At 37.9% G+C, this 129066-nt stretch overlaps 1 protein-coding gene and 2 long non-coding RNA genes across 3 annotated transcripts in view; 1 reads left to right on the top strand and 2 right to left on the bottom strand.

The window, feature by feature from the left end:
- The window catches only part of LOC109107503, a 34455-nt gene extending 25670 nt beyond the window's left edge, over nt 1–8785 (bottom strand). Inside the window, exon 1 of the mRNA XM_042749496.1 lies at nt 8660–8785. Within this exon, the coding sequence (XP_042605430.1) occupies nt 8660–8705 (46 nt within the window). The 5' untranslated portion in view covers nt 8706–8785. The remainder of the gene's footprint in view (nt 1–8659) is intronic.
- Nucleotides 8786–51231: 42446 nt separating this feature from the next.
- LOC122141371 lies at nt 51232–93033 on the top strand. Its single transcript, XR_006157760.1, has 2 exons — nt 51232–51284; nt 92629–93033. It is a non-coding gene; the product is annotated as an uncharacterized LOC122141371 (long non-coding RNA).
- A 16879-nt stretch (nt 93034–109912) lies between these two features.
- Nucleotides 109913–117517, bottom strand: LOC122141370. Its single transcript, XR_006157759.1, has 3 exons — nt 117505–117517; nt 110501–110551; nt 109913–110007 (listed from the first exon to the last, which is right to left on the bottom strand). It is a non-coding gene; the product is annotated as an uncharacterized LOC122141370 (long non-coding RNA).
- Between the last annotated feature and the right edge of the window lie 11549 nt (nt 117518–129066).

The raw sequence follows: 129066 nt of genomic DNA, 5'->3' as shown, positions 1-129066 counted from the left end.
GTAACACGATCATCTGACATGAAACAGCATCAAAACTGTGACGTTGTGGAATAAAATGTTGACTGATGAAGAGGTAATAGGATTTTTTATTACAATTCATAGTCTTTTTTTCAGCTTTTTGTTCAAAATGTTATTTCTTTTTTTATATATATATATATATTTTTTATGAAACTTACCCACATTAAAGTGTTTAATAAAAGAATGCATTTAGCTAGAATAAAATGTTTTTGTTTACAAGCAGATACCCTGTTCTTTCTTTGGATTTGGTTTTGTATGTTCAGATATTTATATGAAAGAAAAAAAAAGTGAAAGTTGTGACATTTGCCAAGTATGGTAACCCATACTCAGAATTGGTGCTCTGCATTTAACCCATCCAAGTGCACACACACAGCAGTGAGAAGTGAACACACACCCGGAGCAGTGGGCAGCTATATATCCAGTGCCCGGGGAGCAACTGGGGGTTCAGTGCCTTGCTCAAGGGTACTACAGCCATGGGTATTGAGGGTGGAAAAGAGCACTGTTCATTCACTCCCTCCCACCTACAACTCCTGCCAGCACCGAGACTCAAACCTGTGACCTTTGGGTTACAAGTCCAACTCTCTAACCATTAGGCCACAGCTGCCCCCAAATATATAACAAAATATATACAAATTAAAACCTCCAATAGGGGACATAGTAAGTACTTTGGAAAGTTCAAGAAACTTATGAGGAAAGTACTGCAGCATGTAAAAATCACCAATTGGTAGCTGCATTGAGACTATACTTCAAGCAAAAAAGTATTTAATTAGTAAGCTATCAAGTATACTCATGAGAGTTCCGCCACTACACCATTAGTATAATTGCAGCACAAACTACAAACATGGAAATTAAAACTAAGCTGTGTACTCAGGGTTTGCTACTGTTATTTCTTAGAAGTACTCTTAAAAAGTATACTTATATAGAGAGAGAGAGAGAAGTGATTAGATAATTTAGTCCCAAAGGAGTACTGATACGGTACACTTACAAGTATACTACTAGAACACTGATATTTGTATACTTTTATATAAAATATACTTAAAATATACTTAGACTTTACTTAAGTGCTCGCTATCCCGTATGAAGTATACTACTTTTTGGTAAAGGGCACAGAAGGATGGACCAGAGCAGAGTGGAGTCTTTACAAAAAGAAATATATTTGACCTCCTGGTTAGAGTCTTTGAGCTGCTACCTTACCACACGATCTGGACAAACTCACAGAAGCTGCTTGTAACATCCTATATTCATTTCTGTGAGGATATATGCATTTCCTTTTAGGACTTCAGCAATGATAAGCCATGGTTTTACAGCCAAAGCTCAGACATCTTAGATGGGCCAAAGGGATGCCTATAGGGGAAATGAGGACAAGTCTTGTACAATCAGGCCAGGAACACACTGAATAAAGAGATTAGAGTGGCTAAAAAAGGACCTACGCTAAAAAGCTGGAAGATCAGTTCACTTCCAATGATTCAACTTTCAGTGTGGGAAAGGTCTGGGAGAGCCATCACAAACTACAAGACACCATCCCCGTGCACTGGAGAGCCCGAATCAAAAACTTGCTAAATACCTGAATGACTTTTTATTGTAGATTTGAAACCCCCACACACCCGTTCTGACCATCTCTCCCTACACAACCATTAACACCTCCTGCAATCCCCCTCTCCCCCGCTCCTGCACTTCAAAATCAGTGAGGATGATGTGCCAGGTCTTCGCAGGAAGAACAAAGAAAGAAAGGCTCCGGAGGCCCAGAAGGCAGCCAGGAAAACCAGATGGTGTTACACCAGCCTGTCTGAAACTGATGCTGGTTGACACATGCTGGCCCTCTTAGCAACATGGGATCCAAGAACCATGTGAGGATCCGTGGATGATGCAGTAAACATGGGACTGCACTTCATCCTGCAACATCTGGACAAAACAGAACTTATGTGAGATTCTGTTTGTGGACTTTAGTTCAGTTTTCAACACCTTGAACAGCTGGCTGTCTGGTGCAGTCTTAACAACCTGGAGCTGAACACGCTCAAAACTGTGGAGATGATTGTGGACTTCAGGAGAAACCCCTGCGCTCCCCCCACTCACCATCATAGACCTCAGCACTGTGACTGCAGTGGAGTCATTCAGGTTCCTGGGAACCACCATCTCCCAGGACCTGAAGTTGGACAATCACATTGACTCCATTGTTAAAAAGGCCCAACAAAGGTTGTACTTCAGCCGCCAGCTGAGGAAGTTTAACCTGCCACAGGAACTGCTGAAACAGTTCTACTCAGCTGTCATTGAGTCTGTACTGTGCACTTCATGCTATCTGGTTTGGTTCAGATACAAAATCAGACATCAGAAGACTACAGAGAACGGATCGGACTGCTGAAAGGATTATTGATGCTCCCCTGCCAACCCTTCAAAAACTGTATACATCCAGAGTGAGGAAAAGGGCTCAGAATATCACTCTGGATCCCTCACATTCAAGTTACCCCCTTTTTGAACTTTTGCCATCTGGTCGCGCTTCAGTGCCGCAAATACCAGGACAGCCAAACACAAGAACAGTTTCTTCCCCCAGGCAATCTGTATTTGTTACCACCTCCATCCTAGTACATCCCTACATCTCACTCTATTCTATTCCATTATCATCTACAGCACAACTGTTCATACAATTTATTTATTTTTCGATTTATTTTGCAATATTTGTACTTTTTTTGTCTGTGTGTTGTTGTTGTCTCTGTGTACTGGAAGCTTAGATCACTAAAACAAATTCCTTGTATGCACAAGCATACTTGGCAACAGGGCCGTAGCTAGGGTTAGCGGAAACTGTTTGAAATTGTTTAATATGTTCGTTCTATTTATTAATTTATTTGTGCTATTTACACAATGTTTAAGTTTTTTTTCAAAGTTTGTAGGTTTCCAAGGTACTAGAAACCAGATAATTAAATGTAAAATAACATAGTGCATGAGTCTGCGCTATAAAATTTAATATACAATCAAACCCACGAAATTTATTCAGACACCTTAAGCATTTCTCCACATTTATCACAGTTTATTTTACTTTATAGTTTTAGAGAGCGGTAAATAAAATATGACAAGAACTCAGAGTTAAACTGTCAAGAACAAATTCATCTTGATATTATTAGATAACTTTGATAGGAATGGATTTTGATGTAACCAAAACTTCGTTTATTGGTGGCGGCAATATTTACACAAACTATCGGTACTTTGTTGACCAAAATTACCAAGCAATGCTTGATTTTGTTCTAAGTCTGCTTGAAAATGTTTGCATTATTAATTCAGTGATAAAAAACATGTAAGCGCAAAACATGGTGAGGAGGTCAAAGTGTCTGAATACTTTTTTGGTCCCAATTTTTTTTTATCAGTTTTGCACAGCAGTCTACACAGTATGAATAATTTTGGGTATAATATCATCACAGTTCCACTTTTTCTTTCTATACTCATACATGTTGATTGCACTGTATAGTGTCCTGCCTGCACTAGTAAAATAATATATATAAAAAAGAGGTATATCAGGTATTCTACAGTCAATTGTTGGTTTGGCTGTGCATTTAATTCTTGGTAAAACTACGAAAATGAATTCAGTGAAACGCAGTGAGTGATATTCTTTGAATTTTCTTGGATTAACATTACAGCAGCTAATAGCCTTCGTTAAACCGCAGTTGCTGGGAGACAATGATATTCTTTAATTTTCTTGGATTAACATTACAGCAGCTAATAGCTAAATTAGGCACGGTTACTTTAAGAGACAATTATATTTGAAGTCGCGGTTTTGTCTTAACTTGTTTCTTTTTGTTTGTAGTTTTGGATGTATAGGTAAATTCAGTGTTCAATCGCTTTGAGACGCGTCTCTCTGCATGAGCCCTGAACACCAGAACACCACGGGTGCTGAATTGGGCTCTTTCACATCCCTTTCTGTTTGTTTAAACTGCGATTTGTAATTGTTCGTTCAGGTGCAGGAGGAACTTAGAGGAGAACTTCGCAAAGGAGAGCTCATTCAGTGTTGCTGTCTGTGAGACGCGGCTCTCTGCGTGCACACCAAACACAGCGCGTGAGTAACCAGCTACTCAGTTGAGCTTTTCTGTTTCTTGTGTTTAAATGCTTTAAACTCTTTTGAATGTTTAAATTGGCAAGTGGTAAGGCTTAAAAGGCACCGATAAGCTTTCGATCTACACACAGCAGGGCCTGTCAACCGTCCTGATTGTCTTTTAGGCTGGCCTCAGCCATACGGTTGAGATCGCCACCAGCCAATGTAGCCCCCATAATCGTCACCACCTTACCCCACTTTAGCTATGGCCCTGCTTTTGGCAATAGCTCTTTTCTGACTTGATGATCTTATTTAATATCCTAATGATTTTTGGCACAAAAAGAAAAATCGATCATCTTTGACCCATACACGTTTTTTTTTTTTTTTTTGTTTGGTTTTTTTTTGGTTGCTTAAAATATACCCAGTTGATCAAGACTGGTTTTAGGTCCAGGGTTACATATGTTGAACACCAAAGTTGTAGCTACTAAACGGAGCTAAACAGAGTTTTAGTTCTGGTTCTTATTAGAAGAAAGGATTTGGTGCACTGGCACACCGTCCCTATCAAAATAAACTACAAACCAATATATATAGCCTAGTATGATAAACTAAACCAGTAACGTATCACATTAAAATACTAGTTTATAATTCAGATATTTAAACTTTTAACTTTGGTGATGGGCTGTTAAAATTCTTGACTCATTCTACTCCCACAACATTTTGCCTTATTTTGCCCCATAGCTGCCATTTTGACAAAAAATGCGCCAAAAAAATTGCTGCAAATTACCAGTTTGAGCTACCATTTGCCAAATGACTTGAAGTGGTTTTATATCACCACATCAGATATCACCTATATGTATCATACATATTTTTAGACCTGGATAAATTTGCTTTGATGTAACCATCATTACATCTGTTATGCTAAAATGTTACTTTGACAAGCCAAAAACAGTTTTTAAAGGAAATGGATGCCTTCCACTCCTCTTGTGTGTTTCTCCTTATCACAGTCAGCCAGAAATGATGGGTGGTTCCAAAATACATGGTCACATGACAGTAAAAGTGTACAGTTGCCAAGATGCAGGGGTTGGGTCAACTTACCCACTGTCTCAACTTATCCCACTCTCCCCTACTTCCATTGAAGCTGAGGCAGAAGCAGGCTCAGAGAGTGATGGAGAGCCCACTCTTATCAAAACATCTACAATAAAGTCTGAAATTATTACAGAGTGCGCTCTCTTTCTTTTAATTTTTAATTCTCTTGGGTGGCGAACTCCGGTCCTGGAGAGCCACAGCTATGCAGAGTTCAGCTCCATCCATAATTAAATCTCACTTGCCTGTAGCTTTCTAATAACCCTTCAGACCTTGAATAGCTTGTTCTGGTGTGTTTGATTAGGGTTGAAGCAAAACTCTGCAGGGCTGCGGCTCTCCAGGACCGACGTTCGCCACCCCTGGTACATTTTTTAACAACTGGATAATTTGTATTAACAAGCACCCACACCCCTTGTGCCCCTCAAAAGGTCCGTGCACGGCCCTGCATGCGACACAGTTTAAGTGTCATTGTAACATGATTTCACGTGGTGACATGGTTCACAAACCACAACCACGTTATCTTGGCACATCCACTTCTATGAAAAATGACAATCACTCAAATAAACGTATATTTCAAGTGTAATTCACTTCTGTATACACTGAGGGAAAATAGCGTTATTTAGCAGTCTAATTTTTAGCAATTTAAAAATAGCAGTATTTCCATTAAGTGTATACTATTTATACTTAGTAGAAATAATGGCAGATACTCTATAGGCTACATTATATAAAAAAAGTATGCAATAGTTAAAATGAAAATATGTATTAAAACTATCAAATGGATGCTGCCTTATGAAACAATTAGTCCTCTCTACACCTACCCCATGCCAAATTCGTATCAAATTGCTATTTTGGTGCTTAATTTCCCCTTTCCCGCTAATGTTTTATTTATTTGATTAAAAATAAATGCATTTTGATGTTATATGATGGGGAAAAATAAGATGAATGAAAGAGTTGTTGGACTTGAACTGATTAACCGTGATCCATGCAATTTAAGTCCCTACACCAATGACACAACAGCTGTGATTTTGCCTTGGGTGTATGGTACATTGGGGGCCATATAAATAAATAGCAACAATTTATATTTAAATTGTTTATTTAACATTGTTGATTAGGCACCTTCTGAGTAAACAAGAAATAAAAACAAAAAACATTTTGAGTAATGTATTATTACAATATTTGTGTCAACAATATGACCACATACATACACATCAGTAGAGCTTTTCTTTTTTTTAATTTTTTTTTTTTTTAAGTAGTGATTTATTTACCAATGCCTGAATGGGTCAGTCAAAATTGCACAGCTGTCATCTACATCAGTTTGTGTAAGGACTTAAATGCACAACGGCAACTTTGCACAGCTGTCATCTACATCAGTTGTGTCTAAGTCCAGTTTCTAACTAACTTCATTCATGCTATTTTTCCCCCATCATATAGCTGACCCAAAAATTCTATTTTCTCAATAAAAATGGAACAAAACTTTCGGCAAAGGTTTCTCAGCGATATTTTCATTTTTAACTATTGCATACTTTTTTTTTAAGTATAATGTAGCCTAGAGAGTATCTGCCATTATTTTTTTTTACTAAGTATAAACATCATCTATCTTACACTTCTAATGCAACACATTGCTACTCTTAAATAGTGTAAATAGCATATCACTTTGCACTTAGTGTAAATAACAGACTGCTAAATAACGGTATTTCCACTCAGTGTATATAGAAGTGAATTACACTTGAAATATAGGTTTATTTGAGTTTTTGTTTTTTTTTGGTGGTGGTTGTTGTGCAGATATCATGATCGTGGTTTGTGAACCATGTCACCACGTGAAATCATGTTAGCGTTAAAATGACACTGTGTCAGCATTTTACTAGAAACAGGTATTGAGGAAACAACATAGTGTAATAATTACATCAACATTTATTAAGAACATTAAGAATGTACCAACGTCTTTTCATTACAGCTTTGCAGTCACTTTTGACGAATCTGCTGGAATGGGATGTAAAATAGCTCACATGCATGCGCACATACCCAGATAACACGATCCCCAGTTGATCCATAACACAGGCCCTGGACTCATGGTACGATGTATGTTATAATACATTGTGTATACACTCACTAAACAAAGAATGACAGCTTTTTAGTGGTTATGAGCACTCTTTGCAATCTTTCTAGTATATAATCCATTTAAAATTTAGAACTTTGTTTTCCAGCCAAACACAAGTTGCAAAGTTTGAGGAATGATATCTGGCCATTTATCTGAGTTAGCTCTCAAAGTAGCAGTGATTGGCACAGTGATAACATAACAATAGACGGCACCGGGGCTAAGCCATAATTTCAGAAGAAATGAGGGTGACAGAAAATGCTAGATATATATAGAAAACATTACAATATAAAAACTTCTGTAATCTATATAACCTACCAGTCAACACTTTTTGAACAGTAAGAGTTTCAGTGTTATATAAAGAAGTCTCTTCTGCTCACCAAGCCTGCATTTATTTGATCCAAAATACAGCAAAAGCAGTATTGTTGTGAAGATATTGTTGTTGTTTAATATTGTTGATTTTTATGTTAATATATGTTCAAATATAATTGATTGCTGTGATAATGCTGAATTTCCAGCATCACTACTCCAGTCTTCAGTGTCACATGATCTTTCAGAAATCTTTCTAATATGCTGATTTGCTGCTCAACAAACCTTTTTAATTATTATTATTATCAATATTTAAATCAGTAAAAAAAAAAAAAAATTAAATTAAAAAAAAAAAAAAAAAATCAGGATTATTTGATGAATAGAAGGATCCAAAGATCAGCATTTATGTGAAATAAAAATAAATAAAACATACACTGCATGAGTGTTTAGCGCTCTGCGATGGTCATCTTGCCTTATTCTGTGTCCGAATAAAACATCAGATCATGCACAGACTATCCTGTCTCTTTGAATTTAAATCTATATTTATTCACACCGGCTCTTGAAAACCTCTATGTGAACACACTTGCCCAAAAAAGTGCAGGGGTAATCTATGCCCCTGGATAGGACAAAATATGTGAAAATGTGCATTAAGACTAGAGCACCCTCACTAATTTCAGAAGCGCCCTCAGTGATTATTTCTGGAACCTGGTTTATACGCTTTTATTGCAAAACTATATACAAAAACAACAAAATAGAAATGCACTAATGCATAAATGCATATTTACAAATTAAGCACTTAACTAAAATAAGTAGGCTATTAATAAAAAAAAAAAATAACTAGAGAAGGCTGACTATAATCAGCCTGCTTCCATTTAGTGAGAAAAGCCCACTCCTCACCTGAATTAGAAAAAAATGGGCCGTAGCCACCCCTGGCCACCACGTAGACACGCCCCTGCCTGGACTAACACATTAGGCCATATGTAGTCATTTGTTGTTCAACAATATACAAAAAGGTGCTCCACACCTTTATAATTGATTATGTTTATTATATTTATAAACACAGCAGAGAATAAGAAAATAAGGAAAAGAACATGCGCATTTCCAGTGTGTAACTTATGCTCAAAAACCAAACTTACCAATTGTGAATAACCAGAAAAGAACAACTGTAAGTGAGCTCTTCATCTTGTTGTAGAGTTGTGTGCATAAATATGATCCGTAGAGTTATGGAATCCTCTTCCTGTTTGTCAAAGATTCGTTTCACCCATCATTTCTGGCTTACTGTGATAAGAAAATGTTGTGGGGTAAATTGAGTCAGCATTTTAACTTACCCCACCATAAGGCACTGTATTTAAAGGGTTAGTTCACCCAAAAATGAAAATTTGGTTAGTGCGTTTTGTTTGCGCTTTTAGTCATCCTTGGTGTATGATTTTTTTATTATTTTTTTTTTTTTTGGTTGTGAACAAAGGCCTTCTGTAGCGACTCGATGCGTTTTTGAATTTTTTTTGCATTTTTGCGTTTTTGTTTGGAACGAAAATAGTTCCAAACAAAGATCAAAGCAAAACTATTTTGCTCATCCTCAAATCAAAACTCAGCGGTGTTCTTACTGAATGATTCAGCATTTTGAACGAATCGGTTCAGTGAATGACTCAGTTGACTCACTCATTAAGTTATTTACTGCCACCTAATAACGGTTTAGTTATACGTTTTAAAAGTATCATTGCATTTTTTTCAACATTTATTAATTGTATTTTCAAAACTTATGTAAAACATTAATGTCATAACACAGTTGTAATTTTGCATTGTAAATTATTTAATTTGATTGGTGGTACAGTTCTACAATGTAATAGTATAATTTAATTTATTGATAAATTGCAAGAATTTGTTTATTTTAAAATATATGCCTTTTTGGGTGTTCATTTTGGCATCATTTATGTAAATGCATTTAAAGAAATCACAAGATTATTTTCTTTATTTCTTGTTGGTGCAAAGAATAGCAGCCGATGTGGAGAAATGTTTGATGCTTCAAGACTCTGAAGCTGATTAAATTAGGTAATGTATTAATTCTTTAAATCATTTGATAAACTTGTAATTTAGATTACATTTTATATTGAAATACTGCATTGTAGGTTACATTATTGCTTATATTTATTCATTTCAGGTGCACAGTGGCTTTTGACTATTTGAGGGTCAGATGGTTGTGAATTCATACCTCATCTTTGTGGCTGGATTTGCAGTCTTATTATAACTTCAGTCTGGCGTCCGGGAGCAGGCATCTTTTGCACACTTGAGTTTTTCTGTTTTCTTTTTGTTTTACTTGAGTAATTTCATTTGCGAAAAAGGTTACTTATTTAGTTCAAAGGGTTACTCCACCCCATAATGAAAATTTAGTCATTAATCACTTACCCCCATGTCATTCCAAATCCGTAAAAGCTTTGTTCGTCTTCGGAACACAATTTAAGATATTTTGGATGAGAACCGGGAGGTTTGTGACTGTCCCACTGACTGCCAAACATTTAACAATGTCTAAGCCCAGAAAAGTATGAAAAGCATCGTCAGAATAGTCCATCTGCCATCAGTGCTTCAACTGTAATTTTACAAAGGTACGAGAACACTTTTTGTACGCGAAGAAAACAGAAATAACAACTTTATTCAACAAAGTCGTTATTTTTTATTATGTCACCCGCTTTTCCTGCGGAACGCTGTTTTCGTTCAAATCAAAGTGTAAATAAACGTAGAAAGCATGTCCGTGTGACCCAGCTGACACAGAACAGCGTATGCAGTTTGTGTCCAGTGGATACTCTCCAAAATGGCGCTACGCTGACGCAGAGGAGACAAATTGTTGAATAAAGTCGTTATTTTTGTTTCTTTGCATACAAAAAGTATTGTCAATAAACTTCATAGCGTTCACGGTTGAATCACTGATGGCAGATGGAGTATTCTGACAGTGTCTTTCATACTTTTCTGGGCCTTGACACTGTTATTTATTTGGCAGTCTATGGGACAGTCTCAAGCCTCCCTGTTTTAATCCAAAATATCTTAAATTGTGTTCGAAGATGAGGCGAAGCTAATGGGTTTGGAACGACATAGGGGTAAGTAATTAATGGCAAGATTTTCATTTTGGGGTGGAGTAACCCTTTAAGTACTGGTAATGATTGCATTGTATAAGTGGCATTTTGACATTTATTTTATTGAGCTAGTTTCATTCAATACTTAACTGTATCCTGATGCTTCTGCTTGTTTTTATGTGCAGATGTTTTCTTGGAATCACAACACTCACTGGATACAATGCTATGTTATTTTTATGATAAGATTTTAACTGTTGAAAGATGAACATTTTATTTTACCAGTAAAAGCCTTGCAATGTCTTTCTGCCAGTTTTAATAAATACTTATTTGCAACATCATTGACTTGGTTTTTATTAATTTGTAAATGTATTAAAATAGAGCTCATGATAATGCATTTATATCAGTATTTTACAGTTTACTGTTAAAATTATTCTTTACAGCATTTTCATTGTTAAATTATTACAACATCATCTTGGATTTAGGGGTATTTACAGGATTTTATTGGCAACTTTAGTTGCCAGGTAAATACTGTAATTTAATGAAATTACAAAAAAATGCTGTAAAATATATTAACTGGATTTTATTGGCAACTTTTGTTTACTCCCATCAATTACTGTACTTTAGTGAAATTACAAAATATTGCTGTAAAATAAACTACAAGTTTAATTCAATGTTACTGTAAACAATACTACAAATTACTGTATTTCACATACAATGATTAACTGTAATTTGCTTTGCAGTAATATACTGTAATCCATTTTACAGCAATTAACATCATTTTTACAGGATTTTATTGGCAACTTTTTTTTACAGTATATTTTTTACAGTGCAGTTTACAAAATGATGTTTTATTAACAAGGTTCGGGAGGAGCACGATCAGATAATCAACCATTTTGGCACAGGTGCAACTCGTTTAGCTAACCATTGTAGCGTATCAGACCCGAACCAGACAAATTAAAGATTCGATCGGGAGCATGGTTGAAACATGAGGACCCGAATTCAACAGAAAGGCAACAGGATGTTGTAAATCAACTCCTAGCACCACAGTCTGAAGCAAGATAACCAACCAACTCTTTCACAGAACAGCTTTCAACATTAACACCATTAGAACAATTATTGACAATTTCAATTCGGAGAAGAGATTGTCAAATTTGGGGCAAGTAATCCAGATTGATGGTCAAAGAGATGCACAGCCTGACCATCACATGCAAACCCATGATAGTAATCATGATCACAAGACTTCCCCCACCTAAAAGACTAGAAGACTGAAATTCCTAAGGGGACCTTTTAATCTCTGGTCTCCACAGAACGTCCTTATGTCAGAGAATGGCACAGAAACTGTCTTTTATAGATGTAGATGCACCAAAATGAACTCAAAAAGACTTATAAATGAATATCAGTCCATTGCTTAACTCCATATTCATTTATACGTAACCCACACATTTGACTATCATGTTTCTAATCACTTATTGTGTATGTCTTTTTAAATAACTATTGAATAGCTTAAGGGTTCATATTTATGTTTAGTATGTGTGTGTTTGAATTTTCTTGCTTGAAACGTTTCTGACAATCAATTATTTGTCAAATGTATCATATTCTTGTTATAGGAATCATGTCCAAAATTATACCCTGCAAAAGCGGGAAAATTCGGACCACGCGATTGATAAGATAACATGATTTATGAATGGGGTTGGAGAAACATCGCAACACCCCGAGCAAAGACAATATCTAATTGGTCAAGACAACATTTGAGGTGTGGCGAAGAAGCCAGTTTAAATACTCAGGGACACCATCAAATTTGGCTTTTTAGCTTTTTGCTTTTAGCTTTGCTTTTAAGTCATGCGGCGGCTTAGCTTTTGTTCTTAGCCATGCCTTTTTTGTCATTACGTTTAAGCATTCTTTGGTAGCGGTTTTCGCGCGGTTTCAGCCTACTGCAGCCTGCTGCTACTTAGCCAATGATGAGAAGAAACACCACCTAGTCTCGCGTCAAACTTTTTTACTTCTATTCTTTTACTTTAGTTTCTTTTTCTTTTCCGTTTGAGAGTTTCGCGTGTTCTGAGTTAAGTTTTGTAACGCAGTGTCTCTGAAGTCTGACCTCGAAAGTGCCCGCTCAACTTCATCCAGCCCACAACTCCGCATTCGTCAGGCGGCTGCAACCACGGGCTTCCCAAGACGTCACTTCAACAACTACTGAACTTCCAGCCAATCAGCAACCTCGGGAAACCCCCCTTTTCAACGACGACAACAAAGGGAACCCCCTTTACACAGTCAACACAAGTAACGTACCTCCAGACTGAGCTAAACTGGTGTAGCTATCTAATATAATTTTAACCTCATTGAGGAACTCAATGCGAGGGTTAATTAAGTGATTGATGGTTGTTCATGTATATGCAATTTCACGTATTGTTGTAAACTTGGGATTTCACATTTTCATTCTCTTAAACTCATTCTTTCCTAACTTTCTCTCTTCCTACAACTTGTGTGAATGTGTGAGTGCGTGTGCTTATGTGTTAAATTAGTTTATATGTCATAGATTTATCTAATAAAGCCTTATTCATATTGAAAAGATAAGTATCTTGTGTTTTGTGCTTACAAGTTAATGTCTTAAACTGCCGATCTTGTTACTGTGCTAATTAATAGTGTTTTCACTATGCTTTGGATATTAATATCCATTGCAGAGTTGATGTTATACGGCTCGTTTAGTGAATTGCTGGCCGTCTCAGTGATCAGCCGTAAAACAGTGATTCTGTTCAAATTCCCTTTAAAATCTTAAATGATTCCCTTTGAGCTAAATTGACCTGTTTCCCTTACACCATCTTAACTAGCACAATACGTATATATATGCAGCCTACCTGTCTCTGTCCTGCAACAGTTTTCCAGCATCCAGATTCATTCGTCTGCCAAATGTCTGAACTCAAGCTCTTCCCGTCGGATAATGAGCTGGATGCTCCACCGCAAGCCACTGGTTCAAAGGCACCTCCCTCTGCTGGCTCTAAGGCGCTTCCTCCTCGGCCTGGATCCACCGTCGAGCCCCAGGCCTCAGCACGCGGGCGGAGACACAAAAGGACCGCTACGCACACACCTAGGCCGCAAAGTCTCCATTCACCTCCACCATCAAGACAGCCATTACAATCCCCTAAATCATCTTATGCCTCGGCTTCACCATCCATCCCTCCCATTGGAAAATGGACCGTTGCGGGATTGAGACAAGCCCTGTCAAATTCTGAAGTTAAGTTTTCTCTAAAAATGAGCAAAACTCAACTTTATGATCTTTACAGCACTCTGGAAAATACTAATTCACCTACCCCCAAAAAGGTAACCAAAGCCTGCAAGACTAAACATCATGTCTCATTAACATCATTTTCTTCCAGATCAAGTTCCGGCTCCCCTCGAGCATCAGGACGTAGCAAGCCATTAGCAAGCCTGGGCCGCGCCCCAGATTCGGCCGATCCGCCCACTGCACTCCCTCCCTCCTCTTCTCAACCAATCACTGCAGCGCCTCCAGCTGCTGCGCCTCCAGCTGCTGTGCCGCATGCAACATCGTCCACTGGTGTGACTTCCCAACCTCCTATCCTTTCCACTCTACCTCCGGCTGTAGATGTTAGCGTGAGGCTGCCTCCGCTAGCCACTCAAGCTCAGCCACCTTACTTTTACCCTTTCACTTTTCCTTTTCCCCATCAATGGCCAGCAGCCCCCACTGCAGATGCCCAAGTAACACAAGCATACTGGCCTCCTTCCTCATTTCCATCTTTGTCTTCCTATCCATTTTCCTCTTCCTACAAGCCTCCCCAAGCACCAGGGTCTAATCCGTGCGTGAGGCTGCCTCCGCAAATGGTTACGGCCCCTCCTTATCTTCCTTCTAACTTTTCTACCCAAACTAAACCTCAATATACTTTATTCACAGCGACCACTCTACCTATTCCACCGAATGCTGCCAGTCTGGAACCACCTCCTGTGCCTAAAATATCAGATTCTCGCAGGTGTGGATGTTTATCTCTCCGCTCTCTGCTACCTCCTGCCAATTCTTACCGACAAATAGATTGTGGAGATTTCTCCGTAACATAAAAAAAAATAAACTCCCAATTCATCCCTCCCCCTTTCATTTTCCAAATTCACTATTGCATTCGGCCGATACACGGAGATAGTTTGCTGAGATTTTTTGCTTAGATTTTGTGAATTTAATGATTGTATTTAATTATTTGCAGAACTCGCGCTGTCTTATGGCGGAACCCATTTCTATACATACCACAAGTTATTTTCAGCCAAATGCACGGTACGTGTTCCTCAGTGGAATCAGTGCCCCTATTGGGGCGCACTGGACTCTGATCATCAAAACCGAATATTTTTCAGTTGTTGAGTTGTATCGATATATGTTGTGTATTCTGGTGGTTAGTTGATTAGTCGATTTCATGCCCTCAAATTAATCCTGCTATAATACCGTGACCATAACCGACGCAAGTCAAATCTACTAGCTATGTCCCACATTCTGCAACTGCCAATCCAATATCGGATTTCAGGAGAGAATCTTTCTCAGTCGCTGGCAACCAACAGGTCTGCGGAAACAACAGAGGAAGATGCATGAGACCGCAATGCAAGTTTCTCCACATCTGTAATTATTGTGGTGGGGCTCATGCCCATACAGTATGCCCTGTCATAAAAGCTACCAATAAAAAAATCTAGAAACTACTTATCAACTCCAGTCGATATATCTCATCTTTCCTCTGAACTTTCACATTACCCAGACACTAATTTTAGCAATTTTCTATTGTCTGGCCTCAAACAGGGATTTAATCCCGGCACTACATGCCTGCATTGACAGAACATTATTTGCAACAATCTTCAATCTGAACTTGCAGAGCCAGATACAGTAGATAATTTAATCAAAAAAGAAGTCGAGTCAGGTTTTATGATCGGGCCTTTCGATACTCCCCACTTTAAAATTTTTCAAATCAGCCCTATCAGAGTTGCTACCAGGAAATTTTTGTGGAAAAAGTGATTGATAATCGATCTATCAGCTCCACATAATTCCCCAGCCTCATACCCATTGAGGAATATTCTCTGCACTACCATGATATAGATCAAGCGATCACCATGATAAAAAAATGTAGGTCGCGGTGTGTGGCTGGCTAAAGTAAACATCACTTCTGCCTTCAAAGTGATGCCTATCCACCCAGATTCATATGGCATTGTTGGGATGCAGCTGGCGTGGCGGGTTTATTTCTCCAGTAGGCTGCTGTGGATGCAAAAGTAGCCCAAAAATTTTCGACATGTTATCAGAAGCAATCTGCTGGATTCTATCTAGCAACTATTCAATTCCTCAACTAATCCACCTCCTCGACGACTTTCTTATCGTATCTTCTCCCGATGCCGTCCCAGCCGAAAATATCTATATAACTGTTCAAAGAATTTTTGCAGAGCTGGGAATCCCCATCGCGCAGGAGAAATCTTTGGGACCAACCCAATTCATCAAATTTTTGGGCATTAACCTGGATTCAGTCAAATTCCAGGCTTCTCTGCCAAAGGAAAAAAATCGATAGAATAATCTTAGTGGCTTCTTCCTTAGCAGAGTGCCAAAATTGTTCCAAACGCGATCTCCTATCCTTGCTCGGTCATCTTAACTTTGCAATGCGCATAATCCCGCTAAAGTCATTTCTTCATCTCTCATCTTCCTGCACTCGCATCTTCCTCGTGCATGCCTTAGATGATCAAATTATTGCAAATCAGGCAAGTCGTAACAATCTCAGTTTATGGATTACCTTCCTTAAACAATGGATTGGTTTAACCTTTTCTATTGAGCTTATCTTTCGGTCTATCCGATGACATTCAACTGTTTACCTCACGCCAGCCCCATCCGGCTTCGGTTTGAGGGGATTTACCTCATGGGCGTTGGTCCAAGTCTCTGTTGGTCACGTCTAGATTGTCAACTCTCAGATGGTCATCTTCTCTGTTGTAATCTGTGCTGTTTGGTCGTCACTGCCTTTTTAAGGGGGAAAAAATTGGTTGTCAAGCAGCATCTTGGTATACTGCGGATACCTTGGCGACCGAAAGCGACCGTGCATTGCATAAATAAAGGCCGTTCTCATTCTCTCGCTCTCATGCCACAACTAAGATGTCTAATCTGGATTTCAGCATGCTGTCAATTTATCATAACTGCTAAACACATTCCCAGATCCAAAAATCAAATTGCTGATTCTCTCTCGTTTTATGTTTAAGAAATTCAAAGCGCTGGCTCCGGAGGCAGACCTATCACCAACCTCAGTACCTCTCTACACATGCCCGCTCATTTTCCCATAACAACTCATCCCCTAAAACACTGCCTCTCCTTGTGGGACGCGTCAATCGACTCTATCCTCCAAGGAGTTTCACCCAGAACTATCTATTCATATCTAACAAGTTGGAGATGTTTCAAAGCTTTTCACCTCTACTATATCCTGCCATTTCCCAACTTTTCTGTCCTCACAATTACTTCATTTATTTCCTACCTTAATTCCGTGGAAGAACCTCCAAGTAGAGAGTCTATTAAAAGTTTACTTAAGTGGCATTCAATTTTTTTTTCATAAACTAATCTCGGCTTCCCCTCCCCGAAATAAATAATTCTCAAACTTCTCTTGCCCTAATCAAAGGAATTCAGCGCTCTCGACCATCAAACCGGTTCCAGACAAGCCATAACTCTGGACATCCTTGCAAAGCTTCATCCAAAATCTCGCACAGGAATTTTGGTGATTCGATCCATACCGCTCATTACCCTAGATGCCATGTTTTTATTGGCTTTTTTCGGTTTTCTGAGATGCTCAGAAATTGCAATAACCTCTAAATTCAACCCCAAACTACACCCGACAATCTCTGATTTGTCCATACTTGATAGCGAAACTATCCCTTATTACATTAAACAAAGTAAGACAGACCAAGAAAGGAAAGGACACTACATATGCATTTTTAATCTCCCATTTCCAAATCAACCTTATCAGGCTCTCTTTTCTTATGTCCAACTCAGCAACGCTCAATCTAAATATGTACTGGACCGTCCTCTTACGTACGATGACCCCTAACCATCCGTTACTGCGTTTTTGGTTCCAGAAACACTTAAAACTGATCCTTGCGCAGTCAGGCTTACCTGCAGAAAATTTTTCCAGCTACTCATTTCGCATCGGGGCAGCAACTACAGCAGCTCAAAAGGGCCTCTCACAGAATCAGATACAGGCCCTCGGTCGTTGGTCATCAGACACTTTTAAAAGTTACATCAGGTATAATCAACTCCACATAAAGGCAGCCCATGTAGCCCTGTTATCCAGAGGCAAGGGTGACTCCCCCTTCAGGTGCAGCAGAGCGCGCGCTCCCTTCGGAAGCAGCAAGAAGTCCCTCCATCCAGTCGCGCATCTCCTTGCCTTATTCAGCATCGGATGGGGCTCCCCTTCCGGTGCAACAGACCCGTCGGCTCCATTCGGTCACAGGGTTAATCCTCAGTCTGTCGTTTTGAGTTACGCTGCATACTCAGTGGTGGAAGAGGATCTCCTTCCTGGTGCAGCAGAGCCGTCGGCTCCCTTCAGTCGCAGAGGGAGCCCTCCATCCGATACATCAAACCATGCCTCATATCCAGCCGCAAGGGGGACTCTCCCTTCTGGTGGTGCGAAGCAGAGCCCTGGCTCCCAGCCCGGACGCCAGTGAGAGTCCCTCCATCCAGTCGCGTTTCCTTACTTATTCAGCGTCAAACAGGGCTCTCCCTTTCCCGGTGCAGCAGGGCGCGGCTCCCCTTGAGTGTCGTGTGACCCCCTCCGTCATGTCGTTTGGGTTCGCGCTGCATGCTCTCGCGGCAGATGGGGCTCTGCTCCTCAGTCCAGAGTCGCATGAGACCAGCCGATTACTTGATGGAAGCCCTCCATCCGATACATCAAACCACGCGCCTGTATGTCAGCGCAAGGGGGCTCTCCTTTCCGGTGCAGCAGAGCTGCGCAGCTCCCTTTAAGGCTTGGCAGAGAGTCCTTCCCATCAGTCCCGCATTTCTTTGCTTACTCAAGCATCAGGCCGGGGCTCCCCTTCCGGTAGAAGCAGACCCGTCGACTCCCTTCAGTCACCGGGTTGTCTCGTGCCGTAGAACGTTACGCGCTGCGTACTCGGCGGTGGACGGGATCTCCCCTCCTGGTGGTGCAGTAGGCCTCACTGAAACCAGGCTCCCTTCGGTTGCAGTTGGAGCCCTCCATCCGATGTGTCAAACCGCGCCTCGAATCTCCTTGCCTATTCAGCATCTGATGTGGTTTTTGGTTATGGTTGTTAGGGTTGGGGAGGATCAGATAATCAACCAATTTAACACAGGTGCAGCTTCGTTTAGCTAACCATCTTAACTAGCACAATATGTATATATATATGCAGCCTTACCTACCTCTGTCCTGCAATATACATTTTCGACATCCCTCCCCTCCCACCCCAACTCCTCAATCTAATCTATTTTTTATCCCACATTATGTAGGAGTGAGTTCTTTGGAGTTAGGAGCTATATTCGAGACTGGAGCCCTCCCCCAGGACTAATACGTAAAATATGCTTTACTATTTGCTATCAGATTAGATGTAAGGAGTGAACTTGTATTGAAGGTCACTAGGGAGGAGCAATCAGTTTCCATCATATTGTGTAGCAAGTTTTCACTCCGGTTCACTGCTCTCATCACACACCACAGCTGTTTCCTCCAGCGAAAAATCTATTATAACATATGTTTTTTGCTGTTATCTCTTCCCTGTCTACTGTATTTCGTTGCCTTGTGCCCACATATGCAATGACAATAAGGATTGAATCTAATCTATCAGACACATGCTTTGAAATTATACTTATTTAAATATACTTAATTTAATTATACTTACTTTATACATACACTTTTGTGCAAAAGTATTTTCACCCCAAAGAATGGTGCTCGGCCAGTTATTTATATCTTTTGCTGTAGTGTGTCTGTTTTGCTGTAGAGACATTTGGTTTGTCTCAGTTTCTTCATGTTATCCTGAACGGGTGGAGTGATGGTGAGATCAGATCTCCATGTGGAGCACCGGCTGTTGTCAGACTGTTGTGCAGTCAAAAAATCTCACTAGATTATTAATAAAATTAATGGCAAAATGAATGTGTTGGAAATAAAGCTGATATTTTCCTACTGACACACACTACAGCCAAAAGATATAAAGAACTAGGCTTAAAAACCCTTTTGGGGTGAAAATACTAATGTGCCTAAGACGTTTGCACAGTACCGTCACTTACAATGAGATTGTTGCTACTTTACGTTGCTACTTTATAAAGAATGACCATACAGTCATTCACGGAACTGATTAAAGTCAGTGACAGACAGCACTCATTTGAACTAAATATCAGAGTGATTGACATTACATTTATGCATTTAGCAGGCGCTTTTATCCAAAGCGACTTACAGTGCATTCAGGCTAACATTTTTTTGGCTAACATTGATTGACAGAGATACAGTAGAAACATTATGTCAAGTCAAGTCACCTTTATTTATATAGTGCTTTAAACAAAACAGATTGTGTCAAAGCAACTGAACAACATGAATTAGAAAAACAGTGTGTCAATAATGCAAAATGACAGTTAGAGGCAGTTCATCATTGAATTCAGTGATGTCATCATCCAGCTTAGTTCAGTTTAAACAGCATCTTTGCAATCATTTGCAATCAAGTCAACGATATCGCTGTAAATTAAGTGTCCCCAACTAAGCAAGCCAGAGGTGACAGCGGCAAGGAACCAAAACTCCATTGGTGACAGAATGGAGAAAAAACCTTGTGAGAAACCAGGCTCAGTCGTGGAGTCAGTTCTCCTCTGGCCAGACGAATCCAGCAGTTCAATTCCAGGCTGCAGCAAAGCCACATTGTGCAGAGGACTCATCTGGTTTCTGTGGTCTTTTTCTGGTGGTCGTCTGAGACAAGGTCTTTACAGGGGATCTGTATCTGGGGCTCATCTAGTTGTCCTGGTCTCCGCTGTCTTTCAGGGCTGTAGAGGTCCTTTCTTAGAATCAGAATCAGTTTAATATAGATGTTTTTTGAGTATTATGTTTTCGGTTGAATGTAATTTGTTTTAGTGACATAAGCTTCCAGTACACAGAGACAACACACAATCAAAAAAAAAAAACAAAAAAAAAACCTTGCCAGATGGCTCTCAGTCCACTCCACACTGAAGTTGAGTGGTTCAAAAAACACTCCAATGTCGGTGAGGTCAAAAGGCACAAACTTAGCAAATCCTGCTCTGTTTGGCTGGTCCATCTCTTCACAGTCCTTACTTACAAGGTAGCTAGCAGATATTAAGTTTTCGAACGCTACTTTAGGCTGCGTTATAAGAACGACCCAGACAGTGATCAGGATCTCATGTTTCCCAAACAAAGCGCTTCGCTGGAACAAGAGTCGATAATGCCATCCTTTATTGTGGTGATACACAGTGATCACAATATGTTACTTATGTCTCTGGTGGGATTCTGTAACATCGCTGTCTGTATTGTGGCCAGTTCACGGGAGAGATTGTGGCTTTATTAAAGTCCCCAAGAATGATTAAAAACAGCAGTCCCGGGTGTTGTGTCATTGCTTGTCTCTCTGTGATCTGATCAAGGGCGCTGCTTTCTGTAAAGCCAGGCTTACGTGCAGCTTGCGGAGGTTGATGCTAAACACCTTCTACACAACCAGAATTATACGAGTGAAACTCGTCCGTGGCAAATAGAACGGCTTTGCAGTGTATCTGAAGAAAAAGCACTTCGAGAGTCTCAGGCAGGCACATCTTCTTTAAGAACACCGTTACAGTCTGTGTCACCACTATTCATGCGATGTAAAGTCATCCCGCCGCCATGTCGCGATTTCCCCGTTGATTATAGCGATCGCGAATGCTCAAACAGCTGAGATCCGACAGATGGGCATTTCTATTCCGAAATGGCGTCATTCAGCCAGGTGGTCCGTGAAACACAAGAACAGCGAGGCTGCTGAGAACGATCTTATTTGTCAGTCAAGGCATGAAGGATTTAAGATCGTTTGTTGTTGGGTGCATCATTCGGTTTTTTAGCCAGATGGATGCTCCGTGAAATCATGCGTTGAGCAGTCAGCGCTTCTGGTGTCTGATTCAAGTGCTTTTGTTTCGGAAAGTCCCCCAATCTGTGCGTCCTGAGGCGTTTGATCCCAGCCCGCTGCTCCGCCGTACAACATATTGTTCATGATTTTATGCGATCTGAATGGGTATGAAATCCGGTAAAGATCTTGGTGGTGTGTTCTGCCGCGATGTTCATGCAGTTCTTCGGCGTGGTAGAGCATCTGCGTTACTACAGATTGTGATCGAAGCAAAAAACAGGAAAAATGAAGCAAAAACAGTACAAACACTGGAGAGCCAAGCAACTTTATGAAGCGTGCCATAGATCGCAGTGTCATAAGAAAACACTGGGTGCTGAATCCACCAAATTCTGGTGTGGAAAAAAATACGACCGTTACACATTTAGATTACTAAATGTGGCCTTTTGGTAAATCTCATGCTGCCCTTGCATTTGATGTGTGGTTCCCCCTATAACGTACATTTATCTAGCCAGCAACACTTTTAGAAGCTTCCTCATGGGAAACACCCAAAAGACTTATCAAAAGGGCGATGTGAATGCTATTGACATTATTTTAAATATTATCAAACAACACACTATAAATAACCAATCGCATAGTTTTGCACAGTTTTTTTTTTTCCGAGTCCACTCAGTTGCAGGCAGGTCGTTTAGGCAACGGTACCATTTCATAAAGTGTCGATACCGGCAACGGTATGCATTAAAAAAAACCAATCCGATGTTAAACCTAACTATAATCAAATGCTGGTCTTTCCACCTGTAGGTTACTAATGGCAAACAAGCTTTCTGTTTAGTCTGTGAAGGGCTACATGCGTTGTAGTGTGTGCACAAACATATTGCCAACGAGATGCACGACACAATTAAATATTGAAAATTTAAGACCTCATTTGGTTGACCAATGAACTGTTAAGTCCTTTATGAAAGAAATATGACTACTCTTTGTAAGGAACCATTATGTAACATTACGTTTTTATATTGTTATTTATTTCCACAGATGAGGAGCTTGGGCCAGATTTGGTCAGATGAATGCATCTTTCTCACGTGACTTCGGAGTCAAAGAAAACTACCAGTACCCCCAAACAAGGGCAAACTAGACCATGGGAGACACTTTTTAGAAGCCACCATTAACAAGGAGACCAGATCAAAGAGAAGACACACCTTATCTAAACAACCACATACAACATGGAGCGGCTGGACATATATTGGATGAACGTTAGGAGCTTAGGCTGATCTCACTAGACACCCGCCACAAAAACCAACAATTCAAAAACAGTGCCTATATAATTTTTTATTTTAGTGTATTTTTTTTTTTTTTTAATTTTAAATTTTTACTTTTTATTAACATTTTTTTTTTTTAATTTTAATACATATTTATATTATTTTTAAACGACTTATAGGTCTACTATTAATATGTTTTCAATAAAATATTTTATAGATTACTTGTATCAAGACAAGTGATTATAATGTGAAATATAGGCCTACTTAATTACAAGAATTAAAGTGTGACAAACTACTAAATATTCTATATGATGTTTTACCGGCTGGCTTGCTGGAGCTTTGAATTCACGTTTGCAATGTTGAACTGCCTTTAGGGTCCGTCTATCTTTTGGTCATTTCATTTTCTACTTAAAAGAAATAAAGAGGAATGAGAAACGGTTTGATTTTCGTTTTTAGTTTTGTTTAAGCGGAGAAAGCGAATTGAATTTAACTAATTTTGTATTTTTTGTTTATGGGTAAAAAGAGCGGGATAATAGCACACAATATTTGTTTTAGAATGTGTGGTAGCAAGCATACTTTCATCCCCTACAATTACTGCACCGATACAGCGACAGCCCTTGGTATCAGTTCATTTTCCAACAGGAGAGAAGCGGTAGGCAGAGCGAGTTGGTTAATCCTCTTGATTCTTTGCTCATAAGCTTACAAGATAAAAGTTTGGTTTTTGCAACCTGCTTGTTTTGGGAAAGCAAGTAATCTGAACCCAGTTCCATACCATCTGCGATTATATAGGACACAAACTCCCACATAGACCAGAATGAGAAGCTGAGAATGTTAGAAAGTTACATAATATCTTGGCTAATATTGATGGCTTTAGCAGCAATGTTGTTGCTACTTTCACTTACAATACTCCAGTAAAGAGGCTAATCTTGTTATTTATGAGGAAATTTTGTTATTTATGAGGAAATTTGTTTACATCTTGCAAAATGGTCTATAGCTACACTGTTAAAAATCGCTGTAAAAAACGACCCAGGGTACGACAGTAACGTTCTGTTTTTCCATTAAAACAGTGCATTCTGGGTAATATTTGTCATTTTTTAGAAAGTAGCCTGCTGCTACTTATATATCATGAATTAACAAGCGTTCAAAGCCCGACACTCTGAGGCTGTGTTTTCAAATCACACCTAAGCCCTCATTCACTATTCCCTACATGGGTTTACTAATATACAGTCCACCTGACAGAGAGAATGAACACTAATGAGTGAATTCAGACACTGATGAACAGCTGCTGTTAACGAGCAGAATCACTGAAGAAAAGAGAAACAAGACACACACAAGAACTACAACTGACTTCAGCCACAGCCTTAGATGAACAGCTTTACCAGCTTCACTCATTACTAACCAGACTGACTTTATTTCTGTCAGATAAGAGAAACAAGACACACACAAGAACTACAACTGACTGTTTTATTGATTCATTTGACGCTAAATAGTCCGGATGAGTGTTGGGGTGAAGGTTGAGTTCTTGGGTCGGGACTTTGAGCATTAAGGTTGGATCGTTGGATGGCTATGACTATATTTCAAGAGATTGCTGTTATTGTTGAAACATTTGTCGCTGGTCTACTGATGTGTCTGTCTAAGTACAACAAAGCTTTAATTTTTACAAGAGTGCTGTGAAGTTTACAGTCTTTACATAACTGATTGCTTGGCAGTGCTTGTTCTTCTGTTTAGTATCAATGTTCAGTAGAGAAGGAGCACCAGATGAGAAATCAGTGAATCTGAAGCAAGGGATGGTGCTCTTAATAATCTAGAACAAGCATGTCAATGGCAGATTATATGTATGTATACATAATGTGTATGTGTGTATGTGGTATGGTGACAATGTATATATATATGATATAATGCATAACTATACCATATATTACTATATATATATTGCAGCATAACTATATATATACTGCTATATATACACACTCTTTTTTTGCCACAACAAACATGTTTCAGAAACACGTTACACCAGCAAAAGAGAAATGAATATTAAAAAGTCAAGGTTCAAGAGCACAACTAAAGTAAACACTGATCTCAATCATGGTAGTGAAAAAAAGAACAACATCTTAACCTCTGTAACTCTCAATAAGATCTTCTGTTGATGTTTCACAGGAATAAAGTCAGTCTGGTAAAAATTGAAGCTGGTGATGCTGTTTTAGCAGTTGTTTAATCAGATCTTGAGAGATTTAATGTATTTTATTTCAGTTGATTAATCTAAGGTTGTTGCTGAAGTCAGTTGTATTTCTTGTGTTTCTCTTTCACTCGGTGATTCTGCTTGTTAATAGCAGGTGTCCATCACTAATGCTCAATCAGCATGTTACGCCCTTATTAGGGAGCAACAATGAAGGAGGAAAAAGCGGTTTCAGCGGCTACTATACTCTTTATTTTCAGTCTCCATAACAAAGACTATCTCACAAACTCGCCGCGCCGATCCAACATCACAGTCCTGGCCGGAGTCAATATGACTGAAGCGCTCCACGAGGAAGCCCAACAGGAAGCTCTTATCACTATAGGCACACCTGTGCCGGTGCATAATCCACCTGATTACCTCCACGAACTCCACTTGGCCAGCACCTGTGGGGGGAGCACAGAACACACCAGACACAGCAGAAGATAATACAAAAGTAGCCGTGACACCCCCACTTAAGAAAAAGGAAACCAATAAGTTTCGCCAACAATACTAAACCTTAACTGCACCAACACATAACTTTAGTATAGGCCTATACATACACACACATTACCAACAAAATCCTTCCCCCACATGGATAAAGTAAAAAAAAAACAGTTAACTCGTAATCCAAGGCAGCCCCTTACAAAAAATGTTCTACAAGGGGTGCCTAGACAGCGTCGGCCACTACATTTTTCCAAACCCTTCGTACCTAACATCCAAATGAAAGGGCTGAAGAAACAGGCATAGCGCATCAGCCGTTGATTTGGATTTTTAAGAATGTAAAAATGTAGCGAGGTTATGATCACTATAAACTATTACTGGTCGCTGTTCCCACCAACATATACACTTCGAAATGTTAAGGTGCCAAAAGTCGCATAAGCGCCTCTTTTTCCAATTGTGGAGTAGTTCTTTTTGATAACTATTGAACTTCCGTGAGAAAAAAGCAAACCGGCCGTTCAACACCCACATCATCTCTTGAATTAGCACTGCCCCTGCTCCCCTCCTTACTGGCATCTACCTGAATTTTGAGATGTTTTTTCTCCAGCTGAGGGTGCCATTGGGACAGGTGTCGTGGTTAACAACGATTTCACTGCCTCAAAGGCATTCTGACAAGACTCAGACCAAACAAATGGGACTTTAGCTTTCAATAGGTCCGTCAAAGGGGAGCAGACCGTCGAGAAAAATTCCTACAGAAACAGCGGTAGAACCCTACCAGACCTAGAAGCTCATTAACTCCCTTTTAGTGACTGGAACAGGATATTCATCTATTGCTCCCCACCTTCTCCCTCACTGGAACGCATCCTTGTCCCACTGCCTTACCCAAGATACGTTACTGTTGCATCCTGCAAACTCACACTTAGCAAAGATTCAGCGTAAGATTTACATGAGAGAGGCGGACCCAAAAGCAAGCGTAAATGTTCCCAGGTGTTGTTCTGACCGTGTATCACTTACCACAATACGTATCATCCAAATAGAGCCGTCCTCAGCTTTTAGCACACTTAATTACCTATTCATCATTCTTTTGAAGCGTGGCCGGTCGCGTTTAGAAGACCAAAACTCATGACCGGTGAAAATAATAATCCATTAGGTGTTACTATAAGCGATGATTAACAATACCATTTGTAGCGCTCTGTCAACGAGGAATCTGCCAATGGCCCACATAAGTAAATCCAATTTTTGTCCACAAATTTTTGCGGCACCGACCTGATCGACACAGTCCTCCATTCTCGGCAGAGGAAAGGAGTCTGGTTTTGTAACAGTATTCAGTTTCTATAATCTGTACAAAAAGCGAAGCGATACCGTCAGATTTCTTTACTAACAAACACAGCGAGGACCAGCTGGAAAGCGCGAGGCTTCGGCTAATCTGTTATCCAGCAAAATACTGGACTTCCTTTTCTAAAACCTCCTCGTTTATTCAGTGAACCCTGTAAGCGTTGTGGACAGAAGCAGCTTAGCCCACCTCGATATCATGCTCCAACTCCGTCGTTTGAGTTGGAACATCGAGAACAGCTCCGGGAACTCGAGAAGCAAACTAATCAATTCTTGACTATGTGTAGCATCTAAATGTTTAAGATTAGAAGGCAGATTTTTCAAGCGTTTTCAGAATTCTTTAAGCGACCTAGTAACACGCCGTCATCAGGAGATTTTAAATTGGAGTCCACAGGCACACTCATGTCCTGTGTGACACCTGCCTGAGGGGAGCTGTCCACTAGCACCACGGTAGCCACTGGCTTTGAAACCAATCGGCTACGCTGATAATGCGGCAAGGAGATTTACATGACAGACTTGGGATCTCTTTCTTGGGTCTGGCGTCAGAATGAATGTAATTATCCACGGCCCGCAGTGCTATTATCTCATACGGGCCAGTATATTTGGCTTGGAGCGGGGAATCTACTACAGGCAGAAAGTGCGATGACCTGATCTCCAACGCTAAACTTCCGATGTTCAGTGTAGCGGTCAAACGCTTTTCATTTTCCCCTGAGTTTTATTTAAGCATTTTTTCCAGCTAACTCCCCAGCTAATGAAAGCGGCGAGCCGAAGCCCAGATGCGTACTCTGACAATTTTTCGGTGGTTCTGAATCAATCCATTGATCCGTAAGACAGCTAATAACCCCTGACTTTGTTGTGCAAAAAACCAGCTCGTTTGGGCTAAAACCAATACTCTGTTGCGTAACTTCCCTGGCTGCTAACATCAACCACGGCAGACCTTCTTCCCAGTCCGCTGCATTTCCAGACAGTAGGCTCTCAATAATGATTTTAGCATTAGAGATAAAATGCTCAAGTGCCCCTTGACTCTGGGCATGATATGCTGATGACATATTATGTTTAATACCCAGCTCGAAAAAGCACCTCCATAAACAATTTCGAAGTGAAATTACTTCCTTGGTCCGATTGGATAATTTTGGTAACCCAAAATAGACACAAACTGGTGGTGGCGCTTTCACAATAGATTTTTGTATTAATTGGCGCCAATGGATCGCAGCTGGATAGCAGCGTAACTTGACACATTACTGTCAACAAGTACTCACTTCCAGCTTTTCGGCGAGGAAGTGGACCAACACAATCAATAATAAGGTGTTGAGCGGTTGACGCCCCACGGCCCGGGTGGGCGCATGAGGAGCTGGCTTCAGCGACTGGTTCGGTTTACCCGGTAAGCTGGCATAATGTGACGGGTCTTAATAAAACCTATAGCGTCCTTTTATCGACTGAGGCCAGTAGAAATAGCGAAGAACTTTCGGTCATCTGCGTTTTCTGAACACCAGCATGACCCGGCGAGCTGATCGTGGGCCATTTTTAGCACCAACGGCGAAATTTTCACGGGTACCCGCGACCTGAATGACAGATTCTCCCCATACCATCAATAGCATCGCGGGGGACCACTTCCTCAATAAAACCCCCTGTTCAATAAAATAGCGCTTGTGCTCTGTCACGCAATTTCATTGCCGTCCAACAACCTGTTCAAATTGTGGTTTTAATGTTTCATCATTCTGCTGCTCAGTGACAACTCTTCCCGAGAAACCACAATGGGATAATCCTTCAAAACAAAACACGATTCAACTTTACCGATTTTCTCTTCTGCTCTAGGTTGAGCCCCAGAACGAGTCCACGGCACGCATAGCAAACACTTTCCGAGGAAACTGTTCGCGCGCACTCTCATCCGGACCATCAGGTACCGGGCCGGTTCATCAGTCCACAACCAGAGAGGCGATTCATTAGCTTTAAGCAGCGTCCCCCGGCTAAATTATTTCCTAGAATCAGGCTTTAGCCATCAACCGGTAGAATAGAGCGATATACCAAGATCCACCACCCCATGCACTAAGAGTCACAGACCAAATCGACTTTATGCAGGGGGTACAGATAATAATGGTAAAGCCCCAATTCCATGAATCCAGTAACCGAACTACCGGTGCTGCGAGCTCAGCTGAGAACGCAACACAGACTCCAAATAAGCGACTTCCACGGATGAGGCCGTGTCCGGAGAATTTTCACCGCTGCCACTTCTCAACACCACCTGGAAGCCGACACAAAACCATTAGAAATAAATGGTTCAAATAACTGCTGGTGATTCTCTACATTCTTGGCCGCTACCCCCGAATATTCCTTTCAAAACCCAGCCCTGATTTATCACAGGAACAGAAGTAGCCAGGACAGCCGGCTTCCGCGGAATGGCGTGTCTAACAAATTTTACACTTGATTCTTTGACTTAAGCACTGGACAAATTCGACTTCCAATGTCCTTTACCCAGACAATAATTGCGGTTATCATAGTCACTTGATGTTTTTTTAACAAACACCGCCTAGCTGGGCCCACAGGGACAGGAAGAAATGACCGTGTATGAACCTGCTGTTCACTAAATCTTTCAACATGGGGCTTATGAATAGTTCCCAATCATCCACCAGCAGTGCAGCTTCTGAAGCAGTTTTAACCTGGCGGCTCCACAACATAAGTAGCTACAATTTCAGGAAGTGTATTTCTGTATTGTTCAAATAAAATTAACTCTCTCCAGCTTATCCATTGTTGTACTATCTGCACGCTGAACACCAGCGATCAAACTGCACAGTCAGTCCTCTTACGAACTCAACATTTGTTTCATTCAACTTTTCGCTGTAGCGATGCAGAAAGTGTTGCCGATAACTCTCTGGCACCGCGCTCATTTATTTTCAACACGCGCCTTAATGGCTTCATAATTCTGGCTGTCAGCATCAGATAATGCGTAGAATAGGCTTGTTGGGCTTTACCTGTTAAAAAGCGCACTGAAGCAACATAGCACGCGTTCAACATTACTCCATTTACACCGCGCCACTGCGACTTCCGGCTCAAACAGGAGAAAAAAATCTCCACCTCAGACTCGATCATTAAGCGGAGTGCAAAAAGCGCAAATTATGTGCCACACTCAGTTTCCCGTCGAACCAATATCAAAATCTGCACCCACCGACTTACCTTCCTGTAAAATCTAGTCGACGCCTTTCCAATCTCCAAAGCGCACCTTGTCACATTCCAAGCGGCGCTTCTCACACACTCAGTATCACGTTATATCATCAACAACTCTTTCTGCTGCTCAAATGAAAGAGTGCTTAACTCCGGCAATGTAAGCGTAGTGGCGTCCACTCAGCTCTGGCGGGGACGGCGAAAAACGGTCGCGCACTCAGAGTGCTTAAATCAGGCAATGCAGCTTCAATCAGGCACCCTAGATTTTCTTCTCAATATTTTAATAATCACACAGCGCATTCTCAATAATTAATTTAATTCTGTCTTTTTGACCTTTTTTGATTATAAGTTAGCTAATCGCGCAGCTAATTCTAATAATTGCTCTTTTGGTCATTCCCTCTAATAATTCCTCCGAGCGGAGACTGAGAAAACGCTTCAATTACATCGGTGGCCATAATTACCGTTAATCACGCTTACAAAACACTCGCTCAACAAATATTACACACCAAAAAACAACTTTTTTTTTTACCTGAAAATCAGAATTTATTTAAAGAAACTAAACCATCCGTTTAACCAAATAAACCCTAGTCTTCAGTTGGCCCAAGACCGGTACTTCGCGCACTAACTCCTCGTAAGTTTGGGAAGACGACCAATTGCCAGTCAGCCCCCAAACCTCGGATGTGCTCCTCGGTGACAACTGCTCTAAGCCCCGAGCCAACCAAAAATAACAAACAAAATAAAAACTACGTGCCCAAAGACACGCGTACTAAACCTACCGGAAGGTTTGTTCTTTCAAATGCTCCCAACAAATTACGTTATAGAACCTAACAAACTAATAGAAGCGTTCCAACTTTATCAATTTACAAATAGGCGTGGATAATATACAAATGTATTCAATTCAAACATCATACCTTTTATCCTCCTTCAAAGACATCCGTCTTTCAAACCAAAATCTCTCAGAGACAGAATCCATGTCACCCAATTTTTATCCCGGATTTAGCCCCCCAATTGTTACGTACCTTATTAGGGAGCAACAATGAAGGAGGAAAGCGGCTTCAGCGGCTACAATACTTTATTATTTTCAGTCTCCAAAGACTATCAAACTCTGCACCGCATCAACATCACAGTCCTGGCCAGGGATCAATATGACTGAAATGAGCGGCTCCAGGAAGCCCAACAGGAAGTCTCTTATCACTTCAGGGCACACCTGTGCAGGGCATCCCAATCCACCTGATTACCTCACAGCTCCGCTGGCCAGCACCTGTAGGGGAGTACATAGGGGGAGCACAAACACACACCAGACACAGCAGAGAAGATAATACAAAGTACAGCCGTGACACAGCACTTAATTAATCACTGAATTATCTCATTAACTTCACTGATTCAGTGTTATTCTAATAAGTGTTCATTTAAAACTGAGGATTTTGTTGTGGGGTTTAAAGGGTTAAAGATATAAGATGACGAAAAAACAGCATGAAACGTAAATTTGACAGCAATAAACTGTGGCAATTAATTTTACGGCAGCTTGAACTGTAGAAAAACAGTAACATGCTGGCAACCAGAGCTGCCAGTAGATTACCAAGCATCCGAGGGAAAACAGCAATATACTGTAAAAACGTAAGAGTCAGATTTACCAAACAAAACAAGTTTATTTCACTAAAATATTAGTAAATGTTCATAGAAAAAGGTTATGCAAAAGTCATACACTGATAAGGAGAGTAAATACTGAACTCAACTGTATTAATGTGTTTTTGCACAAGAGAGATCTTTTAGTTTAATCCTTTAGTTTGGCTTGTGATTCACCATTAAAAGGGAGGAGTAGAGCCTGTGTGCTTCAGTCAATGATGAGCCACAAACACTGATGTTCTGCTGCTTTATATAAAGACAGTAACTGTGGAGTTGTTGATTCAGTGACAATCTCTTTACTAAGCATTTTAGTACATAAATGTGTACTATTGCTAGTTAATGACATTCTACAAAGATTTGAGTAAAAGTTGTATTTTGTTTGATTACCCTTTAAATTTTTGCAATTTTATATTAAGAAGTATTTCTTTTTAGTGGACTCAAATGAAATAAGTTCACTGCACTAATACCATCTAAGCAGTAGTTGTTGTTTTTAGCTCGAATGGTTTGAAGCAATCGGTTTCGCAAATGAAACAAGTTACCACATGGTATAATACTTGATGTATACTGTAAAAATGAAGAGCTGTAAATTAATTGTAGAGAGCTGTAAATTAACAGTACAATGCTGGCAACCACAGCTGCCAGTAGATTACCGTTATTTTACAGAGCAATTTTTTACAGTGAGTTGACTTAATTTGCATGCCCATAAAATTTGTGTAAATATATTAATCCACATAACAAACAACTCTCACCATGCAAGAAAAATCTTTACAGATTTATGTGGGACAAGAAAATGCACAAAACACACAAGTAGCTTGTCAGCTCTTAACTGAAAATTTTAATTTACATTTTACATTTACATTTAATCATTTAGCAGACGCTTTTATCCAAAGGTGGGACAAGAAAATGCACAGAACAAAAGAAGCAATCAGATCAACAAGAGAATAAAAAAGGTCTACAAGTGCTATGACAAGTCTCAGTTAGTCTAGTGCAGAACACGTAGCCAGGGTTTTTTTTTTTTGGTTTTTTTTTGTTTTTTAAGAATATGATAGACAAGAAAAGAAAAGGTAAGTACTAGTATTAGTTGGTTAAGTGCAGGCGAAAAAGATGAGTCTTTAGATGTTTTTTGAAAATGAGTAAAGACTCGAATTGAGATCGGGAGGTCATTCCACCAGCTGGGCGCAGTCCAGGAAAAAGTCTGTGAGAGTGATTTTGAACCTCTTTGGGATGGCGACACAAGGCGTCGTTCACTTGCAGAGCACAAACTTCTGGAGGGCGACATAAGATTGAACTAATGAGCTTAGGTATGCTGGTGCCGTTGCCAGTGTGGTCAGCTCTTGTAGGCAAGCATCAGTACCTTGAATTTGATGCGAAGCGGCTACTGGTAGCCAGTGTAACCTGATGAGGAGAGGGAGTAACGCGTGAGCTGTTTTTGGCTCATTGAACACAACCCTCGCTGCTGCATTCTGGATCAGTTGCAGAGGCTTGATAGTACATGCAGGAAGGCCACAGAGGAGAGCATTACAATAGTCCAGTCTGGAGAGAACAAGAGCTTGGACAAGAAGTTGGGTGGCTTGCTCTGACAGGAAGGGTCTAATCTTCCTAATGTTGTATAAGGCAAATCTGCAGGACCGGGTCATTGTAGCAATATGGTCAGTGAAGCTTAACTGATGATCCATCACAACTCCTAGGTTTCTGGCTGTCCTGGAATGAGTTATGGTTGACGAACCCAGCTGTATAGAGAAGTTGTGATGAAACGATGGGTTAGCTGTACCTCCACCTCTCCCAGTCGTACGAGTGGTGTGGGAACGAGTGAAATTAGTGGAGAGGGCTGTGGTAGTGGCAGTGTCTTCAGGTTTGATCCAAGTCTCAGTCAGTGCCATGAGGCTGAGACCGGAATGAGTAGCAATAGAAGAAATTAAGTCTGCTTCGTTAACAGCAGACTGGCAGTTCTAGAGACCAACTGGAATAGAGAGCGTAGTAGTAGATGTCAGAGGGACAGGCCGTAGATTTGTTGGGCAGGCCTTCCTTCGACGTACATAGCGTGCTCTCCGTACTGTACTGGGTTTTTAGCTGTTTGCTGTACACCTTGACCTGACCTGTGCCTTTTTATTTATTTATTTATTTATTTATTTATTATTTTTTGCTTAGCTTAGCTCTCACTTTAATAGTTTATTTCATATTTTTTAAACATTATATATTTATTAGCCTACTTATTTATGAAATTGTATGAAAATACAGATGTTTAGATTATAATTCAGGTTTATTTTTTATTTTTACAAAATATAGATTTTAAAATGTCTCAATACATATAGCCTAGTGACCAGTGGTGGACAGTTATTTTTTATTTTTACAAAATGTTACTGTACTTAAGTACATTTTTCAAGTATCTGTACTTTACTGGAGTAGTTTTATTTTTGAGTAACTTTTACTCTTTTACTTCACTACATTCCAAAGCATAAGATCGTACTTTTTACTTCACTACATTTCATAAAACATATCGTTACTCCATATAATATATCACGTGCTCCGACACGCAGAAGCGGTGTCTGATGCATGAACGAACTGATTCTTTTCAATGAACCTTTTAAATTGGATCGCAAATCGTACCAAATGATTCATTCACGAATTAGATTGATCCGATTGCAGCTGTTCTCGAGTCGACAATTCACTGATTCAAATGAACAGTTTAGTGGGAGTCTCCAGTGAGCTGAATTCACAAAGAACAGGGAGATCTTGTGAGCGCGTGCGACTGATGCTGCTAACAGTAAGTTACTAATGTCGAATTTTAGGATTGAATATCAAAAAAAAAAAAAAAAAAAAAAAAAAAAAAATCAAGACCTGAAAATCATATTTAGGTCAAACCTGTCAGTTGTTTGTGAACTAAATCTGCTGTAAACAGTGATCTATTTAAGGCCACTGAAATGCTTGAATGCAGATACATGAATCAGTGTCTCTATGTTTTAGGTAAAAAAAAAAAAAAAAAAAAACGAAACTTTAAAATAACACAGATTAAATAAAATGACAATAATTATGCACGTTCAAATTCCTGCCGTAACGTTAACAGTTTTATTAAAATGCTACGCATTTAGCCCTATGTGATGTCTGTTTTTATATTGTTTATCAACAATATAAATTTGTATTAACTAGCTGAGTAAGTTAGACAGATATGAATGTCTATTCATAACCATACTGAAAATAAGTAAATATTGTTAGCTGATGCTAACTGTCTAGCTAACAAGCTTGCTGATGCTAAGTTGAGGTAATTTTTAAATATAAAGTCCAAATATTTTTATTCAACCTCCTAGATAGATTACATCTGAGGGAAAAGAAAGGCTGTGATGTTCAGAACATGGTCACTACAGTAATTATCAAAGTGGGAAGTGATGCCCTCTGGGGGCATGTGGCCAGGGGTGTTTTTACACCACAAGGTTTGAGAAGAAAAAAACCTTTATGAAAATACAATTATATTTTCCTTAAAATGTCCTTCCTAACTTCAGGCCTTATTCTCATGATATATATAACTGTGATGTCCTATAAAACAGCAAACTTTAAAACACTTTTTTCTTCCTGGTGAAGATCAGATGGTCAGATGTGTTTTCTCTCAGGTACATCACAGTGTAAGCTTCACAGTGAACATTACTACATCACTCTCGTCAGTGTAGTCCATGTCAACAACACAAATATATCTTGACTCCATATAGTGGTTATTTTGGGAAAATCCCAGGTATTTTGAGTAGTAGGATTATAAACAAATATGTGCTAATATAAAAATAAATTAAGTAGCCTATATAAAATTGCTAAATAAATATATCCATCAGTACTTTTTTACTTAAGTACATAAAACATCGAGTACTTTTGTACTTTCACTCGAGTAAAATTGAAAAAGGAGTACTTTTACTTTTACTGGAGTAATATTTGATTATACATATCTGTACTTTTACTCAAGTACTTGATTTGTGTACTTCGTCCACCACTGCTAGTGACTGCAGAAAAAAGTTAACCAAGCATTCATAAATTTGCAATAGGCAATTATTTATAATTTTATTGAAATATTTTAATGAAACATTGTACACATTTCTGAATATATAAATATCATATCTAAATATTCTTTTGGATACATTATAGAAGTCACTTTAATTATAGTATTCGGTCCCCACATGAAGCGAGAGTCAGTGGTCTGCTGCGTGAGGAAAGTGAGTCACCGGCTGCGGAAAGTGATTCGTTCGCTGCGTGAGGAAAGTGAGTCGTTTGCTGCGTGAGGAAAGTGAGTCGTTCGCTGCGTGAGGAAAGTGAGTCGTTCGATGCGTGAGGAAAATGAGTCATTCGCTGCATGAGGAAAGTGAGTCGTTCGCTGCGTGAGGTGAGTGTGTAACGTTATATTGATGCACCGCCGGCCTATCAGTGGTAAACTCAGTGGCTACTGGCAATTGTATAGTGAATTCCCGCGACAAGTCGGTAGCCTTATTTTTGGACCGGACCGCACGCCATACCACCCATGGACGCGGTTCTTGCAGCTCTAGACGGACCGCCTTGTAGCCAGAGATCCGTGCATCCTCTGTTTGCGTATCCTGTGCGCTTTCATCATTGGCGGAGCAGTCGGTCAATCCCACCTTTCCAGTAAATACGACTTGTGATTGGACTGTACGTTAGCAGACAGCAAAGCATTGGCCAAGAGCAGAAGGCTGAAGGCCCTCCCTCCAGGCTTTTTTTTTTAAGTTGCGAGGTTGCGAAGCTTCATTTTCGCTCAGTCTGAGTTTCAGAGTTTCAGAGCAGAGCTGCGTGACAACGCTGCCACAAATCAGGTGAGTCGCAAGCTCGCAACTGTGTGGGCGTATCTCCGCAAAGTGGGTGTTGTAAACTCGGCTCTGAAAAATAGTCTGCAATAGGAGTGCAAATGTGATGTAATGTAATAAGTTTAACCCTTTCGAACCTCAGTTTTCAGAGTTTCAAAACTTTTTTTCACCTATTCACACACCAGTTTTCAGATCACTATTTACAAGGTTTCAAATCTGGAAAACAAACTATACACTGGGAGAACAGTGACAAATTGAACTCTGAAAAATGATTGCACAACACCGTAAAAAAGAGTGTTGCACTTCTGAAGAAGGAAAACTCAAAAACAAAATTATGTTTGCAGAGATTTTTTTATTTTTTACCACTATGCAAGCCTGCAAAAATCTGTTTTCAGAGTTTCAAAACTTTTTTTCACACATACGCACGCCAGTTTTCAGATCACCATTTACAAGGTTTCAAACCTGGAAAACAAACTAATACAGTGGGAGAACACTGACAAATTTGAAACTCCTGAAAAATTCTTTGCGCAACATCATAAAAAAAATGTTGCAGTTCTGAAGAAGGAAATCTCAAAAACAACGTTTGCAGAGATTTTTTTTTTTTTTTTTTTTTTGCAAGCTTGCAAATCTTATTTTTCGATCTTGCAAAACTTTTTTTGTAAGATTTTGAGTTTTCGAACACTTATTTTCAACCTTTCAGAACTTTATTTTCAGTTTTGAATCATGGCAGGATATTAATCCCATAGAAATATCGGCATGAGCTTTGCCACTCTCAAAAAGCTGTCTTACTTACGTGTGCAAATTCTTCCAACACGGCCATTCTGTTCAAATCTACTCGGTCCGTGTACCTTCGTATAATTCGTTTTTTAATTTAATATTGAAATCTGAAAAATGAAAAAAACGGCACATTTTTCGTTTTTCATTCATTTAAACGAAACGAAAAATCAAGAATTTGGCTTCATTTTTTCGTTTTTACGTTCAGGGACAGAAAGCGAATACACAACTTGAATATTCGATCTCTACATGTGGGTGGGAATGAAACGCCCCTCTTCGCTGATTGGTCAACCAAACATTACGACATAATAAAAACATAATAAGAGTCCGGGTCCGTGTACTTTATGCGTCCATTCGCTTTTCGTTTTTTAACCATGACGGAAAAAATGAAAAAGCTAACGGTTATTGTATTTTTAAATGCTATGCTGAAAACCAAAATTGAAATTAGAACCGTACACACAAAATGCTGCCCTAAAACGTAAAAATATTGACTTCCTTTTCAGATTTTTTGTTAATGATTTTTTGCACTTTTAAAAAACATTTGAAAAATGCACAAATTAATATAGAAAAATTGTCGATTTTAACAAGTTTTCTTTGGCCAAATTTAGTGATGCTTCTCCCCGCACTTTCACATGAGAACTAGAGCCGCCTTTGGAACAATGCAAAGACTTGATACAGATATTATTTTAAAAAAATAGACATTGCAGAATCCTGGGAAATCTATCATCATAAAATTATATATTGGGATATAATTTTGTCATAACTTTGTGTGCTGTATGGGTTATTGGAGAGGACCCATGCATGGTCGCTCAATGCACGTTACAGTAGGCTACAATGTGTAGGCTACACATACCTTATACATTTTGACATATTTTTTGCCCTGTTCACTGATAGTGGCATTAAGCATAATGCCGCTGTTTAGGCCACAGGGCTCTAGACTCATTCTTCCCACTAGTCTCTGTTTTTTTTCGACTTTCTCAGTTGGTCGCAGGAGCACATCATTTGGTCGCAGGTTTTTTTTTTGTTGTTTTTTTTTTGCTACAGCATGGCATTAATCAATGCATGCTGATTAACTTTTATCATAGTTTATAGTTATATGGTAACGAGTGTTCAACATTCAACCCGTTCTTTTTCATCAGTATCATTTGTGATTTAAATTTTGTGAATGGGAATTCCTCTTTGCTGTGTTATAAGTCAGACTTTGGACGCTTTCACTTCCAATTAGCTGCATCTTTGTGTCACGCTTACAAGAAAAGATAATTGTCTGTTTTGCTTAGGCTATATCTATACACTTTTCATTTTTTAAGACTAAAACAAAGTTTGATTAATTGTTATACTTAATTAAAAAAAAGCACAACAACAATAAACTACTATAATATATATATATATATATATATATATATATATATATATATATATATATATAGATATATATATATATATATATAAGTTTCTATAATGACAAACGAGATAGCCTAACGTTTATTAAAACAAAAACTAGTAAGATGAGGCATGGCTCCACATGCTATTATATACACAGACTAATAAATTACAGAATGTTTAGCAAACAGCGAGGAATCAAATAAATAAAAAACAAACAACAACAAATAATAATAAAGAAAGCCTCCATGGCGTAACGTGAGGTAAACAGCAAAGATAACAAGCTTTTTGAAAACAAAAAGAAAGTGAAACTAAACTGGCTGTCGCTGACAGGACTTGCATGTTTTTTTTTTTTTTTTTTTTTTTTTTTTCACAAGAATACCAACATGTTCCCCTTCCTTCTGGTTTATGAAGCAGTCTTTTGATCCCTTTTGTTTTAGTGTGTGAAATCTGAAATCCACCGTCTTCCATCATTTCCCTTAATATTTGCGTCATTTTTGCCGAGCGTTGCTCGCACCTTCGCGCTCGTGCTGATGCTGCAAGTATAAACCATACCAGTCACTGAAAGCGCCTCTCTTCATGTGATCAGTGAAATCTGACTCCTGCTACAGTATGGAGCAGATGCTTTGGAGCAGGGCAGACCATGCACTAGCACAAATGCGACCACGTCAAATCTAAACTCGCACATTCTCAAAAAATTGTGAAAAATGCGACCATTTTGGTTGTAGTCTACATGCAGATGTTTGCAGCGTGCAGCTGTCACTAGTCCAACAGCATCATGAAAAACTAAATTTATTGAAATTCTGAATGAATTGGCCAAGAAAGCGTGCTCTGCGCTCCCTATAATAATTATAAAGCTGTCATTCATTTCAGTTTATCCCGATCACAAAAATCCGCTATAATCAATGAGGCTCGACCATAGGAGGGGTTTAGAGAGACTGAATCTTAGAACTGCTTCGAACAAATCGTTTGAGAATCGTTGGAAAATGAGGTGATATTAAATGCATATTCTGAGAAAACGAAAGGGTTGTTTGACCTTGCATGCATGTAAACCTATTGTAGAAGACTCCCAAAAATGGCATAATAGGGGCACTTTAAGATCATTTACATTTATGCATTTAGCATACAATTTTATCCAAAGCGACTTACAGTGCATTCAGGCTATACGGTTTTTATTTTTTATTAATTTTATTTTTATTTTTTACCAGTATGTGTACAGTATGTTTAAGATCATAAAAATATTGACGCTAAAAGTTTTTATAAAACAGTTATGGTAGCTACGTCAGTAGAGCGAGAGGGCGCTAGCGTCTGTATAGAGACGCTAAAAATGGTAGAAATTAAATTTAGCATTTATATACATTAAAAAACAAGCAAGCTTTATATCATTTTTACGATTTTTTTTATGAAATAGGAATTTTGAATAATGAAAATTAGTTTGTGTCTGCTTATTCTATTCATCAGTGTTTGAACCATTAAAGAAGAAACCACATTTTCCGTATTTCATTTCTGGGTTATATTATTTGATGACAACAATACATTTGGAAAACAAAATACAGCCATTTCTGCTTTTTTCTTTTAAACAAAAAAACAAGCTGCACCCTTTTTTAAATTTCATCTTTCATTCCGAAATAGAATAATGAATGAACGAAAAAGTACACGGACCGTGTATAAATATACATCACCTCTGAATGTGTCAAGTCATCAGGCATAGTAAGATTCTTTTTTCCTAAACCAGCTTGCAAAAGCTGCACCTCATCAGCTGGTGAAGGGGCTATGTCTGAATATTTGTTTAAAAAAAAAAAAACTGAAAACACAAAAGTTTTCCATAGTTTGTTAAGCTTCGCTCCTCTACTACAGCTGAGTAGCCGTCTCTTTGAACCACGATGAATGAATATGTTCATTGGGAACACAATGAACCTCAAATTAGCTCCTGATTACTACCACTTTTGAACCACGATGTGGTGGGGCATTCGAGGGCCGTGCCCCCTAGCGGTCATTGATGCCCCCTCCTACAGGCCATGGCGTGGCCCAACCAAAAAAAATCCCTTTTAGTTATTATTTTAATATTAAATGTTCAAACTGTAACTTAAAGTAAATAAAATAAAAATAATGGGGAAAATGCATAATTTTGGTTTGCTCATGGCACGTTACTAGGCTTCTCAAATCATGGTGAATGCTTATTGGTCGCCGAGTAAACTTGTTACATTTGATTTGCAGCGCGCGCGCAAAATCCATTTCAAGTTGAAGAACAGTTTGTCCGTATATATTATATAGACAGTTGTTAGCAGCTAATTAAAAAAAAAAAAAACAGGTGAATCGTTGATGAATGTTTGTGGGTTCTAACTGCATTTGTGTTTTATACTTGGCTACCTGTAAAGATATATGGGCTTATGTCATTTCTGCTTGGTGCGTGCATAAACTGTTGGGAGGTGTGTAACCCAGGTTAAAACCAAGTATTAGCATAAAGTAATAGCAGAAAAATACATTTATTTTTGTCCTTTATTTATTTTGTTTAGAAAATGAGTCCTTTAGAGTATTTAAAGTCCTTGAAACCCTAAGAAAAAACGGTGTTTAAAGAAATTATTTTATTTGTTGAAGCACACTTTGTATTTTCTGTATTTTATTTTTCCATTTCCTGTATTTTCTTTTTTCTTTTATCTATTTCTCAAGTTCTACAGAATTTGCATTCTACGCAAATCAAAAACTACAAAATCAGTTAAACCTTATACCCTGTGTGAGTTGCTCATTATTGTTGTGACATCCTTTATTCTCTGCAGGCGAATTTTAGTCTTCTGTTGGTCCATACGCAGACATTTGTGTGATGATGTCCAACTCGTTTTATTAAGAAAAAAAAAAGCCTTAAGTTTTCAGAAACATCTATACGAAAACACTTTTGTCTGATGGGGACATTTTTTTTGCCGGTTTTTCAAAGCTTCAAACTGATTCAGTGTTTTATTTTTTGTCGTCGTAATTTGTAAATTATTTAAGTATAAAAATATATAGCTATTCATTGTAGGCCAATTTTATGTTTTTTATTTAGCCTATATTATATTTATATTATTATTTTCTGTCCTGTTCTGTTGTTTAGGCTATCTGTTCTGGGCGGGTTTCCCCTCGATGTAGCTCTAGCATATCTTAGCTCTTAAAAAAGCGCTCTCTACGTGCAAGGTTATAAACGTTAGCCGCAATTCCTCGCGCGTTTCCCAAAATGTAGGCTACTGAACTCATAGAACGCGAGAATGAGTCGCTGTCCATTCGCTGGCGTGCTGAACTAGGCTATACTAAACCTTTTATTGAATCGTATTCTGAACGTTTAACCTAACAATCGTCATCTGTTGTGTATTAGGAATCAAGACAGGTATAAAAAAAAAAAAAAAAAAAAAAAAATTATATAATGACATTTTATATAGATAGATCATTGGAGCTAACATTATAGGGTAGAATGTCATTCTATATAGATCATTGGAACCGTATCCGGTCGGCAAAACAGCAAATTTCAGCGCTGTCTTCTGTTCCTCTTTTAGATAAAACCCCAAGTCTAAAGGCCCGTTCACACCAAGGACGATAACTATAAAGATAACGATAAAGATATAGTTCTAAAAATCGTTTTCAGTATTAAAGAAACAGCATAGTCCACACCACAACTATAACGATAAAGACAAAAGAAAAACGATATCGTTGGAATCACTTTCAAAACGTTTTTTTTTTCCAGCTGATGAACGATAAAAAAATTGACAGCCAATCAGAATCCATCCTGTTGTAACGCGCTGGGAATTTAAAGCGCCAGACGAAGCGCAGGCTTAGAATAAACAGAAGATATCGTTCGCTGGTGTGGACGCTAATATCGCATCTTTATAGTCATCGCTCTTTGTGTGAACGGGCCTTAAATCTTTCATTGTCATTCTATATAGATCTTTCAGATTTAGGTCTGGATTTCCATGCTACTATGATGCTGCCAATGCGTCAAAAAATATTTATCAAACGACAGTGCCCCCCCCGCCGATGATCCAATGCCCTCCAGTAGATCTGCTCTGACGCCGACTCTGTGTTCATTGGGAACACAATGAACCTCAAATTAGCTCCTGATTACTACCACTGCTCTAATTATAGTGTTAAAATGTATTATTACATGGCTCTGTGGAATACTTGATTCTGATTGGTGTAGTAGCTAATAACACAGGCTCATCCGGGTAACAGCAGTCGGCGCTATACTCTTGCTTGAACAATTTTTTTTCTTGTCGGAAGCTTTGCGTTTGTTTAGTTAATAAAATATTAAAACTCGATTCAAAATGGTGTACAATTGTTTAATTATGTCATCCTGGTATCGCGGACTCGCTCTCGTTTCATACAAACCCAGCTGCTGCCATTTTGCTACGATTGCTTTGTACGCTGTAATGGATTATAAGAGAACTAACAAACTAGTAAGGTTTTAAAACATTTTCGTCTTAATTCTTTTATTGGCTTAATTATTTTGTGGTGAAATTTTGTGTAATACGTGGTTTGACTGCACCGTTTCCCTTAAATGTCTGTTTAGTTTGAATTTGCTGCTTGCTCGCAACTGCTGTCTTCACGGAAGCTTTGTGTTCAAATAGTTAAACTCAAATCACTATTTCACGTCTAATTTACTTATGTGGCAAGTAGCCGAGTAATAAGCGGGATAATGTACATCCAGCCAGCTGTTCTCACAGAATAAACCCCTTCAGGCTGATACAAGACCTGATCACCCTGTCAGGGTTTATTCTGCGAGAACAACCAGCTGGATGTACACTATCCCTTACTTATAATAGGCTGTTTGTCATGACTGCAAAACTTAAACCTGGCTATCTCCTGGTCCACTGTTTGACTCTGCCCCGAGTGCTGACCCTGCCTTGTGCTGGTTTTTCTGAGAGACTGGTTTAAGGGGTCATATGATGCTGCTAAAAAGAACATTATTTTGTGTATTTGGTGTAATGAAATGTGTTTCTGTGGTTTAAGGTTAAAAAAACACATTACTTTCCACATACTGTACATTATAGTTTCTCCTCTATGCCCCGCCTTCTGAAAAGCATTGATTTTTACAAGGCTCATCACTCTGAAAAGTGAGGTGTGCTCTGATTGGCCAGCTATCCAGTGCGTTGTGATTGGCTGAATGCCTCAAGCGTGTGACGGAAATGTTACACCCCTTACCATACTGTGATGCCGTGTCCGGCCGGAGTGACGAGACATAAACATAAATCCCATTATAAACATGATATAAACATGATTTCTAGTCGTGTCCTCTTTTGGAAGGCTAAACAAAGTAGTTTCACTTTCTCAATGAAATAGCGTCACACACCCCGGCCTTGAGTGAGCGTAGACCGGAGGTCTAGAGTGAGACGGGGGCATTGTTTGGTGGTAGGAGGGGGGCGTCTTGGTGAGCGGTGGGGGGGTTGGGTTATAAGAGGGGGCGTGGCTTGGTCTTGCAGCGGCAGTATGTTTCTGACAAAGGGGTGTACCTTGGTCTTTCCACGGTGAAAGCCGATTCTGCAATCCACAGTGCAAAGTTGATGTTTTTCCTGAGAGAAGAGTGTGTATGATCTAGTGATGATGAAGCAGATATCGTCCTCTTTTGGAAGGCCAAACGAAGTAGTTTCGCTTTTACAGTGAAACACACAGCGTCTATACGACATGGCGGCGGCAACAACAACAATACTATAACAAGAATAAAAGGTACGCCTTCTTTCTTTGCGTGAACATCTGGAACATCTGGACGGCGTTATGCAAATCTTCCCACATAGTGATGTAGAGATGTGGGGGCATGTTAGAACGAGCCGTTTTAGGGGGGTGTGGTTGACTTAATGCAGCATCTGCACCAAGATTTCTGCCTTGCTGTAGAATAAAGACCAGTTTGATATCTGCACTACAATAACACGTCCTTGAATATAATGACTGTATAAAAGAGCAAACAATCAAACTACATGACATAACATCAGTGCATTGTAAACTTGTGAATGACAATAACCCACAACGAACTATTGCACACTGTACATGAATAAAACTTTTATCAATGTTATTGATTACTTTAGTACTTCTGGCAGCCTCCATGTCTCTCCTGAGAGTTCATCTTTACAGACTAAGAGATCTAATTAAAAGTCAAATATTATTTACATACTTAAAGGTGCAGTGTGGAAATTTTAGCCGCATCTAGCAGTGAATTGTGAATTGCAACCAACGGATCAGTCCCCCGCTATCCCCTCCCCTTTAGAGAAGCTACGGTGGCTGACGCAGGTAAAGATGTCATCGGTAAAGACAGCAGAGAGCAATGAGATTTCTTTACAAAGGTAAATTAAGGAATTATATTTACTTAATTATTAAACCGATGGTATTGCGAATATTAATGTACTTGTTTATCACTGTGTCAGTGTTTTATTCGCAAGAACAACCGAGTGATGAAACGCACTCTGTAGAGCAGTTTGTCTATTTAGGGCTACTGTAGAAACATGGTGGGGACTTCCATGTAAGGGACCCACGGTGTATGTAGATATATATTGCTCATTCTAAGGTAATAAAAACATAACAGTTCATTAAGTAAGGTCTTTATACACCTTTGAAAACATAGTTATGCATATTATATTGCATTTCTGTCAATAGATCGTAGTAAATATTACACAATGCACCTTTAATATAAACAAAGCACAAGTATTGCACAAAAAATAACAGACAGCTTTCCAATATTTGGACAATAAGTGACGGACTGTGTACTTCCAGGTCAGAGAGCAGCTGTCCATCAAAAGCTCACTAGCCAATCAGAGTAGATCATTGTTAAGCCCGGGCCCCACAAGAGATTCCAAAGAGGTTCGTGCCAAAACAGTAAACTAAAATCTGCGAACCGTAAGCGAAATCTGTGGCAATGCATGCAGAAACCACGATTTGCAAAAACTAATCTTTGAAAATCATTAACAAAGAATAAAGCATATTTGAAGAGCATGTTAAATTTGTGCATTCATTAGTTAATTTTTTCATTTTCATGTGGGGTTTTTATTTGTGTTTTTCTTCTTTTGTAATGGAATATTTTGGATAGTTTCTGGAAAAGTTACGTTCAGTTTATAAAGTTACATTAATTTTTATTGACACAAAAATAATTATATACATAATACAGCTTCAAATTAGAAATTTGATTGCATATCTTCTGCCACTGGCAGACAAAAAAAAAAAAAAAAAAAAAAAAAACAGCTGTGGTTAAACCAAGCGGCAACCTCCCGCTCTCTCTCATGAAGCCAACAAGGAAGTGACTTAAACTGCAATTCATTGACTGGCCCGTTACAGCAGAAAAAAACTTGTTTACAGCCTGGTTCAAAAAAATTATTTTGGTCTATATAGCTAATTTTGCCCTTCATGACAACTGTGAGGGGAGTGATTTTTTTTATAACTCATCCGCTTAAATGATATTAAGCCTTAAAGTTCTGCATAATTAAGGGCGTGGCCACTTGAGTGACAGGTGGATTGCCGCTGCTGACACCACCGTCGAGCTAGGTGGGCTTGGCTTCAGCAACCAGCTCCCGCTTTTTGCCCATTTTCGATTATCTGGGAGTGACACACGGTAACCCGCTGCCAAGATGACGACCGCTGCCTCTGCCCACTTTGAGCTTCAAAAACGCTCTTCGAAAGCCTACAGGTGACGTCATGGACACTACGTCCATGTTTTTATAAGGTCAATGGGTTAAACACGATAAAACGAGCGGACTGGACAGAAACAAACTTCAAAAAGGCTCGCGTTTGCAGCGCACACTTCTTATTAGAAAAGGTTCAATAAAGTATTGTCTTTTGTTGTTATGGACGCATCTATAGATTTCTTGCCATACTGTATGTTTCTTGGATCTCACGACTATGTCGTGTATGAAATAATGTCTGTGTGCATGTGTGTAAAACAACAACCTGACGATTTATATATAATCATATGTATGCCTGCTGAAATTGAAATGTATATACATCATCATGACTAGATAGACATGGTGAGTTTGTCTTTACTACACGTTAGATGTGATCCACCTCACAGTAAGAATCCTGTCAGATCGTCCATTCTTTGAGTGAGGATGTAATGTTACAGGTCAGCCGATCTGGTTTTGTGGTTAAAGTTAACCTTTTCAACATGTTTCTGTGTTGTTGTTGCTCAGCAATGTTATGGATGCGATGTCTGGGGGTTTGGCAAAAGTAGAGTGGGACGGTGGGCGGTGCTTGGGATGATGACTGAAGGTGGTGACTTTGTAGTTCTGACAACTTTTTACGGAAGTCACAAAGGTTCATGAAAAATCACAGCTACTTTATGCAGGCTGTGTGCATTTTACTGTGGACTGACTGTCTTGAAACTTATATGGAATTTAAATAGCCCCAGACCTCAGTTATAGTGAAAAAAGCCAGGAAATTTCATTTTTGACAATATGGGACCTTTAAGGCATGAGAAAATTATTTTTTACAAGAAAAAACATTTAAATATGTCATTTTGATGATCAAAGATTAGTTTTAAAGGATACAATTTTTGACTACAGGGGGACTTTAATCCAAACAAAACAAAACAAAACTCCTTTACACAACACAACACTAATTTTGCATTCACACTAATGAAAACACAGCTCTTAGTAATTCAGTTTAAAATAAAATGAAAAAGACACAGCATTTAGGTTGCAATCACTACTTGCTGGCATTATGTCTTTCTATTGCCGCAATAAGTCAACCAATCAGTGTTTGAGTTCAAGTTCAAGTTAATTTATTTATGAAGCACATTTAAAAACAGCCACAAGACTGACCAAAGTGCTGTACATAAAAATCAAACCATAAACACATAAAACAGAAATAATAAAACATTTGAATTTAAAGACCAAAAGGAATGACAGATGAGCATTCTGAAGACAGAGTAATAATCAAGATCACAATACAGTGTAATGAGAATATTAGTAGGCCAGATCGAACAAGTGTGTTTTTAAAAGTGACTTGAAAACGGATAGGGAAGGTGCCACTCTAAGCTAATCACCAGACTGTTCCATAACCGTGGCCCAACCACAGAAAAAGCTTGATGCCCTCTATGTTTAAGTCTTCTAGTAGGAGTATAAAAATGCAGTAGCTCTGAGAGATACCTAGAGACTTGGTTATGTAAAGATTTATACACCACTAAGAGAACTTTAAAATCGATTCTAAATTGAATAGGCAGCCAATGGAGGGCCCTCAGTATAGGAGTGATATGGTCACATTTGCAAATATTTTGAAGAAATCTAGCAGCAGTGATTTGGACCAATTGTAGGCGAGAAATTTGTGACTTTGAAATACCGCAATACAGTGAGTTGCAGTAATCTAAGCATGAAGTAATAAAAGTGTGGACAGCCATCTCTAACGTTGTAACATTTAAAAAGATTTGATTTTATACAACAAGCAGAGTTGGTAAAAACTGGAACCAATTACAGAAGAGATATGTTTATCCAATTTTAATGACTCATCAAAATGCATGCCCAGATTTCACATGAGCTGTAGCCCCACCTACTTTGAGCTGCCCTGCCCACTTGTAGCTGTTCCTGACTTGCGTACTCGAGAAAGCACAGCTGATATCTGTTTCGATGCTGTGAAAAATGAGTATTGAAACTTTTTCAAATATTCAGAATCTACATGTATTGAAAAATTAATATGTATGACACTAGTAGCTTGTATATTTAAGAGATATATTTTAAATCTTGAACTGAATTCCTACTCAGGATGGTATGATCTCTTTTTTAAAAAACAGATAATGTAAAAACCAGCAACAGAGATGTGATCATTGGGGACAGGTGGAAATGGTGGATAGGATCATAAAATCACGAAACATCCAAAGTCATGTGGACTTTTTGAACATGCATGACTCAAGACTCGAGAAGAGATCACAAATCCACATCAACTGTTCTTTGGGACTAGATCTGATGTTAATGTACCACTTCAAAAGTAAAATTATATCCCACTTGATTGCCCACTCATTTAGGAGGACAACAACGTTATTTTATATTTAGGGAGAAATGAAATCTCTCAACAATAGAACTGAATGAATCAATGCACTCTTGAAGAAGATTTTTTTGTTTGTTTGTTTGCGAAATTCTAATATCAGTACAGCATGATTAAGACAATGGCACAGCCCAAAGAAAAAAAAAGTTGCTGCTGCATAACTAGACTACAGCTTCAACATGCTACACGCATGCTCACTCAGCCGAGACACAGAGACAGAAGTAGATGGTGATTTTTCCTACATGACTTTACTACAGACCACAACGCTCTCAGATTATCTTTTTAAACTCCAATTCAAACCCCAGAGCTGCTGGAAGAAAATGTTTAAAGAAAATACACTTGTTCTTTTCTGTCTGTGCTTTTGTCATCTGGTTGGTAAGTTACACACATTTTTTAGTTTGTTTGTTACGGTAGCAGTTAGTACAGGTCAATATAACACTGTTTAAATCAGTCAGAAGATTTGATCTTGCTTTTATTCCCAGATATAACTATAAGATATAATCTGTGTTCAAGTTTAATCAACATTATTCACTATTTATCAATTATAATTATTCAGATTTGTTTCACTGTCCTTTTAAGATAGGATACCAAACAGAACCTCTGTACATTCAGTCAGTTATTCCCAGTTGAAGGTGTTTATATTTTTCCATTAAGATACTATTTGTGTAGAACAAGAACGTTCAGTTTCACCATCAATAAATTAAAAATGAGATTTACAATTTTCTATTTACTAGCTCAGAACACAATGCCAAAAGTTAAAATGTAAAATATATGAAGAACTGTGAATTCAAGTATCTCTATTTTGCACCCAGTCTTATATTTTAAACACTTCTATTTCTGTCTTTCTAACTTTCCAAAGTTTGTAACCACTTCAAAACTATGGCTAATTTCAGTTAAACCTTTATTAAACTTAACTGTAATATATGTGACTGAGATATTGTTTGTGTTTGTTCTTCAGGTGTGTTTGCTGATACAGACACAGTGAAGTCAGTGTCAGTGAAGGAGGGAGATTCTGTCACTCTACAGATTAATGTCACTGAAATACAGACAGATGATATGATTGAGTGGAAATTCGGAACTAACAATTTTCTTATAGCTAAAATTAATGGAAAGACCAGTAAGATATTTGATGGTCCTGATGGGAGATTCAGAGACAGACTGAAGCTGGATCATCAGACTGGATCTCTGATCATCACAAACACCACAATCACAGACTCTGGACTTTATGAACTGAAGATCAGCAGTACCAGCAGCTCAGGGACCAAACACAGATTCAATGTTACTGTGAATGGTGAGTAGAGTATTACAGCTCACTCTATTATATTCTACAGATTTGGTAGATTTATTAAAATTATTCTTCTTAATATTGCAAAAAATATTTATGTTTTATGTTTTGGTGATTTTTTTTTCAAACTCTTTTACACATTTCTTTATGACACTGTAATTTCATGTCAAATGCCTGATAATGAAATAGGCCTCTTACTTCTGGTAGCAAATGTGACTTTTTCATACTGTTTTAATTTTCTACATCATGAAGCTCACTCCTAATGAATATGTCTTGCAAGCATGGTCAGGTGCAAATATGATGAACCATCTCCACAAAAAAAGAGTTTTGTATGCATCTCCTCCACTGACTTCAATTCAAACAGAAATGCATTTGGTCAGTCAGTTCACCTGGGAAAGTCTCTGGTTTGAATAGATGCTTAAAAGTTTTATCACATGACGAATCAAATTGTGCTTGATTACTTGACATACACTATGAAACGTCAATTAAATACTGTCTCCATAGTAACAAATTTTTTGCCTCCATGTCCACTGATGCCCAGTAGATGAAGTGATAAGAACAGGACAGTCTATATTTGTACACACTAACAAGTAATTATTAGTTGTTGTTTGTTCAAGAAAGATTCTTTCTTTATTTTTTGTCTGTATATTTTTTGGTCTTTGTTGGTATATTTTTATGCTATATTTGAGAGTTTTATTGCCTAATTATTTTATTCTATGTATTGTGTCATACATGACTATTTGACAGGTTGCTTGCTATTCACATTTACCAGAGCCGAAACCAAGCATTTCATTCTGATTATCAAGAGACAGGGTGGAAAGTGTATAATGAAATTATTAATTAAATAATGAGTTTATCATCACAATAAGCTCGTCCTGAATGACATCGCAATACACTTTTAGTGCTTTGGTTTCATAGTGTTTGTTACAGATTTACTATTTTCTCCTATTCATTTACTCACAATAACGACTGTCTCTCTTAAGATGCTACAACACCAGTTGTCTTCATCAACCCTTACTTCAAATCCTAGTTCAGGTCCTCATTCAGGTTCCCCTGCATATCCTTCTTCAGGTTCTTCAGATAGTCCAGACAGATTTCCGATATTGCTGATCTCTGCTGCTGCTGCTGGATCTCTGTTGCTTCTTGTTGCTGTCGGGATTATCTGCATCTACAGGAAACAAAGAACAACTGATCAACATGGCAAGTATTACCTACTGCTGAAACATCTGTAAAATTATACTTCATATTATAATGAATCATTTTATCATTTGATAATACACCTTAAATAATGTTTCTTGTATGATGAAAATAGATTTTGTGATTACTTGTTGATTTAATGCATGTTGTTATTATTATTATTTTTTAAATAGTTGAGACCTGTGAAGAGGTAATCACTTACGCTGATCCAACATTCTACAAAAGAAAAGCACAGGTAAGATTGTGTCATCTGTGTCATTTTCAGAAGAGTCATATTTAGATGTGTTTAGTTTTTTTTCAGTATAAATGCTAATGAGTATGCTTCCCAATAAAACTACTAGTTTTATTGGGGATTACTAAAAAACAGGTAACGTAGTGTAGTCATATTTGTGTGTGTTTAGCGCAATGTAACAGCTTGAGTTTGTCTACACTGGACAAAACAAGGCAACTGTTCAAAATCCAGTAGAGTAGTGCAAATGCTTAGAGTATGTCATAAATAGAAGGTTTAGTGTCAGGGATTTGTTGTGTCACACTGCATCAAGTGTAGACTAGAGCTGTAGTCAAGTCCAGCTTTGTCGAGTCCAAGTCAAGTCCAAGTCCAAAAGTTTCGAGTCCAAGTCAAGACCGAGTCCAAAATGAGAGAAAAAAGGATCCTCTTCAAGACCACATACTTAACTAATGTATGTGATGCGAGAGACAGCATATTTCCTATTCTAAGAAAATAATTTTACATTATTATTTGTAATGATCAAAAAGCATGTGCAAAGTAACAACTCTATAATACAGGGGTCTCCAAACTAGATCCTGGAGGGCCAATGCCCAGCAGAGCTTAGCTCCAACTGGCCTTAACACTATCTGGAAGTTTCTAGTGTGTCTAGTAAGAGCTTGATTAGCTGGTTCAAGTGTGTTTAATTAGGGTTGGAGCTAAACTCTAAAGGACACTGGCCCTCTAGGACCAAGTTTGGAGCTGTAGGGTCAAATTATTTTTATATACTTTATTTACATTTTATTTACTTTATAATGCTGCTGTTGCTGACATTATGACTGTGGTCAAAAATTAAAATGACTGATGCCCCTACGCGAAGCACACACAACGCAAAGCTCGGGATATGACAAATGCGCGCAGTTAAGGCTAGAAGGGATACGTTTGGCTCTACTGGGCATGCGCACATAAATACAGAATTTTTTTTTTTTTTAATTTTTGTCATACTGTACTAGGGCTTGCATAGACTAGTCGAAGCTTCGTCGGAAAACAATCGACTACTCCGAGCATGTATTAACCATAATGCATACAAAGAGTTTGCAAGTACGTGAATTTTATTTTGGAGCTGTTACTTTCTATGACCTTATCTATGTTGCATGTAAAAATAAAATATGTAATGTAATAATTAGGGGTGTGCCTGAAGCCGAATACCTTATACGGAATAGCACGGATAATGGCTTCAAAAACGAATAACGGACAAGGAATAATTTTGCCTGAATATCTCGTAACTCGGCTGGCACAGTCTGGTGTTTGCTAGATAACAGTTGAGCCAGGGGATCAGCGCAATAGTATACACAGACCTCTAAAGTCACGAGTGTGAAGTGAATGAATGTAAACTTTATGAATGAAAACAGCGCAAATCAAACACCGCATTGCTGTTGTCTCTCCGTGCATCTCTCAGAAATCAAAGCTTTGCAAGAGTAATGTCACCTATAATAATACACGTTATATTATTTGTATATATTTAAAAGGCAATGATTTAAACCTTAGGCTACGATATGATACGAATGAATGGAATAAGCACAGCGCGCTGACAAATATAAAAAGTGTATGTGTACGTGGTTTGTGTATGAATGTAGATAAGAATGTTGTTGTTGTTGTAGATACAAATACTGGGTGTTACATGAAAATTTATATATGTAATGTCATAATTATAAAGTTTTGCAAATTTACATATGTAATTGTTGCATAAGGCTATAAATTAATAAGCGTTTATTGAAAAAAAAAAAACTATTTAATGTGTTTTCATTTACAATAGAATGAACCACGAGTAGTCGAGTAACTCAAGTATTTTTTAAATAAAAAATCGACTAGTAGAAATCAGTAGTCTTGCAACATTAATTAGTATTTCATAATTGTAAAGGGTAAGTTTAAGGCTACCTAGGTGTAGACGTAAATAAAACACAATCTAAGGTAGAACATTAAATTAGAAACATCTAAACTTTTCAGAACGCAGCAAGTGCGCCTTTGGTAATGCAGATAGTTAGGCTTGGTTGTGGAAATAGTTGATCTTAGATGTAGAAGGATATGATTTTTGATGTGAATTTATTAGCAGAGCTACTGCAAGGGATTTTTAGTGCTGAAATCCATTTATTCTTTGCTGAAACTTCTGTGTCTTCATGGAGAGCAGGTCATGGTTGCTTAGCAATGGCAGACGCCACTGGAGCGCAAGCATAGAGCGCAGGCTACAGAGTGCTTTGGAAAAAAAGGAGAAAGCGGCCGCCTAGCGGTTTCCATGCGTTTTCAGTCGCGACATGCAAATGTGGTTTTGTTTTGAAGGAGAATTTTTTTTAAATTTTTTTTTTGCTGGACTCGGTCGAGACCAACGAGACCATTTCATTTAGTCCAATGGCCAAGTCCGAGGCGTGACAAGTCCGAGTGCAAACACCAACGAACGAGTCCGAGACAAGTCCGAGACGTGACAAGCTTGAGTCCGGACTCGAGTCCAAGTCCGGACTCGAGTACTACAGCCCTAGTGTAGACAGAATCACTAGTTATAATGGGTTTTATTCATAAGCATAGCTTGACATTTGAGCTTGGAGGGCCAAACTGAGCAGTCGCTCCAAGTCCGGAACATTTTAGTATGTTTGACAATACGATTTCAAAGTAGGCTTTTATTAAACAAGTGTGTTAATCAAACACTGCTTTAAAACTATATCTGCAGGGCTCCAAACTGCAAATAAAACGGTCACATTTGCGACCAAAAATATTAATTTGCAAGTGAAGTTTTTGCTTAGGTCGCTACTGGTGACTACCCACCGAAAGCTTCTCAGGATTTAAATGGCAAAAAATTTCTCAGGTGGCTGATTTGGTTCATTCTAGCAGCGGCCCGTCTGTGATAAAACAAGCTCGGGCCAAAGGTTAATACACACAATTACACCGAGTGTGGATCTGCCACATGTATGACAGGTTTCAGCAGAGATCATAGAGAAAATAGAGAAAAAGCCGTGTCAGCCAGAAGTGTTTTGTAGAGTCAGAATCAGAATCAGAATGAGCTTTATTGCCATGTATAAAAATCAGGCGATTGTGTGTATGTTTCAAATTTCAATATTTTATTCAGAATACAACATAGATGATATATCAAATGTTTAAACTGAGAAAATGTATCATTTTAAGGGAAAAAATAAGTTGATTTTAAATTTCATGGCATCAACACATCTCAAAAAGGTTGGGACAAGGCCATGTTTACCACTGTGTGGCATCCCTCTTCTTTTTATAACAGTCTGCAAACGCCTGGGGGACTGAGGAGACAAGTTGCTCAAGTTTAGGAATAGAATGTTGTCCCATTCTTGTCTAATACAGGCTTCTAGTTGCTCAACTGTCTTAGGTCTTCTTTGTCGATCTTCCTCTTTATGATGCTTCCAAATGTTTTCTATGGGTGAAAGATCTGACTGCAGGCTGGCCATTTCAGTACCCGGATCCTTCTTCTACGCAGCCATGATGTTGTAATTGATGCAGTATGTGGTCTGGCATTGTCATGTTGGAAAATGCAAGGTCTTCCCTGAAAGAGAGACACGCCTGGATGGGAGCATATGTTGTTCTAGAACTTGATTTACCTTTCAGCATTGATGGTGCCTTTCCAGATGTGTAAGCTGCCCATGCCACACGCACTCATGCAACCCCATACCATCAGAGATGCAGGCTTCTGAACTGAGCTGACTGATAACAACTTGGGTTGTCCTTGTCCTCTTTAGTCCGATGACATGGCGCCCCAGTTTTCCAAAAAAAGAACTTCAAATTTTGATTCGCCTGACCACAGGACAGTTTTCCACTTTGCCACAGTCCATTTTAAATGAGCCTTGGCCCAGAGAAACGCCTGCGCTTCTGGATCATGTTTAGATATGGCTTCTTTTTTGACCTATAGAGTTTTAGCCAGCAACGGGCGCATGGCACGGTGGATTGTGTTCACCGACAATGTTTTCTGGAAGTATTCCTGAGCCCATGTTGTGATTTCCATTACAGTAGCATTCCTGTATGTGATGCAGTGCCGCCTAAGGCCCCAAGATCACGGGCATCCAGTATGGTTTTCCGGCCTTGACCTTACGCACAGAGATTGTTCCAGATTCTCTGAATCTTTGGATGATATTATGCACTGTAGATGATGATAACTTCTAAACTCTTTGCAATTTTTCTCTGAGAAACTCCTTTCTGATATTGCTCCACTCATTTTTCGCCAAGCAGCATTGGGGGGAATTACTGGATCCTCTGCCCATCTTGACTTCTGAGAGACACTGCCACTCTGAGAGGCTCTTTTTATACCCAATCATGCTGCCAATTGACCTAATAAGTTGCAGATTGGTCCTCCAGCTGTTTCTTATATGTACATTTAACTTTTCGGCCTCTTATTGCTACCTGTCCCAACTTTTTGGTATGTGTAGCTCTCATGAAATCCAAAATGAGCTCAATATTTGGCATGGCATTTCAAAATGTCTCACTTTCAACATTTAATATGTTTTCTATATATTCTATTGTGAATAAAATATAAGTTTATGAGAGTTGTAAATTATTCCCATTCCTCTCTTTTACTCACAATTTGTACAGTGTCCCAAACTTTTGGAATCGGGTTTGTACAAGGATGACAATTGTATTGACAATTGATATATTATTACAATGAGCAGTTATGTATGTACAGGTATATTATGCAAAAAAATTTTAGTGTACACTAAGGAAGTATGTGTGTTAGATAAATAAGTGTATGTGTCTGTAAATATAAACATAGTGTAATGTGTTTCCACAGTTATTATCAAGGGTTCATTAGATGGATTGCCTGGGGGAGAAACTGTTCCTGGTAATCTGGTCGTTCTGGTGCTCAGTGCTCTGGTGGAAGTCGACCAGATGGCAACAGTTCAAAGAGGGAGTGTGCTGGATGTGAGGGGTCCCAAGAGTGATTTTGCCAGCCCTTTAGCTCACTCTGGATAATAATAGTTCTTGAATAGAAGGAGGGTTGTACCTGATGATCTCTCTCAGCAGTCCGACTACCCCTCTGTAATCTCTCTGAGGGAGGTCAGATTTAGAAGCTGAGCTGAACCAGTGACAGTTACTGAAGTGCAGAGGACTGGATTCAATGATGGCATGGAGTAGAACTGTTTCAGCAGCTCCTGTGGCAGGTTAAAACTTCCTCAGCTGGCGGAAGGAAGTACAACCTCTGCTGGGCCTTTTTCACAATGGAGTCAATGTGAATGTCCCACTTCAGGTCCTGAGAGATGGTGGTGCCCAGGAACCTGGAATGACTCCACTGCAGTCACAGTGCTGTTCATGATGGTTAGTGGGGGGGGGAGAGCAGGGGGTTCTCTCCTGGAAGTCCACAATCATCTCCCACTGTTTTGACCGTGTTCAGCTCCAGGTTGTTGAGAGTACACCAGACAGCCAGCTCTTTACCCTCCTGTCTGTAAGCAGACTCGCCACCGTCCTGAATTAGACCGATGAGGTGTGGTGTCATCTGCAAACTCCCAGGAGCTTGACAGAGGGGTCCTTTAGATGCAATGCATTAGTGTACAGGAGAAGAGCATTGGGGAGAGAACGCAGCCCCCTGGGAGCTCCGGTGCTGATTGTACAGGTGCTGGATGTGTATTTTCCCAGCCTCACTAGTTGGGCGCTGCCTGTCTGTCAGGAAGCTGTTGATCCACTGACAGACGGAGGTGGGCACGGGAGAGCTGAGTTAGTTTGTGCAGGAGGAGGCCTGGGATGATCGTGGTTAAAGGCCGAGCTGAAGTCCACAAACAGGATCCTCAAGCAGTCCCTGGTCTGTCTAGATGTTGCAGAACATAATGCAGTCCAATGTTTACTGCATCAGTTCACAGACCTGTTTGCTTTGTAGGCAAACTGAAAGAGGATCCAGCAAGAGTCCAGTGATGTCCTTCCCCAGGTGGGCCAGCACCAGTTTTTCAAAATGAACTTCATGACCACAGACGTGAAAGCCACAGGCCTATAGCCATTTAGTCCTGTAATTTTGGATTTCTTTTGGGATGGGGATGATGGTGGAGTGTTTGAAGCATGGAAGGGACTTCACAACAGCTCAGTGATCTGTTGAAGATCTGTGTGAAGATGGGGCCAGCTGGTCAGCACAGGATTTGAACAGACAAGCTGGTGTAACACAGTCTGGGCCTGGTGCTTTTTTACTTTTCTGCTTCCGGAAGACCTGGCGCAACCGTGATCCTCAGCTTATCTGTATTGCAGGTGTGGGGAGAGTGGGGGAGAGGAGGTGTGAATGGTGAGGGCGGTTGTTTGGAGAGGTGTTCAGGACGGGTTGCAAGAGTTGTGAATGGTGTGAAGGTTGTTTGGAGAGGTGTTCAGGACGGGTTGCAAGAGTTGTGACTGGTGTATGGTGTGAACGGTTTGTGGAGAGGGCGTTCAGGGGCAGGTGATGGGTGTTCTTTGGAAAGCCTGCAGTAAAAACTTCCGTTCAGATCGTCTGCCAGTTGTTGATTCTCCACAGTGCTTGGGGGTGGTGTCTTGTAATTGGTTATCTCCTTCCAGACTTTTTTCCCACACTGATGCTGGGAGTCGTTGGAAGTGAACTGAGTCCTTATTTTTCAGAATAATTCCTCTTTGCCACTTTGATCTCCTTTTCCAGTGTGTATTTAGCCTGTTTATACAAGACATTGTCTCTTTGTCACTCTGATCTCCTTTTCTAGTGGACGGAGCTGTCTGAGTTTTGCAGTGAACCACGGCTTTATGTCATTGTTGTAAATTAGTTGAGTCCTGGTAGGAATACACATATCCTCACAGAAACTGATATAAGATGTTACAGTCTCTGTGAGTTTGTCCAGATCGGTGGCAGCAGCTTCTAAGACACTCCAATCAGTGAGGTCAAAACAAGATTGTAAATCCTGCTCTGCTTCATTTGTCCATCTTTTTACAGTCCTTACTACAGGTTTAGCTGATTTTAGTTTCTGCCTGTAGGTCGGTATAAGATGAACCAGACAGTGATCAGAACATGCATCCTTTATTGGGGTGTAACAGTGATCCAATATATTACTGTCTCTTGTGGAACTATGCAAATATGCTGTCTGTATTTTTGGCTTGTAGCAGTTCCGCTGGGAGAGAGATTGGCTTTATTAAAGAGTCCCCCAAGAATGATTAAAAATGGAGTCCGGGTGTTGCTTGCTCTGTCTCTGTAGATCTGATTAGTTTAGAAGTTTCTCAGTAAAGCCAGGCTTCACGTGGCGTACTTGATGGAGGGATGTAAACACTCACCAGAATGAACAGAGTGAAACTCCCCCGCTTAATAGAACGGCTTGCAGTTAATGAAGAGTGTTTCGAGATCTGAGCAGCACATCTTTTTTTAACTTACAGTTACATCTGTACACCACCGTTCATTGATGTAAGCGACGTCCCGCTTTCGCCTTATACGATTTCCCGTGCTGATTCTTGTGTACTTGAGTCCGCTTCTGAACAGCTGGAAAGCTTCCGGCGGATGGTAGCGCGCTTGTCCGGGTATGGCGTCATTCAGCCAAGTTTCTGCAGAGAAATACAGGAGCAGCAGAGTGTAGAGAAATCCTTATTTGTCCGAGAGAGTGTGAAGGAGTTTCTTGCCCGCTTTTGTTGGGTAGAGAAGGCGGAGATTTGCCAGATGTATGCTAGGCAACGGCGTTCAAATCCAGCGCTTTCTCTGAGTCTCACGAGCGCCGCCGCCAGCTCTTTTTTTCCCCGCTCTCGCTCGCTCCTTTGAAGCGCGGTGGATCAGCGCGCGCAGCTGCTCCAATTCCCCAAAAAATGTCCAGCAAAACATCAGAATAGTCAAAAACCGTAATATATCGGGAGTTGTGTGGTGCAGAATGTCCAGCAATTCGGCCCTGGTGAAAACTGATTGCAGGAATATAACTAAAGACAGGACAAACTAACAAAAACACAAAAACAACTGCAGAGCACGTCACGGAGGCAGCCATCCTGTATCAGCGCCAGCGGCAATCTATCGGCGCGGCTCTGGCCCATTATCTTCTCACCGATGCAGAGACTGAGCCAACAGTGCCGCATTTCAGCCGGAATCAGCCCGAGTGTGCTTGCTATCTGGATATATATTTACCATAGACTGTATATAAACATGGACGTAGTGTCCGTGACGTCACCCATAGGTTTCCAAAGAGCGTTTTTGAAGCCAAAAGTGGGCGGAGGCGGCCGTCGCCATCTTAACAGCGCCAGCCACCCCGGATAATCGAAATGGGCAAAAAGGCGGGAACTGGTTGCTGAAACCACGCTTCACCTAAAGCTCGACAGCAGTGACAGCAGCGCAATCCACCTGTCACTCAAGTGGCGCGCTTTAATTATGCCGAACTTTAAGGCTTAATATAATTTAAACGGATGAGTTATAAAAAAATTCACCCCCCTCACGGCTGTCATATAGGGCAAAATTAGCTATATAGACCAAAATCATTTTTGAACCAGGCTGTAAAATGCATATTGCTGCCAAGTTGGGCATTTTAACATGGGGAGTCTATGGGATTTTTTCCCTTTTGCAGCCAGCCTCTAGCGGCCAGTTGGCCAGTGCAAGGTTTGAGTCACTTTACGTATGGGCTTCAAGGAGAGAGAGAGCGGGAGTAGTTTTCACTTAATAATTTACATGTTATTGCTCAGCAAAAAATTCGTATGTAATGCTTTTTTCTCATAGTTGTCTTTGCTATCACATCTTTTGTTAAAGTTTAAAGCCGCTTCTTCGGCACGGTGATCAGCGATCGAAGTTTTAGTGGAAAAAGAGTTCAGAAATAGTCTGTCATCTCTGCTGCTTTGCTTTAAATAAATGAAAGCTCCTGTTTTGCGGCCAGAGAGATGAGGTGAAAATGACGGAGACGTGGCTTAAGAAAAACCAGCGCTTCATTTTGTGTGCAACTGGACAAGCTACAACAGTTTATTCATGTCTGTGGAATGTTGGCAATAACTCGTTAACGGTTTATCGTTTATAATCATTTTATGTGGCTATTAAAGTGATTACCACTGTTAATTCTGTTTATATTGAACTTCATTGTTTGAAGCTACTGGCCATCCAGTAATCGCTTAAAAGCTTTGTGCTTTGTCACTTTTTTAATAAACAAAATACCATTCAAATTACTCAAAATTATACTTGAAATTAAAACCGTACGTTTTGGCTCTTTAATGCAGCAGAGCGCGGTTAGCTATAATGCAGCAGGCGCAGTTGCTTTAATGCAGCAGGCGCAGTTGCTTTAGCGTATGTACGCAATTATGAATTTTACGTCAAAAGATGACTCTTTAGCCAGGAAGCTTCTGGGATTAACTTATAAAATATAAAGCTCATTCCATTGTTTCAAAATGCAGAAAAGCATTAAGCATAAATATAAACAATATGCGTTTTACCTCAGGTAGCCATTGGTGATGTAGCTCATGATCAGCTAGAAAAAATAACTGCATAAAGGCATTTTTATATATTGTGCACTAATGCATTTTAATATTTTTATTTAACCTGTTGTCTACATGATTCAACTCCTCCTACTAAAATTTAAGTTTTGCTAGTACTGTTCAAAACAGTGAAAGACTGAAGAAGATAACCACTCTTAAAAATATAAAGTAGCTTAAAAGGTTCTTCACAGAACCATTTTTTAGTTCCACAAAAGAACCGTTCATTAAAGTTCTTTAAAAGAACCATCTCTTTCTCAACTTTTTGCCGTCTGAGCCCTATTTAAGCCACAAAAAGAACCTTTAGTAAATGTAAAGAGGTTCTTCGATGTTGAGTTCTTTATGAAATTACCATTTAGACAAAAAATTTGTTCTATAATAAGTGAAGCTACCGCTGATTTTGTTATGACAGCATTTGCGGGATTCAACATTTCCAGGATGCCAATGATGAGGTGAGTGGTCTAGTAATTCAGTTGTGGTGTATGTGTTTTTGTACAGTTTATTATTGTTATAGATTATTTTTAATAATAAATATCTTGAATTTGACTGTATATTTCAAGTTGGAAAAAGACATTTAGTTCCACTTTAAGTGAACCTTAGTTCCCAGGTCATCTACAAGATGGATTAAAATGCTAGGGGAAATAAAGAAGTCAAAAGAAAGATGGTTAACCCATAAGAAAGCACATGACAGTAATTTGAAATGTTAAAATGTAAATAAATAAATAATAATAGTAAAATAAATAAAACACGTTTATTCTGTGGCACCTAAATAAATTATTTGGCATTTCACGTTTTTTTTTTTCAAAGGGAATAAATGAAACGCCTTACTTTATTACTTTTTTTTTTTTTTTTTAAAGGGGCCAATGGCGCCTTACTTTGTGCTTTTTTTTTTTTTTTTTAAAGGGATTCTGAGTTAAGAGTAGAAGCGCAAAAAATAGGAAAAGACTGACTTGCCAAACTACGACCGTACCCTGGGAACACCTAGATAATTTTTTGTAATTTATATCTAGCACTGTAAGTAGTAGAGCAAAATAATAATAAATGACAAATATATGGAAGTAATTTACCTAAAAGGGACTGCGTTTCTTCTTCTGTATAATCCATGACCATACTTAAAGTATTACCATGAAATTTGTCCAAATCCAAATCGCCATCCTGACATAAATGTAGCACAATGCCACCGCAAAGTTTTTTTTTTTCTTAATTTGTCAATTTCTTTTTCTTTAATGTGATTTTATTTTGGTACATTTTCTTTGAGAATTTTTGCTTCTGATTGCACCTTTTGTGTTCTTTTTTGCGCCGTCGATGTTGTTTTGGGCTATGAAGCAGATTTCTACTCGACAGTCAAAACGGCATTATGTCATGAAAGTGTGGACTCGACTGCCAGGGTTTAGGGAGCCATTTGGGACAGGGCCTATGAATGTGAGAAAGTGCAATGCAAAATATGTTCCTGACTTCTAAATAAAACAGCCAATGGCCAATTGGAAAAGTCATCACATCACTGCCGTTAATGACTCCAATTAATATAAAAACAGCATTCTGAGACGTGCATTAAGTATTTGAGAATGTACATCAGTTGGTCAAGCCTAAAAAAATAATCTTTTGTAATGCTATTTGAGCATAGTTTTAAATTATTTTGTACCAACCAGAAAAAAAAAAAAAAAAAAACATGTTAAAGTATATATTCATCAATGTACTGCACAGTATTTTGTAGAGTTTGACTGATTTTAAAATTGTACTGCCATACTCAGTATCACTGGTCCTATTGCGTGGATGATGCAGCATCTTCACAGTAGAAGACATTGATTAAATGTTCTTAAGTTATATGTTAATCACATTTGTACTTGACATGTATCTGTAGTCAGGATGTCAGTATAAGTCCCGGATGTGTATGGAAGTAAGCCATCAACAATCACATGTGATAACTATAAAGTTCCTCAGTAAACGTGATTCAAAACCCAGGCGTGTGTACATCATTCAACGTCCACCTTCTAGTAGCCCGTCAACCTCCAGCAAAGTCAACTGACCCACATGGTGACATGATATTACTGGTATATTACAAATGGCGATATAGAAAACTGATTACACAAATTACTGTTCTGAATTACAGTGCCACCCATGTCTAAACCTGACAACTAATCTGTGAACTGATACAATGACAATTAATATTAAAAATCTTTCTATAGAAATTTCATTACAGCATTTACATTGTTAATCCTATTGTTTTTACCAACACCACTGTGCTTACTATGAATGCTGTTGGCTCTATGACAGCTTACTGCTCTTTGTATCTCTTTGTTTTCTTTCCAGAGTGCTAAACAGGGGAAGATGATGGCTGGTGTGTATGCTGGGTATGGATTCACAAGGCGTTAATTCAGTCCTCATGAATAGAATGTTTCCTAGTTATTGATGTTCTGATGCACTGATCAAGAAGGTTTTCAAGCGCACTAGAGGACTACTGCAACAATGCTGTTTTAAGTTGGAGAATGGTGTTCATGCTACACATGCACCGTGCTGGCAGCAGCCTTCAGTAATGTTCATGCAAGCGTGGAAGAAGCTCCTTACTAGTTTTTTGAAGAGTGCCGTGTTTAAAAAAATAGCTAAAGTAACAGGTTATAGAGCCTAAGGTTAAGAGCATCTAGCAAATTTCAGAACAAAGCTTTCTGTAAGAGCAATACAATTATTTGTTGACTATTGTGCATGTAAACTCTGAAAAGCAATATTATATTTTATTCAAAATGTTTTTATGTGTTGTGTTGATATTTTTTTCTTTTATTGTTATCCTGCAAGATGATGTGTGTATCAGTTATATTAAAGGTCAAAAGGTTAAAACAATCAAAAACAGATAAGTGTTTTGTATTCAGATTCTACACATTTAGTTTAAGTTTGAAGCTCTTGGAAACAATTCCAAATCCCATTCTCAACAATCCTAAAACTCATCCACAAGTAACAGACATTTATCATACATGAACTTAGCACAAGTTCTGGCAAAGAGCACAAAGTTACATAAATGAAATTATATATTAAAAAAATTCACAACACCCCTGCTGTGTCTGATGTAAGAGCTCACATGGGAACGGCTCAGATATTTGTTTTCCCGAGTATTTATTTTTAGCAGGAGCAGACTTAACCATGTTATATGTTAAATGTCATTATTTAAAAAGATGATAGTTATTATCCTGATGGTGTTAAACTCAAATTAAAACCTTAGTAATGTGAAGAATGACAGTTGACCTTTAATTTTGTGATACTTATTATGTACTTTTTTACAGTACTGCATGTACTCAAAACACAAGGCCTCATTTTTAGATCTGGAAAGAAATGTGGTTTCATCTGTTGAGTAGACAGTTTGTGCATGAGAATGTGGTTAATGCTGGACGTTTGTGGTTAATGTGCATCTGTGTGCATGTCTTGGTGTGACTAGTGTGAGTGTGTTTCGGTGAATAGCATGTAAAAGGATGTCCACAACTTGCATTTCTCTTTATGTGAAACTGTTTTATTGCGAAATAAAGTAGCCTACATAAAAAAAAAAAAAAAAAAGATAACTGTGAAATGTTAAAATATACAATATACTACGTTTATTTGAAATATAAGATTGATATTCAATGGCATATGCATCTGTCTATATATCTATGACCTTACATACAGTGATTCTGCAGATTAGAAGTGTTAGTTTCAGCAGAAGTTATTCGCAGCTCTAGCAACACGTAGAAGATGTTTCTAAGAAGTTTCTACTATTCTTGATATCACACTTAGCTCTGCAAATGTGTTTTGAGAAGATGTCATGTTGGTTTGTCAATGTCAAAAAAAAAGTTTTTGGAATATAGATGTTAAAAATTAATTCAGTGCATGATTTACGGCAGGTTGTAATATTTACGAAGTATTCATTTATTGTAAATTATGTGTATCAGTGTTACATATAATTTATTTTTTATTTTTTTTTTGTGTTTTTTGTAGTTTGTAATAGCGTTTGTCGTTTGTAGTTTTCATTTTTATTTTGATGTTTTTGTTTTTATATTAACTTTTTATTTTTAACTGTTAATTTTCAGTTGACAAACACCAACCAGTCATAATCTCATGTGACTGATCACTCGATGATAAAACTTCTTTCAATCTCATGTGACTGATCACTCGATGATAAAACTTCTTTCAAAAAAACATGTTCTGACGCCCTCCAACCTTGTAAATAAAACATCATTTCACAAGTTCACACTTACATATAATTAGCTGAAGTATGGTTATGTGATATTTATGTGCTTTCTGGGAAGGTTCGAAGCCGGGAATGACCCGAACCTAGAGTAACCCCCAAAAGCAATTGAGAAAAGGACAGCCGCCAGACTAAGAACACCCCCAAAAATAAGCACTGAGTACTGGCGGGGGTTGATGTTTTGAGAAGTCGCCTGATTGGCAACCGGAAGAGCCTACATCACTGAGTACTGGCGGGGGTTGTATAAGTTGAAGGGTGGCCCCACCGCCGCTGGTATTGACTACGTGGTTTGGGGCTACCGTTGGGGCGGGCTCGAGCTGATGCTCAACGGAGCTCACAGCGCTGGGACGGAGTTGATGGATCCCATGTGACAAAGACAACTTTATCTGATCAGCAAAGAACCGATCCAAGCAGCTATATACAACCTCATCTGTAAAGCTTGGTGGAGGTGGTTTGGCATGGGCATGCATGGCTGTCTCTAGAACGGGACCTCTTCAATTTAATGATGACTTAATGTATGATAGCAGTAGCAGAATGAATTTGGAAGGGTACAAAATCATCTTGGCTACCAACATTAAGAAAATGCAACCAAACTCATTAGAAAGCACTTCATATTGATCAGACACGACCCAAAACACCCTGCCAGTTTCAGTCCAAGGGAAGCTTTACTTCAGGGCAAAGAAATGGCAAAGTCTTAGATTGCGCTAAATCAATCTCCAGATTTTAAATCCGACTGAACATTAATTTCACCAGCTGAAGAGGAGACTAAAGACAGAAACTCCCCAAAACAAGCAACAGCTGGATTTGGCTGCATTAAAGGCTGGGGAAAGCATTTCAAATAGGGCTGTGCGATATGGACAAAAAAAAAAAAACTATCACGATTTCTTTGATCAATTTTGCGATTTCGATTTTAATCACGATTTTGACACACACAGACATGCTTTACAGTCATAAATTCATTCAGTGTGAATTTGAAACATATTTCCAAAAGAAACACCAGTGAGGCTTTATCAAGGATTGTGACATGTCTCTAGAACAGACATAAGTCAAAATAATCACTAATAAGTAAAGGTGTGACAAAATGTCTGGACATATGGCCAAAAAAAAAAAAAAAAAAAATGGTAATCCTGGGGAGTTTTGTGTTTTGTTTTTTTTTTGTTTTTTTTTTTTCCTATGCATTGGTCATAAAGCTCATTGTAGCTGTGCCTCAGGTGTTGAAATAGATTTGTTGTGCCAGGTTCACACGTACTCCGTCTGCACTGCTTATACAGTATGTGTATGCGGTGCAGAAACAGCATGGACTCATTTTGCTAATAGATTTGTTGTGCCAGGTTCACACGTACTCCGTCTGCACTGCTTATACAGTACATTTATCCATTATTTTGATTTCAAATCCAAACGTTGTTTCTGAAAATGCTTTTTCAGCATTGTGCTTTTATTTTATCACAGTACATTAATACAATTAATACAGTCCTGGACTATGGCGTTATTTTAATGACAATGTCGAGAATCCAAACGTTGTTTCTGAAAATGCTTTTTATAATGCGAAGCGCCAATCTCCGCCGCGACGCTGATTTCCCTTTGCTCTCACACCAACCATAGGCGCCACACACATACAAGCTGTTCTCACCGGGAGAGACTGGCGACTCAAGTTGCTCTCGCCCGGAGAGACTGCGCGCACTCAAAACGTGTATTTCTTTTCATTCAATATGTGTTAATTATTTTCGCACCTTTCTATTTCTAACCTTTTCTGTTCACATCTTTCACATCTTTTACCGCGTGCAGTGTGAACGCTCTGATCCGTTAACATGGGCGGGGCCTCACAGACGGAGTGCCAGGTCTGTTCTGTTCTGCGCTCCATTTAGGCGCGCTGCATTCTGATTGGTTCGGATAGCATACTGCGGGAGGTCGGAGCCACGGAAAATCGTGCTATGAAACGATTTAGAAATCGTGCACGCCCAAATCGCAATTTTATGACGATTTCGGTTAATCGCACAGCCCTAATTTCAAAGCATAAGACCAAGAGTCTGGTGATGTCTATGGGTCACAGACTCACTGCTCTGATTGCATGCAAGGGATCTGCAACTAAATATTAGCTTTTAATCTTTTACATCTGCTTTAAATTCAACTGTTCCAATACTTATGCTCACATCAAATAGTGGGATGAACTCTAAAAGTGCTGTCCTTTGATTTGGTAAACACTTATGTGTCGAAAAGACCAACAATAAAATGTGACATTCTGTAGTTTTGTCGCATATTCATCTTTTAATCATATTTGCAAATGTCTTGACTCCACAGCAGAGAAAGCAATTTTGGGGCTTGGCAGTTGGCACAGAGGTTAACCAGAAAAATAAAAAATGGCACATCATGCCGAAAAGTATTTTTGTGGTTGGCAGTTGGCACAGAGGTTCACTTGCTGTGATTTGTGCCCGGATGTTGTGAACCATTGAGGTGGTTCAGGCAACAGCATTTGCGGAACCGCAGTGATGTTAAAAAAAAGAGAATATTGTGATTTTAAAATGAAGTAGAGAGCTGTGAGGGGGAGAGGAGCAGGGCTGCATTGTCAGGGGGAAAGCTTCCCCATGCTGGCCATCGAACTCTGGGGTTTGAGGTGGGAAACTGAGAGAAGCATAAGAAAAATGGAGGAAAAAGACAGATGTGTGGGCATGAGCTACAAACGGAGGCAGCCTCACTCTTTCTTCAGCTGCTTTAGCTGTTGGCCACAGGAAAGGGTGGTTTGTGACATTTTGACAGGAAATGCTGAAATGCCAGAGTAGCCTGCAGTGTTGCTACTCTAGCCATTTGTTTGTTTGGAGTTACTTCAATTTCTTAGACTACCCTAGCAACTTGGTTTCCCAAACCACATAGCACCAAATATACTTTTTTTTTTTTTTTGTATTATATTTGGCAAATTTTAAAAGTTATTAGATGTTAAAAAGACCTACATTTTCCTCTTAACCACACAAAGAAAATATTGAAAAGCTAGCCAAGCGGCACGTCAGCTAGAGACTTGGAGAGAGGTGCCTAGTAACACTCATGTTACATGTAAATTAGGTTGCTAGTTGCACTTGATCAATAATTGTTTCCTTTATGATAAACGTTAGTTGTTAGTTTGTGCCTATAATCGTTAATCATTTAGGTACATAGTTGAAATCATTTTCTCGCAAATCAGTCTTTCAACCGTTTATCTGAGTGAAGTGTAATTTGAAAAAAAAAAATGCTAGTGAAAATTCAGAAAATCTGAGTAATTTCTTTGTATTCTACTCCGTTTGCGAAGTGGCTAAAAAATAAAAATAAAAAAAGACATCAACATCCTTTTGTGTCACAACGCCGTTTAACAAAACTTTCACCAACAAACAACCTGCCTTTTAGCGACTTTACCTAAAAATTCATTTTACATACGGTACAATGCATCTAAGCGTACCAAGGAAGCTTGAGGCCGGCTGCATCTGACGCTGCAACTGGCGTAAGAGCATGATAAAGGTTAAGTCGAGGCGGGGGCGAGTGAGGCTTTGCTCGCGGTGACATCAGGGGTGCTGGCCCAGGCTTGGTGGAAGCCTGCCACTTATCGACGGCAGCAAGGAGCCAGGTCTTGTCGCCCGCGAGGCGAGGAGTGGTGTCAGTGAGGCGGTTCGGGGCCTTCGCGAGCTTTGCTCGAAAATATTGTCAGATCCTGCTGGAGTGGATTTAGGGTGAGGTTTGGCTGATTGCTGGGAGATGAATAGCAGATCATACAGATCAGCTTTTGTTTACCTCCATGAATTAATCAGCGTTTGCCTCAGGCTTAAATCTGATCCAACTTTCCAATTGGAGGAATTGGCAGGCTGGCCGAAGATAAGTGAATGCGGGGCGTGGAAGTGGCGCCCGGTAGATGCAGTTAAGCCGCAAATTAGGTCGTGGAGGAAGGCGTGTGGCTGGTGGGAGCGAAACGAAACCCGCGATGAAATGGGCTTCGGCGGCGGTGTCTGTCGGAGAAGGAGCAATCCTGGGGCCGGCAGATTGGCCAAAGAACCAAAAAATCCCCAGTATAGACCTCGTCGTCTAAATGAGAGAAGCTGAGTCTGCCATATAATGCTGAAGGTGCAAACAAAATAACAATAAACCATCAATATGGACAGAGAGAGTAGGCAGCTGTATTTATACCATGGTGTTGATTAACTTGAGTCGCTCCGATTGTGTAATTGAGGCTAAGTATCTGGCCAGCTCCCCCGCTACCTTGTTAATAAAACATCATAACAAGAAATCACCTCTGCCATATCTGTCACGACCGGGATACAAGGAACCTGTTGAGAGAGATCAAATCTGGTGCGTCTTTTGTGGGAGGCAATCCAAAGAATAAGCAGTCAGGCAGGGGGTCAATGCAAACATATCCAACATAAAGCAAGGACACAAGGCGAAAGCCGCGACAAGAGGCGGGGCGAGAATAAACAAGGACTCCGTGACACATACTAAAGACAGACGGTATAAATACGCGAGAAAGTTTGACAACCGCGCTAATGGGAATTGACTAAAATTGCAATGATTACTAACCAGTGACAGCTAGGTGCAACTGAGGAGACAGGGATCATAGGGATTATGGATTCCGGAGGTGGCCCAACCCCGTGGGGAAGGAGGACATCTGAAAATGATTACCCAGGACCACTGCCCGAGGAGCCACTGTGGCCTGCTCCCCCCTCTCTGGAGGCGGCTACGGAACCTCCAAGGCGTCGAGGACAGGAAGGAGAAAAAAAAACAAAAAAAAAAACAACAACAACAACAACAACAACAACAACAACAACAACAAGGAGACCAGGAGGGAGGTGGACTAGTGGAGGTAGAACAGGGGGAGGGATGGAGGGACAGGCCCATAATGAGGGGGAACAGGGACAGGCAGCGATGGCTCCACCCCGGCAGCAAAGGTGCATCAGAATCGGTCCAGGGGCCGGGGTGGCCCCAAAAGTTCCAGGGGACCCCACGAGGGACCAGGCAGTTCAGGTGGCCGCGGAGAATCAGTCGTTCGGTTGCGCCCAGGCGGCCAGGGGCGAATCCGCCATTTGGCGGCCAGGGCCGGAACCTGCCATTCCGGGGCCCCTGCCGGAGGCGTGAAAGGTGCTCTGGGCGGCCTGTGGAGGCGTGAAGAAAGGTGCTCTGTAGGCGGCCTGGGGAACATGAAGTACACCGGCCCGGGAACCATCTCGGGGCACCGCGCTCGGGGAATGGCCGCAGGACCTGCAGGTCACCACCACCTCGGCCTTAGGCGCCTCAGGAATGGCCTGCGGCCTCGGGAACCATCGGGTACATGGGACACCGCCTCGGGCACCGCGCGGGAATAGCCTCGCGCCGGGCACCGCCTCCGGGCGATGCATAGAACTTCCGCCCGATACTCGGGCATTGCGCCGGGCACCTTGACCTCGGGCATTGCATGGGGCACAGCCCGGCCTCGGGCATTGCGGCGGGGAACCGCCTCGGCCGCCACCTCGGGCACGCCCACCAGCCCTCGGGCACGCCTCCGGGCACCAGCCTGCGGCCTCAGGCACCCGCATCAGGCGTGCATCGGGGTGCGCCTCTGGCACCGCCTGGCACCGAGCGGCCTCGGGCATTGCATCGGGAACTGCCTCTGCCTCGGGCACCGCCTACGGACCTCGGGCACCGCGCCGCGAACCGCCTCTGCCTCCGGACCGACGCCGGGCCACCGCCTCGGCCTCGGACGGCCGAGGTCAACTCGGCCTCGGACACGGCCGGGCGCCTCGGCATCGGGCACCACCTCGGCCTCGGAACAGTCATCAGACGCCGCCTACGACGTGTCACCGCCTCCGGGGCGTGTGGCGGCCTGCTCGAGAACGTCCTCCTGGATGGCAGCGGCCTGCTTTCGGGAGCGGCCTCCGGGCTTTGAGGAATGGTCGGTGTCTGTCTCCTCCTCCGCCCTCTATGGCCCGAGTCAGTGGTACCTGTCGGGCTCAGGCGGTGAGTCGGCCATCTTGTCTGGTGACGCAGTAGATTTGGCCATCTTGTGCAGTGAAGAAGTGGCTGGGCTGGCGGCCATCTTGTGCTGTGGCTGGGCTGGCGGCCATCTTGTGCTAATGTGGGGCTGGCTGACCATCTTGTGCTGTGGCGGCTGGGCTGGCTGGCCATCTTGTGCTGTGGTGCTGGGCTGGCGGCCAGCTTGTGCAGTGGCGGCTGGGCTGACGGCCACCTTGTGCTGTGGCGCTAGGATGGCGGCCACCTTGTGCATTGGCTGGGTTAAGCTGACCATCTTGTGCTGTGGTGCTGGAGCGCGTGAGCTGGCGGCCATCTTGTGCTGTGGCTGGGTTGGCGTGCATCTTGTGCAGTGGCTGGGCTGGCGGCCATCTTGTGCAGTGGCGGCTGGGCTGGCTGACCATCTTGTGCAGTGGCGGCTGGGCTGTGACCATCTTGTGCAGTAGCTGGGCTGGCGACCATCTTGATACTGATGCGCTGGGCTGGCGGCCATCTTGTGCTGTGGCGCTGGGCTGGCGGCCATCTTGTGCTGTGGCGCTGGGCTGGCGGCCATCTTGTGCTGTGGCGCTGGGCTGGCGGCCACCTTGTGCTGTGGCTTTGAGATGGCGGCCACCTTGTGCATTGGCGCTGGGTTAGCGGCCATCTTGTGCTGTGGTGCTGGGCACGCTGAGCTGGCGGCCATCTTGTGCTGTGACGCTGGGTTGGCGGCCATCTTGGACTGTGGCGCTGGCTCAGCAGCCGTGACGTGAACACTCCTGGGAATCTCTAGGATCTTGTTCAACATGGAGAAGTAATCCAAAAATGTCTCAAGCGGCCATCTTGGGCAGTGGCGCTGGGCTGGCGGCCGATCTGGCCTCGTGGGGCGTGGGGCTGGCGACCACCTTGTGCTGTGGCGGCTGGGCTGGGCGATCCATCTTGCCTGCGTGGCGCTGGCCTGCGGCCATCATGGGCAGTGGCGCCACCATGGCCCGGACATGCGCTTCTTCTCCCCTCTCCGTCCGCCATGGTGAGACAGTGGCTCTGATCCGGATCCCACACGAGCCCCGGATCAAGAAGGGGGGCCATGGTTGAGGCGATGTTGAACCTCCTCTCGACCACTCCTACTGGGCGACCTCCCCTGGTTCCCCGGAGAAGACCACCAGGCGAAGTTCCTCAAAACTGCTCCTCTCCGGCTCTGTGGCTGGGGAGGAAGCGTGAGAGACATACCGCTGGATCTCCAGAGTGACCGAGTCCTTCTAGTCCACGACCGGGATACAAGGAGATACGGTGAGAGATCCAAATGCGAGTCGTCTTTTATTAAGGGCAATCAAAAGAATAAACAGTCCAGGCAGGGTCAATACCAAACATATCCAACATAAAACAAACAAGGACACAAGGCTAGAAACCGCGACAAGAGACGGACGCAGAATAAACAAGGACTCCATGACACATACTAAGACAGACCGGTATAAATACACAGGGACATGACAAACGCTAATGGGGGAATTGACTGCGTGCAATGATTACTAACCAGTGACAGCTGAGTGCAATGAGGAGACAGGGATCATGGGGAGTGTAGTTCAGGAGGTGACTGACACCGTGGGGAAGGAGGACATCTAGTGGTTACCCAGGGAACACCACCCAGACACTGTGACAATAACAGCACTACATTTAACATTACACATTACATCTCTCCGTACAGCAGCAATGCTTTTTTTTTACTTGAGCAAAAATGAATAAAAAGCTGATTAATCACAGATACTTTAAATACTTTAAGTAAAATATTCAGATCAAAAATGGTTGTTTTCTGTGATGAAGGGATGATTATTGTTGTTAAGATTAATAAGACGTTCTTCATTCCGTCTGTAAAACGTCTGTTATTTCAAATAACAGTGGGTTAGGGGTGTGCAGTTATGAGTATTGGTACCGAAAGGTTCATGGGGCAAATTCCAAATGGAAGTGATCATCCCTATCCCCTTGCAGTGGGGACTTTGGAGTGAGCAGAGCACATGGGTGCCATTATGTAGTCGTTAGGAATGCACTTGGCAAAGGGAGCGATGTAATTTTCTCATTATCTTCAGCTGGGATGTTCCTGTGACAACGCAGCAGTGTCTGTCAGCAGATTCACTGATGGACACCGGCATAAAAAAATATACATTTTATATTTTAAAAAGTTTTATATAGATTAGTTTTTATATATTATAAAGAATATTTTAAAAACTTTTTAAAATATAAAATGTGTGTTTATTTGCAACAGTTATGCTAACAACAATAAAAAGACATTTGACAGTAAAACAGCAACATCTGTATTGTCTCACTCAAATCCTGAGGGTGTGACATCGTCACCCTTTATAGATCACTGATCACCAGATCAGGGCAGTTATTTTAGATTCAGGAATTCCTGGAGAAGATGCTGAGCTAAGAGTCTTCAAAAACCCACCCTAAGCTTGTGCCAAGCTCCAGCCTAGTCTTTCCATTCATCAAGATCCTCTGACTCCAGCTGGTTCTTTTTCATCAATTCACTTCAGCAGAGACCAACTGGAGCCCCAAAGTGCATCAGTACTCTCGTTCAAACAGGCGAGATGTGCAAGTATCAGACTTAGTCTTATTAATTGATACATTAAGTATCAAATGCATTTGCACCTATTTATTTCTCTTCTCTTTACTGCTTAAGCTTTAATCCCTCTTCCTATGCCAACTAAATATGTGTGAGACTAGTTTAAGTGTTTATGTAGTTAATAAAGTCTTACTTGTATTAACCAATCACACACGATTCTGTTGAGCTTATGAATACAATGGCCAATCAGATGCGTTCAGATGAGTCATCACCGGATTTTTCTTCACAGCGCATCGCAGACTGAATTCTGCTCTCTGGTGAATCAATTCTCTCATCAGAAACAACGAAGTGCAGATGTGTGTAGCCTACGATGTAAGTAAGATATGCATTTCACAGTGTTAACAGTTTCAGTGAGTATAATGGGAGTTTTTGAGAGTGTTTGAACTCTGGCTAGACTGAAGTCAATGATAATGTTCTTTGATAATGTAAATACCTCACCCCAATTCAATTCACTCGTGCGCCCTCAAAAATAATAAGTGCATGACGCCCCTGAGGACTACTTAAAGTTATTGACATGTTAGAGAAATTTAAAAACAATGCATGGATGAGAATACATATCTGAACTGAAGTTAAGTGTAATTTGACAGAGAACTCAATGCAGAACTCATTCTGTCTGACAAACACAAAGTGTACAAGCAGTAAATGTTTCTCAGACAGTGTGAGAGAATTGGATTTTCTATTAAGATGGGGAATCAGAATGCAAAAAAAAAAAAAAAAAAAAAAAAAAAATCTGATTGTAAGAACATTTCAGAGAAAAAAAAAATCAAATAAAAATAAATAGCAACATGTGATATTCTATTCGGAACCGTTTACATCATGGAAAGGGAATTATGCATTTCTAAGGCAACACTATCAACGGAGAGGTCAGCTATTTCTTAAGAAACGTTACAAACACAAACTGGTTCTGATACAAAAGTTAGAAAAAAATTCACAAACTGTACGATTAAAAGATTTTCCAAATGCAATTAAATTAACAATTCAAAAATAAAAACATCTTTCAAGCAGAACAGTTCTCGAAAAAATAGCAGCCTCCAGAATGTGTGTCAAAGTAACTTTGAAGAAAATCTCACCTTGAAGGATCCTGATGACGTCAAGGACACAGACTTGAGGGACTGTGAAGATCTGAGTTTTTTTCTGGGATTTGCTGGGTGTTGTTTTGGTTGTCAGGTGGCTGTTTATTATTCAAAAGAGCTCATCACAAAACTATGACATGGTTCGAAACTCTCTGTAAAGTCTGTGAGATGTTTTCACCTGTAGGGCATAAATCCGATCGATTTGTAAAGGAACAGCACGTGCAGAATATAACTGTGCAATTATTACTATTTGTGTTCCTCATAATTTACATAATTTTCTTTTACCAAGAAAAGTCCAACAAGACAAAACTTCTGTGCGGAAGTTTAATAACTTCAGAGTCCCAGAGAGCGCGTGTATTGTGACGTCACGCGAACATGGCGACACGCAGCGAGCTGCACACATAAACATTCACTTTTAAACAAATAAAACATCAAATGGCGTTACATCATAATAAAACCTCGAAGCAAACTTTAGCGGAATCAAATGTGAAACACATTAAATTACCCTCTCGCGCAGTGCTGCAGCTTTGGTTTCTGTTTCTGTTTTTCCAGCAATTCACGTCTGTCCTTTGATTATACTGGAGCTGTGCTCTGATTGGTCGCCTCTGCTCTGGTGGGCGTGGCTACTGTGGTTGTTCTGGTTCATGCCATCATCATATCCACAAGAGGTTAAGAAAACACATCAGATGTAAATACTGTGACATATTGGAGATTTTATCTGTAAATCTGACAATATATGCAATGATTTAAATTCAAATATAGGCTTGTTATAAATAAAATAAGCAGGAAGTTCTACATGTGGGTGCAATTACATTTGCCAACTTTATAAAAAGATTTTATTTTATTTGGAAAAATAAACCACACTGGAATAAATATAATGACAAATAGAAGATTTTAATCATTTGCTTTGGTTTTTGTACAATGACAGTAAATAATATTAAAATAAATATTTAAAAAAATAAATAATTTACTAGGCTGTTTTATTATGTATTTATTTTTGTCCAATCGTATAACTGGGTCTTTTAATCTTGAACATCCATAAATAGCAACATATTTTAGTTATATTTTGGGAAGCATGTATCTTGTCGCTAGTGGCGCCTCACTGTGGACAAACTACGAACTACAACAGTAACAATGCAGTTATTTCTACATAAAACAGATAACGTACTATAATCATTTTTATGTTTTTGGTTCTCATTTAGCACGTTAGAAAATAATTAAATGTATATTCCCAGCAGGAGGAACAAGAGAGCCTTGAACAGAGAGGATGAATCTGCTGGAGCGCCACCTGCAGGATGAGCATTAAAACAGCGCTTTCCCCGTGATTTAGTCACTAACAGAAAATACATGCATACAGTATTAAAAGTCTCCTACGAACAAGAAACAATTTTATTGTATCTTTTATAGGCTACTCACTTACATTCAGTCCTCTAGGTGCAGTTGTTCAGAAGTTTATATATTTGGATATTTATATCCAAATTTGATCAGAACAAAATATTTGATTTGTTCATTAAATCTCATGTAAACATGGTACATATAAACACTTTTCCTTTGAATTGACGTGATCTTTTCATTAACTGAAATAATCAAATATATAAATATAGATCAGTGAAAATCTCTTATACTGAATTAAACACAACAGAGTTAGTTACACTCAACATTTTATTTTCTTAATACTAACACTGTCAACTGAAAATACTGTGATGTGTTTCCTGTTATAACAGTGGTTTATAAACAAACATTGCCTGCGTCTATAGGTACTATATTTAAAATACAAAATATTTAACCATGAACATTTTAATAAAGCACAAATATGTGTGATGTCAGAGCACAATAGCATTAAAAAAAATAAAACTTATATAAATTTATCATTTTGAGATTATTTCCGAAAAATATTTCAGGTGTAACAACAAACAAGCTATCTCACAGAGTAACATTCTGCATTACTGTTAATCAATCAAATTAGCTCTTATTACAAAAGATCATAATCAGTGCAATATCAGCATCAGCGCAAACAGCAAACTGTTACATTAACTTCATCATAAATCAAAGCATTTTTTCTCTATTTATGTCAAAACAAACTAAAGTCTTTACTCATTAGTTTTTATATTACAAAAGCAAAAATGGCTTGACTTCATACACTCTTCATGTGTGTATTGTTGCTGTATAGTGACTATAAACTACTGCTGTTCTCTGTTTCAAGGATCGTTTAGTTTAGTCTCTTCTTTAGCAGGATCATCTGTGTCCTGCTTCTTATGGTTTTCTCCATTCTCTTCTAAAATGAGGAAGTGAAAAACAAGCAAAAAACAAACAGTCTGGACTCATCATATAACACTGATGCAGCACTGTAATAATGGAGTTTAATAAATGAATTAATGAAGCCACAGTAACAAACATGAAATGCTGAGGTTATGAACACAGAGGAAGAGCTCCGGCTGTAGCTAAACTATTAAGCTTCTGGTTAATTGATAAATTTACCCTCTTTTTGACCAATACATTAACAATAACTGTGATATACAGAGGACTAGAGTGACTGTGAATAATGGTCAATTATTAATAGTGATTTCAACAGTAAAGAAAATAAAATACTGATATGATGACTACAGCTACTGAAAGAGCTTACAGGTGCTGATGGATAAGTATAAGCTTAAACCAAATCCCGTACCATTGATTTTTCCCCACAAGGAGTCTAAACGCACTGGATCTCGAGGGAAATTAGGGATGCACCGAATATTCGGCCACCGAAAATTTTCGGCCGAAAATGGCCCAAAAGTGCATTTTCGGTTTTCGGCCGAAAGACTTTTATCACCGAAAAATACGGCCAGAAATGTTGTGATGACGCAAAGCAGAAACCACGACCTGCACGTGCACCTGCATAGCGCAGACCACGAGCTCCCGCGACATTCACTTCTAACCAGTGGGTCTTAATAGAGAACATTCTCTCTCTTCTTGCCCCCTTTGAGCTCCTCTGATGCATCTGTAGCGGACGTTATTCCTTTAATCGCAACACTAAAGCGTCTCCTAAGCAAAGAGGTTGAGACGGACCACGGAGTGAAAACAAAGAAACTATGGAGGTAGATCAGTAGCTAAACTCGAGAGGTTGAAAATCTGAATGTGAGAACTTGTCATATTAACATTCGTATTTGTAAGTTGAAATTTACACTCACAGCTCTGATGTGAAAAGCTGAATCTTTCAATTTGCACACACAGACAATGATCAAAACACCCGTGTTTTGAATTGGAAGGATATCGATTAATAGTCACAAATGTGTAAAATGACATTCACACAAAGAAAATGACATACACAAATGTTTACGACATATTTACTTTTGCACTTTACTTCAGTTTCGCTGCACAACGTCAAGTCAGCACTTACAACCTCTCAGATCTGGCAGTACAAGTTCAAATCCTAGCGCTCTGACTTTTGCTACTCATTTTGCAGTATTCCTGTTGCAAAACTCACTTGTGCACTTGTATACGCAGATGTGAGAGAGCAGAGCAGAGGGGCTTTGGTGCGAATGAAGACATTTTATTGGTCGATGCCTGACCAATGAACAACGCCAGCCATCGCGACTTGCCAAGAAAGAAATGTGTGTTTTATGCATGTGTATCAGTTATTTGTAAAACACTGCAAACTATTTTCACTGAATATCATTTTTTAATAAGCTTTTACAGGATTTTAAGACACTGCATTCATCTTGTCGTTCTGGTATTATCTGGTAGACAAATAATGCAACATCTTTCATATCCCACTGCATATCGCTGTACCAGAGTTGCAACATAACTCTGTTTTTTTTTATTATTATTTTGTTTTGTAAAAATAATTTAAACTTCTTCATTGGGTTAAATTCCTAATTTGCTTGTCAGTAATTAACCTTTTTAAATGCAACATAAAAAAAGCTTATAAAAATCGAGTGTTTGATAATGTCTAAATGTACATCACAAAGCAAAACCTAAAAAATAAGCAGTTATGACCAGCAATACTGTTTTGAGCAACTAGAGTAGAGCTAAATACATGTATTTATTAAACATCAATAATGCCATCTAGTGGTTAAACAATGGCATTGCATATGAATATTATCTTTCTGGACACCAAATGCCTCTAATTTGCCTCTTTGCACTGGAATTTAAAAACATTTTCTCTATTTTAACCCTAAATACTACACTTATTGTAATTTAAATAATAAGCATATTAGAAAATGTTATATTTTAAATGGTCATTCATGGATCATAATTATTGCGCAACAGTACCATAATCTCTTCAAATTAACTAAACATAACTGAGCTAAAATGTAGTACAGTTATTTTATTGGTTAAAAGTTACTCTTAAGGTGTTTGATCACATTTGACTGCCAAGGAGTATGAGATATAATGCTGTTTCATTCCCCAGAATAAAATGCTATTGTAAAGCATAGTCAGCGTAGTTATCCATGCACAATCAATGCACATTATGTGTTAATAATTCCTAGAAATCGCTGCAAATATAGTGAAACTGCTCTCTGTCCCGATTAATCCCATTCAAACATATTGACAGCGCGAGATGTTTAGTACTATTGATAGCTCCATGAACCACGTGACCGCGTGGCAGCGAGATCAAAGCATGTCACAACTGTTTCTCAGCGGCTCTGGTACAGCGAGTTTACTCTGCAATATGCAGTGGGATATGAAAGATGTTGCATTATTTGTCTACCAGATAATACCTGAATGACAAGATGAATCTAGTGTCTTAAAATCCTGTAAAAGCAGTAAAATGTAGAAGGATATTCAGTGAAAATAGTTTGCAGTGTTTTACAAATAACTGATACACATGCATAAAACACACATTTCTTTCTTGGCAAGTCGCGATGGCTGGCGTTGTTCATTGGTCAGGCATCGACCAATAAAATGTCTTCATTCGCACCAAAGCCCCTCTGCTCTGCTCTCTCACATCTGCGTATACAAGTGCACAAGTGAGTTTTGCAACAGGAATACTGCAAAAATGGTAGCAAAAGTCAGAGCACTAGGATTTGAACTTGTACTGCGAGATCTGAGAGGTTGTAAGTGCCGACTTGATGCTGTGCAGCGAAACTGAAGTAAAGTGCAAAAGTAAATATGTCGTAAACATTTGTGTATGTCGTTTTCTTTGTGTGAACGTCATTTTACACATTTGTGACTGTTAATCTACAACTTCCAATTCAAAACACGGGTGTTTTGATCATTTATCTGTGTGTGCAAATTGAAAGATTCAGCTTTTCACATCAGAGCTGTGAGTGTAAATTTCAACTTACAAATACGAATGTTAATATGACAAGTTCTCACATTCAGATTTTCAACCTCTCGAGTTTAGCTACTGATCTACCTCCATATATATCAGTGGCGCACGAGATGCGATGACAATGTAAGTGTCATTGCATTATATATTTTTTTGTTAGCCTACCTAGTTGAAGTCACTAGATGCAGCGCTGCTGCGATGTTCTTTTAAAATATTGCAGAAAAAGAGAACATCAATGTGGGTGTGGTGTTGTTTATTTTTTAACTGAAATGAAGCGAATTTTATTTTGGGGCATCTTCTATCACCGTTGCACTCGCAAAAACATCTCGAGACTTTATGGTGGGTTTTTCCCTATCCCACTGCCTCTCATGTTTTTAAATGAAAAATGTTCTCTGTGTAATTGGCTTTCCACCCTTTGTATTAAACTATGCATGCATACATGATGCTGTTTTGTTTATAGTTGTTTAAGCAACTTAATTATAATTGGTTTATAAACATTATTTTAAATATGTTTCACTTCACAGTCATGTATTCTAATGCTTTGAATAAACGTGCATTAGTAATATTTTGCTCGATGCACCCTCTTGTGGCCTCAGGAGAGAAGACAAAAGCTTTTCTTCAACGAACTGAAATTATACATTTTAAATTCGAATATAGTTTGAATTTTTTTTAATATATAAGTACAAAATTCAAATTTAGTTTTTTAGCCATTTTGACAGCCGTACTACTTGCTGGCATTATATCTTTCTATTGCCGCAATAAATCAACCAATCAGTGTTTGAGTTCAAGTTCATTTATTTATAAAGCACATTTAAAAACAGCCACAAGACTAACCAAAGTGCTGTACATAAAAGTCAAGTCAAGTCAAATCACTTTTATTGTCACATCACCACAGCACATGTGCCTTGGTGAGTGAAATTCTTTTGAGCTTGCTCCAGAAATTGCAGAAACAATTAACATATAACCATACAGACTTCAAAAGGTGAAAATGTGCAATATGCACATACATATAGTCAGTACACACAGTGTATTATTAGACATACTTACAGTTAACACTACACATTATACACAATATGTAAATACATACAGTTAGCACTACACATTATACACTATACACAGAATGTACACGTTCTACATTATGTAAACATATATACGCATAAAAATATGCTACGGTGCAACAGAGTGTACGTGAACTGGATACAGAAATGTCATGGATGTGCATTGGATGGTATTCAGTGGTAACGGGTAGGGTATTGTATTAATGCAGTGTGTATGTATTGTCCAGTGTTGAACTGTTAAAGTTAAAGTGCAGTGTGTGGCATACCATATTGTGGGAGTATGCTGTAGGGTGTATTAGTTCTGACTGTTCAATAGTCTGATAGCCTGAGGGAAAAAGCTATCCCTCAGTCGGCTAGTCCGGGATCCGGATGCCTCTGGGAGACGTCTTCCTGAGGGGCAGCAGAGAGCAGTCTGTGGGACGGGTGGCTGGAGTCACTGATGATCCTCCGGACTTTCCTTATACTCCGCCTGGTGTAGATGTCCTGGAGGGAGGGAAGCTCACCTCCAACAATGTGACTGGCAGTTCGCACGACCCTTTTCAGAGCTTTACGGTTGCCAACGGTGCTGTTTCCGAACCAGACAGTGATGCAGCCCGTCAGGATGCTCTCTATAGTGCAAGTGTAGAATGTTCTGAGGATGCTGGGGCTCATTCCAAACTTCCTCAGACGTCTCAGGAAGAAGAGACGTTGATGTGCCTTCTTCAGCACTGCATCAGTGTGTGTAGACCAGGTGAGATCCTCACTGATGTGAACTTGGCAGAGGAACTTGAAGCTGCTTACCCGCTCCCCAGGTGTCTTGTAGATGGTGATGGGTGTTTGTTCTCTGCTCTGTCTCCTGAAATCCACCACCAGCTCCTTGGTCTTGTCTATGTTGAGTGAGAGATGGTTCTCCTGACACCATTTAGTCAGGGTGCTCACCTCCTCTCTGTAGGCTGTCTCATCATTGTCGGTGATCAGGCCTACCACCGTTGTGTCATCAGCGAATTTGATGATGACGTTGGAGCTGTGTGTGGCTGTACAGTCATGTGTGTACAGGGAGTACAGGAGGCGGGCTGAGGACACAGCCCTGAGGAGGCACCAGTGTTGAGGGTCAGCGGGCATGAAGTGTTGTTGCCCATTCTAACCACCTGACTTCTGCCTGTCAGGAAGTCCAGGATCCAACTGCACAGAGATCTGTTTAGTCCCAGAGTCTGGAGCTTTGCAACAAGTATGGCAGGCACTATGGTGTTAAATGCTGAGCTGTAGTCCACAAACAGCATTCTCACATAGGTGTTCTGATTTTCCAGGTGGGAGAGAGCAGTGTGTAGGGTGAAAGCAATAGCATCGTCTGTAGAACGATTGCTGCGATATGCAAATTGTAGCGGGTCCAATGAGGCAGGCAGCACAGAGGAGATGTAGTCTCTGATGAGACTCTCAAAACACTTACTGAAGATGGGTGTGAGAGCAACGGGCCTCCAGTCATTTTTAGCAACGGTTGTTTTGTTTTTCTTTGGTATGGGCACAATGGTGGATTTTTTGAAGCATCAGGGAACCACATACAGACAGAGGGAGAGGTTGAAAATGTCTGTGAAAAGCACAACACCGGCTAGTTGGAATGCGCATGCTCGGAGTGGAATGGGTTGGATTCAGTAAGGGCAGGCTTACTTATGTTTATTTGTCGGAAGGATCGAGTTACATCCAGCGACAGAGATGGAGTGTGCACTCCACATCTTCTGCAGCAGCGGCGGGGCTCTCTGTGTCAGCGGGGTTGTGAGCCTGCAAAGCGAGCATAAAAAATATTTAGCTCATCCGGTAGAGACTGCGATGTTCACAGAAGCTGGTTTATTCCTTTAAAGTCTGTGATGTTATTGATGCTCTGCCACATGCTTCTTGCATCGTTGGTGTTGAATTGTTCTTCAACTTTGTTTTTGTATTTGTCTTTTTGCGGCTTTGATGGATTTTCTGAGATCATTAACTGGCTTGTTTCGCGATCATCAGCGTTCCCGGATTTAAAAGCGCATGTCTGCGCTGACAAGGCTGCATGAACATTGCTATCAATCCACGGTTTTTGGTTGGAGAAGATGCGGATTGTTTTTGTCGGCACTACATCTTCTAAACACTTCCTGATGAAACACGTTACAGTTTCTGAGTACGCCTCTAAGACGCTGCCCGGAACATGTCGTAGTCGTGGTGATAAAAGTCCTGTGTCCTGTGTCAATTTGCTGAAAGGTGGGGGGTGGGGGGTTTTTTGTAGTCATTGATGGGAGGGTAGTAGTGGTCCAGTGCACGATCACCACGCGTGTTGATGGTGATGTGTTGAAAATATTTTGGCGCTATTGTTCTGAAGTTGGCTTTGTTAAAGTCCCCCGTAACAATAAACGCTGCATCTGGGTACACGGTTTCCTGCTCACTTATATTCCCATACAGTTCCTTAAGTGCCTGGTCTGTGTTGGCTTGAGGAGGAATGTAAACAGCTGTGATTATGACCGCTGTGAATTCCCTCAGTTGCCAGAATGGAATTTGAAATTCCAGATCATTGGAGCAGAAGGATTTAATAGAGTGTAGGTTTCTCTCATCACACCACGAGTTGCTGATAAAGAAACAAACGCCCCAACCTCTGCTTTTCCCTGTGAGCGCTTTTCGTTCTGTCCGAGCGGTGACGGAGAATCCTGTAAGCTTCGATGGCTGAGTCTGGAACCTCTGCAGACATCAGGTTTCTGTGAGGCAAATAATGCAGCAGTCCCTTATTTCTCGTTGGTATGATAACTGCGTGCCACGCAGTTCACAGGAGTTTGTTGTCCAGTGACTGGATGTTAGCCAGCAAAATGGTTGGGAGAGGAGGTTGGAGGGGCGAGCCTGGAGTCTGACAAGGGCGCCGGCTCTTTCCTGTTTTTCCGGCTGCTTTTCCTCCGGTCGCCAGCGCCAGCAGCCAGACAAAAGGCAGCTCTGATGCGGTGTCTGTAAACAAGGTGCCAGCGTTCAAGAACTCAAAGTCCAGTTTGCGTTCAAGGCGTAGGAACCTATGCTTAGAAGCGTGTGTCTGTCGTAGTTATACAAACAACATCCAAGACATAGAACAACAAAAAAAAACAAAGTAAAACAAGCGAAAACTGCAAAGTTTACTGGAGCTCGTAACAACGGCCGCCATGCTCGGGTGCCATCTTGGATTCCATTCAAACCATAAACACATTGGATTCAAACCATAAACACATAAAACAGAAATAATAAAACATTTGAATGTAAAGACGAAAAGGAATGACCGCTGAACATTCTGTAGACAGAGTAATAATCAAGATCACAATACAATGTAATGAGAATATTAGTAGGCCAGATCGAACAAGTGAGTTTTCAAAAGTGAATTGAAAACGGATAGGGAAGGTGCCACTCTAAGCTTGAATGGGGTGACTGTTCCATAACCGATTCCGACTGCAGAAAAAATGCAATGCCCTCTATGATTAAGTCTTATAGTGAGAGTATCAAAATGCAGCAGCTCTGAGAGATAGTATTTACAGCTGTAATCAATGAACAATGAATCGCTACACCAGTAAGAGCCACCTAAAATCGACATCAAAATTGATGCTAATCAAACCAACTAACCATCTTCCATATTTGTTCATTTTATGTCCATGTCTTTTGCTTAAAAATAAATACATAAAATCTTTATTGGATCTGGATCAATTTAAATCAGTGATCCCCTAATTTTATGAATGTCTGATATAAGAAATACAGATGAATGTTAGTAGTGTAGCTATAAGTTCGAAGTAATAAAAGATCTCTACATTTAAACCACCTAGTTAGCGGAGTTACAGAAGAGATATGTTTATCCATTTTTAATGACTCGTCAAATGTATGCCCAGATTTCATATGAGCTGTAGCTCCACCTAGCTATGAGCTTCTGCCCACTTGGATCTGTTTCTGACCTACATACGATGCAGAAAGCACAGCTAAAATCTTGCCTTGCTGCGGTCAATGAGTACTGAAACTTTTTCAAATATTCAGAATCTACATGTATCAAAAAATTTATATGACATAGTAGCTTGTATATTTAAGATTTATATTTTTCAATCTTTTGTAGCATAGTGTCCTACTAAAGATGGTTTGATCTATTTTTTTTTTAAAAACAGATAATGTAAAGCCACCCAGCAGCAGAAGAGAGGTGAGTTACATTGGGGACAGGTGGAAATGGTGGGACAGGGATCGCATAAAATCACAAAATGAAACATCCAAAGTCATGTGGTCTTTTGAACATGCATGAATCAACTGGAGAAGAGATCACAGATCCACATCAACTGTGCCATTTGGGACTAGGGTCTGATGTTCCCACTTGGTTGCCCAATCATTTAGGAGGACAACAACGCTATTTTATATTTAGGGAGAAATGAACATCTCTCAACAATAGAACTGGATGAATCAATGCACTCTTGAAGAAGAGATTTTGTTTGTTTGTGAATTCTAATATCAGTAAAGCATGATTAAAACAATGGCACAGCCCAAAGAAAAAAAAAAAATACTGTTGCAAAATTAGACTACAGCTTCAACACGCGACACACATGCTCATTCAGCCGAGACACAGAGACAGAAGTAGATGTAAATTTTTCCTACTTGACTTTACTACAGACCACAATGCTCTCAGCTAATCTTTTCAAACCCCAGAGCTGCTGGAAGAAAATGTTTAAAGAAAATACACTTTTCTATCTTTATCTGTCTGTGCTTTTTGTCATCTGTTTGGTAGAAGTTACACACATGTTGTTTTAGCTTGTTTGTTACGATAGCAGTTAGTACAGGTCAATATAACACTGTTTAAATCAGTCAGAAAATTTGATCTTGCTTTTAATCCCAGATATAACTATAAAATATAATCTGGATTCATGTTTAATCAACATTATTCACTATTTATCAGTTATAATTATTCAGATTTGTTTCACTGTCCTGTTAAGATAGGTTACCAAACACTGTACGTTCAGTCAGTTATTCCCAGTTGAAGGTATTTATATTTTTCTATTAAGATACTATTTGTGTAGAACACAAATTTTCAGTTTCACAAATAATAAATAAAAAATTTGATTTACACAGATCTATTTACTAGCTCATAACACAATACCAAAAGTTAAAATGTAAAGCATATGATGAATTGTGAATTCAAGTATCTGTCTTATATTTTTTCCACACTTCTGTTTCTGTCTTTTTAACTTCCAAAGTTTGTAATAATTTTAAATCTTATGATTCAATTTCAGTTAAAGTTTTATTAAACTTGAACTGTAATATATCACATTGACTGAGATACTGTTTGTGTTTGTTCTTCAGGTGTGTTTGGTGATACAGACACAGTGAAGTCAGTGTCAGTGAAGGAGGGAGATTCAGTCACTCTACACATTAATGTTACTGAAATACAGACAGATGATGAGATCGAGTGGAAATTTGGAAATAACAAGAATCTTATAGCTAAAATTAATGGAAAGACCCAGTAAGATCTATGCGATGGTCCTGAGTTGAGATTTAGAGACGGACTGAGGCTGGATCATCAGACTCGATCTCTGATCATCACAAGTACCAGAACCTGGACTGCCTGGACTTTATGAACTGAAGATCAGCAGCAGCAGCTCAGCCGGGTGCACACAGATTCAATGTTTTTGTGAATGGTGACGTAGAGTATCACAGCTCACTTGTATTATATTCTACAGATTTGATATATGTATTTAAAGGATTCTTCTTAACATTGCAAAAAAAATAAAAAAAAAATAATAATAAATAAATAAATAAATAATATATATATACACACACACACATGCACTTTTACACACACACACACACACACCTGTACACATATATATATATATATATATATATATATATATATATATATATATATACAGGTGCTGGTCATGTTAGAATATCATCAGAAAGTTGATTTATTTCATTAATTCCATTCAAAAAGTGAAACTTGTATATTATATTTATTCATTACACACAGACTGATATATTTCAAATGTTTATTTGTTTTAATTTAGATGATTATAACTGACAACTAAGGAAAATCACAAATCTGTATCTCTATTCATTACGAATATAACTTAAGACCAATACAAAGAAAGGATTTTAGGAAGTCTCTGGCCAAACCTAAAAAAGTATAAAATGAAAAAAGTATGAGCATGCGGCCAGCACTCAATACTTAGTTGGGGCTCCTTTGCCTGAATTACTGCAGCAGTGCGGTGTGCAGCATGGAGTCTGAATCAGTCTGTGGCACTGCTCAGGGTGTTAAGTGAGAGCCCAGGTTGCTCTTGATAGTGGCTCTCTCAGCCTCTCAGCTCTTCTGCTAGTTCTGGTCTGGTATATCGCGATTTTCCTTCTTTCTCACAATACCCCATAGATTTTCTATGGGTTAAGGGGTCAGGTGAGTTTGCTGGCCAATTAAGAACAAGGGATACCATGGTCCCTAAACAGGTACTGGTAGCTTTAAGTAACTGTGTGCAGGTGCCAAGTGCTGTTTGAAAATAATAACACCTCAGCAGTGCCACAAGGCTTGATTGCCTCATGCCACTGCCGCACTGAAGCAGTCATTCTGCAAAGAGATTCCCGACCAAGTATTGAGTGCACTAACTGAACATAATTATTTTGAAAGTTTGGCTTTTTTGTAGTAAAAACACTTTTCTTTTATTGAGTCCGGATGAAATATACTGAATTTTTTGAGATAGAATTTTTGGGTTTTCATGAAGCTGTATGCCAAAATCATCATTATTAAAACAATAAAAGGAGCCTGAAATATTTCAGTTGGTGTGCAATGAATCTAAAATATATGAAAGTTTAATTTTTATCATTACATTATGGAAAATAATGAACTTTATCACAATATGCTAATTTTTTGAGAAGGACCTGTATATGATGAACCATCTCCATATAAAAGAGTTTTGCAAGAATCTCCTCCACTGACTTCAATTCTAACAGAAATGCATTTGGTCAATCAGTTCACCTGGGGAAGTCTCTGGACTGAATGGATAATTAAAAGTTTTTCACATAATGAATCAAATTGTGCTTGATTACTTGACATACACTATGAAACATGTCAATAAAATACTCCATAATTAGTAAAACAGTACTAATTAGTAACAAATTATTGCCTCCATGTCCACTGATGCTCAGTAGGTGAAGTGATGAGAACAAGACAGTCTATATTTGTACACACTAACAAATAATTATTAGGACACATTCTTGCTCTATTATTTGTCAATATAATTGTTGGTCTCTGTTAACACAGAGTTTTATTGCCTAATTATTTTATCCTGTATTGTGTCATACACGGCTATTTGACTGGTTGCTTGCTATTCACATTTACCAGAGCCAAAATCAAGCATTTCATTCTGATTATCAAGAGACAGGGTGGAAAATGTATTATGAAATTGTCAACTAAATAATGTGAGTTTATCATCACAATAAGCTTGTCATGAATGACATGCACTTAATACACATTTAGTGCTTTGGTTTCATAGTGTTTGTTACAGATTTACTATTTTCTCCTATTTATTTACTCTAACAATTATGACTGTCTCTCTTATGATGCTACAACACCAGCTCCTCCATCAACTCCTACTTCACATCCTACTTCACATCCTAGTTCAGGTCCTCATTCAGGTTCTTCAGGTAGTCCAGACAGATTTCTGATAGTGCTGATCTCTGCTACTGCTGCCGCTGGATCTCTGTTGGTTCTTGTTGCTGTTGTGGTATTTTGTGTATATAGGGGACAAAGAAGAACTGATGATCATGGTGGGATGATATAATTTGATAATACTAATATAATTGTTGATGAAAGAATTTTTTGTTATTTTTTTTTTTTTTGCATGCTATTATTTTTAAATAGATGAGATCCATGAAGAGGAAAATCACTTCACGCTGATCCAACATTCTACAAAAGAAGCGCTTTAGAAATCGGTAAAAGATTGTGCTGTCATCTGTGTGACAGAAAGAGTCATATTTAGATCGTTTAGGTTTTTTTAAGAGTATGCTTACCAATAAAACTACTAGTTTTAACTATTTGGGATTACTAAAAAACAGGTAACATTAACACTGTGTCAACACCGCATGTGACCCTTCAACACAACTGAACAGCTTGAATTGGTCTTCACTGCACAGTAGTGCACACTCTTGGAGTATGTCATAAATAGAAGGTTAAGTGTCATTAGTTTAGTGTCAGGGGATTTGTTGTGTCACGATCAATCCAGTGTAGACAGAAGCACTAGTTATAATGGGTTTTATTCATAAGCATAGCTTGACATTTGAGCTTGGAGGGCCAAACTGAGCAGTCGCACTTTTAAACACATTTTAGTATGTTTGACAATACGATTTCAAAGTAGGCTTTTATTAAACAAGTGTGTTAATCAAACACTGTGGGGGGAGAGTGTGAGGTGTCACTTTTTTAAACATTTTTTAGTGGACCAAAAATATTAATTTCCTGAGTGAAGTTTTTTTGCTGGGGTTAAGCCACTGAATGACTACCGCCGACTGAGGTCGCCACTGGTGACTACCCGCCGAAAGCTCCTCAGGTTTTTTGGTTCATTATTTCTGAGGCTGGTTTATTTTGTTAATTATATCGGTTTGGTTTCTATGATAAAACAAGCTCAGGCCGAAGGTTTATACACACATATGCGAGAGCCGCGGCCCATAAAAGAAAAAAAGCCATGTCAGCCAGAAGTGTTTTTATGTAAGTCGGCGGCTCTGGCCCATTATCTTCTCACAGAGCCGACAGTGCCGGAATCAGCCCGAGTGTGCTTGCTATCTGGATATATATTTACCATAGACTGTATAAAAACATGGGCGTAGTGTCCGTGACGTCACCCATAGTTTTCCGATAAATGTTTTTGATGCCAAAATTGGGCAGAGGCGGCCAACGCCATCTTGGCAGCGCGTCACCTCAAGTCACTCCTCCGGATAATGTCGTGTTAAATGGGCAAAAGTAGCGGCAAAAAGGCCTGAAACCCCGCCCACCCAGCTCTGCGATGGTGACAGCAGCGGCAATCCAACTGTCACTCAAGTGGCCACGCTTTTTATTATGCAGAATTTTAAGTCTTAATATAATTTAAACGGATGAGTTATTAAAAAAAAAAAAACCCTCAGCGTTGTCATAAAGGGCAAAATTAGCTATAGACCAAAATATTTTTTTGAACCAGTTTGTAAATATGTTTTTTTTTTCTGCTGTAAGGTTGGGCATTTTAACATCGGGTGTCTATGGGATTGCCTTTTGCAGCGAGCCTCAAGCGGCCAGTTTGAGTCACTTCCATGTGGGCTTCACGAGAGAGAGCGGGAGGTTGCCGCTTGATATTTACATGTTATAATTTTCATAATTGTTTTGCGTTCACATATTTTGTTAAGTTCATGTTTTAAACTGAGATGATGTGCATCAAAGTTTTAGTGGAAAAAAAAGTGTTTCAAACAGTCCTCATCTCTGCCACACAGCACCAGAGAGTGAAATGACAGAGACGTGCCGAAACGTTTCAAAGTGCAGAAAACTTGTAAAGCTTTGTAAATATTGCAACGTAATATACATTTACCTCAGAATAACCATTCAGTGTCAATAAGCACATCTTTCATCTAGAAAAATAACTATAAAGAGGAGCATTTTGCTATATTTATGCGCTATTGCATTTGAATATTTTTATTTAACCTATTGTCTACGTGATTCAACTCCTCCTATAAAACTGCATTTTACTAATTAAGAAAAACAGACTGAGAGTGTGAAAGACATACACTCTTAAAAATAAAGGTGCTTAAAAGGTTCTTCACAGAACCATTTTTGGTTGCACAAAAGAACCATTCAGTCAAAGGTTCTTTAAAGAACCATCTCTTTCTCAACTTTTTATAATCTGAAGAACTCTATTTCGCCACAAAGAACCTTTTGCGAAATGTAAAGGTTCTTCAGATGTTAAAGGTTCTTTATGATACCATTTAGACAAAAAAGTTTCTTCTATGGCATCGTGAAGCACCTTTATTTTTAAGAGTGTATGACAACATTTCCAGGATGCATGTAGGAGGAGCCCAAACTACACTCAGTGGCCGAGTAATGCTTATGGTCCATGATACTGGTACATATTCAGTGTAATAAAAAATTCTTTTTGATTGTATATTTCAAGTTGGAAAAGACATTTTGTTCCCACTTTAAGTGAACTTTAGTTCGCAGGTAATCAGCAAGATGGTATTAAAATGCTGATAAAGTCAAGAAAAGATGAGACATAAACAAATGTTTAAATGTAAATAAATAAAGAATAATAGTAAAATAAATAAAACACGTTTATTCTGTGATACCTAAATAAATTATTTGGCGGTTAAGGTTTTTTTTTTTTTTTTTTTTTTTTTTTTAAAGGGGCCAATGGCGCCTTACTCTATTATTATTATTTTCATTTTTTTTTTGGAGACCTGATCTGCATCTTCTGGGCTTAATTTAAGTTAAACACACTATGTCAGATGCACAAACACCTTTTGAATTAAGAAGAAAAATTTGACTTGCCAAACTCTGATAGTAGCCCTTTTCGGGAACAGCTAGATTATTTTTTCAAAATAATAATAAATTACAAATATATGGATGTAATTTACCTAAAAGGGACTGTGTTGTCCTTTAGTATAACGATGACCATACTAAAGTATTATATAAAAATTACACAACATTTGGTCCAAAAGGTCCTCCTGACATGAATGTAGCACAATGCCACCGCAAAGTTATAAGATTTGTTTTTAATGACTCTGGAAGTCCAGACTCTGGAGTCATTAAGCCTGGCGTCTTCATGAGCTTTCAGAAGGGTGCTTCTGAGCGCCCCTTTTGTGGCTACTTTGCGCCCACTTTTGCCATATAACATGGTATATTATTCACTTTTGCCGAGCCCACACTAAGGCAAGCTCTGCAGCAGATATTTACTCAACAGTCAAAAAAGGCATTATGTTATGAAAGTGTGGACTCAGGAAGACTGCTAGGGTTTAGGGGGCCATTTGGGACAGGGCCTATGAATGTGAGAAAGTCCAATGTAAAATATGGCCTTGATTTCTAAATAAAACAGCCAATGGCCAATTGGAAAAATCATCACATTGCTGCCGTTAATGACTCCCAATTAATATAAAAACAGTATTCTGAGACGTGTATTAAGTCTACTCATCCACATCAGTTGGTCAAGCCTAAAAAATAAGCTTTTTTAATGCTATTTAAGCATAGTTTTAAATTATTTTGTACCAACCAGAAAAAAAACATGTAAAAATATATATTCATGAATAAATTGCACAGTATTTTGTAGAGTTCTGTAGGTTTCAGTGGTGTATGTCTGGTGGATGTTGGTGGATGTTGAAGGTTGTTCACTGTTTAACACTGATTAAATGTTCTTAGTTATATTTTGTTCATGTTTTTTATCTGTAGTCAGGATGTCAGTATAAGTCCCGGATGTGTACTGTACAGAAGTCAGTCACCTGCAATCACATGCGATAACTATACAGTTCCTCAGTAAAGTGTTAACATGATTCAAAACCCAGTCATGTGTACATCATTCAACAGCCACCTAGTAGCTGTCAACCTCCAGCAAAGTCAACTGACCCACATGGTGACATGATATTACTGATGTGCCATGCAAATGAGTGATAGAAAACTGATTACACAAATTACTGTTCCGAATTACAGTTTGTGCCACCCATGTCTAAACCTGCCAACTAATCCATAACACATAAACAAGGACACTTACTATTAATATTTTTCTCTTTTAATCTTTCTGTTTTTTGTATTTAGTTTGTTTATTGTTTATTTTTTGTTTTTCTTTTGTTTTAATTGCTTACTATGAATATTGTTGGCTCTATGACAACTTTGTATCTCTTTGTGTTTTCTTTCAGAGTGCTAAACAGGAAGATGATGTGTATACGCTTGTGTTGTTCACAAACGTGAATTAAATCCTCATTAATTGAATGTTTCCTCATTAATGATGTTCTGATCACAGTCAGTAGGTTTTCATGCACACTAGAGGACATTTGCAACAATGCTGTTTTAAATCGAGAATGGTGTTCATGATAACATCCACTGTGTAGCAGCAGCTTATGTGTTCATGCAAAATAAGCTCCTTACTAGTTTTTTGAAGAGTGCGCATTAAAAAAAAAAACAAAAACAAAAAAAACCTAAAGTAACAGGTAAAGAGCATCTAGCAAATTTCAGAACAAAGCTTTCTGTAACAGCAATACAATTATTTGTTGACTATTGTGCATGTAAACTCTGAAAAGCAATATTATATTTAATTCAGAATATTTTTATGTGTTGTGTAGATTTTTTTATTTTATTGTGATCCTGCATGATAATGTATGTATCAGTTATATTAAAGGTCAAAGGTTAAAACAATCAAAAACATAGAAAGCAAAGTATCCTGGGATATCAACCATATTTTATTCTGGAGTTCCTAATCAAAGTGTTTTGTGTACCGATTCTGTACATTTAGTTTAAGTTTGGAGCTCTTAGAAACAATTCCAAATCCCATTCTCAATAATCCTAAAACTCATCCACAAGTAGCAGACATTAATCATACATGAACTTATCACAATTTCTGGCAAAGAGCACAGAGTTATATAAATGAAATCATATATTAAAAAAAAAAAAAAAAACTCCCCTGCTGTGTCTGCTGTGAGAGCTCACACGGGAACTGCTCAGATATTTGTTTTTCCAAGTATTTATTTTTAGCAGGAGCAGACTTAACCATGTTATATGTTAAATGTCATTATTTAAAAAGATGATAGTTATTATTCTGATGGTGTTAAACTCAAATTAAAACCTTAGTAATGTGAAGAATGACCTTTAATTTTGTCATACATATGATGTACTTTTTACAGTAAAGGTGCTGGTCATTTAATTAGAATATCATCAAAAAGTTGATTTATTTCACTAATTCCATTCAAAAAGTGAAACTTGTATATTATATTCATTCATTATACACAGACAGATATATTTCAAATGTTTATTTCTTTTTATTTTTGATGATTATAACTGACAACCAATGAAAATCCCAAATTCAGTATCTCAGAAAATTAGAATATTGTGAAAAGGTTCAATATTGAAGACACCTGGTGCCACACTCTAATCAGCTAATTGACTCAAAAAACACCAGCAAAGGCCTTTAAATGGTCTCTCAGTCTAGTTCTGTAGGCTACACAATCACGGGGAAGACTGCTGACTTGACAGTTGTCCAAAAGACGACCATTGACACCTTGCACAAGGAGGGCAAGACACAAAAGGGCATTGCAAAAGAGTCTGGGTGTTCACAGAGCTCTGTGTCCAAGCACATTAATAGAGAGGTGAAGGGAAGGAAAATATGTGGTAGAAAAAAAGTGTACAAGCAATAGGGATAACCGCATCCTGGAGAGGATTGTAAAACAAAACCCATTAAAAAATGTGGGGGAGATACACAAAGCGTGGACTGCAGCTGGAGTCAGTGCTTCAAGAACCACTACACACAGAAGTACGAAAGACATGGGTTTCAGCTGTCGCATTCCTTGTGTCAAGCCACTCTTGAACAACAGACAGCGTCAGAAGCGTCTTGTCTGGTTTAAAGATAAAAAGGACTGGACTGCTGCTGAGTGGTCCAAAGTTATGTTCTCTGATGAAAGTAAATTTTGCATTTCCTTTGGAAATCAGGGTCCCAGAGTCTGGAGGAAGAAAGGAGAGGCACACAATCCACGCTGCTTGAGGGTCCAGTGTAAAGTTTCCACAGTCAGTGATGGTTTAGGGTGCCATGTCATCTGCTGGTGTTGGTCCACTGTGTTTTCTGAGGTCCAAGGTCAACGCAGCCGTATACCAGGAAGTTTTAGAGCACTTCATGCTTCCTGCTACTGACCAACTTTATGGAGATACAGATTTCATTTTCCAACAGGACTTGGCACCTGCACACAGTGCCAAAGCTACCAGTACCTGGTTTAAGGACCATGGTATCCCTGTTCTTAATTGGCCAGCAAACTCGCCTGACCTTAACCCCATAGAAAATCTATGGGGTATTGTGAAGAGGAAGATGCGAAATGCCAGACCCAAGAATGCAGAAGAACTGAAGGCCACTATTAGAGCAACCTGGGCTCTCATAACACCTGAGCAGTGCCTCAGACTGATCGACTCCACGCCACATTGTATTGCTGCAGTAATTTAGGCAAAAGTAGCCCCAACTAAGTATTGAGTGCTGTACATGCTCATACTTTTCATGTTCATACTTTTCAGTTGGCCAAGATTTCTTCAATTTATTTTTAGATCTGGAAAGAAATGTGGTTTCATCTGTTGAGTAGACAGTTTGTGCATGAGAATGTGGTTAATGCTGGACGTTTGTGGTTAATGTGCATCTGTGTGCATGTCTTGGTGTTTATTGTGTGAGTGTGTTTCGGTGAATAGCATGTAAACGGTAGTCCACAAACTTGCATTCTTCTTTATGTGAAACGGTTTTATTGCAAAATAAAGTAGGCTACATAATCCATGAATGCTTATGTTCTGCAAAAAAAAATAAAATAAAAAAAAATAAAGATTACTGTGAAATGTTAAAATATATAATATAATATAAGTTTGATATTCAATGGCATATGCATCTGACTATATATCTATGACCTTACATACAATGATTCTGCAGATTAGAAGTGTTAGTTTTAGCAAAAGTTATCCGCAGCTATAGCAACACGTAGAAGATGTTTCTAAAAAGTTTCTACTATTCTTGATATCACACTTAGGTCTGCAAATGTGTTTTGAGAAGATGTCATGTTGGTTTGTCAATGTAAAAAAAACCCAAGTGAAAGTAAAAAAATATAAAAATTCAGTGCATGATTTATGGCAGGTTGTAATATTTATGAACTATTATTTTATTGTAAATTATGTGTATCATAACCTTCTTAACCATGATTTATTTTTTCATTCCTTTTTGGGGAGTTTCTAAAAGCAACAACATTTGTCATTAGCAGTTTGATTTAAACATTGATGCTTTTCTATTAAAAAGCCCTTAACAACAACCACTATTCAGGACAGCATGACAAACACCAACCAGTCACCAACCAAGTGAAAGTCATGACATTTGCCAAGTATGATAGCCCATATTTGGAATTGGTGCTCTGCATTTAACCCATCCAAGTGCACACACACAGCAATGAGAAGTGAACACACCGTGAACACACACCCGGAGCAGTGGGCAGCTATATATCCAGCGTCCAGGGAAGCAACTGGGGGTTCAGTCCCTTGCTCAAGGGCACTTCAGCCATGGGTATTGAGGGAGGAAGAGAGCGCTGTTCAGGAATGCTCAGGAATGGCCTGAACCTAGACTACTCCCCTTCCCCATATAAGTGTAGAATGACCTCGAAGTGAGGAGATGGGGTGGAGGAGGGATGCTGATAAACCGTCAATGGATAGAGGTAAGTCAACTATTTTTATAACATGGTGTTGATTAACTTGAGTGCGCTCCACCGGTGTTAATTAGGCTTAATACTTTACTTATCAAAAATGGTTATCTGCAATGCAGAGTAGGCCAATTAAACATCTGTTATTTCAAATAACAGTGGGTTAGGGGTGTGCAGGTACGAGTAACGGTACTGAACGGTTCATGGGGCAAATTCCAAATGTAAGTAATCATCCCTATCCCCTTGCAGTGGGGACTTTGGAGTGAGCAGAGCACATGCGTGCCATTATGTAGTCGTTAGGAATACACTTGGCAAAGGGAGCGATGTAATTTCTTCATTATCTTCAGCTGGGATGTTCAGATGACAACGCAGCAGTGTCTGTCAGCAGATTCAATGATGGACACCGGTATAAAATAATATACATTTTATATATTAAAAAGTTTTATATAGAGTAGTTTTTATATATAATATAGCATATTTTAAAAACTTTTTAAAATATAAAATGTATGTTTATTTGCAACAGTTATGCTAACAACAATAAAAAGACATTTATGACAGTAAAACAGTGACATCTGCATTGTCTCACTCAAACCCTGACGGTGTGACATAGTCACCTTTTATAGATCACCGATCACCAGATCAGAGCGGATCTTTTAGATTCAGGAATTCCAGGAGAAGATGCTGAGCCAAGAGCCTTAAAAACCCCACCCTAAACTTGTTCCAGGCTCCAGCCTAGTCTTTCCATTCATCAAGATCCTCTGAATGCAACTGGTTTCCCCAAAGTGCATCAGAAGTCTCTTTCAAACAGGCCAGATGTGAAAGTATCAAACTTAGTCTTATTAATTGATACATTAACTATAAAATGCATTTGCACCTTTTTACAAAGGTGTGTGTGAACTAAGAAACTGATGTTTCCTTCAGGCTGTAGATCTGCTGAATATCAAATTGTACCATAGCTTCATATATTTAGTTCTCTTCTCTTTACTGCCGTAAAACTTGTAAAACTTCTTAACGGCAAAAATTATTAAAATTGTTACTATAGCTACAGAGGAAGGAGATACATATTGCCGATGAATGCGGTTTGAATTTGCATCTGTTCCTCACAGCAAGCATCACATGGATACAGATGATTTAAATAAAAATAAAATACTTTCATGATCATTTTATTTAATGCTTGTGCATGACAGCATACTTATAAAAATGTTGTGCCCCATGGTAAACCAAATAAATATTACATGATAATGGTTAAATGATCTCTCTCTCTTTTCATGTAAGGATTCTAAGATTATTTGTACCAAGAATAATAATATAAAATGTAATCAAATTATAATTAAGTGCAGTTTAATGCACTTGACTGATTTGCTTAGTTTTGAAATGATAATGTTTCATTCTGTTTTGAATTGCCATTTCAAAGACTACAGTTTAACAATACTACAGTTCATTAAAATGTATGTGATCATCATTTAAACATTATCATGCAATATTGTATTTATCTTGTTTATCATGGGTCATATAATATGCTGCCAGATCTTAGCCTGATTTGGGCCACATATCACTGGACTGATCTGGGCCACACTCCTCCCACCAACAATCGGCCCTCAGATTGTTTGCCGGATCCATGCCGTGCCGTCATTGCCACACATGGCCCAGCTCTGCCTGAAAGAGTACATGCCATTGCCAACACGAGGCCACCAGTGCCAGCTTGAGGCCACATTTGGACCAAGTCCGTTTGCTATGTGGGATGTTAGACTAGTTTAAGTGTTTATGTAGTTAATAAAGTCTTACTTGTATTAACCAATCACAGACGATTCTGTAGTTAAGTTAAGTGTAATAAGCCTTGACAAAGAACTCAATGCAGAACTCATCCTGTCTGACAAACACAAAGTGTACGAGCAGTAAATGTTTCTCAGACAGTGTGTGAGAACTGGATTTTCTATTAAAATGGGAATCCGAATGCAAAAAAACAACAACAACAACAACAACAACAACGTGATATTCTATTTGGAACCGTTTACATCATGGAAAGGGAATTATGCATTTCTAAGGCAACACTATCAATGGAGAGGTCAGCTATTTCTTAAGAAACGTTACAAACGCAAACTGGTTCTTGATACAAGAGATAGAAGAAAATTCACAAACTGTACAATTAAAAGTTTATCCAAATGCAATAAAATTAACAATTCAAAAATAAAAACATTTTTCAAGCAGTATGAGCCTCCAGAATGTGTGTCAAAGTAACTTTGAAGAAAATCTCACCTTGAAGGATCCTGATGACGTCAAGGACACAGACTTGGGGGACTGTGAAGATCTGAGCTGTTTTCTGGGATTTGCTGGGTGTTGTTTTGATTGTCAGGTGGCTGTTTATTAGTCAAAAGAGCTCATCCCAAAACTATGATATGGTTCGAGACTCTCCTGTAAAGTCTGCGGGATGTTTTCATCTGTAGGGCATAAATCTGATCGATTTGTAAAGGAACAGCACGTGCAGAATATAATAGTGCAATTATTACTATTTGTGTTCCTCATAATTTACATAATTTTCTTTTACCAAGAAAAGTCCAACAAGACAAAACTTCTTTGCGGAAGTTTAATAACTTCAGAGTCCTCGAGACACTCGTGTATTGTGACGTCACGCGAACATGGCGACACGCAGCGAGCTGGACACATTAACACTAGGCTTGTTTGAGATGTGCCTTCCTTGCCTCGCCTGAAATGTAGGCGAGAGTAGTCGGCTGCAGTAAGGGGAGGGGTCAAAAAAGACCTTTGAATTCGGACACTTCCTGAATCTCGCTGTTTTGTCGCCTGCAAACATCAGCAATGGAGGAGAGCGCGTTCGCGTTTTTTATTGCAGATGCAGTGGATGTAATCGAAATACAACTGTTTTGTCATCATGTGCATCAATTCCTTTGTTCTGCTGAACACAAAGGAGGAAATTTAGAAGAATGTTTGCAAACAAGCAGGTTTCTGCCACCATTTCACGTCCATAGTATTTTTCCATACTATGCAAGTAAAAGCTGTTTTGTAGCAAACATTCTTCAGAATTTCTTCCCTTGTTTTAGGCCAGATCCTGACACTTCTCAGATGAAACCACACAAAGATGAGGCATAATGGCTAAACAGTCCATTTAGATATGTGTGCATGTATATTTTTAATGGATTGATTTATTAATTCCCACAAACATACAATAGAATAAAGTGAAAATTTACAAGGAAGAATTCTAATTAAGAGAAAAATAAATAAACGAATGTCCTAATTCTTAACTTCACTAGGCGTGTTTTGTTTTTGTTTAGTTTGCATGTAAATATAAATAAATAAATGGGTAATCTAATTCTTAGAATAAAGAGAAAATGTATCAGTTGACATTCTCAGCCAGTGAGCATGAAGCTGTGTCGTCAGTCAGTCGTTTCCCATCATACTTTTGAATAGCGCAGACGGTGGAGAGCAACTGCGCTCGACTGCTCAATCCCACACAGCCGCCTCGGTGTCGCGAGAGTTTTTTGGCACACGTCAGCATGACACCAGAGCAAGGCGGACGTAACTTGGACACTTTTCTAACCGGCATGCATCTCGCGGTGATCACCGGTGATCGGTTCTGCGCAGATTTTGCTCATCTCAAACAAGCCTATTCACTTTTAAACAAATAAAACATCAAATGGCGTTACATCATAATAAAACCTCGCAGCAAACGTTTGCGGAATCAAATGTGAAACACACTAAATGACGCTCTCGCGCAGTGCTGCAGCTTTGGTTTCTGTTTCTGTTTTTCCAGCAGTTCACGTCTGTCCTGTGATTATACTGGAGCTGTGCTCTGATTGGTCGTCTCTGCTCTGGTGGGCGTGGCTACTGTGGCTGTTCTGGTTCATGACATCATATCCACAAGAGGTTAAGAAAACACATCAGATGTAAATGCTGTGACATATTGGAGTTTTAATAATTAAATTTGACAGTATATGCAATGATTTAAATTAAAATATAGGCTTGATATAAATAAAATCAGCAGGAAGTTCTACATGTGGGTGCAATTACATTTGCCAACTTTATAAAAATAATTGCTTTGGTTTTTGTACAATGATATTAAATAATATTAAAAAAAAAAAAATAAATTACTAGGCTATTATTTATTTTGTCCAATCGTATAACTGGGTCTTTTAATCATGAACATTCAAAAATAGCAATATACATGTAGGTATATTTCAGGAAGCATGTATCTTATCTTTGTACAGTGATGATCTTGTCGCTAGTGGCGCCTCACTGTGGAAAAACTACGAACTACAACAGTAACTATGTACATATTTCTACATAAAACAGACACGGTACTATTATATTTTTAGTTTTCATTTAGCCAAGTACACCCGGCTGCAGCCTGCAGATCGAGGCGGGGCGGCACCTGGGGTGAGGTGGCACGTGCAGCCCCGCCCCATACCTACTCTGCGTAGTTGGTGTAGGAAAGAGTATGTTGATTAAAAAAAGCTAAAAACGCCAAGTAGGGGTAACTGCAGCCTGGAGCAATGGGCGTGCTTACATATGCTACAATAACCTGCAAGTGGTGCATGTTCTGCTTTAAATTTCCGGTTTAGGGATGTGTCAGGTGTGCTAAAAACACAAAATTGACTGATTGTCATTTTCCAGCAAATAAAGATTACAATATATTCTTACTACAATATTGTGTGTGATTATGTTGATAGAGATAAATCAATGGATTAAAAACAATGCAGCTTACACAGTCATTTCCTTTTATATTTCTCAGGAAAGGGTTCTTCACAACCAGTGTGTTGGCAACTTGAATATACTCTGCATTAGTTGGATACCTAGCAGAACGATAGAAACAAACTCTAAATTAGAGTTTTTTTTTTATTTTGTCTAATAGTCTTCATAGACTGTGAATTGATCTTAGTTCAGTTGTAATAGCAGAGGTGGTAATAATTATTATACTTACGGGATGTATTCTGTACTGTATTGCACAAAAGGACCTTGATACAAACTTGTATCAAAACAGAGGGCTTTACGCCTTCGATGCGAATCTGGTCATTATTTTATGTCTCTGCTTACGCCCCAATTATGTCTAATAAACAACGACAAACCAATTGCCAAAAGCTTCAAGCTATAATGCAAAGGAAAAATTATGAATTCGTCATTGTACATGTGACTTATCTTTAATAAACATATTTGTGGTATATAAAGTATAGATAGATAAGTATAGATAAACGTATGATGAATAATTACCTCACATCTTATTACCGCAACTTCTCTTGTATGTAGAAATTCCATTAAATGTATATCACCTTTGCATATTAGAGAAACCTTTTGTGCGCGCCCCTACGCTGCAGCACGCATATTGCTCCAGGCTGCAGCTACCCATATCTCAGCACGCTGTACTATACAATACAAACAGTATACAATACATCCAAAGGCTAAGCAAACAGAGCAGAAAATATCAATCAGAATCAGTTACAAAAAAAAATCCACAAATTATTTACGAGAATCTCAGATCAGAACTTGAAGACTCTATACCAAGTAACTCCCTCCAAAGCATCTTGGCAACCAATCACTGCAGCAACTTACCGGATGGTGGCCAAAGCTCTGTCCCTGTTTCTCTCTTCCAACATACTCAAGCCAAGTCTCCTTTATTTTGAGGAAAGTGCTTTTTAATAATACGGAATTGACTGTGTCAGAAACAACTTTACAGTGATACACAGAGAAATGGTGTCAATAATGCAGAAGGACAATGGTAAAACTTTAAATTCCATCATTGACATACGTGCAGAACCCAGTGATGCCACCATCTCTCAGTCTAGCTTCAGTAATATCTATGCAACCTACTAAAATCAAGTCCTTTGACATTCGCTTTAAATGAAGTGTGTCACAACTATGCAGTTTCAGAAAGGATGAGCGGCAGCAAGGAAACAAAAACTCCACTGGTGACAAGGGAATGGAGAAAAGCCAGGTATTCAGCCTAGCCAGTTCTCCTCTGATAAGTATCTAAACCAGCAGTCCAATTTGTTGATTCCAGGCTTGCGGCAGGAGGTCAGATTGTGCAGAAGAAGACAATATGTTTTATTTTATATAGCTTTTTCCTTCCTGGCCCACAAGCACTGGAACATTTCACACCAGCAACAAAAATTGATAACAAGGGAAAACACCTCATTTGACACACCCACTGCAACACGGAAGGAAGTAATATGAGATTTATGTAGGTGGGAAGACATAAAATGAAATGAAATAGCCAAATACACTTGTAAATTAGTGATGGTGCTGATTTTCAACAAATAGCTTGAAGCTGATTCTATAAATTCACTAAAGGATCGTCTTTGATGCAGCTGGAATCTAAGGTTTAAAAACATTTAACTGAGAAGGACCTGCTTCCATTGAAGATAGGCGAACCTAGGTACAGAAAGGCAAAGTCCAGAATTTAAGACCGGAGCAAAACAGAAGGGGAATGAAGACCGGAGTGTGCGAGAAGGTATGGAGGAAGCAAGACCTTTAAGTGCCTTAAAGGTGAGCTGAAGAATTTTGTTTTGAACACGAATAGATACAGGCAACCAGTGAAGATTAAAGGGGTGAGGTGAGCAGATTTTTTTTGTGGAAGTTAATAATCTGGCAGCAGAATTTTGAATGTACTGCAGACGAACAACGGAGTGAGCTGGTAAGCCAAAGAAAAGAGTGTTACAATAGTCAAGGCGAGTGGTAAAAAATGCATGCACTAATGATTCCACATCTTTTCTACTGAGAAAAGGATGAAGTTGTGAAATTCAACATATTTTAAAGCAGCCTTGAGAGTTTACAATGGTCATCCAAGGTCAAAGTGATGTGGGGCCACATCATTTACTGTTCAAAGTGTGTGTATGTTCACTGCTGTAAAAAAGTACCTGATGAACATGCAAGCATGTAGATAATGAATTTATATAACAGCATATCATTTTTATACAGTGTCACTTTCACTTTTTACACCTAATAGTAGCCTTAAGAAAAATAGAAATAGCTAAGGCCAAAGCTAAACATCAATTTTTTTATTAGAGATGGAGACCAATTATTAACATTTCTGTTTTATTCAAGTTCAGACTAAGAAAATTAGAATTTAGCCAATCCTTTAATTCACTGACACATTAAGATAAGGATGCCATCGACTGGGTAGAATAAAAGGGTCAAGAATCATCTGTTTCCTGTGGTCTTGTCCCGGTGGTTGTCTGAGACAAAGTCTTTAAAGGGGTCTGTATCTATATTTTAAACCTCTAATCAAATATGTAAAAGAAAATACATACTGTCAAGACAGCAGAAGTGTGCCCTCTTTCGAAATGAGTCTGTATACAACAGACTTCTGAATTTGGAACAAATCAAAGACAGATTTAGATTTAGACAACCAAGTGGTTTTTGGTTTAAATAGAAGACAGATTTGGTTTTAGAAGAGATGGTGAACTTAGTATTTTGATGTATATATTTACAGTTGGAAAGAGATGGAAAATGTGTGTGTGTTGGAGTATGTTGCACAGTTTAAGGGGGTTGGAGTTTTATAATTTGACAGATTCATTGTAAGGAGTGTGTTTTAATGATATCATTCTCTTCTGTTTTAGTGTTGTGGCTGGATTATTGGATTATTGAGAGTCAAAAATAATGAATGTCAGCGGTATTGTCTTTTATATAAAGGGAACTTTTAATGTTTCTTTAATCATGTGTAGTGTTTATCTTGAGTATGGTTTCTTATTTTGCAATGTGTTGTCTCTATATTGCTATATTGTTATGTGACATGATGGGACCTTTCTTATATAAACTGTTGCATCCATGAAGCTGAGGGATTCTCTGATTGCTATGAGATCCTCCCACGTTATCTCTTTTGTGTTTTTTTTTTTTTTTTTTTGCATTAAAGATTTTTGATTTTATGTATTAACATTGATTTGTTCGAATAAAAATGTGCCTGTTGATTAAACATCATTGCCCCTTTAACCTGGTTATTTTTGACCTCTTTAGATCATACTATCGCAGATGCAAATGTAGACTAATAGATTATTAGAAACAATAGAATTTTCATCTCAAAATATGTTTAAATGATGTTCCAATTATTTGTAAAAGTAAACAATCTCTCACTGTACATTTCTGTTCTTGTTATGGTGGTGCTTAAGAGCCGTTTCCATTACATCAGTCTGCACTTCATTAGAGCACCCCTCACTAATTACAGAAGCACCATCAACGAATTGATTCTGAATGTAAGAGCTAAAAACCCTAAACCCAGAAGATAAAATGCACAGACTAGTAATATGTAATTCAAAAAAAGTTGTGTTAACAGATATTTATTTATTTAAGGATGTGAATATATGAAAGGAGAAAATAATGTTTTTAGCATTAGATATGAGTGAGGATTTGGGAAGAAAAACAAGAGATTCCACATGTAGAGCAGTAGAAATACTCAAGGAATATTGAATATTGATATTTGAACACAAAATACAGGTAATTTAGATTTTTGGGGGGGTCATTTTTGATTGATTTGATTAATGTGTTCCTGCATGTTAATACATGTTTCTGTTATATAAAGGTCAAAAGATCAAACATATTCACATACAGAGAAAGCTGAGCATCATGGGGCATTAAAGGGGTCATATGATGCTATTTTCAAAATCATTATTTTGTGTATTGGGTGTAATAGAATATGTTGGCATGCTTTAATGTAAAAAATATTATTATAGTGCATTTATGTTTGTCATCTTTTCATAAACGGAGAACAGAGGATACTATGTTTGTAAACAGAAACCCTTCTGAGAAAAATGTGTTACTCTACACTTTAGCAAACTCCACATTTGGACAGTTAATAGCAAATAATAAAATACACATACAGGTTCTAATTCAGAAGTGCCAGACTGTCCTAATTGCCTCATTTTTTACAATCAGTCTTTGTGCACAGCTGGCTGTACTCTCCAGAGTTTCATGGTTCTTTAATTTGTCATTATGAAAATGAAAAGCTCGAGCTTTAGTGTTATTGTTCTGTGTTAGTGTTTGAATTTGAATTAATGTAAATGTCATTGTCTTAGGTTATAGTAGTATAACAGTGTTTAGCATCTTTGATTCGGTTAGGAGACTATTTTGACAACTCCACATCCAACTTTGTGTTTCCAATTTAAGTTTATCAAACTTTTTAATGTTTTTGTTACTCATATGTTTGACCAAGGGTAGGCTGACAAAATTAATAACAAATAAATGACATACTAAACTTCTTATATATTCTGCAATCAAACTTATGAATAGGCACCGCTGATAAAACACTGGGACCTGCAGGTGTTATTCAGTTTTATTTAGAATAAATTTAGAGTTATATTAGAAATCTTTTTTTTTTTCTAATTAGTTAATGCTGTAGAGAAAAAAGGGATAAAAAAAAAATCAAAACATAATTGGCAAAAATCAAAACATTATAAAATCAAACACTTGAAAACTTGCAGATAATTTCATGTTTCAAGATGGTTCCAGAAATTACTAGTGATAAAGTGTCACATCTGTCTCATATTTACAATCTTAAATCACACAGTGTATTAAATATGAGTGGGAAAATGGGAAACAGTGAACATACAGTTTTCATTATATATATATATATATATATATATATATATATATATATATATATATATACATACATACACACACACACACACACACACACACTCAAATCATTTATTTAATTATACAATTGTCCTTTACAATGTGTTATATGATAATCATATAAAATAGGGATAATAATAAAAAGTTATTAAAAAGTATATAAAAATAATAAATAAAGTATATAAAATTAATAAAAAAGTATATAAATAAAAAAAATGACTTTTAACTGGAATCAAAAATTTAAGTGTATATATTAAAACTTTAAAATTAAAACAGACAACATAAAAATATATCAATCAAACCTAATTTAAAGTATGAGTAGCATAGCAAATATAATATTTTAATGATTTTCTCTGGATTTAATACATTGGAAATTTAAAAAGATAACTTTAATTGTAGGAGCAACCTTTTCAGTATCAAGCTTAAGTATAAAAACAGTATAAACATATCTTTAGTCATAAAAATTCAAGTTCATATATCGCTGGCATTCTGTTTAAATTAAGAAGGATATTTCTTACCAAGGCTAGTGTTGACTTCAGTCTGTTACATGAGGCCTCTCTGTGGACAAACTACGAACTACAACACTAACTGATACCAGATAATGGGCTTTTTTGTGATCCCCTCCTTGGGTCTTTGTTTGGTTGCACATTTATACATATATTTTTTTTTCCCTTTTATATCAGTGTCATTTGTTTCACATCATAATTGGTTTTCTCTCCTTGTACGTTTTTAGTCAAATTGTTTTATTCTGAAAAACTTTATTATTATTTTATACATCAAAAAATTTATAAAAGTCTGGGAGGATTAGGATGAACATAAACCAGACAATAAACTCAATTTTCTTTGGTTTATTTTGATTGTTTTATTCAGTAACAGCATAAATGAAGGCTATATGTTTGGCTCAAAACAGCAAATACAAATGATTTAAGCTAAAGCTTCTCTAATGAAATGTCAAAGAGCTATGAAAAAAAAAAAAAAAGTCACACAACACTGATTTATCATCAACAAACTATCAGAGTTTACAATTTCACATTCACATCTGGTCAAAGACACAGATGGGCAAATTCACTTCAGATAATACAAAATATAAATGGATATAAGGTAAGTGCAATTATGTAATATAGCAAACAATTTATAAGCAAATAGAAAAAGCAAAACAATACTAAAGTGATATAAATGTAAAGATAATTCCTGCAATAAATGTGTTACATCAGAGTTTTAACAGCGATTGAACGGACGATGTGACACTGGACAGATGTTGAATTAAACACTTCATCTTCTAAAAGTGACGATAATGTTACAGTGTCACAGAGAGACTCTGATCTGACCTTAAGATGAAACATAGGACATACGTTATTCAGATTAAACATATAACATATGTTATACAAATGAAAAAAAAGTATATATATATATAAATCACATTAGTCAGAGAAATAATGAATTAGTACACACACATTCTTAGTCTATACATTACATTAAGTCATTTAGTCATTTAGCACACGCTTTTATCCAAAGCGACTTACAAATGAGGACAATGGAAGCAATCAAAATCAACAAAAGAGCAATGATATATAAGTGCTATAACAAGTCTCAGTTAGCTTAAACGCAGTACACGTAGCAAGGGCTTTTAAATAATATAATAAAAAAAACTGATAGAATAGAAAAAGAATAGAGCAAGCTGGTGTTAGAGGCCTTTTTTATAGTTGTATAATAAATGTTAAGAAAATTGATAGAATACAAAAAGATTAAAAAGCTAGTTAGATTTTTGTTTTGGTTTTTTAAGAATATAATTAGAATAGTGAGTGCTAAAGTTAGAGGGTCAAATAAAGATGGAAGAGATGTGTTTTTAGCCGATTCTTGAAGATGGCTAAGGACTCAGCTGCTGGGATTGAGTTGGGCAGGTCATTCCACCAGGAGAGAACCTTTAATTTAAAAAGTCCGTGAAAGTGACTTTGTGCTTCTTTGGGATGAACAATCAAGTGGCGTTCACTTGCAGAACACAAGCTTCTAGAGGGCACATAAGTCTGAAGTAATGAATTTAGGTAAAGGGTGCAGAGCCAGTGGTGGTTTTGTAGGCAAACATCAGTGCCTTGAATTTTATCTGCGAGCAGCAGCTATTTTTAGCCAGTGCAAATTGATAAACAGAGGTCTGGCGTGTATTCTTTTCGGCTCATTAAAAATTAATCTTGCTGCCGCGTTCTGGATTAATTGTAAAGGTTTGATAGAACTGGCTGGAAGACCTGCCAAGAGAGCGTTGCAATAGTCTAGCCTGGACAGAACAAGAGCTTGAGCAAGGAGTTGTGCCGCATGTTCCGAAAGAAAGGGCCTGATGTTAATCTAGCAGTTAATATAGTATGAATCATATGCATTGAGTAACAGGTATGAAATGTGAAATTTTAATTAGATTTATTTTAGAGAAGCAAATTAAGATGAGAGTTAGTCTAGATATCAATGTGAACATCCTTCAAATTCATGATAAATGAGAATTTTCTGTGTTCTATTCGGTTGTTAAGTGATGACGTAAAAAGCGCTGTTTCCGGGTCCAAGCCTTAACTCGCTTCACTTGAGAATACTACCTCAGCAGTCGTTTATGAGCACTGTTTATTCATATTAATCATTTAAGCTAAACGCTTTCAAACTTATGGTGCACACTACAGTATACGTGCTCACAGCATCCCAAACACAAATATTTTTTATATTTATATTTTCATTGTCTGGCTATCTGGGACTTTGTATGGAGTTAAAGGTTAGGATTATAACTTTTTCGCTAGTATTATATCACAGTGTATATTAGCACCTTTTTTTGTTTTCTTGTTGTATCTGATAGAGCGTTTGGACATGGAAGCGGTGCTACGTGACGTCAGACTTAACAAGCGAATACTGTTGTTTAACTGCGCAGCTCGTCTGCACACAAACACAATATGAATATTTATCGATAAATGATTTACAGATGAACATAAAACAACCACAAGAAAGGCACAACAATGTACCATCATAGCAGGTTTCTACTATAGTTGTTAAAAAAAATAAAAAACTTTTATTTTCTTATCTTTTTTCTTTTTCTCTTTTTAAGAAAGCAATGGTTTCAATGTAAATCAAAATTCAATCAAAATTCAATTCTCAAAAATACTAAGACCAATGTTAACTTGGATGAGTAGCTGGGTAATTTCTACAATAATTGTGTTACATCGACTAAAGGTAAAGAACACTGAATGTGGTTTTGTGTGTGTCGGGAGGATCAAACGACAGACACAGCAGGTGTGGTGTCAGGCATCCGAGAGACTTTTAATAAACAACAAAGTGTCTAAAGCGAGGAATAAAGTGTCCAAAACAAACAAGGGATCTTTTTGCACATTTTTGATTATAGAGGAGTGACATGCTGCCAAGATGATGACAGCCGTCTCCGCTCACTTTGAGCTTCAAAAACGCTCTTTGGAGATACTGGTGGTGTCGTCGGGGACTATATATATGTTTTTTTATAGTGTATGTTGTTGTGGTGTGATATACACATTTTATATAGACTTTTTTTTCTCAAACACGGCCCCATCTTCACAAACCCAACAGCACGAGGAGTACACCAGATCCCTTGATTGTTTTGGACACTTTATTCCCTGTTTTGGACACTTTATGTCATTTGATCCCCTGCCAGATACTAGTTTGATTCACACAGCTTAGATTTTGTGTGATTGTAGACTGTGAGCATCAGAAATATTATGAGATGTTTTACTACAGCACTATCTCTCTAACCACTGTGTGCGCTGTTTTATTGGGGTGCACGATATATACTGACCAATAATTAACGTCAGTAAAGCCGGTTCTCTAATCAGTGGTAAATTCCATCAGGTGCGTGATTTCACATAGAGCTGTGTTTACTACAAAGAGCCGGTGTTAACTGACAAGCTGTGGATTTGTGTGGATTTGTGCAGCTTGTCAGTTAACACTGGCTCTGTGTAGTAAACTGTAGAAATCACGCACCTGATGGAATTAAAACAGTGCACACAGTAGTTAAAGAGACACTGCTGTGGTAAAACATAATATTTCGGATGCTCACAGTCTATAATCACACAATCTAAGCTGTGTGAATCAAACTAGTATTTTTAATAGATTAACAGGTATGAAATGTAACCTCATAAAATGAATAAAATGAATCATGCAAGGGTTTCATCAACACATTTCCCTGTTCATTTAAAACCAAATAAGCTTTTATACATGAGAGTTTACCAACTCAACAGACATGGGTTCATTTCTCATTTTCACTGGGGAATTATAAAATCTCATATCCATGCTCTTCATTTCCTGTGGAATGTAAAAGAAAACACAGAGGCAATGACAGAAATTAAAAATGAGATGATGTATAGGACAAGGATAGTTTTTAGGTTTCAAGTTTGTGGTGTCAAACCTTTCTACAAATATATAAGTTGTCTTGTTTGAGCACTTAATCTCTTCTCACAAATGAACATGACATTTCTAATTTATATTATTATTATTATTATTATTACTCAGTTATGCGCCTTCCAGAGCATGCAGACTCAAATGTAAACTTTACTTTGATCATTTAAATGTGTTAAACTATTTTCCAGTAAGCAATTTCTCTCAAGACAAACACTTTTATTTACATTCATCTCTGACTGTCTGGTAGCTTGTTTTCAGTGGATTTGGTTGGATGTATGAACAGATCAGAGTGTAAGATTTAGTTTGAAATCTGAATTACTAAACTGAATGAAGTCACAAATATAAGATGACATTGTTTTAAAGTAAAAGAGATTCGAAGCACACAACAGAATCTCACCTTCTGTCTTCAGAAATGGATTGCTTTCAGGATCACTTCCAGCAGATTTACCTGATCAAAAACAACTTATTAGACTTTAAATTCATTAGATAGCCTATTTAAAACAAAATCAATCATATCTTAGGTCAGCTGCCATTTCATCATGAAACATGCAAGAACCATGATGCTTGACCACTGACATCAAATTTGAGAAAATGTTATTTTTCTTCTTCATAAGAAACAGATTTTTGACAAGATTAAAAATACATTAAATGTCCTAAAATGCATGTTTATCTAAATCACATTATCTGAGAATTTTGTGTCATCCTGTAACTAATCAAACATTATTTGTAGGCCATACTCTCTTCCGCATTTAATCATTTGCTGTGAGTTTTTGGATCATTTTTGTAAGGGTGCCAGGATGGGACAATCACTTTACACAAGACACAGTCATCTGTGACGTTGCTCCACATAGAGAGAGCGTTCACACTTGTACTTTGGTTCGTTTGGTCCGGACCAAAAAAGAAAACAATACATTTGGTCCTGGTCCGCTTTGCCTTTAGGTTCAATGTTAAAAATGCCAATATGAATGCTGAGTGATATCTTCACAACCTGACTGGCCAGCTTGATTAACATATGTTTCACGACTGAACTTACCAAACATCCCGAACAGGTGTGTTCGATGTAAACATTGAGCAGACTGATTAATGAATAAAATCAAAGTACCACTAGAGCGATTCGTTTTGTGTTACTTTACTCAAAAATATTATGAATAGTTATAAAAGTAATCAATAAACTGATCAATAAGGTGATTATTGAAAACACAGCCTGTCAGTCTCAGGTGCCCTCCATTGGGCAGTCCCGGGGCTTTCCATTGGATTGTACCAGTGAACTTAAGTGAACCAATGAACTTTGGGTGATTTCCACAATATAACAGGTACACATAAACAGGTTTGATGTATGTCTCATGTGACCACCTCCAACCAATTGGAGGCGGCAGAAATATAAGTTGTTTTTTTAAAAGGGTGTTCTTGTGGAATAATACCACTTTTTAAAATGTGCCAGGTGGACCGGTAATTAATTGTTGTAAACCAGACAATTACATTTTTGGTAAAGAGGACTGATAAGAACCAAGTATGTGGGCCTGGACAGACAAAGACTCAGATGCGCTGACTGTCATCTCGGCTCTGTACATTAAAGTGACATGACATGGTAACCCATACTCAGAATTCGTGCTCTGCATTTATCCCATCCTAGGTGCACACACACAGCAGTGAACACACACACACACACACACACAGCAGTGAACACACATACACACACAGAAGTGAACACACACACTATACTAACCTCGTTAGTATAGTGACACTATACTAAGGAGGAGTTTATAATGTCACTATACTATACTAATATAGTGTCACTATACTAACGAGGAGTTTATAATGTCACTATACTATACTAATATAGTGTCGCTATACTAACGAGGAGTTTATAATGTCATTATACTATACTAATATAGTGTCACTATACTAACGAGGAGTTTATAATGTCACTATACTATACTAATATAGTGTCGCTATACTAACGAGGAGTTTATAATGTCACTATACTATACTAATAAAGTGTTGCTATACTAACGAGGAGTTAACGAGGAGTCTATAATGTCACTATACTATACTTATAGTGTCGCTATACTAAACGAGGAGTTTATAAAATGTCACCATACTATACTAATATAGTGTCGCTATACTAACGGTGGAGTTAGCGAGGAGTTTATAGGTCACTATACTATACTAATATAGTGTCGCTTATACTCAATCAGAGGAGTTTATAAATGTCACTATACTATACTAATATAGTGTCGCTATACTAACGAGGAGTTAACGAGGAGTTTATAATGTCATTATACTATACTAATATAGTGTCGCTTATACTAACGCAGGAGTTTAAATACTATACTATACTAATATAGTGTCGCTATACTAACGAGGAGTTAACGAGGAGTTTATAATGTCACTATACTATACTAATATAGTGTCGCTATACTAACGAGGAGTTTATAATGTCACCATACTATACTAATATAGTGTCGCTATACTAACGAGGAGTTAACGAGGAGTTTATAATTAATCAATACTATACTATACTAATATAGTGTCGCTATACTAACGAGGAGTTAACGAGGAGTTTATAATGTCACTATACTATACTAATATAGTGTCGCTATACTAACGAGGAGTTTATAATGTCACTATACTATACTAATATAGTGTCGCTATACTAACGAGGAGTTAACGAGGAGTTTATAATGTCACTATACTATACTAATATAGTGTCACTATACTAATGAGGAGTTAACGAGGAGTTTTAAAGTCATAATATATCTGGGACTCTGCTCCTCAAGCTTCATTGACTTTATTGAAAAAAAACATCACTTGCTCAATGACATTAGAAAGCAGACAACTCTGTACACTTTCGAATCGCTCTTGTGGTACTTTTTTGTTGTTCTTCATATATTTTTTCTAATTGGTGCTTATTGTAGTAGAAAACTAATATTTTTTTGTTGTGGTCAGTTCTTCATACGTCACTTAATACATCTGAGATGAAATGTTACATCCAAGAAGATACCATCGCGATAGTCGGTTTTTGGGTTATTGGTTTTTCTTTTATTTAATTTTGTTGTTGTTTATTATTAGTGTGTTTGGTTTTATTTGTTTGTTGTGTATTTGTGGTTTGGTTTTTTTGGTTTTTAAAGGGGTTATGTATCAATACTAGAAACCATGTTCAGCAGTGCAGCGATTTGCTGACATCATAAAATTAAAAAAGACACCTGACCAAAAACTTGACTTTTATAAGCAAATAGCCAAGAGAACAAAATTACATAAATGTTATAATAGATAAATGAAAATGTGTTTTTTATTTTATTTTAATTGTTTACATGATTCCCAATTTATATTCATGACTTTTAATATTTGTAAAGGCTTTACCTTTTTATTTCAATGTAATAATTAGCTATTCATAATTCAAATACAATTTTAGGTAACACCTTCTATGAACTTTGTATTTATAATACATTATAAGGGTATTCTTAAAGCATTATAATGAATGCATAAAGCATTATAATAAAACTTATAATATATTGTATCATCTCATTAATATTCATAAGAACAGTTTTAATACATTATAATATTTACTTAATGGTGGTTATAGCTTTCTAGAGTATGATGATTTATAACACAATGAACATGTTGCATCCACTTCTACAATTGATTATATTTCATAGTTACTTAATGTGTTATAAGTCTCTTACTTTGCCATTCTTTCTGATACCACTTACTTCTTTAAAGCTGCCACTTTACTTAAAGCGGTCAAACCACTTATAAGTAGTAGTAGTAATAATAATAGTAACAACATTTTTTTCTCTCTCTCAAACAGCCATAATATCAGATATCATATCAGAAGAATGTGTAATATGTGTAACACATCTTTATAATATTATCGGTTAATGCATTAGTTAACATGAACTAACAATGAACTATGCATCTGTTCAGCATTAATTAATCTTCGTTCATGTTAACTTATTAAATATACTAATGTGATAGTTACAAGAATGGATTAACGCCGTTATCATCATCATCTCCACTCTTCAGGATTACTTATCGTTTCTTTGTAAATGTTAACTTACATTTATAATCATTTCTTCATCATTGGTCGCTTAACTGTTAATGATATGGTTAATGCATTAGTTAAAATGAATCAAAAATGAACAGCGATCTGTTCAGTTATTGCTTTCAATCTTTGCTCATGTTTAATTATCCTGTGACTTAATGCATTAATTCATGTATTAAGTTAACATGAACTAACAATGTGAACTAGCTTGTCGATAGCTTTATTTAATAAGCTTTTATTTAATTATAATACAGTATGTACACATGTATTATTTATTTAGCAGCTAACACACACACAATGGATAAACAATACTAACTCCCCATCTGTCTGATTTGGGGTACTGACATAGGTCTTGGAAATTATCCTAAGCATCATCTGATAATGCTTCTCATGTTTGTAGACTGTTTATTAACATGACTTACTATTATCAAAGGGTTATTAAAGGGAATTAATTGGTGAAACTTATTGTAATGTTTACACTAGTCCAACATTTACTGATGTGTCACTAATATTTGTAGACTGTTTATTAACACGATTAAGGCATACCACTAATAAAAAAAAAAATTAAAAAATTACATTTAACAGTTTTGTTCCTATAGTGTGTATTTTTATTTATTTATTTATTATTATTTATTTTTTTACTGTCTATGGTGACAGCACACCACACACTTAACAGGATTCCATTCAAATTAAAATCACAAATCATGACTGTAAATGGGGGAAATCTCGCGCGGACAAACATGACTTTAGAGTAAACAAATGGCGGACGACTTAATGGTGGCGAATATAATATTTGGATATCTTTTTACCCAAAGTTCACGGGGGGGGGTTGGTCTGGATGAAGTCGTGGAGACGGTGTGAACATGAACTTTATATATTACAGTCGCCAGCTGGGAGGACAGTAATGCGCCGGTTTCCTTTGGAAATGGCCGCTTCACGTGACGCATCTACTGAGCGTATGTTTGTTCTCTCGGTTCGGGGTTGGTTAAATGTCGCCCGTGGGAACAGGACAGACCGGACCTACAAAAACATCGTCTGATAGAGTGGATTAACTGACTTGGAAAGCGGGATAGAAATGGTCCTCTTGGAAGACTCCTTTCAATGACATTCATGTCAGAAATAGCAGCTTTAAAAGCGCCAAAGGTGATTACCAGCTGTTTGTTCATCCTGACCATGGTTGCTCACTTCCAGTTCACGTTAGGAAAAACACCTCCTTCTTCTCTAAGTTTGTTTGTTTATTTATTTAATGCATTGATTATATAATATAAATGTATATAATGTATACCACTGTTATGTAATAATATAATATGTAATAAAGTTTCTGAAAATGTAAGAGATGCATGAATGGCTTTTCACTCATTTAAGGTCCTGTAAAATCAATAATGACTGCTTTGTTAATTTAATAGTTAGTTAATAGTAATAGTAATGTTAAGTCATGTTAATAAATAGTCTCACAAATGTTAGTTAAACATTAGTTAATGTTGAACTAGATACACACTTTACAATAAGGTTCACAAATCCCCTTAGTAAATGCTTAGTTAACACGGTAAAAGTCATGTTAATAAGCAGTCTACAAACATGAGAAGCATTATCGTTGATGTTTAGATAGTTTCCAAGTTTACCAACAGCCCAAATCAATTCCTTCTCAAATGGGGAGTTAGTATTGTTTATCCATTGTGTGTGTTAGCTGCTAAATAAACGTGTGTTTGCACTATGTGTAGTATAATTAAATAAAGGTTATTAAATAAAGCTGTCTGCAGGTATAGTTCATTGTTAGTTCATAGGTTGCTATCGCATTAACCAGCGTTAATTAATTAAGTTGTTAATGTGAAGAGAAGCTTACATGAATAAGTTAACATGAGCAAAGATAAAAATAATGCTGAGCGTGTGTTGTTAATTTTTAGTTCATTTTGCTAATGCAATAACCACATCATTAACTGGATTCATCTGTTAATGTGAAGAGATGCATTAGTAAATAATAGTTAACATTAACAAAAACATTAAATAATCCTGAAGAGAGAGTGGAGTTAATTCAGCGTTAGTTCATGTTAACTAATGTATTAACTAAAGTTGATTATATATGAATAAGTTAGCATGAACAAAGATTGACTAATGCTGAACAGATGCATACAGTTCATTGTTAGTTAATGTTAACTAATGCATTAACCTCTGGAGTCGCATTAACGCTGTGATATGCTGCGTTGTTGGAATATTTTCTCCGATAACCTGGCGAAAACCGCTAAATTACACCAATCTAGTTTTGATCATACAGATGCAAAAATCTGTCACATCAATCATTAATCTGTAAAGAGGTCTACTTTTTTGTATACAGACATAATAACAACAAAACTTTGCACTTATAAAATAATAGATAACAAACATAGGTGCTGTCTGCATGCTTGTCCGCGCTTGATCTTCAGATACAAATCGTCATTAAAATGAACTGTAACTCAGTGAATACTCAACGAAAGAGACATGAGAGAGATATCTATAGAAAGCCTGACATGTCTACTTTTTTAAAGCTAAACAAGTGCTGCCGAAAACAAATATTCTGTGATAAAGTAATCCATATGAAAACAAAGCGATGTCCGTTTTTCACGTCTCCCTTCATTATCTTCTAATGCGACCACGCCCCAGCCGCGCCAGGCTTTTGAATTCAATATGTTGCACCGAACTGGCGGCTTTGAATACGCCCACAACAGAAGACAACATAATGCAGCGAGACTGTTCTTCAAGTTTTTTATTATTTTACTGTTTGCTTAGCGATGAGAGGAATAAGACATAAATCACCCAAAAGATGTGATGTGGTTGAGGATTTGATTTGGATTTCCTCAGAAAAAGAGATGAAGCACTTTATTCAGCAGAGTTCATAAACATGAGTAAGTCTCTTTTATTTATTTATATACTTGTACTAGTTTTCACATAAGCGTGTAAACATTTTACTAGTTAGACTTTTTTTCCAAAGACTTTTCCAAACTATAATTCCTGACTAAATGTATAATCAAGTGAAATATTATGAAGTTTCAATAACAATATACACTACTATACCATTCAAAAGCTTGATGTAAATAATATAAATGTAACAATAAATGTAACTGTAACAAATGTAACAATCATTGCTGTTCTTTCAATTTATCCCCCTAAAAACCTAAAAAATATTCTCAGCTCTTTTTCAACATTATAATAACACAATAATAATAATAATAATATTAATATAATAATGTTATGCAATCAGACATAAGTAGAACTTGTGGTTAAAAATAATATAAAAATATAAACTATTTATGATTATAATTATGTATTTAAAGTATGTTAAAGATGAATTTTTATTTTTCTGTATTATCTGTAATACTTACACTGTTGTGTTTCACAATAAAGATGATTTTTCTATTTCTGTATGTAATAATTATATATATTCTAAATAAACTACAAACATAACAATTATGTACATTTATTTTGTCCTCACATTCTTCTCTTGTAACTCATCCCTCTCAGTGACACATGGCTCATTATGCAGCTCATTATGCAGGCCTGTTGTGTTAAGGCAGGTGAGTTCAAGCTGTAATTCACAGCATTCATTAATCTTGGTTAATGTTCATTTAAACAGTTTAATGTTAGTTCAGCTAACAGAATTAAACACTATTTCTGTAAGTGAAAAAAAAAAATGGTTCAAGCATCATTTAGTTTTAAGTATTTTGTCAGTGTGGATAGAGGTACAGTTCTCAAGTTTTGTATTTTTGTCACAGTGTGGATAGAGGTACAGAGATAGTTGAGTCATGGATATATTTGTAAAGGTGTGTATTTAATGAATGGAAACAAATGGAGAAAACAAGGATCAGTTGGGACTAATCAATTAATAAACCAGTTACTCAAATATAACTCAAAAACTCAAAACAGATATGTGCTGTAGTGATGCGCTGGTCGTCTCATAACTCTTTACTGACACGATGCGCATTAAAAATGTCAGGGCATGACATAAAACTTATCCAGTCCTATAAATACCCTTAGACTCCAGAGGGGTTAACTAACATTAACTAATGGGTAAGATGGTGAGTTGAAATATTCACCCTTATGTATCATCTGGAACGAAAACTAATGTAAATCTACAGTATTTTAACCTTAAAAACATTAAGGCTATTTACAGACATTAGTTCATGTTAACCTAATGCATCAACTAATGTTAACTAACTGCACAGTTAACGTGAATTGCATTAATATATTTTTTTTTTGTAAATGTACATTCAAGTATTCCACAATGTCTTGGAGGCCAGTTCATATCACATAATAAACAAATAAAATATATTTTTTTAAATGCATGCAACTGAATTACATATGTGCATAAGAGGTGAACTAATTAACACAACTTTATGTGGACAGAATATCACATCAAATTGCTAAATAAAACATTTAGAGATTATTTAGACAGTCCAGATAAAACTGAGATCAAAAGACAGCAGGACGGTGATTTTAGGCCAATTAGTTCTTAACTCAGACCTCTTCAAACTCAGATCTAATGTCTCACACCCCACACCCATTCTGACCTTTTCTCCATGGATCCATTACACACAGATTAATTCCTCTGCATATTAACGTAATCCAGCTCAATACTGGACAATCACACACTTCATTATTTACTGCACTAAATCAATTACAAGCAGAACTTGTAAACCGTAAAAATAAAGCAGAAATACTGACTATGAAAAGATCATATTCAAACACTTCAACTCTAATGTAGCACACATTTATCAGCTGTGATACTTACCCATATTCACATAGAGCTCCGCTTCATGTCCCAGCAACACACAGAAACAGAGAAACAAGGAGATTATCCGTGAATGAATAGAAGAATATATCAGACTCACTGACAAGATATTGTGTGATTCTTGCTTAATGTTCATTTAGTTCAGGAAGTGATAATTCTGTTTTAAACAAAAATAATTTAGTTAATATAATAATGTTATGCAATCAGACATAAGTAGAACTTGTGGTTAAAATAAATGTAAAATATAAACTATTATTATTATGTTTTTAAACTCTGTGCACAATAAAGATAATTTTTCTATTTCTGTATCAGATGTAATACTTACATGGTGTTGTTTGTTTAAATGTAATATATTATCATTTATGATAAAGAAACAGATAGAGAAAGAGTGGTAAGGAGATTATTAGTAAATGAATAGATGAATATGTCAGAAACACTGAGAAGATACAGTTTGATGTTTTATGTGCTTCTAATAATCACTGCATGTGGATATCTTCTGTAACAATATGTGACAATGTACAACAATGTTATGTGTGAAAGGGAGTTAAGGCTGAGTAAAAGCTGTAATTCACAGCATTCATTAATCTTGGTTAATGTTCATTTAAACAGTTTAATGTTAGTTCAGCTAACAGAAATGCCAAAATGTTAAAGTTAAGATAAAAGAAATGGGTTTCAATGTTAATTTATTTTTTAATAAAATTGTATTTTTGTCACAGTGTAGATAAGGGCTGGGCGATATATATAAAAACAATTATCTCTCGATATTGTCAATTCTTGCGATATTCGATATATATCTCGATATGTTTGCATTTGTATTTAAATAATAAAAAACATGATTTTCTTTTGCCCATTAAAAAAACAAAACAAAAAACAATTTAGATTAAACCGCTTATTTAAGCAGTTAAAAAAATCTAGACCAAGTGATCACTTATTTTTTATTAAATGAACACATGTAGGCCTATATGTAACTGAAGCAGTGCAAAACAAGTACAGAAAGTGAATTCTGTCGACGTTTTAGTGCATGCAATTCCCATTTTAAACTATGCAACTGGGATAAGTATTTTATTTTAAAAAAATTTACAAGTTTTTTAGATGTGTGTGGTTTTATGTGGTTTTATGTGGAGTGAAACTATGTTCCCACTGACACTAAAAACCCTCTTAGATGGGGAGCTAGTTGCTGAAGCACACATATATTTATATATATAAATATATATACATGTATACCAAAGACTTTTGCACTCTCTCTGTCTAAATTATGAAAACTGGTAAATATAACAGTGAAATTCCCCTTAACAGTAATCTCCAAAATTTGATACTTTTCTGTTTCTCTATTCAGACATCAGCTTTCTTTCGTTAAGTGCATTTATTCAGCTTATCACAACTCACTCAACAATACAGTCGACGATTCCCCATGACAGAACACAGACCGGCTGAACGACGCTTTCATTAGATCACTAAACTCCAGATTGTTGTGCTGTGTCCGAAACCGCTCCCTATCCACTATATAGTGCACTATATCGGGTGTCAGCCATTTTGTAGTGCTGTCCGAATTCTGAGTGAACGACTTCATTCCCTACATTCGTCCACTAGTTCTTACCCACAATTCATTCTGATTTCGAGTGTACAACCGATGTACACTTGCTGAAGCACTATTTCCCATAATCCAAGGAGCGAGCGAGTTTGAATGAGAGATGACGTTAAATCTTTATTATTTCTGTTCTAACGTTTCTTTCATACATTATTTATATTAAAATATGTTATGTAGGCAATAACTCAGTTTAATATTTTACTAATTTACTGAGGTGGCATCGGTGTTAACTTACAAAAATGATGATCATTTGGTGTATAATTTAAAAATGTTCGTATTCATTCTGATGTAACATTAATGGTCGCCTGAAGACGCTCTACGATCATCTTATCTGAGCTCAAAACTCTGCTTGAGCGAGTGGCATACTAAAAATAATGAATACATAATTATGAACATAGTGTAACAACTAACAGTTGTTCTATTAACGTGGGCTGACTGGAGCTAAGCTAGACTGTTAATCTAACGGCTCTAGCAGGGTGCTAGCACCCATACGTCACGATTTACTTTCGCTAGCGAACAGAGCGAACACTCGCGTCACATACACCGCACGACCAGCTTAACTTTTCTTAAATTGGTTTTTTCTTTTCCTTTTAGTCATAAAGAGCCTAATCAGAATTGTAAACGGCTTCTAACAGTGGGAGCAACTTCTCATTTTAGTCATAAAGAGCCTAATCAGAATTGTAAACGGTTTTGTAAAATTTTTGTAAACTTTAATTCAACTCTAATTTAAAATAATATTTTCGGTTAACGAGTGTCGGTTTGTCGGTTAGGAAAAATAACCGAAATGAACATCCCTATTTAGAATATATATATTAAACTGAGCAGTGTGGGTTTTTTTCATGTTTGTTTGACTGTATTTTATTATGATAATGAACAGGCTGTATTTTAAACTGAGCAGTGTGGAACTTCTCCTTTTGTCATAAAGAGCCTAATCAGAACTGTAAGCGGTTTGCCTTTATTTGTGTACATTCACAATAAAACAAACCTTTGTCGCGTTATTGTGCACTAGCAGATTAAGACACTTATCTTTCTAATTTAATTCAACTCTAATTTAAAATAATCTTTTGGTTAATGTCCGGTTAACGAGTGTCGGTTTTGTCGGTTAGGAAAAAATAACGAAATGAACATCCCTATTTGGAATAGGTATATTCATATTTTGTGGGTTCTTTGATAGGTTACAATACTGTGAAGGTCACGGTAACAAGTAACTTGCGTGATGTCATATATATATATAAATAAAAAATTTAGTAATTAGAAATAAACTTGAAACCATGTTTGAATGCATATTAATTCATTTTATCTGAACATTTTAACGGGACTGGTGGAGGTGGTGCTTTTTTGGTCATTCAGTGTTTATGTAAAAAAAAAAAAACTAACAAAAATACTGATAAGATAATAATGATACGAATTCTACTAATAAGAACTATAAAACTCACTAAGGATTACTAAGAGCTGATGGATTCATGAATATTAATCAGGTTGTCTGCGTTCGGTCGAACTAATTTGCTGAAATCAAAACAGGGATGATAATAGGTGAGCGCCAGCCAATGAGATTGCCGTTTGCTCATTAGCCCCGCCCACTACCGGAAAACCCGGCAGTTCTTGAAAGCTGAAGAATTCACGCCGTTATTTTGACAGGAAAAATCAACAAAATATATCGTTTACATATAGCGCATCAATTCAATCTCTCTCTCTCTCTCTCTCTCTCTCTCTCTCTCTCTCTGCGTGTGTGGGACAAAGCGACAGTATGAGGGGCTGTACAAGCCATAATTCATTCTGGCACTCTCACACACTTAAATTCTCCTTTCACATGCATACATTAGTACTGCGCTTTTACACATATTCTCCCTTTCACTTACATGCATTTTCTACTCACACACATACTATTCCCATTCATTTGTAATTACTTTTACAGTCTGTTCTAGCGAGTAAAGTGTCATCGCACTTCGAATTTTTACTATTCCCACATTCATTTGTAATTATACACAGTCTGTTTTATTAGATTATAATATAGTTTTTAGTTTTTAATTAGACACTTTATCTTTGATTTAATTTTGAATGATTTATTTTCACTTCTGGTGATATGTAATGCATAAAATCCATAGTTTGGATTTTCTGACTAGTGATTTATGGTATGTGGCGTTTATGATTCAGATTTGGTGTTGGTCAGTGATCCGTTCCAATCCAGCTTCAGTCTGAATATGGTTTTACATTCTTGGATTGATGGTGTGGGTTTTGTTTTTCCGTCCTTCATTAGGACCTGGTCTTGTTTTTTTTTTTTATTTAAGTAAAGACTGAATAGTGAGATGTCATATTTTCTTTACTTTCTTTTGTTTTTATATCATTCTTTTTCTTGTTTTATTAGCTTAAAGAGAAACAAGGGAAAAAAAGTTAGAAAATTATTAAGGAAATATATTAAGAAAATAAATGAATCATAATAAAAAGTAACAAAAGCAACATTGATCAGTCCCTCCATGCATAAAATATACTATTTTATACATTTTATATTTTGTAATTTATTTTAATGTTATTTTTGATATAAGTGATGTTATAACTCTTAGAAGTCAAATGGTCCCATGTATGCTGTGATCTGTGTTTTTGTAATTTATTATATATGTTTTATGGATATGAATGATGTGGTTTATGTATGTTAGTGTTCGGTTTAAACACATCAGTGTTCAATTGTTTATGCAAGAAAATTGGTTATTGTTTATTTTTATAGTATGTTTTGATTCATTGTCATTTGTTTTGTATTCCTGTTTGTTTTCTCTCTTTATTATATGTTCGTTCCAGGCTAATGGTTTTATTCTTATTAACTCTAATTAATGTGGTGGTATTATTGAGGTGCTGATGATTTTTTTTATCTATAGGAAGGTGGCTGCTTTTTTATTAGATGTTGTTATTATGATGATGTTTTTGTGTGTTAAGGTGCCACTATTGCATGATTTGCTGTCAGATAGTTGTCGAGGTCTTCAGAGGTTCACAAATACACAACAGATGGATCTGGTTTAGTGCAAACCTGTACTGAAGCTCATTAAAACTTGATTTTAAAGTGATTTGAGATTAAACTGTGCCTCATTATGTTTTTAGTACTTGTGCTGCAGACTGCACATATACTGCAAGCTATAACTGAATCAAGTACAGAGAGAGAGTGAAAATAACTGAATGGGTAAAAACAACATATATATGATAAATAACATGTTTCATTTATTTGTTTTTTTGAAAGAAATAAATAAAATAAAAACCTCACAGTCCTTCATTTAAATGATTCACACAGTGTTGATCTGACATAGAATCCCTGTTACACAAAGATCTGAGTTACTCACCAAAGACAACAACCATGAATAACTCCAGTGTCTGGATCTTATTTTCTGGTCTGATGATCTGGAGTTCATAAAGACCGGAGTCTTGGAATCTTATGTTTTCGATGTTCAGAGGTCCATGATTTCCGGGCCAATCTAATCTCTCTTTGAAATTCTCATGCAGAACATTAACAGATGCAGGGGACTTTCTTTTGATTTCAGCTAAAGGAGATTTGTTAAACAGCCACCGTATGTTGTCTTCTTTAATGATTTCAGTATTAGAAGGAATTAGAGGGACAGTTTCTCCCTCAATCACTGACAGTGTCTTCCCTTCATGTCACAGCAGCAAACAGAAACAGAGAAACACAGAACAGATATTTGCTGGAGAATGAAACCAATGAAAGCAGAAAGGAACAAAATCAGCATGAACATTTGCTTCACATCTGTCTCCTGCCCAGTGATCGATCATTAAAGCCTCTTTACACTGAATTAGATTCACACTCACGCATGCTTTTGTATTTTATTTTCATTTCTGTCAGGGATTTTAAGCAGAGGTTTTGTTTGATATGGTTCTGTCTTTGGGACACCCTGAAGCTACTGCTCAGCATTTCTTGTCTTTTAAATAAATCTACAACTTCATTAATCTAAGTTTAGATCTCTTTGGTTGAAAAGCATCAAAAACTTGACTAAGCTGGTTTATGCTGGCCTTTCAACAATACCAAATGAAAAGGGCACAAAATCTTTGTGAAAGCAGCCAAACCGATCTGTTATGACACTCCATCTGTTATGATTGAGACATGTTTATTCATCTAAATGGGGTCACTGCACAGACTTCTATTGTTAAAGCTATTAATAAATACTGTAACCTAACCCAAACCCACACATTAACTGTGACTGAAAACTTCTGCATTTTAAAATGTGTGGACTACCTATGCATTTCATTGTCACACAAATAATAAAATAGGTGTTCAAAGTTGTATAAAAATGTATTCCAAATCCTTCATTCTAAAACAATGTTTCTTTTTTGTTTCTTTTTAACCTTGCTTTTATGATGAACAAACTGGGCAAAACTCACAACACAACACACATAAACAAAATGTTTGAAACATGATTGTGAACAAACATTTTCACACTTTTAATCTTTACTCTGGCACAATAAAGCTCTTTTTTTTTTCTTGCTGTATCAGCTGTTATACTTACAACTCCACTTTGGTCGAGAGATTTTGTTGCAAAGGTAAATCACAACAGCAACAGCAGCTAAAGCCACCAAATCACACCAACAACAACAACAGCTGCAGCCCGCACCTGGAGACAGACCTGGACCTGGAACAGTTAAAGAGAGACAGTCATTATGGACAGACCTAGAAACATCCCAGCACTGACTTCAGAAAAACTGCCCATCTGTTACATCTTTCTTACATCCAGCTACATGTCTGTTACTTTGATCATGTGTTTTCTGTGGGGCATAAAGTTATTCTTCCTGCAGAAGGTGCTAGCTAAAGACTAGTTATACTGAACCACATCAAATATGAGAATCATTTTATTTTACTGGATATATTAGTATTTTTTTAATGGATACATTTGTATGTTTAAGGTGGTTAACATCTTAACTGTATTCATTCAATTAGATTTGTAAATATTGTTATTTTTCCTGTTCATCATTAAAATTGTAGAAACTTAAGTTTTCATTTAAACATTTAAACTTCTGACTAGAGTGACCATTAAAAATAGGCTAATTATACAATAGATAATAGGTCACTATATAGATATACAATATAATTATACAGAATGTAATAACATCCCTCCAAATGGAATGAAATTTCTTGATAACTTTTCCAGTAATTCTGTTCCCCACTTTACAACTTTATTACCATTTATTATTATTTCTTGGATGTTATTGAAAAAAAAAGTTGGTATGAACATTTTCACTAGGTGCTCAACACGTTCAACTACACATCTGGTACACACATGCGTATTGTGTAAGACAACATATTACGTATCACAAAACCAGTCTGAGTATTCAGATGAATATTGATCTTGCTTCACCCTCTAATCTATTAACTTGCTTAATCCCATCAACGTTTCATATTTTGTTAGTTCACATTTACCGAATGCTTTTACTATCAAACTTTATAACTTCTTTAATTTTGACAAACATCAAGTCATCCAAAATTTTCAAGACTCATGCATAGGGATTTAAAAGTATTACCCATTCTTTGATTAATTTACATAACACATCTTAAGAGATCATTATAGTTCTTGTCAATTTTCCAATAAATTACACACTGTGAGGTTTTGTGAAATGCAAAAATAATAACTGTATTCAGTCAGATTTCCTGACCATTATTCCTGTCTTTCAATAATTAGAGATTTCCAAAATCATATCCTGACTATACTTTTTGACAAACTAGCATGTTACTTTTTTAAATGTTTTTGTATGTGTTTTATGTAGATGTTTTTAAGCTATAGTTTGATATGTCAAAGGAAAGTGAAGTCTACTTGACTACTTATTGGCCATGATGTCATCAATAATTAGTGTATAAATCTCATCAATGGTGACAATCAGAAAGCTTTATACCACAATGCATGCTGGGTACCAGCATAGTACAAAACTAATCTGTGACTCCCAGCATGCACTGCAGCAAGAATTATACAGCTGAACTGTCTTAGTATTTTCTTTATTAACTGACAAAGTACTAAAGTTTAAAATGCAAATGTTATGTTTAACTATTCAAATGAAGTGTAGAGTTGTGAACACTTTTGTTCATTTAACTTTAGAATTGTTCTTTGAGTTCTGATCTAAATAAGACCACTTTTATAATGACAGCATTGATACTAATCAAAAGTAACAGTTGATTTTATTGTTTTGTTTATTGTGTGTGTTGTTGTTGTTATTTTGGTATTATTCTTCAGGGTCTGTTGTTCTGGTGTCTGTGATGATCAGAGATCCAGTCTGATGATCCAGCTGCAGTCTGTTTCTGAAACTCTTATCAGGAACATCAGATATGTAGAATCGTTGGGCTGCTTTATGGATTTCAGCTAGGACAATCTCTCCAAACATCCACAGTATCAGATCATCTTTCTGTATTTCAGTAATCGGTAGAGTAACAGTTTCTCCCTTCTTCACTGACACTGACTTCACTGCATCTGTCACAACAACAAACACATGAAGAATACATAGATACATACAGAAAGATTTTAAACTCTTCTCACTTCACAAATCTCAGGAAGTCTATTAAAGCTAATTTAACTCGCAGTTGTTTAAATTAAAGTATCAATTATACAGCAACACTTTACTGGTCATAGAGGCACATTTCAAGTCTAACAGTACATTTGACTTTGACTAAGTGACTAAGAGAAGTGTGTTGTTTTGATCAGATGATATGATAAAGGTGAGGTTATGATCTGATCTCATTTTGACAATGAATAATGATTGGGGTTGGAAGTGGGTCCCCTCCGTCTGTTCGCCGTGGGCCTGGTGCAACCGTTGCACCAGTTGTACCCAGTGGCGGATCTAGAGATTTTTTCCTGGGGTGGCATGAGGTTTCAGGAGGGGGACCATGGACATTATTCATAATCTAAAATGCTACGGTTTTCATTGAATGTGTTTTGTTCTCTACACTAGACACAAAGAGCTAGACTAACGTTAGACCCTTATCTGACCTGCATTGTAAAAAATGAATCATGGGTCTTGTCATTTTCATTTAAAAAAACAAGGTGATAATTAAAAATAATGTGTGGATTTCATTAAAGAAATTGTGATTCAGTGTTATATAGAAAATAATGAGGACATTTTACTAATAAAACCAAGAGATGCATTTTCTTCATTTTTTTTATGATTTTTTTAAGGGGTTTTTTTTTTTGGTTTGGTGATTTGATTGGGGTAATGTTTTTAATGAAATAATTATTGCTATTTATTTTAAGAGAATTAGCTCAATTTTGCAGTTTTATTTTAGAGGTTATTGTTAGTTCCCAGCATGCTTTGCATACAGCTATATATGGAGAGTAAATTTAGAAATTAAATGCTACTTTATGTTTTTGAGTGAAGGGAAGCATCTATTAATGTTTAATGTTCAGTTACTGTGTGTTTGACATTTCTGTAACATTTAAGTTTCCATTGCACAGTGTAATCGTTACCATTGCACAGAAGAGAAGAGCTTATGGTTATGGATACTCTTCTAAGGCAATAAGCCTTGTTTAATGGCTTAAATAGCTTTGCTAGTGCAGTACTTTCCAGTATTTCTCAAGTATTTCCCTACTTGAGCTGATTGGCTGTATACAGTCTTGTAAATGTATAAAATAGCAAAATACAAACAGACCTCATTTAAAATCACAGACTTTTGAGAATAAACTTAAAATAAATGAGCACATTTCACTAATAATATTAAAATTATTGTGTCATAGATTAAATAATTTAGGAGAATTTACATGATATATTCGGGTAGATTCCATTAAAAAAAAATCAATTCTTAAACTACTCAAAAATATTGTGTGTAATATTGTTACCTTAATTTTTTTTAAATAAATAGCTCATTAGATTTTTTACAGTGTGACGATCATAGAAAAATTTGATAAGACAACAAAGTATTGCGGATGTTAATAACGTAACTATGTGGTTGTTGCGGGGGTTAACTGTCTGCTTATGGACTTTTCCGACTTGGTGTCAAACTTACCTCTAAACTCACTGCTAACTGCTTATCAACCTCTCTTCTCCAAGACACTGCGTAGCCTACTGCAGACAGATGCACTGTGCAGCCTGCCCAGGCTGCCCTGCTGCCACTGACTGGTGAAATTTCGCGGGGGTCGCTGCCGTGCTTGTGATGGGTGAAACCATTGTGACTGGGTCATTCCTGTTATACAGTGACTTTTGTGTCCCAATGATCTATTTAATCATATTTTCTCTAAAATGAGTCACATATTTATACGATATGGCTTAAATTGTATATTTAGGTCTTCTTTATCACTTCAAAGGGGATAATAGAAATTATAAATACTATTTTGTATTTTACACACCTTTTCATTGATATATGCATTCAATTTTATTATGTCCTCAGTGCAAAGTAATCAACTTCCACAAGAAATATAAACCATATAATGATAAAAAACTAAAGTTATTTTTTTTTTTACAGTTTAATTATGTTATAGACTAGGCTAAACTGCCTCTAATCATACATGTAAAGACTTTCTCGCCTTCCAAAACCGACTGCAATTTCATTGAGACCATTTTATAGAAGTGACATAATTTATTTTTCCCACTGGAATTCAT

The sequence above is a fragment of the Cyprinus carpio genome, chromosome B22 (genome assembly GCF_018340385.1).
Source record: "Cyprinus carpio isolate SPL01 chromosome B22, ASM1834038v1, whole genome shotgun sequence".
NCBI classification, from domain to species: domain Eukaryota; kingdom Metazoa; phylum Chordata; class Actinopteri; order Cypriniformes; family Cyprinidae; genus Cyprinus; species Cyprinus carpio.
Note: the sequence above shows the minus strand (reverse complement) of the source record. Positions and strands in the feature narration are given on the sequence as shown.